Genomic DNA, 143,906 nt, shown 5'->3' with positions numbered 1-143,906 from the left:
AGGTATCACTTGTAGTTGCTCGCGTGTAAATCCGCGCTGAGGAGCAGTTGAATCCAGTCTGTAGATCGATGGTCTACCAGTTGATCGTGTTATCGTTGATATGTTATGTGTGGTAACACTCCAAATAGGATCAGTAGCTCTTTTTTTACCGCCTTCAAGCTCTCCTGGTTCATATAGATATCTCACGGTGACATTGCCGAGAATCGGCTTGGAAACGCTATTTATTTTTGATTTTCCGGGTATATACTCGTATTTAATCGCGTCGCTGGGCTTCATGTTGATTGCTCGGGTAATCTCGTTATTTAACGCTGCAATTACGCCTGGCAACCTTTTAACCCATTCACGAGATCGTTTTTCTTGGATGAATTCCTTCGCGTATTGATATCCAAATAACCGTTCAGCAAGAGTCCGATTGAATCGTTCAACAATTGCCTGATCACGATGTAGCGCAGTATGACCTCGTCGTATCGCGACGCTATGATGTTTCAGCGTTGATAAAACAGCGCCGCGAAATTCACTACCGGGATCAACTTGTAATAGATTTGGCCAGCGCAGAGGACCTCTTTGATAAATTCTTTCAAACGCAGCGGCTACTTCAGTTGCTGACTTTGTTTTTAACGGCTCCGCTTGTTTGTATCGACTCGCAACATCAACTACGGTTAGCGCGTATTTGTAACCATTGTCATGCGGCAAAAATAGTATATCAGCCTGATGAACTTCATTAGGTACACTGACATCAAAGCGCGAGAAGTTAATTTGTTTAGGCGGTGGTAGATAAATTTGCCATATAGCCTGTTTGGATAACCAATTAGCCGCAGTGGCCTTTGTTACCTTTGCAGCGCTTGCAAGCTTACCAATTGCGGCCTTCCCCTTCCAGTATCCTCTCGGAGAATAATAGATGGATTCCATGTTGTTATTAATTACCGGCGCCCATCATTAATTTACCTTTCATAGCCGATTTTACCAACCATGAAGCCAATTTTTCTTTGACGGATTTATCAGGAATAGCATTTAACGCGTGAATTAATTTTACGTCCGCGATATGACGCTGTTGCAGATCGCTACTTTTGTAAGCAACATCATGAGCATGACACGCCTTATCGATAGCGTTTATTGGATACTCACCGGGTTTGGGCTGATTTTGATCATCGAGTCTGATATCTAATCGTGTTCCAGGGCCACAGTAGCTATATCCTGGGAGGTGCTTTTCTCCTGGATACTTTGCCCACGGGGTTCCGGGGAGTTTTGATAACCTGGCTGCAATATCACCTCCTCGCTTTTTTTTAAAACATCCCCGGGTTTAATAGAAATAAATCTAAATTTCTTTGTACCGCATTGTGCACACTTACCAGTAAGGGCCGATCTGTTATTTCTTGTTGTAGCGGTTGTCATATCATTTGTGCCAGTACGTACTCTACACTTCACACAATATAGATCCATAATTTATGTATAGAGATATGAATATAATTGATTTTTCGGCGACTAAAACAAGAGAACCAGTTAAGCATGTTGCAGCGTTACCAAACTCGATCCGGATGATTATCATCGGACCATCTGGATCCGGCAAGACGCAATTGTTACTCAATTTAATAATGAGATGGATGAAGTGGGATAAGTTGTATTTGGTTGCTCCTAGCGTAGATGATCAACGATGCTACGAGGTGTTGAAAGATTTCAACGAGAATGCATCAGCGATCGCTAAAAAAAATGTTATTGAGTTTATTACAGATATCAATGATGCACCAGGTATTGATGATATTGATGGCGACGTTAACAATCTAGTCGTGTACGATGATGTTATGTTAGACAATCAAAAAAACCCAGCTAGGATATTTTCCAGAGGCAGGCATAAAAACACTGACGTGATATATGTCACTCAACGATACACTCAGATTCCAAAAGTAATCAGAGACAACTGTAATATTCTTGCTGTATTCAACGGCGTTGATACACACACGCTACGAAATATTTGGCAGACATGGTGCGGCGGTGACATGGACTTTAATGTTTTTCGAAACTTTTTTAGTCATGCTCAGTCGACCCCACATGGATTCGTAACGATAAATTTACATGACCCTCGGACACGATATCGTATCGGACTTGACCAAATATTCGGTTAGTTGTAAATAATTTTCATTGTAAGCAGCAGGGGGGGCGATGACATCGACGCGGTCGTCGATGTGTTTACCGGACGCTGACGACGCTGGGGATCGACGCGCAGAAGGTGTTAATTAAACCAAATGACGATTGGACGATCCCCCAACGACGTCGTCGTTTTTTTTTTACCAGGCGCTGACGACACTAGATCGTTGAGTGCAGAAAGTAATAATTAAGCAAAATAACGATTGGACAAAATGTCCGATTCGCCCCCTCTGCTGCTGTACCTGCGTTTGACTGATGTCTGCGCTTTTATTTATTTGATCTATAGCTTTATCCATTTTTCGTTTTCTCCTAATTTGTTTTGTTCTTTCCTGTCTTTTTTGGTCATCAAGTCTTATTTTATTTATTTTAGTGGCCATTTTATGTTGTTTTGTGTTTCCCCCTTTTTTCCGTTTATTTTTATTTTATGTGAGAATTTATTTTTATTTATTGCTTGTTTGTTGTTCTCTTGTTATTATATCATTCTGTTTATAATTATTTATTGTATTTTAATGTTTCTGGTTTTTAGTTATATATTTGTTTATTATTATTATTAATTTATTTATTTTATTTATTTATTTATTTATTTTTCTATGTGCGTGGGGTTATTTCTTCTTTTGTGGTTAATGTAGTGATTCCGATATATCTTACTGGCGGAATTAACTAATCACCCGAAGTGGGCGATGCTAGGTTGTGTTTGATTGGAGACTAGGTCGCGGATTTGTTTGAGCGGGGTAAGCTGCACTTGCTTTTGATTAATGTAGTGCTTGCGCTTTTTAATTTAGCGGAGAAGTGGTCTTCTATATCGGTTTGAGACGATGATTTCTATTGGTCGTCGAGTGTTTAGTTTAGTTAGATTCTGGCGGTCTGCGAGTGGAGTGGAATGCGTTGTTTCAGTAATTTGATACTCGCGTTGTACCGCCCGTGGTTGTTTATATGTGTAAAACCATGAAATTAATATTCAAACTTGAATTTGGTGTATGAATTAGATAGTTTAGTTTAATTAGGTAATTGCTGATTAGTTTGATGTATTATTAAATAGTAAATCAGTTGTAGTTTGGTTATTATTAAAGAGGAAACTGTCTAGTATTATTAAAAGGTATAAAGGAAACAAGAAAGAAAGAAGAAAGAAAAAAAAAGGGAATTACTTAGTCGTTTGCTGCCCTTGATGAGAAATCTTTTGACAACAAGTTGTCTCAAGGATCTCAACCAGGAATTGCTAGTGTGGTTCCTAGCTCCTGTTTTGGGCCTGCATTAGTCCGTTTGTGGTCGGGAGTTATTAAAATTAGTCAGGGAAAAAGTTGGGTTAGGTAAAATTAGGGGTGGGGGTTAGGATTATTTATTCGAGTATTAGTAGTTATTAGTTACTATGTTCAGAAAAATGTATTCAGAATTCGATTATTTAATGGTTTTATAAGGCACAATGTTACCCGTAGGTTTAGTTTGGCTTAAATAAACCCCCTACCTTATTGTTGGTGGTGTGGCAGTTTAGCGTGCTTACCGCGCACGCCGCTATGGAATCCCTTTGTTCCTATGCTGCTGCTCTGTTTTCCTGCTATGGTTTCTGTTTTATGGGTCAGCTTCGGTTCCGTTTGATGTTTTTGGTCTTCCAGTTGATGTAAATATTGTTTTTCTTTCTTTTCTTCTGTTTATTCTTGTTATAGATAGTCTTCTTTCCTCTTGATCTTGTATTTTTGTTGTTTCTTTTTTTCGCTAGTAAAGGAGCGTGCGCTGCAGCTCAATGATGAATCAATGATGGATGATGATCATCATCAATGAATGATGAATGAATGATGATGGTTAGACTGAAAACTGCCCCGGTTTTTAAAGTCAAAGCGCGGACGTGAAGGAAAACATCCCCACACGGTTTTCGAGTCGGACCGTTCAATGAGTGTCATGAGAGCGATAGTAAGAAGTCAAAGAGCACGAATCAACATTCTTATAGCCAAACAAAGGACAAAGGCATTTTTTCTTCAAAACACAACATTTTTTTTATTCAAAATCACTTAACACTAACAAACAACTCTAAGATTTTTTAACAATAATCCAACAATATAACATCAAACATTTTTTTCTAATGACAAACATTTTTTTCAACTAACTCATTATTTTGGACAAGGCTGACAACGTTGTGAATGAAATTGTGATTTCCACTGTTGGAAGTCATTAGGCCATTGATGGACACTACGTTTCCTAGCTTGAGACAAAAGATAAGCATAATGGTCACAAAACCATCGATCTATTTTCACATCGTTTCTAGAAGAAGAACGAGAATCAAAATGAGTCACTAAATGTTCTAAGGAATAGCCCAGGCTGCGATGATGCAGAAAATACACACAATATTGTCCACACACCAAGGAATCTGTGCCTTGTAATTTCACATTATTGAATCGGGTGGTCTGAGCATTTCTTCTCATAAAGTCAATGATATCGTCTTCCAAAGGGGGCAATCCATACGAATCGAAATATTCCACACATCCTTCTTGAGGAAAGTAGACGGCTACCCAGTGGGTTCCTGGGAGATGACTGTCGTCCGTGTTGATCACATAAGCTTGATGGTCTTGAGGTTTGCGATGAGGGAGTTCATCTTTAGCACAGACGACAGGATTCCAAGAAGCCGTGTACGAGCTGTGGTTCAAAAGATAATAAAGTTCCCAGGTATCCGTTGATTTGTGTGGTTTTTTTTTCATCACAGGTAATAATAAGTGATCAATTCGATCCTGACTTTTTGCTTGAAAATGTCTGACAAGTAAAAGGCGTTTAGCTTCGTCTCCCCACTCTGATTCAGGAGAGCTTCGATACGATGAATCTCTTGAGTGGTTAATGGTGGACAAGAATGTTCACGCAAGTCTTTATACCACTGATGCAACACGACTTCGTCCGAGATGAGACTCCAAGCTTCGTCCAGATACTGGTCCAATTTTTCTTCTTGACTCAGCATCAGGCATTTATCGTGTTGAATTTGACTGGGATGATCGTTTTGACATCCATAGCAATCTTTCTTGATCAATTCCGTCATTTTTTCGACCAAGTGTTTGGCAAAACAAGAGACTAAATGGGCTTCTTGTTCTGGCCATCTCGACTTCATCATGATAACTTCTTCGTCTTTGTCTTGGGATTCTTCTTCTTCTTCCACAGTCTCCTCACATTCCATCTCCAAAGTTTCTCCACTAGGTAAAGAGGGATACCAGTCTTCCATAGCTTCTAATAATCTAGAATGACTTCTCTTAAACTGTTGATTTCTATGGCATTGTCAAATTCTGCATACAGGATGACGTTCACCGTCTCAGTTAGAGCTTCTGCAAACTGAAGTTCCACACGAATCTGACCGGATTTTATAGGGTGGAAATGTCCCTCGTAGGGGCTTGGTCTGGAGTAAAATCAAAAGCCCACAAGGCATAGGCTCCTGCATAATCGTCGTATGTAATGCCGTGAGTGGTGTTGGTTCCTAACTGTCCCGTGGCTTCGTACAGGGACAAGTACGACCTCAAGTAATTCTTCTTCTCAAAGTCAGGTTCGAAAGGTCGGGTACACAAGGTCTTGCCATCGCGACTGACTTCAATCTTGGACACTTTGTAATGTTTAAACTCAAAGGGATTTTGATCGTGGTATCCGTTGAAGGTTCTATTCTCGACCATACCAAGGATTAAACGTTTCGGTAACTGCCCTTGGAACAGATGATCTTCGATCATGGATCGCTGTCCAGCAGGAATGGTGAAGGTTTTCACTTCCACGCGTCGTATGGGATACTTGGCGTTCGTTCTGCTCAACGTCTGACTAATGTCGTTTCCCACTTTAGGTAACACTTCCACACGACGTATGTAGAGTCTGGCTTCTTGGATGATGGTTTTGTAATTGTCACTATCAGCCACAAAATGGAAAGCGGCGCTCCTACGATTCAGTCTCAGGCGAACATTCACCCCGTTCAGCAAATACTTTTCTGGCAGCCACATGTCCAAATGCAAACGATCCATCAGTTCTAAACTCTGACCATTTTTGATTTTGTCTCTTCGTTCTACAAATCCCTGATTGTAGTCTTTTTTTGTATCAATTTCCAATTTGTCAAACTCGCCTGTATCATCAGCTTCCCATAACACGCAAGCATTGAGATGAGTGTTCTTGGCGTCTATTCCGTACGTCAAGAGATTTTCCAGGTACGCTCGATAAGGGTAAGTATCCATGCTGCTACTGACTAGTTTGTTAATCAAGTACAAGTCCACTCCGCTAAACAAGGAATGCATGAAATTGTTGACGGGAGCTACTGGCTCGTCATCTATAACACCTCCTGTTTTATCAAGAACTTTGACTTTCAGGTACAAGTAACTGATGTTCATATCGATGTAATCTTCGGGCTGTCCTTTGATTTCAAACTCGATGGGAGCGGAATACGTCAAAGAGGAGACAGGGTGAAATTCCACCCATTGGAATTCTTGCATGGTCATCATAGTGGGTGGCATGGCAAACAGATCCAGTTCCGACTTGGAACAGGCGCAAGACTCTCGGTGCATCATTTTTTCTGTTTCTCAATAATCGAAAACGTCTAAGTCTCGGACGGTTTTTCTTTTCTTTGTCTTTCTAGCTTTAGACGTGACAAGTCTGGTGAAAGGGTGTTTTCTTTATTGTCTCTTTCTACCTTGTCCTTGCTGTGGAATGCCTGACTCGGTAGCGTGCAGGGTATTTATAGGAGTTTCTCGTCGGCCTAAAAGGTATTTGCCCGTTTGCAATAAGACATTTTTGCTTGCCCTCAAGAAGGCTTCTTTGGCGTTTTGTTTGTCGATGATGACATTTTGGAGAAATTCTTTGCCGTGTGTCAATGCTGCATCTTTCAAGGCGTGCAATCCGCGTGTCACCATCGATTTCAAGACTGGGGCCACCGAACGAAAGGCTGATTTTAACATATCACCTAAACCGTGTCCTCGCTGTCGAGCAACCCCTCGGTACACTGGATACATGACTTACGAGTCGGGAGAGAACCGTTTTCGAAAATGGAGTTTCACCGTGACTTTTCCTTTGGTGAATGGAATATTTTGTCCCAGATCTCCTTTTATAACAATGTTGACCGTGTCCAAATAAGATTTGCTGACGGGTAAATAATGAGGATGTACAAATTCGTGGTGGACGTGATAAGTGTTTCCACCTTCCTCGTCAGCGAGCGTGGCAGAATCCACTTTGAAAGGAATGACACGCAGTAACGGTACGGAGGTGTGTCCCACCACGTTATACTCTACCATATCGGAGTATACAAAGATCAAATTCAGTCCTTGGTTCATTTCTACTGGGGCACGAAATAACTTGCTAAAAGAATCGTTGTCGGAAATGACTGGCAATTCGTTTTTCTTCTTCATGGCCATCCTCATGTCAATGTCCCCGCCCAACATGTCAAACAATTCACGACAAAATAAGAAAGACAACATTTTGTGCCCCTCAGGAAATTTCATCAGGAAGCGACGAGCTGCTTTGTGTACTCCAGGGTGACACTTTTTCTGACACTCTCCAAAGCTTCCAGAAACACAACATTAAACCTGGAGGTAATGGTGCTGACCAAATGTTGACCACTAAAATAATAGCCTGGGGGAATGATCAAGCGATAGGTCGTCTTTTAAGTTTCTGGGTTATATATTTTGTTATCATATTTGAGGTGGGTATTCAAGTACTGTTGCATTTGCTCGTCATGAACATCCACTGAAAAAAAATTTTGATTGGGAAGGACATTGAGGACTTTAGTCGGATGAATGATTTCTACCAAAGCCACTTCCCAATGGGCTTCGTGATCTAATGGGATGGCCTGAGGTAATTTGGTCGTGTAACAGCACAACGTGTTATTGGGAAACACCTCCATGGAACTTCATTGGGTAAGGTTAAGTAAAATTGGTTTTGGTGACTCATAATTCCAGAGTTCTGTGGCTGTCCGAGGGGTTACTGGACGTCAGAGGCGTGTCTCCGCCCAAAATGGGGTTATTGTTGTTGTTGTTGGAGTGGTGACTGGCACTGGCACTGGACACAAGGTTCCCACGGTTCCCGTTCGAGGAGAATTTCAGGGAGGGATTAGGAAGCAGGTAACCGATGCAGTTGCTCAATAAAATGGTCCACAATTGTTTGTCTCCTTGTTGCAAACTCAAATTGGCGATGGCTGCACCGATGACACAATACACCACGAAGATTTGGCAGAAAAAGACGATTTGCGTTTTAGGCACACGTTCTCCACACCACACGCACAAGTGTTGTTTCTGTAAATCTTGCAGAGAAGAACTGGGTGAAGGAGTGGTCGACGTAGCTGCGTCTGTGTGAAAGGGTATGATGGTCACTTCTTTTTATAGTCGATGACTTGCGAAGCGTCGATCCAAGAATCAAAACTGGGTGGATATCCTTTCCAACGTACTTTGACTTCTTTGACACGTCGTTGGCCCACTTTACGGCTTCTGCGTTCGAGAATGCTTTCGATGTCGTACACGTCGTCTTCTTTTTTGGTGACACGTTGTAACTCGGGTAAGAAAAACGTTCCTTTGAGCACTTATCCGTTCATGTCTTCCAATTTATAGACGGCAGGATCACGACCATGCACTCGTCCAGTGACACGAAACAATTCGGTCGTCCAGTTCGGTAAGTAACCTTTGTCGAAAGTGCGTTTGGTTTTGCCAATGCGCACCCAATCTCCTACGGCCAACACTCCACTTTTCTTGGGGACAGCCCTCGTCGGGGACGTACAAAACAGGCGCTCAAACACCATCACTTCGTTCTCGGGAGTCACTTCTTGCGGGGCACGTCCGATGCTTCGATGGTAAGATTGGTTGTACGCTTGCACCAGGTGCGGTAAGATGTCGATGTACTTCAGAGTGTGGTGATGCGTAAAATATTTCCACATGCGTTCTTTCAAAGTGCGTTGAAAACGTTCCACGATGCTGGCTTTAGTTTCGGGATTCTCGGTGGTAAAAAGATGAATGTCACGTTTCTTTAATTCTTTTTGGAACGCTTGGTTCAGAAATTCGGTGCCTTTGTCCGTTTGCCATCGAAGAGGGTGACGACCGCTTTGTTTCAACACTCGTTGCAGAGCTCGCACTAACTCGCTGCTCGATTTGGAAGTCAAGGGTACGACCCAGGCAAATTTGGAAAAGACGTCGATGACACAAAACAAATATTTGTAGCCACGATTGTAGCTGGCCAAATGAGAGACATCGGCTAAATCGGCTTGCCATTGATGATCGATGCCTTCCACTCGGGTGCGACTTCTGGAAAACTTGCGTCGAATGAGTTTGTGTAAAGTGTAAGTAGCTTGTTCTTGTAACCATCGTTGCACTTGAGGTAAACGGAGACTTTTCAGTCGAGTTTTGGCAGCACGATACAACTTTTGAACTCCTGTGTAACCTGCAGGATGCGAGGGATCGTAGTAAATGCTGGCTAACACTTTTTCCATTTTGTGTTTGTGTGTTAATATGGCACCCACTCTTGGAAGATGCTACTCTTTTTCTCTTGGGGTACTTTCTTGGATTTCAATGCTTTGCGTGTGCGACCGGCAATAGGTGTCGAAGAGGAGGATGTCGGAACAGGAGATATCGGTTCTTGTTTCACTTCTGTCTTCACTTCTGTCTTCACTTTCTTTTTCTCTTGTGATGAAGAAGGGGTGGTCATCATCTTTTTAATCCATCCAATTCTGGAGGTAGGTGGTGTTGTTAACTTGCGTACTTTTTCTGGTGGAGTTTGAAACCCTTCTTCTTCTTCTCCTTTTTCTGTCTTGGTCACTGGTAGTGGTGGTGGTACTGGTGATGGTGGTGGACTTTTCATCAAGGTCTTAAAATCTTTCAGAGTGGGTAGCGCTGTTTCGTCTAAAGCTTTCTGGTGAAAGAGTTGCAGTCGTTGCAAGAGTTGACTGTACTTTTGCGATTTTTCTGTTTCGGACAAATCTTCGCGATCCATTAAGGACTGCAATTCGTGTTGTAACTGGGACATTTCGCTCAAATGGGGATTGGGAGGTAAATGCGGGGTGCGTTTTTCTTGCCAACGATGGTATCCATCCATCGTTTGTAAGGCACTAAAGCTAGTTTTCGTCCTTCCATGGGATGTCAGGGGTCGATTCTGAGATCTTGGGACTCCAGAGGGCCTTTTTGTCTTGCTCCCATCAGTCCTCCCAACATGGTTCCCAAGACTCCTTTCAGTAAGGGGCCTAACAAGAGGGATAAAATTCCTCCACGTTGGAAAAACATCTTCTTTTTTTGGCGAAGGGGGATTTTCTTTTGAACCATTTGGCGAAGAACGTGACGATGTTTGCCTAATCATTGTTTCTGGTGTTTGGACAAAGGGATGGTGCCTTTCAAGACGTTCAAACAACATTCGCACACGGTATCGATGACCTCTTTGGAAGCCGTTTAAATGAGTTTTTTTCGTAGGGGTGGAGAAGCTTTGGACAGGACAGATAACATGTCCCCATGTTTGACTAAACGTGGTGGCAGTCCTTTCCTTTTCTTTCCTTGGGGTTGTTTAGAAGAGGGATGTTTTCTGGAGGGTGACATCTTTGAATCTTCAGGAGCACCAAAACACTGATACCCTACTTGGTCACAGACCTTTTTTTTACTGGTACGCGTTGCCATTGATTGTCTTTACGTCGTATTAACTTCAGGACAGGCATGACACGTCGTGCAGGGGTACGTAACGGGCTAAATTGAGTCAGTTCTTGCTTGGACAAATCCAGTAAACTTTGTAACATGCCCGATCTTTCTTGGACTTTGATTTTGGGAGCAGGTACTTTGTGAGCAGCAGCCACTGCCACTAAATTGGAGGGTCCAGCCGCTGGAGAAGATTTTGGGGTCATCAACGGAGAAGTTCTTGGTGTGATCAACGTCTCCAAGTACTCTTCAGTTCTTGGTGACATCAACGGGGAAGTGAATGAACCTGAGGCTACCGGAGACGCGGTTACCGCCGTTGCTGGTCGTGGTTTGCGACTGTAAGGTTGCGTCCTGGCCTAAGTGCCTCTCTTGCGACTAGTTTTTTGTGGACTTTTCTTTTTCTGGGGACTATTTCTCTGCTTCTTTTTCTGGGGGCTTTCCTTCTTTATCCGGGGTGGTGTCTGGTAAGAGGAGGGTCCCGCGACTGGAGAAGTTCTTGGAGACACGGGTCTCCTTGGGGACCTGGTCTTTTTCTTCTTCTTGGAGCTTCGTTTGACTTTTTTCTTGGGGAGAACTTTGGGGGCATTAGGATCCCATCTTAAGAGAGAGCGAATGATGACCCCTCCTAGAGTACCGCTCCCTCCAGGTTTCAAAATGATTTGTTTTTTGGTTTGAGTGTCGATGCGAGGATCGGCCAGTTGGGTCAAAGCGACTTTGTTTCGATCAAAAAAGCGTTTGGGTTTGATGAGGAATCTGAATGATCCCTTGTAGTAATTGACGTGCAGTCACCGTGAACCATCGTAAGACTTCTTTGAGACTAGCTTCTAAGACACGAGCTCGTGTTTGTGGATTTTTGTCTCGACTGATGCCATACAAAGCACGAATCAATTTGACGGGAAGATGCGACTGAAGGGACGTCATGTTGAGGTTGTGTGAGACAGACGAAAAGGGTCTGAGCTTTTTATAGATTTTTTTGTGGAATGAAGTTAAGTCGAGGACGGAGACGTGTACAGGACAGGCCCTCCGTCTTGGTCCCAGTGGTGAAACAAGTGGGTACGAAATCGCAAATCATCGGGGGTCGTAGGTTTCAAATCGACAAGTAAATAGGCGTGTGGAGTTTGAGTGCCATCGTCGTACGCCTGAGTCAGCCAAGGCGTCCCTAACTGTTTGGCTAAGACTTGCACTTGCGATTTATCTCGAGGGCTTTTAAACAAGACCACGTAATGTGCATTGAGACTGATGGTGCGATGGGCTTTACTTTGTTGAAACAAATTTTGGGTGATGTAAACAACACTGGCATTACGATGATGCCCTTTGCGCGTGAACCACAGTTTAATTTCTTCTTCGTCTTCTCCTAACATGTCGTCGAAAATGACCAAATGGGTTTGACGGGAGTCAGAGACGATGCCGTCGTCTTCTTTAGGAATGCCTTCCACAAACACGATGGAATTGCCTTGACTTTCTCGCAAGAGGCTGTACGCCGATTGCCACTCTTTGTAACACCACACGATCCGCTGAGGTGGTCGATCGATCAAATGATGTTTATGTTTGATCAAACGTTTGACGAATTCGGTTTTGCCTGATCCGCTAGGTCCAGCAATGAGCATGTTAAAGGGATGGCGAAGATACAAAAACTCCCAACTGACACGATCTAAATGTTCGTCGATGACTTTGACAGTGGAGGAAGAGGGAGCAGAGACAGCAGAGGTAGCCATAGTGTCAGGAATGTCACTTGTGACACGAAAACAGACCAGACAAGAGTTTATATACTTTTTTCAGAACACGTTTATTGAATGTTTTAAACATGAACACGAATGACAAAAATACATAAAAGCCAAATTGTTATGTACAGCAATAAAAAACACACCAAAACCATCAACGTGGAATACAAACAAGTGTCTGTACAACATGTTTTGGGTAATGTTCTGACCAGATCAACAGGGGGTAAGGTCACACAAGTTTCCTCCCGAAAGGGCCTTTCAGGCATGTCCACGACAGTCCTGTCCTGAATGGAGTGATTGTTCTCGGTGACGGGTTCTTCTGTCACTGTCACTAACACAGGTTGAAAAGTAACTTTTTTCTTTGGACGTTGAAAGGAAGGATCACAACTCTCGTGCATACTGGGCCACTTCTTGGGTCCAAGTCTCAAAACCCCCCTTTTTCCAGTCACGAACATATGTCCAATGGAGGTGTAAGTCACAAGCTACACACACATCGTCATACACGTCTTGGGTAGCTAAAAGTTGACGAATCTTTTTTTCCCGTAGAGGTCGAGAAGTATCCAGATGAAAACGCAAGGCTTTGAGCAAAAGGAGTCTTTCGTGAACATTTAAAGGCACCACTTTCATGTCAAATGGGGTGGTAAGTACTGTTCGTAAAGAGTCCACAAGGAATCGGCTGGTAAACGAAATCCCAGAAAACAAGTCACTAAGACACACACTATGCGTCGTCCCAAATTGATTGGATACAGTTCTTGTAATAATCGATGGTAATGATCCACGGTTTGAATATGGTCATTGAGTTCCTTCCACGGAATCTGTTCAATCACATGTGATAAAAGTCGTGGCATGGATTCCTGTTTTTTATAGTCTCTTTGTTTCGGAAGCAATGCACGTACTTTATGGCCAGAGATCTTCGTTCTCCAGTGGGGAATCTAAATCTTGCATACTGTAACCTAAACTTCAAAGTTTGTTTAGAAGTTTCCTCTTCCTCTAAGTAGATTGCACGTAAAATATGTTGGTAATCCTTTAACTTGTCTTCCTCAATGCGTTGCACTAGGTGAATTGAAGTAACTAAAATGATCAACACGTGGATCATCGGGGGCCTGGAAGTATTGAATAAGATCTGACCACTGAAACAATTTCTGACGAATCAGTTCTTTTATACCATTCAGGTACCAGTGGTTAAAGATCTTGTGACGTAACGGATGCAGCTGTTCTTTACGTTTGACTTGTATTTTGACCAGCTCTCGGTAAATGCGTTCTCTCAACTCCACAGGCAAAGCACCAATGTTCTCTTGTAAAGTATCCATGAATAGGTCATACTAAATCTTCTTTCTGACCCAAGAAATGTACCGTTTGCACAGACATGGTTTTACTTCAGTGCCGAATTTAAATCGTTTCATTACTAATTTACACATTACAATTCGTTCAGAAGTTTCCTGTTTCACTAAGTTGACATTGTGTAAAAGATGTTGGTAATTCGTTAACTCTTCCTCTGGAATTCGATGCAGTAAGTTTACAATGTAGTAGATAGAATCATCAATAGCAAACCAATCCTTTTTAAAACTAGGGGATCGTTGATCAATGTCTGTCCAATGGAACACTTTCAACTGAATCAGTCTTTGTATAGCATTCAGGTACCAGTGGTTGAAACGCCGGTGACGTAACGGATGTAATTGTTCTTTACGTTTGACTTGTATTTTGACCAGCTCTCGGTAAATGCGTTCTCTCAACTCCACAGGCAAAGCACGAATGTTCTCTTGTAAAGTATCCATTTAAATATATTGTCCTACTGAGGGTAAGTAATGACAACGCGGAGACCATCGAGCATGTTCCAGGTAGGCTGAATCTTGCGGTTCCCAGTGATGAAGTGACACACTGCAACTGAAGCACTTGACTTTATCCCCTTCGCCCAAGTAGAAAAATCCGGCTCTGGCTAATTCTTCGGGGGTCGGTCCTCCCAGATACTTAGGCCATCTTCCTTTGAACGATTGAAAACGATTTTCAAAGTTGCAGTATTCCGACAAACGTACAGGGAACGAATATTCGTCTTTCACAGGTTCGTTTCGATGAGGGTAGGGTGACATGGACAGGAGTTTGCTCAGGGCTGGATGACATCCGTAGAGGGGTAGACGTGAAGGTGAACATCCACATTGACCATGAAACCCAGTAAAGTGTCCAAGAGGACGAGCGGCATCACTTTCGCATCCATCAGGTTTGACACGCACAGCATTACTTTCCATGATTGGGGTAGTGACACTAAAGTTCCCATGATGCTTTACGGCATCGCTAAGGTCACTGCGTATAGCATCGTTCCCATCGCAAGGCTCACAATCGCATTCCACTTCAGAAGCCCCACACTTGAAGTGTGCCTTTCTGAACTTGTTTTGCGTTTCTCTGAAAGTATTCATCTTCTTCGCTTGGTCTTGGTAGTCACAATGAACTATCGATCTTGCCTAGGGTTCCTTTTTATATACAGACCAATACCAACGTGTCCATACGGTAAGGTGAAATGATTGGGAAGTCGCACTCGTTTCTGGTACACGATTTGATAGACTTTTTCTAAGGGCCGAGTGACGAGGTGGTGAGTGGGTAAATGTACAATCTTGTTGGGTTGATAGGTGGTCACTTTAAAGTGTTCATCTTCTCTAGACTGCAAGGCTTCTTTCAATACCCCAAAGTTCACCACTCGACTGGTACGATAATTCAGAGTCAATCCTTTCACTTTACACGTCGTGTGCACTTCTCCCTGTTTGTCCCGGTATTCGTAGCCGTAATTTTTAGGACCACCACTGGCGAAACTTAGAATCTTGTCGTCGGGATGCTCGTCTGTCCAGGCTCCTAAACGGTCTCCTTCGATGTCAGGGTGCTGTTGACTCGGGTGATGGATGTAAATGCAACTGTCCGTGTCAAAGTACAGGACACGTTCCCCTAACAGTTCTAAAGCTTCGTACAATTTTAAGCGAGCATGAGCTGTCACGTAAGCCGCAATGATGACATTTCCAAAGGGATCGTCTTGTACAAAGTCCAGATCTTCTTCGTAATTGACCAAGATCAAATTCTCGCGAACGACGTCCACGTGTTTCATGAATTTGGTTTTGTCGTGAATCATCTGGAAGTAGTGGGAAGGTTCTGTCAAATATTCCGTCTTGGGTAAACACGGTCGTTGTGCCATTTTACCCCACAAGCAATTTAACATCACTTTGGCAAACGATCGCCTACCATCGTTTTTCTCGATGTGATCTAAAGTGATGCCTTCTTGTGCCCAGTATTTCTCTTTGAATGTCTTTTCGTCTTCGGGAGTGTGACATCAGGAAGGATAACCACTGGCTTCTTGCTTCAGTTTCAAAAAGGCATCCACGTAGTCTGCGAAAATGCCTTTCTGCGTGGGGTCACCCTTGTGGTATTGTTGTGTCTTGGGAAAGTGGCAAATTTCGTACACTTCTAACAGTTGGTATCCCATGTCTAGAGGTTTGAACAATTCTACGCTGACCCATGTCCCCCTCACGGCCCGTTCTTCCTGGGTGTGCTGACAAGGTTGGTCTTGGTTGCACAAGTACGGCACAAAGGAAACATCAGTTTGCCTTGGCAACGGTGAGGTAACACGGGATGGTACAAGTCCGTGGGAGGCAAGACTTTGCACTTGATCAGACCTTCGTATTGTCGAATGTTTTTCAGGTCGATGTGTTCCGTCAACAATTGCGGGTGCCCTGCAGAAAAGCGACAATATTTTCACACGTAGAGATACAGCGAACACACGTCCAAGTATTTCATTTCTTCTCTTTTCTCTTCGTTGGCTTGGTACAGCAAACAGGTGGCATTGGTTCTTCCTCCGTACAAACTATCCCTCGGGTTCAGCGGGTCCATGAACTGGTAGCTTTCCACGAAGCGTTTAAACTCGGGATCGATTTTCAAACGGTGATCGTACTCGTGTTCCCACATTTCCATCATTTGGTATCCTTCCTGTTCTAACTTTAGGCGTCGCTGACAAGTGGTCTGGTACAAGTCTTCCATGGTTCGTTGTAAAAACTGATTTTTAGTGCCGCGATCAGGGTAACAGACGGGGCATCCGTGAAATAAGCAACCGTTAAATTCGTACACGATCTTGGGGTTTTCTAAGTCCCAGCCATCGACCGAATGCGTTCCGATGGTCTTTTCGCCCCCTCCGTTGCGGGCATGCTGAATCCATTTGTCTTCCTTGTCGCACAAGTAATGTAACCAGCGTAGAGCTTTGACCGAGTATTGACGTTTGACATAGTTGGTCGTTTGAGGACTGATGACAGCTACGGTGTTTTCAGGCATGAATCGTTGTCTGTACACTAAGGAACACGCTTTGGCAATGGTGCAAGCTTCTTTCAAAGGATCGACCCCTCCGTGTTCCATGAACAGTTCTCGAAATTTTCCACAGCAACGCCGTAATATGTCCACGTCGGAACGACAATACTTTAGCATTTCTTCCTGTAAGTCGAAAGGGTCTGAGGCGTGAGCCTGGTACCAAGCGTAGAATGCTTCTCGTTGTTCGGTACGCATCTTGTCGGGGTCGTAATAGTGAGCCTCAGGCAAATGGGGTAGAACGGCGTGTTGGTTGGCTTTCGTATTGAAAAGTGAGGAAAGTACCCTTTAGCCATTTCTGTCATTCCAAACGTTTTAGGCATTCGACTCAAAGGCATGGCCAAATAGCTTATCGAATCTTTAAACTGTACTTGTCCCACTTGCATGAAAATGATTTTGGCTTCGTTCAAAGTCACTTTAGGACGTTCGGTGCCATGCTCCGTATAGTATCTGAGAAGAAACTGTCCATCGTATCCGGAGAAATTGTGAGCCATCACCGTGGCATGACGATGACAATCTCCGTAACGTTCGATGTCCTCTTGGCTCCACGTCTCGGCTAGCGTGTTCGGTCCGCGAAAGATTTTTTCACGCCCTCCAGGAATCTTGCTGCAGTAAGGGCAATGACTCACGATAGGTTCTTGAATGCACTTTTCGCACGCTCGATGAGCCACGCAGAAATTAGGAATGTGAATGCCAGTCTCTTGCATGCATTCGAAATCGAAAAAGATGAAATTGCCTTTATTCTTGTGTCCATCCACTTTCTCTGGTTGGGGTTGGTATTTTTGCACGTAGCACTGGTGTTCCAAGTCCACGATGTGGTGACAAATGTGACATTTTTTCTTTCCTCGACATACGTGTGCCTTGGTATTATTGGTAAGTATGCCTTGTCCACACGCGCGGCACAATCTCAGCAGTTGACAAGCACATTTCTTCTGTGAACCTTGCGTCTTCAAATGTTGTTGGTAACAGGTAGTGCTGACAAACGTGCGCTGACAAGTTGAACAATGCACTGGTTCTTGTCCTTCGCTCAGACAGGGTTGAGAGGCCAAACATCCTGAGCACTTCGAGCCACAATGCTTGTGTTGCTCTCGATTGTTATAGCCATAGTCACATTTCTCACAGTAATAACCGTATCCTAGGAATCCGGTGATACTGGTAATGGTATCGAAATGGTCATCGTGATGATAGACGTGAATGTATTTTCCATCCTTAAAGTCTTTCCCTCGAAACAACAGAGGCCCACGCATTTCTTGAGGATGCACTTTCAAGGTGTAGCGTGGAGCTAAAATATCTTGCAATGTTTGCATCTCGGGAATGCCACAGGGTGTATCTGTGGACAGGCCGGCTTGTTGTAACAGGAGTTCTGCTTCACTTCGTTGTTTGGCTCAGTCGGATCGTTGAATAGTTTTCCAGGTTCTTTTCCATTCTACCGTGTCGTTCTTGTTGGCATAGGTTCGTCCCACCACGATGGCACGGGCTAAACACATCTGGTCTTGAGGGTTGTGAATTTGGACGAGACTTGTTTTGGTGCTGCGAAGCTCGTCCACCAATAACATCTTTTTGCGTCCAGTCCCTTGAGGAGGAGAGACGTGGGTCATGTCCAGTGTGGCTTTTCCATCGGTGATGTCAAACTGGTCATTGGATTGTTGTACGTGTTGAATCTTGTCCATGACTTTGGAAGCAGTCAATTCTGCAGGGGTGCTAAACTCGATCCAAACAGGGGATTTCAAACTGTCGTGTTGTATGGAAAGTCTCAAGCGATCGTCTTCTTTGGGTTGACATTGTCGCTTGAGTGTGGTGAGCAAAGAATTCCACAGCCCGGTGATGAACCCTTCTGCTTTCTCTAACGGTACTTCAGCCTTGAAATCTTTAAACTTCACCGTGTATTTGTAAGCCGTGGTTCTAAATTTTCTAGAGAAGCGCTTTTCCGTCCCTCGAATGGAATAGTACTTTTCAGGGTTGACTAAGGGTGGTGAACTTTGTTTAGAGGGTTTGGATTCTGGTTCACTCATGTCCTCTTCAAAATCACTGGCATGAATTTGTGCCAAGACTTCAGCCCTGGTACGAGGCGATAGATCACGTTTCTGCCTCTTACTTTCTTCTTCTTTCTTTTCAAATGAATTGGATCGTTTCATCTTGAGTGCAAAATGTCAAATGACTAAAGTTAAAACACCTTGGACTAATTTATAGTCATGGCAGACCAGCGTATATAAAAGGGTATGTGTCTTGTCCTTTCACTATTCATTTCACCCTCTAACCGAGCACAACGATGGAAGAGACTACACAAATCGAACATTTCATCAGAGCTTTGCGAGGGGTTATTAGAAAATTCTCTTCAGACCAGCCGACGGACTATTCTCCTTCCTTGCGAGATAAAAGTCAAGATGCTTGCTATATCTGTCAGAAGAAAGGGCATTGGTCTTCAGAGTGTCCAGACCGTCAAAAAAGAAACAAAGGGGCTAGAAAAGACAAAACTCAAGATACCTGTTATTATTGTAAAGAAAAAGGACATTGGTCTCCAGATTGCCCAAAAAAGAAACAAGAGGAGTCAGAAGAAAAGAGGGATTCTTCAGAAGAGAGGGATTCTTCAGAGGAAGAAAGCAGCCAGGTAAAGAAAAAGAAACAGGAGAAGAAAATAAGAAGGGAAAAAAGTGAGGAGGAAGAAGAGGAAAAGAATGTGACGGTGAAGAAATTCAAAAAACAGAGAGACTAAACAATGAGACAGAAGAAGTGTATGAACTTTTTAAAGTGCTCTGTTGTGAATTAGATTGTTAATATTTATAAAAGAATAAATTAAGTATTAAAAGGTAAGTGTCTGGGTTTTGATTTTAAAATAAGAACGTACACTCACGCACTCATACACAGACACGTACTATATGGGTAAAATGGTTTTTTTTTTTTTGAGTTATTGGCAATTGAAAGTCTATCTCTTTTCGAGAGAAGTGGGTGGCCCTGAAAAGGGCCTTTTTTGGTGCAGGGGTGAGTTTAAGCAATCAACTTTAACTGCCTTAAGCCTTTGCCACGGCCGAGGCCTACTTCTGGACTGCTTACTGTTGATGATGATGATGATTTGGTTGAAATCACTAAGGGTGGCACGGTAGGCTTAGTCACAGGGTTGGAGTGTTTAGCTCGGGAAGGTCGTATTCTCTTCGGTCGTAATAAAGAAGTCTGATACATTTGTCTCAGACTTCTTAACTCCGCTAAAATGTCTAACAATACCGTGACCGTTTGATTTTCACACCCTTGTTTCTTTGCTGCTGCTTCTTCTTCTTCTTCTTGTTTTTTTCTTACCTCTTCTTCTTGCTGTTGTTGCTGTAGGAGAAAAGCTTGTTCCGCTTCCTTTTGTCGTTGTATAAATTTCTCCAATTCTTCTTTCTGTCTCTGTCTAAAATTCTCCACGTGCGGTAATGAAGGAGACGAAGGTTCCGGAACAAATTCTTGCGAGGTAAGAAAATCCACAAAATCCCAATTTACCTCTTCTGAAAGTAAGTCCGGGTTCCCCTGGGCGGTCTCCACTGCTGGTGCACCCCAACTGATCGTTTTCTGAGTTTCCGTCATGCTGAATAACTGTCGCATAGATTGACTGCACACAGGCGCTAGCGAATCTATATAGACCACGTGACGTCACAGACTGCTCTCTTCCGATTGGACGATGGCTGACTGAATTTTGTAACGCGTGTTTGGATTGGTTAATGAACTCAATCCGTTTCAATCCTTCCTCTACCTATAAATAAGCGCAGTTCACTGCATTGATTCACCTGTTCTCGGCGCCTCAAGATGTGGACCGACGTACACTCTTCCACCCTTGTGTCAACGATGATGTTCCGGACGGACATACCCATGTATGTCCGATCCAACTGGACAGTTGTCCATAGGACAGACACCAGTCTGTGGATACGTAGGATCTACGTAGAAAGACAAGGATGCCTCAAAAGAGTCCTGATTTACGGTCCTACAGTGAGACGCAGCCTAAGGACAAGAAGAAGACCAGTGCGGTGCCCCTTATGTTAATGGATATATTAACATAAACCCAAAGGCCCTTTTCAGGGCCACCCACATTTCTCGAAAAGAGATAGACTTTCAATTGCCTATCCCATTTTTTTTCTTTTATATGTGTGTTTGTGTGTGTGTTCTATTCCTCTCCCCTGTTCCATTTCCATAGACCCATCAGGTAGGGACCCTATTAAAATAGGGTCCCGACCCTGCTCCATTTCCCTCTTGTCGCTCAACAGTCCCAAAATATATTCCCCATGTTAAATTCCCCTTGCCGCTCAACAGTCCCAAAATTTATTCCCCATGTTAAATTCCCATTGTCGCCAGGGTACAAACTTTTTTCGCTAATGTTAAATTTTCCATTGTCGCCAGGGTACAACCCCACTAGTTTAACATTAAAGTCCCCTTGTCGCTAGGGTATTCCACTTCACTACTCTCGACATATGATATTGAAATTTCAACCACCGCTGTGTAATTCAAAATATACACTGTAAAACGTTGACATAGGAAATAGAACTTCAAACCACCACTGTGTAATTCAACATATAAAATCTAATATCTCGATCTAGAAAATGGAACTTTAAAGGAGACCAGAAACCAATGGAAATATAGAATAATAATAAAAGTACTATAGCAGAAAACCTTATTATGAAGTATCATCTGCGACCGTAATGCCAATATTAAAATATTGGCCTATCTTCTAGGAGCTGAATTTCCGTGACCTCGTATGCAAAATTTCCGCGCCTATTCGGTTACTTTCGGGGTGTGACGTCATAGTAGCGACTCCAGCAGCCCAAGTGAGAGTTGCCAGAGTAAAAGACAATACCGTTTTGCGTTGCTTACGGGTGTAACAGAACATTAAGAAAAGCCTGTGGACAACATTTTTTTTTCTTTTCCGAAAGATAAAGGCATAATGAAAGAATGAATACTTTATTACAAACGAGTCGATTTCAAAGCAACACCATACAGCACTATGTGCTCGTTACATTTCTCAAAGGACTGTTACCAGAGGGGTTCTGAAAAAATGTGGCAGCTCAAAGATACGCAAATGCTAGGCCTAGACTAAAAGTTGGCGCAGTTCCAGACATAACGTTGAATATTTTAAATCCTGGGAAAAGTGTTAAACGTGCGAGTTACGAAAATAGGCAGAAGGCCGAGAAAGTGACCACAAAATGCAACAATCAATTCACAAATCTTTTATTTACACCAGCAGTGCTAAAAATAAATCTGATAGCCCGACACCCTGGGCCCCTCTGGTTTTAGTTCCGGCCCATCCTGTATTCAAAGTGAGGTGCCCGTCAGGCTTGTCGAAACAAAAATTGTTTGCCTGAGGAAACTTTGATCGCGCTGGTGAAATGAGTAAATGTATTTTCAAGATGTTGACATACATGCCTTAACACGGCACAATCTAAATCAAATCACTACTGTCCAAGGTGAAATTTAGATTTGATTTTCTAAACCTGTCGTGTTTCGAGAAAACACAATTTTCAGTAATCTTATAAAAATTACAAATTTTTAAAAAAAATCATTGGATACATGTATGTATAAACGGTAATCTGCAATGATTGGAACTGATATAAAACTATTCCTTGGGTAGTTTAAATAGCAGCGATTAAAAGAAAAGAGGTCAAAGTTTCACATTAAATGTCTGACAATAGAAACTGGGGGGGGGGGGAGACACTAGTGACCCAACCCCAACCCCTTGCCCCAATGTGCGAGCGCCCATGGGACGTACCTTTTCTCCATGTGATACGCCTTATTATTCCCCCAGGACAAGCCCATTTTGCCTATTCTGGTCAGCTCTGGCTAAATTGCAAAATAGCTAAAGTTTTAATTTAAGTACGCAAACAATAAAGGCGGTGTGGCTAATGAACAGACTCCTTATCCTTGCATTGATCTTGTGAAAAGGACTGCCCTTCGGACATACTTCTAAGAAACCATGTTCGACAGTGTGTGTGTGTGTAAGCACCAGCAATTGATTGCCAAAATAAACGATGCCTATTTTGTTGTTGCTTACGATGCCATGGACTTCAGGTTTAAGTCTTAATGCATGTAACACTGTTTGCTGAACAAAATATTTATTCAGAATTAGTTCTTTAGGGCCACATATACTGCATGGTATATTTTGTTTTATTCCTTGTAATTTAATCATGGTAATTAAACTTTACATATACGGTAGAGGAATGTCAGGTGTTAACTGGCCGAGTTTCTTCGGCGGAAATGGAGATGCGATTTTGTTTGCAGAGAAAATTTCACAGTGATCATTCATTTAAGCTAATTGGTGACAATTTTATTCTTTTATTTTTTTTATACTATAGTACTGTTGTAGTTGTTTAAAAACATCTGAAATTTACTTGAATAATGTTTAATTTTCACGTTCTATTTACTGAAGAAGAAAAAAAGAAAAAAATTGTTGTGTGATATTAATTATTTCGTCCATTGCCATATTTAGATGTGTGTGCGTGTGATTTGAATTTTTAACGTAGCTTTAACAATTTTTCAGTCATATCACTACGATGTCTGCAGTGTGGCAGCTTAGACTGTGGATTGCATACGTTATATCTATTTATAAATGGTTTGGGGTTGGGTTTTGAGATATTACGAGATCGGGCTGTAGATGAGGAAATACCCCCAAAATCGGGAGGTTTTTCTCCCGGCTTGAGAGTTGACAGGTATGAACTGTCCGGGCTTGTGGAATTTCAGTCAGGGCTTGAGTTTATTTAAGTCACCAGTCCGGGGCCTGTGCCTAATAAATTTCTTTAAGCACTGACCAGTACAGTACATAAACTATCATATCAGACAGCAGATTCAAGTTTTGAATGTGCAACCCAAGTATGGTCTCCTTCCGTCTGCCTCGCTCGCCAATGTTTATGTTTGTATTCGAGGACTGGCTAGTATTGCGTCACGGTACCACGTGATCTGTCGTCTCATCAAAACTCAGAAAAACTCGGCAATTTACGGAATCGTGGTATCTTCCATGCAATAAAATCACTACCCGCTTACGATATTTAATTTATAAACATGACAGTCGGATTAAAATCTGTAGAGAATTACATACGTAAAAGGAAAATTTTGATTTCTAGTCTCCTTTAAGGATATGTAATTTGATCCAAAACGTTATATTGGATTTCTCGAAATTTCAACTGCAACTTTCTCATTGGACCAGCTTTTTCCACTACGGCGCCTCATACATATCGGTGAAAAAAGGTGTCGTTCGTGTCCAATATTTGCAATATCTAGTTTTAATGCTTCTAACATAAACTGGAAGAATAAAAATAAAGCGTATTGTATGCATGTGTTCAAAGAGATGTAGCTCCAAACTTTACGGAATTAAAAAAAAATATTAAAGAGATCGGTGACATCTGTTATTTGAAAATTTAGACTTGACCTTGCCAATATGGTGACTGTGTTACGAAAGAAACTCCTGTTTGTTTCGAAAGGCCAATACCTTGAAGCGATTATAACCCTTCATCATAATCAGATTATAAATTATAAATTGATGGCTGAAATGGCTCAGTTATGTTTACTTTTTATCATCAATTTTGCTTTTAGTATTTTAAATTGAGAAGAAAATTATAGAGATCCTCAGTTTTCCTCTAATATTTCAATGCACTTTAACACCAATAATCACTCTCTACTCGATTTTTCTTTCATGCCAATATATATTATGCATGGTGACATGAATAGACTCATAAAAAGAAACTTATTGGATTCATAAGTTAGATACTTTGTATCCTAATGGCCTTAATGCCAGTACACTATATAAAATTGTTTATTTTTTTTTAAATTGATATATTGTATATCCTTTATAACATTATAATTATATGTATGACTGTTTGTCTCTATTTTATTCTATTAATACATTAATAAGAAGGTATAAACATAAGAGAGTGTATACGAATTCTATAGGCGCATTCTCTACAACCGGTTCAAAGCGTTTAGCTGACTTGATGTAGCAACGTACACGAAAATCACAATGCAGGTCCCTTTTCGGGTTTGCATTGGAAGGGAGACATATGGCAGCTCAAATTTAAAGAGAAATTATGTGCGATCATTAACAGACAAAGAAAGAATAATCGTGACAAATGAGCATTTAAGATCTACGTCTGTAGCTTCCTTTTTCCAGGTTCATATGGCTTGGTGTTTGTTCAGTTTCTTTCCCTTTAGTATAACATCCGAACAATATTGTGCATTTAATCCATTTTAAAAGTAACTTATCGAGCAAGAAAAATTTGTAGAATCGATGGCAGAGATGTATCAATTTATTATATTATTTGGACAATTCGAAAGTTGCTGTTTCATATTTTAAAGTTCTACAGATGTAACTGAATCTGCAGCCTGTTCTTGAATCTTGTGTACTGTAATTACCCCTTCATCATAAAATATTTTGTTAAAAATATATTTTTTTTAAAGATCATACTCATAAAATGTCCATGACCTCACTGTGAACACCATTATGAGATGTATCCCAGGGCTTCAAGGTTGTTTCCAATTAAGAGGTGTTAACTTTATTGCAACAGTTCTGCTGTATGGCGGGTGTTACAAAACACCAAAATCCACACCAAATCCATACCAGATCGCATTGTGTCTACCATCTCAGGTTCTGGGCTAATATGAAATATGTTAAATTACAAAAGCAATTAGAAATTTGTTGTACGAAACTTAACGAAAAGAGCATCTCCAATTACTATTTGTTCAGAAATTATAAACTGAGTCTCGGATGACACATATCCCTAACTTGCATAATTAATTGCTGATATCCATGTTGTAGAAGAATGATAAGGAAAAATTCAATCCAACACAATTGTTGATAACTAACAGATCTATAATATAACTTGGTGTCTGGTCTTTTCCGATTTTTGTAATGTACTCTCTTATTAATGTATCTTTTCCACATGTTCAACTAAATTATTATTCAGCCAAAATAACTTTTACGTGATCAGTTCAGACAGTTTTCTGATAGAAGACCAATAAAACACGTGATCTAATGAACAAAATGTAAAACAAAACAAAACTGCACTATTACATACATGCAAATTAGAACACATTGCGAACTAAGTTACATTCGTAATGTTTTCTTTTAACGGCAGTTATATGATAATGACCCCATGGTATGAGTTGAAAAGCAGAAAGATAACTCAGCCCTTGGGCAGTCAAGGCCAGGATTTAGTTATAAGTACATGTATTAGAAAATATCAGATACTAGTATATATCCATATATATATATAAAACTTACTCCATTCTGAGACAATGTAAACTTGGTAAAAAATTAAGTAAAACAGTATTGTACCACATCAAAAAATCATGTGATGCAACCGAATACTTTGGACCAGCTTATCTCTCTAAGCAGTCTGTATTATTCCCTACATTTGACTTTTGTATTTTCAACCATTAATTAAAAATACCAGTAATATTTTGGACCATAAGTTACCAACACTCATGAAAATTTGTACATGTATGTAGATGCTTCTCAGGAAGAGTAACAGCCATACAAAAATAGGTCAGTGTGACATATCTTTCATGCCTTAATGACATGTATTTCAGCTATTCATTCATGATACCTCAATATAATTTGCCCTATTTTACTTACACAAGAAAATTGGTACATGGATGCATCTTTGAGTAACTTGACCAAAGCATGACCAAAGCAAAATTAGGTCACCATAATCTAATTTTTATGCTTGATCGTATTTAGTATTATCATCAATACTATTATTATTATTTTTATTAATAATAATAATAATATTATTATTATTATTAATATTAATATTATTATTATTATTATTATTATTATTATTATTATTATTTTCAGTCAGTGTTCCTGCCTCAAGGCTATCCAGAAAGTGTCAGCAAGGATTACACACAATACCAGATCTGGGACACAATCCAGGTCAGTATCATAAAGGATAATCGAACCATAAAGAATGATAAAAGGTATACAGGGTGGCAACATAAGCAATTTCTTTTTAAAACTTTTGGAGTTTTCTTGTCGCCATAGATCTTTTGGCAGAAATGCTTAAATTTGTATTATTTTCTTTGGACACCAGTGTCATAAAATCGTGTTACTATTCTTCAAAGTTGACTGACATGGTTCTCTGTTGCTGTTGACACTTTTTGACACATTTGATGTCTTAAGGAATATTTTCATTTGCTACACATGTTAAATCCTTAAAAATCATACAAGATCGAAAAGAAGAATATTAATTATATACAACTGCAAAAATATTCAAGAATATACATTTTTTATGTGCTTTTATGCATATGTTGTCATCATTTTGTTTTTCTCAAGGTAAGATAGTAGGCACATTGTCAAGTACATTCTATCTATTCCACATCAACAATAACTGGTTTTTACTTCTGATTGTTTTTAAAAAAGTCATCTGGCTATATTTTCTTTTTGCAAAACTGAACCATCGTCAGCTTTTGACCTAACATTGCAAGGCATGACATATTTTAACATTTTGTGTACCATTTTCAATTGACTTCAGAAAAAATGAACAGGTCTGTATTAAGCAGTTACTTATCTTAAAAGACCACTTGTTCTGCTTATAGTTTGGTTAATTGAGGGGTAGCAGTTTTGAGGATGAGAATGTTGATGGTGGCTTTTACTGTCTTAAATTGAGTTTAACTAGCAGTGCATTAGGAGTTAGTAACATTGATATAATAGTAAAACCACCACTAAAGTCCTCAGTTCCTCAGATACAAATCCTCATTTCCTCAGACACAAGTCCTCAGTTCCTCAGATACAAATCCTCAGTTCCTCAAACACAAGTCCTATGCTCCTCAAACACAAGTCTGCTATCCCCATTCTAACTAGCACTTTTAAAATTTTGCTGAGAAATGGAAAATGTAGTTATCTTTAGCTCCACATAACATGGAGAGTCCTGACTTCCCAATGGCATCAAAATATTTGACAGTATTTCTTGGATTTAACTGCTGCAAATTTTGATGTTTTATCAGTCAAAAAGTTGTACATTAGTGGGTGCAGTGCTCAAAGAAATTATTTTTGACACAGGCACAGGGCTGGTGATTTAATAAAAAAATCATGAGACCTGGCTCAAATTCCACAAATCTTCACTTAAATTAACACATGCCCAAAACTGTCCTCTTTTTTCATTACTATTGTTTGTCTTACAACATTGCAGTTGCTGTTCTTCAAATATGGAAATACAAAAAACAGAATCATATCAAGTTAACTTGTGTGTTCATTCAGATATCAGACTATTTCATATAAAGCAAAGTTTCAATCCAGGTTATGATGTTGGCCATCTTGCAGTTGTTCTATTAATGGCCTCCTTACTCATTAGATAAGTAGTGTTGTTCATCAGCATCTGAAGCCTGATCTGAAATTAAAGGATGTCTGAACGTTGAGCAATCAGATTGTTTTTGCAATGAGATGTGTTAGATTATAGCAGCATAAAATTAGATTTCTAAAGGGACATAGACTGCCATAAATAATAAAATTGTCAAATGGCAGAATATCAAATGTGAGGGTATAAATTGAAAGTTTTAATTTTATTATTTTTAAAAAAAATCATTATTGATGTTGAACTAAATGACATTTACCTTCAGCTTCTTAATATTCCTATACATGAATTTGAACTTTATTTAGTGACTACCAATAATACTCCATCATATTTCCATAGACTCTTAGGCACTTAGTGAGTACCAATAATACTCCATCATATTTCCATAGACTCTTAGGCACTTAGTGAATACCAATAATACTTCATTGTATTTCCATAGACTCTTAGGCACTTTAGTGAGTACCATTAATACTCATCATATTTCCATAGACTCCTAGGCACTTAGTGAGTACCAATAATACTCATCATATTTCAGTAGACTCCTAGGCACTTAGTGAGTACCAATAATACATATTTCATAGACTCATAGGCACTTAGTGAGTACCAATAATACATATTTCCATAGACTCATAGGCACTTAGTGAGTACCAATATTACTCCATCATATTTCCATAGACTCTTAGGTACTTAGAGAGTACCAATAATACTCATCATATTTCCATAGACTCCTAGGCACTTAGTGAGTACCAATAATACTCCATTGTATTTCCATAGACTCCTAGGCACTTAGTGAGTACCAATAATACTCATCATATTTCCATAGACTCCTAGGCACTTAGTGAGTACCAATAATACTCCATCATATTTCCATAGACTCTTAGGCACTTAGTGAGTGCCAATAATACTCATCATATTTCCATAGACTCCTAGGCACTTAGTGAGTACCAATAATACATATTTCCATAGACTCATAGGTGCTTAGTGAGTACCAATAATACTCCATCATATTTCCATAGACTCATAGGCACTTAGTGAGTACCAATAATACTCATCATATTTCCATAGACTCTTATGCACTTAGTGAGTACCAATAACACTCCATTGTATTTCCATAGACTCTTAGGCACTTAGTGAGTATCAATAATACTCATCATATTTCCATAGACTCGTAGGCACTTAGTGAGTACCAATAATACTCATCATATTTCCATAGACTATTTGGCACTTAATGGGTGCCAATAATACTCCATCATATTTTATAGACTCTTAGGCACTTAGTGAGTACCAATAATACTCCATCATATTTCCATAGATGCTTCGGCACTTAAAACCCAGTTATAAATCTTATAAAGTACTGGCCAAAATTGAGCTCATATGGTTTAATTGATTATAAACTTGCCAATTCCAAACCAGTCCTGATCTATTGATGCATATTACAGCTGAGTTTATATATATATATATATATATATATATATATATATATATATATATATATATATATATATTTCAGGCATTTGCCAGCAGCATAACAGGTGCCCTTGCTGCCCAGGGTATATTAAAAGGGATTGGAGTAGGAAATGAGAATGCCACAGTCCTGGCTGCCACCATGACCTGGCTGGTAAAAGGTTGGTAGTCTAATTCCCAACATTTAATTTGTCTGCCACCATGGTTTGGCAAGGTTGGTAATCCCACAGAATTGTTACCATCTGATGTGTAAATGAAAGTGAGTGATTGGCTGTCACCATAACAAATGACAGATAAAGATCATAACTCATACCAAATATTTCTGCCTGATGTAAAATATAAAAGGGACTGGCTGCTACTGTGGTTGATAAAATTTGTAAATCAGCTCTCAGATTAAAAAAATTAAACAGCTGATATAAAATAGAAAGTGAATGTCATGAAGTGGTAAGGGACCTGTAATTCAATAATTAGTTGATGCACAACTTTGTCAGATGTACTCCTCTCAGGGTTGATGCTGGCTTTAAAAAAGTTATCACCAATCTTAATATATTGTCACAAATTTTCAAAAAATGTCACCAATTTCATGATACAGTACTATCTGTTTATCTCAACATCCTTGGGACACAGATAATATTGTCCACATAAGTATATGTTTAGATAAGTGGGGGTGGCTCAAAATTAATTGAAATTTTGCATAAAAGTGAATTTTTTGACCTGTTGACCTGTCTACAGTGACTTGGGCTTACACACAGGAAAAAAAAAAGAAAAAGAAAGCAATGGAAGTTTGATTAAAATAAAGACAACTGGTCTGAAATACACAGGTATATTGACAACTTACATTTGTATAGTGTACTCCACAATGTGTTAAATAATGTACATGTATGTGAAAAATCCAAGAATTCGATTAATATTAGATCATATGTTTGAAAATTGCTGTATCAATCAAATCCCTTTAGTAAAGACAACTAACATGCGTATATACAAAATTGGTAGTCCTCGTTTGATCGATATCCCATTGTCAACAAAAACATTTCACAAAACAATTCACTCTGATATTTATCATCCTAGTAGCACATAAATGTATAGTTGTTTATATCCTACATGTACATGTACTTAAATTGGTCTTGATTTTGGTCAGCCAGAGACAATTACCATCATGCCAAGGCTACCAAGGGGATAAGGCTATTCATAGGGAAATGAAAACATGGGAACAAATTTAAAAGTTTAGCAAATATTCTTGTGAGATGTCCCACCTTCAATTAACTCAATGGCCAGATATCTATTGCTTCAGAATATTGGAACCTTATTTGTTTTTTTTAGCTCTACTGGTTGTAGACCAGAAGAGCTTATGGGATGGTCTCTTGTTTATCTTCCATTGTCTATTGTCTGTCCATCTGTTAGCAGAAGTTTGTTATCGGTAGTCATCCCAAACATCTTGGCAGATTGCCATGAAACTCTGACACACATTCATCCCATGGTCTATTTTGGCCTAAATGAAAATTGTGCTGCTTAAGTATCCAGTATGGTTGCTAGAGAGGCTAGCTTGAAAATCTTGTTATGACTAATTATCCTGAACAGATGGTCATATCAACATGGAGTTTTACTGAAATACTTGTTATAATGCCTAGTTGATCTTAAATGAAAATGGTGCTGACCTGTAATCCAATATGGCCACAATGGCAACCATCTTGAAAATCTTGTTATTGCTACTTCTCCTGATTGGATGGACATATCAACATGGTGTTTTTCTAAAAGACTTCTTATGTTGTCTAGATGGTTCTCAATAAAAATGATGCTGATCTGAAATCCAATATAGCCACCATGATGGGCATCTTACAAATCTTGTTTCACAACTCTACTTAACAGAACATCATGTCAACATGGAGTTTTCATCAGAAGACTTCTTATGGTAACTAGTTGGTCTTAAATAAAAATGTTGCTGCTGCAAATTCATTTCCAATATTTCTATCACAGTATCCATCATGAAAATCTTGTTATTGCTGATTCTCTTGAGTGGTAAGTCATGTTTTAAAAATATTGCTTTCTCTATCCCTCTCCAAATGGATGGCTATATCAGCATGGGGTTTTCACAATTTCATTTCTTATGATACCTTGTTGATCCTGAATGTAAATAGTTCCATTGGTGTACCCAGTATGGATACCATGATGATTATCCTAAAAATCTTGTTGTTGCTTCTCTCTTGGATGACATGGGTTTTTCTCCAAAAGATATTTAATGATGTCTACATTGTCATGAATGAAATGGTGCCAAGCTGACATCCAGTATGTATACCACAGAAGTTAATTTGAAAATCTTGTTATTGTTGAAGACTGTCAGAAACTCTTTCAACACACAACAGTTAAATGGAAGAAATGGTCTTATCTTGAATTCCTAGAAATGCTTTTCATTCAGTAGAGCATCAGCTCCATCAACTGGCAAGTTATTAATTGGAGGAGGGAGTAATCTGATTGGACTGGGGACTAACATAAGGAAAAGATATTGCATCAGTCCCAGCAACCGGCATGTTATTAATTGGATGAGGGAGTAATCTGATTGGACTGGGGACTAGAATTAGGAAAAGATATTGCATCAGTCCCATCAACCAGCATGTTATTAATTGGAGGAGGGAGTAATCTGATTGGACTGGGGACTAACATTAGGAAAAGATATTGCATCAGTCCCATCAACTGGTAAGTTATTGATTGGAGGAGGGAGTAATCTGATTGGACTGGGGACTAGCATTAGGAAATGATATTGCATCAGTCCCATCAACCGGCATGTTATTAATTGGAGGAGGGAGTAATCTGATTGGACTGGGGACTAGAATTAGGAAAAGATATTGCATCAGTCCCATCAACTGGTAAGTTATTGATTGGAGGAGTGAGTAATCTGATTGGTCTGGGGACTAATATTTGGAAAAGATATTGCATCAGTCCCACCAACCGGCAAGTTATTAATAGGAGGAGGGAGTAATCTGATTGGACTGGGGACTAGCATTAGGAAAAGATATTGCATCAGTCCCATCAACTGGTAAGTTATTAATTGGAGGAGAGAGTAATCTGATTGGACTGGGGACTAGCATTAGGAAAAGATATTGCAAAGCAACAACAGCAGGTACGTAATAAACGATTAAAGTTAATTTTATCCACCAACCCCCAAAATATATATAACCACCTAATGTATAAAAGAAAGCAACTAGCCTCCACAAGACATAGTTACCAAAAGTCAGTTATCCACTCAAAAAAGCTACTAACTGACATATAGAAACTGACTGACACAAGACTAAGATTGTTGGTAATCTAATCTGAATACTTACTACTTGAATTAAAAGAGATAATGGCTGCCATCCTGCCATGGTTGGTAAAATGTTGGCAATCCTATTCCAAATATTTATCCTCAGATATGAAAGAAAATGACTGACCACCACCATAATATGGTAAGTAAAAGATTGGTAATTCAACTCTTTACATCTGCTTGATATGTAAACTTAAAAGGGAATTAAAGTCATTATAAGATAAATGGCCAATAAAATGTTGGCTCAGAAGTAAAAGTCAGTTTTTACAATTTTGCCAAGAAACTGTTTTCCAAGACAGAGAAGGGAGAATGCTTTTGATGGTGATCAAAAAAGAATGTTCTCTTTTAAGCTAAAAACGGAAAGAAATGTTGATTTTTAAAAAGTCAAAAATTAGTAATGTGATGAAAACAGAAAATCAAGTGATCACACAGATTTCAGACTTTTTAATCAAATGTATTTCTGATCAAAACAGTATCTTTAAAAGTATGCATGTGTCTGTATGTATATGTATGTTAGAGAGAGAGAAGAATCATTTTCAGGCTTCCAGCTGAATAAATAACCATGACTTGACTTTTTTCTTGAACCGCTTCGGTGGCCTAGTGGTTATACCATCTGCCTCGGATGCGGTAGGAAATGGGTTTGATCCCCAGTCGAGTCATACCAAAGACTTACAAAAATGGTACTAACAGCTGCCTCGCTTGGCGCTCAGCATTATGAGGTTAGTGTTAGAACTGATTGGCCTGGTGTCAGGATAATGTGACTGGGTGGGACATCATGCTATATGTCTGCGGCATGATGCCCCAGTGCTAGAAATCACTATAAACTGTCACACTGCAGACATTGTAGCAATATGACTGAAAAATTGTTAAAGCTACGTTAAAAAAATCCAAATCAAAACACACACACACACACACCACTTTTTACTTGAAAGAAACAACTGGGCTAGTCTTCCACATTTTGTTTTTCCCAGTTATGTTCTTACTTTTCTGTTTTATAGATGTTCATCAATCAGTACTTCCTTTGAAAAACATGCTAAACACCCCTCTTTGAAGCCACAACACAAGTTTCAGCTGATTGTTTTGGCCAACATATCACAGTCACAAGGGCAGCTTTCATTTTTAATAGGTGCTTGCACTTCAGCTACTGAAAAGTTTTTAAAATTGCAATAGCAATTAACAAGAATAAACACTTTTTTTAAAATATCTTTTATGCCACAATTTTATAAAACAAAACATGAATGCAATTTTTCTAAATGCATTGTGAAATTCACCGATTTGGTCTTTCATTAAGAAGCTATTTCTCCTGACCATGCTTGGTATTTTTGAAAGTTAAAATTTAGGTCAAAATGTTTAAAAACACAATGTCAGGACACCTGCCTCTCTCTTGCTCTCTGTCAGCAATTGACTTAAATTATTTGATTGTTGAACTTTTGGCTTTATATTTTTAAAGCTTTTGATGTTGAATTTATTACTGTCACTGACAGTATTTTTTTATAACACATCATATATCAGGGCACCAGGTGGCCAAGTGGTCTAAAGTGCTCACCTTTACAAATGACTGACATTTCAAATATGTCCTCTTGGGTTCGAGTTTTTTACTTGGCCAACTTTATTATATGAGAAAGGTTGCCAGTAGCTTCCCTTGGGTTAGTGGTTCTTCCCATGTATTTTCCCAGGTTCTTCCTACACCAGATATACATGTGTATATCCTATTATGTGCTGAAAGATGGTGTTAAACCCATGAAACCCAAACCAGAACCACAAACATATATCTTAGGTTCACATGAGCTCATTATCAATGTAAACAAACATAGCATCCTTTTTTTCCTTGCAATTTATTTTACCCATGATTCTCTGAGTTGTCCAAAAAGTAGTGCTGGTCAAGTGAATATGGTTGAATGATTCCTTTTGAATTCATACAGATTTCAACCAAAAGAAACTCATTAGGACCTTGCCAATCAGGTTCCTGGAAATCATAATAAAAAAAAAAAGATCTTTGTTACTTTGAAATAATATTAGTAATGAAGAAATTCTTTATGCTATATATGTCTTAGGGCTATTTTGCGCAGTTGAAATTCGTTATTATTACCATTTGTATTTATGCCAATTTTACCCAAAGATGGGTTCTATTTGAAACTGGTGCAGGGTACTGATTTTCAACAGAAAAAAGAAATCAAAGTAAAAAACCTAAATTGGTGTAGTGATTCCTTTGTATAAAATGGTTAATTAGACCTATACAAATAAAACCATTATGAATAAGGCTAACTTGTGCACAGAACTACACAAATAGATTTGATTTATCACTAAAACTTAACAGGCTTTGCATGATTTCTTTCTATGTGTGATTACACATTTTTATTTATCATAGACTAATTCAGTTTTTATAAAGTGTTCAAATCTTTTATTTCTGAGCAATACTTTTGTAGTTTTAGAGGGAAATGCATCAATCCCTCACAATAAAGCTTTTCATTATAACACATTTCCTGTTATAAGGTGGGAGTGGTAATGGATCCCATTTTTATTAAGTGTTAAATGATACCATCTATACTTGCTTATAAGTCAAGTCAAACTACAAACAACAAAGATACTGGTCAGCTGTAGCATGATGTGCTAGCAGATTAGGGTCCATGCTGTTTGCTCTACTGATTATTCCTAACAAACTGCACAGACTCAGATCTTCTGGCGCATTATGCGACAGCAGATCTGGCTCTTTACAGTTTGCAGTTGAATTTTCTTATCAGCAAGTATATATGGTATTATAATGTACTTCATTATAAGGTTGGTTAGCTATAATATGGTATATTCATTGGCCACCATTGACTGTCATAATGAGGGAGTTCTGCAGTAAACAATGATTTCTACCTTGTGGTAAACAAATTGAAGCTCTGTAGTCCATATGTACAATTTATTGTTTTTTTTCTTCTTTTTTCTTTTTCAGATGGAACAGGGATGCTTGGTAGTCCATATGTACAATTTATTCTTTTTTTTTTAATTTTTCTTTTTCAGATGGAACAGGGATGCTTGGTAGAATACTTTTTGCTTGGTTTCAGGGGTAAACACTTTTATTATAATAACATTAAAAGCATTTTATGTGTTAGTTCCTGGACATAGGTCATCATAAATCCATGTCAGTGTTTAACATATTATATTCTGAGATTTAACTTTAGCAATATAATGGGATATGTGACCAGTTTGCACCCTAGAATTCAGGAACCATACAAAACAGCATATTAACATAAATAATAACAATTTGGATGTTATAGGACTTGTGCAGGAACTAGCTCTTAAAGGAAACCAGTTACATTCAGTACTGTTTATACTAGCGAATAAGCCTGTTCACATATAAGCCAACCCAGCCCCCCCGCCACTGAATAGCTAAAACTTTAAAAAGTGCATGACCTACACATAAGCTGATTCATAAGACCCATCATATTGAAAAATCTTGTTATTGAAATGTCTTCTGAATGGATGGTCATCTTCACATGGTGTTTCAGTAGAGGTCTTGTGGGTTCAGATTAGTCCTTTGATAGCAGTATATACCAGTATTCAACAAGAAATCTTGAAAAAGTTTTAAGTTTAGAGCTTGTGCCATGGGTAAGTTGTCCTCTCTTCTTCCAAGCTTTTTCCTAAATTATTCAGTTTATACTCAAGTGTATATGGTATATTGTGAATGGAATTTCATACTTAAATAGGATGAATGCAAAAGTATTAAGTTTCAGAGTCACAGTGACAAACTGATGAAAATTCCACATTCACAATAGATCAATGCACCAAGGAAGCTAAGTTTTGAGTAGATAGAGACTAATTTATTAGATTCTCTGACTTAAATACTTGAAATATCTTCTTCAGGAACCTGATTTTTATTTCCAGGACAGCTAACTATTTCCTCACTCAAATGTTTAAATTTTAAAAGTCTACAATTTCCCAGTTTTGTGGAAACAAAATGGTGAGAATTTTCTACTAACAGTCCTATTACATTCTAACACACCTGTGGATGTAATACACTTTCAGATTGGCAGAATGTTATTTGCAGCAGTAAAACAACTATACTGGCAGAAATGTTTACAATATTGTAACACATGTCATGACCCTCCTCCATATGAAGGCAGTATTTTGATATGAAATGTGTCCAGTGATGATAATCATACTGAGAAATTTTGACACAAAATGTGTCCACTGATGATAATCACACTGAGAAATTTTGACATGAAACATGTCCAGTGATGATAATCACACTGAGAAATTTTGACATGAAATGTTTCCAGTGATGATAAACACCCTGAGAAATTTTGACATGAAATGTTTCCAGTGATGATAAACACCCTGAGAAATTTTGACATGAAATGTGTCCAATGATGATAATCACACTGAGAAATTTTGACATGAAATGTGTCCAATGATGATAATCACACTGAGAAATTTTGACATGAAATGATATTCACACTGTGATAGTACTAGACTTTTTATAAGAGTGAAGGAGATGTCCAGGAGGAGACATTATACCAGTAGAATTTCATGTGTTGGAGATGTCTAGAAAGACATTATCAATATAGAATTACCTTATGTTGGTAATGTCTGAAGGAGACATTATTAATGTAGAATTATTTTTTTTAGGATATGTATTGAAGGAGACATTAATAATGTTGAGCTACCTTTTTTGAAATGTTGTGAAGGAGACATTATTAATGTAGAATTACCTTTTTATTTATTTACTGCTTATCTGTGAATTAGTGCATTATTCAAAAGAAATATTTTTGATAATTCACTTTTGCAATAATTGTGTTTTCATCCAAGAACATTTTTCAATAGAGATAAATAACATTACGAGTAAAGAATTTCATCCACCATGTTGTCAGTCAACTCGGTACAGTGGTAGCATGCCAATATGTCACACAAGAATTTCATCCACCATGTTGTCAGTCAACTCGGTACAGTGGTAGCATGCCAATATGGCACACAAGAATTTCATCCACCATGCTGTCAGTCGCTTGGTATGGTGGTAGCATGCCAATATGTCACACAAGAATTTCATCCACCATGTTGTCAGTCGACTCAGTACAGTGGTAGCATGCCAATATGTCACACAAGAAGACCATGTTTGAATCCCACAATGAACTAAAAATAATTTTGGGAATTAATTTTCCAACTAAATGTTTTCATTTTCCTGAATTGTGAAAGTTGTTGTTGTCGTTGTTGTAGGGTTTAATGCCATTTTCAGCACAAGATAGACTATGCATGGCAGCCAGTATTAATAGTGGAGGAAAAACCTGGGAAAACCCTGGAAAGAACCACCGACCCACGAGAAGTTACTGGCAAGCTTTCTCACATAACCAAATTGGCCGAACCCGAGACTTGAACCCATGCAGACAGGTGAGATGGCAGTGATCCATAATGGTGAGTGCTTTAGACCATTCAGCCACCAATTTATAAATGAATTAGGAAAGAGAATTATATTACTATTTGTATTTTCTTTGTGAATGTCATGATTTACCACAGAACATGCACAATAAGCAGATGACATTATGGTAAGAAATCTGCTACATGAGTCTGTTATACACTTTAGCTAGCCAATATGCATAATCATTAAATAAAAATTAAATTTTGATGAGTGAATAAAATATATATATTTCATTAGAGCTTGACACCACCAAAAATTTTGAATGCAGTGCAGTATTTCTAAACATATCGCAGTTATATTAGGGACCAACAATTCAGTGTTTTGGCTCAGGAATCTGCCACTTTTTTGTTTAATTTTCATCAGTCAAAAGTTGGAGAAAATATTTTGCTTGATTTTTTGGAAAATAACACCATATTATATCCATGATATCGTTTGGAACAAATATTAATTACCTTGAGACAAAAAAAAAGAAAATGTTTCAGCTCAAAAGAAACTCGCAGCAATACCCTGCAGAAAATTAAATGGCAGACATCTTAATTTATAGTAGATGAATTTGCTATGCTTATGGTTATTGTTGTACAAGTTGCAGTCTAAAAGCTGTAATTAAAGTTGGATAGTTAAGCACACACCAAGCTGACATTTGAAAGTATATTGATAAAATTCAAAAGGGTTGACAATGAAGCCAACAATTTACAAGCTACAATATCAATATAATAGGCAAGACAGCACATGGGCAAGATCTTGATCAGAGAGGGCCAGGAAACATAAAAGACACTTAACAAATTAGAAAATATTTTGTAATGATAAAACAGAAAATGTTTGTTTCTGAAAATTGTTGGATGATTCACAGCCTACTAGGGAATACATATACTTAACACATTCACATATGCTAATATTGTAGTTACCATATATGTTGGGACACCATATTTGTTAGGACATCATAAATTAAATTTTAAAGTAATTTTTTATGCACTTTATGTTCTGGGACACATTGTTTTTTCTTTGAGTTGTAAGTTGTGGGACACCTTGTAAATCATTCAAAAATTACATATCGGAAAATGCATTCCAACTGAAATATAAAACTGTACATGAGATAAAATTCTTTAATCCACTGCAGCAGCATCTCATCAACACAACCCTTCTCATGCACATGTATGATTGGTTCTTTCAGTGCATTAATATATTGTTTTAGCTTTCTTGTGCTGTAAAAAGTTATCTCTGCAGGCAACACATCTCCTGAAGCAGAAACTACAAGGACTAAAGTCAGATTTTTAAAAAATCTGCACCAGTCATGCTAATTTTCACACTTTTAGTCCCCATCTTATTGACAGTCCATCCAGGAATGAGATCAAAGTACACTTGAATTTCATCCATATTAATGATCATATTGTCAGCAAAATAGTCTTCTTCTTTTCTGGCCTTCATGAATTCATCAAATGATTTTATATTCTCCAAATATTCTGGGCAATGCTGGGTCATTGATGTCCATGCAAGAAGTAGTATATTGCGTAAGTTTAAAAATTGTTCCATTGTTTCAATTTATTTTCAAAATTCCTGTGAATACCTGTGGAAAGGAACCATAGTTAGCTTCCATATGTTGGCCGACTTTATATATTTAAAAAAAATATCCAAAAATAAAAAAATCACAAGAAAATTAGGCACACTTGGCATCCAAGGTCAGCTTGCTTTGTAATAAAATAACCCTTGTATTGACATCCTTTGGCTTAAAAGTATCTAAAGTCGGCTTCCGAGGTCGGCTTGCTTTGTAATAAAAATAACCTTTGTCTTTCGATATCTTGTTGGTAAGTTCAAACACCAAGTTTACTGATTGCTTCCAGTTGTGTTTATTCACCACCTGGGCTTCTATTTGCTTGACCTGGATATAACTCAGTCTTGATTTTTTTTGCACCTGTCTCAGTGTCATATGTGAATGGCAGATGTCTTCATGCAATTGGTTGATTATTTCCCTCTCTTTTGTGATTTTGCTGAATCCAGTTTTCAGTCAGATAACATACTGAAACCTTTGAGTAAAAGCAAACACTATTTCTTTCTCAATGTTCACATCATTGAACACTGTTGTGTTATTGGACATAAGTGATACACGCTACAGTATTAATGCATACACTACATATACATAGGTCATGGATATATTTCATTCTTTAATGCTCATGATGAAAAAAAGAGGAATAAATGATAACAATAAAGAGTTACTTTTCTTTCATTTTATTGTCAAATAAGCATTTTGTTTTTTGCAATGTGCAGTTGGAGGGGGGCACAGATTCAACACAAATTTATTTTGTTTCTTAAGTCTTGGGACATATGACTGAGGTGGAAAAAAGTTTCACCTTAAGTTCTGAAACAGGTTTTTTTATTTTTATTTGATTGTGTCCAATATATATGGTAAATGCAGTAAATAAGCAAAAGATGACATGCATTTGGGTTTTTTTAATCCAAATTTTTTCTGGAATTTGGATTTGGCCCAAACATGTTTGACAACATTCCATTTGGCCTCCACATTGGCATGCATGAGATGTTTCAAACATGTGATTACAGGATCATAATATGTTAATATGCCATATGAAAGGAGTTCTTTTCTCTGACTCGGAACAAAGTACTTATCTGGCTTTGTGTTTATTAAATATCCCCTGTTTATTCAAATTTTATTCAAACATTCTTTTCAATTTTTCTTTGTATAGGTTAAAAAATATAAATGAGGTATTTTGTATTTTATGAAAGATATTTTACAAGAAGGACTGGCACAAGACAATATGGGGCCCTGTGTGAAAGAAACATTTGGTGCCCTTCACCCTCGATCATTAGAACATAAGACATCTTGTAGAAATTATTGTAGGTTATGGCCATATAGAAGGATTTTCATATGATATTTCTTTCATCTTAGCTCATTGTCTGATTTTTGTAACCTTTCTCTTCTCCTATTTGGTGCCCCATGCAAGCTCACTGCTTACACACAGTTTAGACCAGTAAGTTACCCATTTTCATACACCATGATTCCTCAGTAATATTAACAGACAAATTGAAAGTTTCTCCACTTAAACTTGCTCTTTATATATATATATATATATATATATATATATATATATATATATATATATATATATATATATATATAAAATCTACAAACCATATATTTGAAAATTTTAAGGTCATTGGTGTAGAAATCAGGACTTTGTGGAAATTAGAAAATTCTTTGGAAGATGAATGCTGAGGCCATATTTACTGTCCCTTAATTGTCCCTCAGTAGCTCTGATGTTAACTATTGGTTATCTGGTTCATGGTATGAAACATTAATTTTCATTAAAGTAACAAAGTAGGGCCAATTGAAGTGCCTATTTAAAGTGGGTTAATGTTTTCTCCAAACTTGGAGGTATTTCTAACCATGCCTTGAATCTTGACATGACTCGAGTAAATAATCTTTCTTTGTCTGGATTTGTTAAACTTTCAATAGAATGCTTCAGCATCAAATTACTTGGTCACTCTCTCTCTCATTCTGTTTTGGTGTCATTTGGAAACACCAGCTTCATCTGAGAACTCATTGTCAAACATTCTTTATAAAAATTTCTGTCAACTTCAACAAACTTATCGGTGGTAGATACCATCAAATACTCATAAACTCCTTGTCATTGCTTATGATACTGAGCACCATTTTCACTCAGTGTGACTGCATTTCTTAAAATTACAAATGTGTGTTGCCATTTTTTAATAGTTTAAAATGTATAGCAATAAATCATTCCCAAGAATTTACAAATGAAGTATTCTTGAATCTTTCAAGTGGTAAAAGTAATACCATACTTGTATGATACAGAAGTTTTAGTTGTATCATACAAAATTACAGACTTGAACATCTGTAGAACACCAGATCAGCCATGTTCAATTAAATGGGCATGTAATAAAATTATTCACAATTAATTTGTGAGAGATACAACCATTCGTTAAAACAAAAATTATTTGTTAAGCTGTTTTGCCTTAATTAATGAAAACACGATCTTAATATCATTTTAGTGATAACAAATTTCCACGGGAATTTCTGTACATTCCTTACTGATGGAAACCACCATGTACAGTCAAAAAGTAATATTGTATGTATCAATGGACAAATAACTGCAGTACTGGTCTACCAGTAATACAATGCATCTCTATGTCTAAGTGTCAGTTGAAAATTATAGTATTTTCACTTGGAACAAACATATATCCAGTATATACTAAACATGTTAAAATAAACACCAATTATTGCTATCTTCATATAATGTGCATTGTTATACTCTCCTTAAGAGGGCCTAAAGGGAGAATAGACCTTGACTAATGAGTCAGCCTCTATAAATAAAGCCTTATTATTATTATTATTATTATTATTGTTATATTCACAAATTTACTTTTACTGCAGATGTTTTGATCATCATATGCCTAATGCAATTTTCTGTTCTACAGTACTCAATTGTAGGTCGAATTTTTTTCCAGATCCAACTTGGACTGTGATGCTAAGAGGTGGAGGTAGGTAAATTTGTATTACAGGTCTTTGCTGGAAAAGTTCTATTTTCAGATGAAGATGTCAGTTTATCATGTAGTTCAAGAATAAAAGTGTCATACTATGGTTAATCCTGTATTGTTGTCCCAGTGTCCCAAGACCACTATAGCCCAGGACTTGAGTGCTGTACTTATGTTCCAAGACCATTATAGTCTGGACTTGAATATTGTCCTAATGTCGCAAGGCTACTATAGTCTGGGCTTGAGTTTTGTCCCAGTGTTCCAAGACCACTATAGTCTGGACTTGAGTGTTGTTCCAAGACAACTATAGTTGGAGTTGAATATTGTCCTAATGTCCGAAGACCACTATAGTCTAGATTTAGGTGTTGTGCCATTATCCCAGGACCACTATTGTCTGGGTTTCAGTATTATTCCAAGATCAACTTAGTCTGGGCTTGAATGTTGTCCCAATGTCCCAAGACCACTATATTCTGGACTTGAGTGTTGTCCCATTGTCCCAGGACCACATATATACTAAGAACATTTATGACAGGCATCCCCCAAAGAAGGATGGATACACCCCTGAGAAGCATGGTGCAAAACACTCCTGAAAAAGGCTGGATACAATAATCTACCATGTAACCCCCTTATGTTGCCAAATTTTGGCAGTTTTCTTACATTGTCTTATTAGTTTTGGATTAAGTTTGCTATTACCCTATATAATTGTCAATGTAGCCATGTAGGCTTGCTGTTAATATAATATTCATCTTGCTTAAGATTTTAGTTGTTTCCTTTTTCTGCCAGTTCCATATTGGTTCTTCTTAATTAGACCTCATTAGGTTATTATACTGTATATCTTGCCAGTATTCTATGCTTTTGGTGATCCATGCCTTGTGTGTATCACATCATTAAAGGGTAATTTTATTTACAAAGTGATACGTGCATTGGAGGTCCCGTTTCTTTGTTTTTCATCCCATGTATATGCAGTATTAATCATTACAATATCATGCCACATTACATTATCCAATGCAGTACATATTTTGAATTTATCTGAATATAAACCGATGCTTAAGTAATAGACTCACCCAAAATTTTCCAAAATGTTGGCAAATACCATCTATACTTGCTTATAAGTTGAGTCCGACTGCAAACTGCACAGACCCAGATAGGAGTAATCAGTAGAACAAATAACATATAACATGGTCTCCAAGTGCATTATGCCATGGCAGATCAGATCTTTGTTGTTTGCAATTTGACTTGACTTACAAACAAGTATATATGGTATCTTCTAAGGATATCTTTGATAATAAGCCCACTGTCCTGGTTTTGACAAATTTATTAGGCTGTCCTCCAGTCTTATCATGGGGAAATACTTAAAATTGGAACTAGTGCAGTGGCAGATAAGTCACAGTGACTGACAGTTCATGCATTGATCACATTATACTGTAAAATATTGAATGCTGCTTATCTCTTTCAGGTTATTTGCTGATGTTCTGAATGATTTAGCCATATTTATAGAGATACTAGCTCCCAACTTTCCACCATTTTTCACCTTCATGGTTTGCACAGCTGGCATCTTTAAGGTAAATTTTTTACAGTAAATTTCATTTTAATTATCATCAAGTTATCTTGCTTAGAAAAAAGGTAATGTGAGACAAGACATTGCACTCATTTTCTTCAATCCTACTTTTTTTTGCATGCTTCTTAGTATGGAAATCAAGAGAGGCATCGCTCTATGGAATTAATTGTACAATGTAATTTTATTATAATTTACAAATATGAGAGGGAGCATATCCATGATAGCAAATAGTTTGACATCAAGAAACCACTTCATTTAGAGGCCATCCATGAAAAATTAAGTTTATTAATCATTGATATAATATTTCAGAAACCCATTTCATATTTTCATTATTAAATGTTTGATATAATATTTTAAAAGCCTATTTCATATTATCTGTATTAAATGTTTGGAATTTCTTTGTATGATGTCACTCAAGGTTGAAAACTTTCAATCTTAGGGGGTCAGAATGTATGGATCAGAATTTCAGGGAGTCACAGTAGCTCATCTGGTAAAGTATTGGACTGGTAATCTAAGGCTAATGGGGATCTAAGGCTCATGGGTTTGATGTCCAGTGGTTCAGTTAGTACAGCATTGGACTGGTAATCTAAGGTTCATGGGTTTGATATCCAGTGGTTCAATTGGTACAGCATTGGACTGGTAATCTAAGGTTCATGGATTTTATGTCCAGTAGCTCATCAATTGGTACAGCATTGGACTTGTAATCAAAGGTTCATGGGTTTGATATCCAGTAGTTCAATTGGTACAGCATTGGACTGGTAATGTAAGGCTCATGGGTTTGATATCTAGTAGCTCAATTAGTAAAGCATTGGACTAGTAATCTAAGTTTCATGAGTTTTATGTCAAGTAGCTCATCAATTGGTACAGCATTGGACTGTTAATCAAGGGTTCATGGGTTTGATATCCAGTAGTTCAGTTAGTACAGCATTGGACTGGTAATGTAAGGCTCATGGGTTTGATATCCAGTAGTTCAGTTAGTACAGTATTGGACTGGTAATCTAAGGTTCATGGGTTTGATATCCAGTAGTTCAGTTGGTACATCATTGGACTGGTGATCTAAGGTTCATGGGTTTGATATCCAGTAGTGCAGTTGGTACAGCATTGGACTGGTAATGTAAGACTCATGGGTTTGATATCCAGTAGTTCAGTTAGTACAGCATTGGATTGGTAATCTAAGGCTCATGGGTTTGATATCCAGTAGTTCAGTTGGTACAGCATTGGACTAGTAATCCAAGGCTTATTGGTTTGATATCCAAACAGGCCAGCCTTTGATATTATGAACACTCATGGCTAGAGTCACAATGACTTAGATAATATTATGAATCTGTTGTGTTTGTCTATTATGTTTTGATATTAAATGAGCACAAATTATAATGTTTCACTCTCAAAAAATAACATTATTTTATTATTATTGTTATTTTCTCTAATTTCTAATGGTCGCAAGATATTAACCTACCACTACAACTGATCATTATATATGTAGATCCTATTTGTGATGTTAAAATTAATCTATTTCAATGTTTTCAAAATGTATGCAGTAAAGTTTTTAGTGTTAGTAAAACATATCTTGAAAGACTACCCTTATTACTGACAAAAAGCAGTTTTTCATTGAATATGTTCCCAGATCAAATTAACATTAACAATATAAGCCTTTTACCTCCTGAATGCAGCCATAGTAAAATACAAATATTTGTATTTACTGTCTATATATTATATAGACAAAGAGTATTAACTCTTTGCCATTACCTCCCCTTGCAACCACTAGCTGTTGCTAGTTTTTAAGCTTCATTTCTGAATAGCAATATTGTACATGTCACCTCCCTTCAATCAAACCTCAATTTTTAATGAATTCTAACCATCCACAGGATTAGGATTTATTTGGTGTTAATATTCATCCTTAAACAGGTGATATATCTATATTTTTATATTTTGCAAATTTTTGGGTTATTTTCTTGGACATTGTTTTTTTCTTAGGCAACCTGGTACAAACGCACTATTGAACATGCTATCTATTGTTTGCTCACTCTGTTAATAACAGGCTTTGTTTTGCAATTTATTAACACAAGGAGGTGTTAATTTATCAATTTTATGCTATTATTTATTGTTTCAGTTAAACATGTCTAATAAGTGCAGCAAATGCAGAAAGTTTAAAACCAGGCAAGAGACACATGGATCATGTCATGTGTGCGAAATGTACTTCTTCCCCTTGCAGTAGTGCATTATTGTCTGAGGACTTTGGTCTACACTGCTTCAAAAATCAACCAAAGGCAGAGAGAACAGGAGAAAATCCTGCATGGCCAGAGATGATGTTTGAAGTATATACGTGATTACAGAATCCCATTAGAGCTTTGTGGTGGACATTACTGGGGTATCCTCCCCCCAAAGTCAAACATATGCGGCCTAATACCATTGTCACCTTCTCAGATTTGGGGGAGTGAGATATATTTATTTTGCCATCACAATTAGACAAGCCAGCCCTCAAACAACGCCTGCATCAATTGCTATAGGAGATGGTGATGCATTTTCTTAATTCTGACCAAAATTTAACAGCTTTTTCCTTCACTTTTTTATACAAGTATAAATCTGATACATTGGGAGAGTGCCCTCCCTCCATTTTTAGGCAACCTAGTGGGCATAAACCACACCACCAACACCAGCATATCCAAGCATGGCCTTTGGATCTGTAAGTCTGGGTGCACAGGGTATTTCTGATCCAGTGAATCCAGCATACAGTGTGATATTATCCGCAGACATCACAGTCATCCAGTCATCCAAGCATGGCCTCAACTGCAGGGATCTTAGTGGCGGGTTCATCATTCTTAGCCATGTATTTGGCTTCCTCTATTTATAATTATAGGGATCTTAGTGAAGATCTGTTTGTATAGCCAGGCAGACAGTTCCAGATGCATATCATGATGGAGTCTTTAGCGAAAAGTCCAACCATCCTGCCATGCTGACAGCATGACCATAACCAAGCTGGCAAGACTGATTTCCACATGGCCCGCAACCAGTTTGACCATTCTCCAGGCTGACCATCCATCCATCTCAGTATGCCAAAATTGTCTAGCAGAGCTGGCTTTTTCTAAGTTCACTGCTTAACTGCATGGTATTGGCCATGAATTATATGGAGACAATGGCATCATGTGATCATTGCCACAGGGAATGGTTTATCCTGAAGGAGACAGTGAACAGGAGATTTCACAGTGAGTGTGAAGTTATCCTGAGAAACAGCCTTAATCTGATTTAGCCATGAATAGGACAGAGTTGAGGTTCAAGAGCTGTTGTCAAGGAGATATATTGGGTGTTGCCACACTTAGGAATGCCCACCACCCATTACCACCACACATAACTATAAGGTTAAAGCATCAGTTGATATCTGTGATGATGAAGAGTCTTCATCCTTCTGGCTGCTTCCTCAGTCAACCAATTTCAAAGAGTTTTATGATAGGCTGTTAGGACACATTTGTGACCCAGGTAATACTAAGGCTTTCTTTTCATTTGCATTGTACAGGTACAAAAGACATTCTAACACCTACCATACTGAACTCACAAAATTAACAGCAGTTCTGGATTTGGCTTTGTTGGTGATTTTCCTACTGGCAAAAATCTTGGCCAAAAAACACATGGGAGTCAACAACCCAAATTGTTCAGGTCATTAATAGGGCAGGTCACCGTTCAGTAGTGAGTGTGTTGAGTGCCTCTGCCATTCTTGACCTGATGTGATGTGTGTTTGTACTCCACATTAACTTTTTGGAGGCAAAACTGAAGAAGATCAGAGGCAGGCACCCACCACATCTGTGTTTCAAACCCCAACCATCCCTGCCTCAACATGATGATAGGTGAGCTAAGAAAACAGGATCTTTTATGTTCCAAGTGTTGTTCAGATCCCAAAATTATCAGTGCTCAAAGATTTCTTTTTCCCTTCACAGGCCCAGGACTGACAACTTTACAAAATTCACAAGCCCATACACAGACCCAGATGATTTGAAATATAAATCACAAGCCCTGACTCAAATTCAACAAGCCCTGGCACAGTCCCAGGGCTTGTGACTTTGAAAAAAATAACAAATCATGACTCAGATTCTACAAGCCTAATACAAGCCCTTCCAAATTTCAATCTGGCACAACTTGTACAAATCATGTTTCTGATAAGATTGATCAGAAATCCTTAGTTCTTCCTATGTGTACCTGTTGCAAGAAGAAAGGACACATTTTTGTCTGATTGTTACAAATTGAAAAATAAGCAACATAATCAAGACAGGCCTATTCCAAATGCTCTTATTTCTAAGGGTTGAAGATCATGGTCATGTATTGAAAGCAATACATTTGTAGGGTCTAATAAACCCCAATCTGATTTTATTATGGAGAAGTGTGAACCATTCATGTTGAAGGGTTCTAGATCACTCATGAGTGATTCGGCCAGTCCTATCCCTATTAAAATTTTAAAGGACACAGGATCTTCTCAGAGTCTTTATTATCAGGTAGTTTACCTTTTTCTAAGAAGTCTTCTTCTAATGAGAGTGTTCTTATTCAGGGAGTAGAGTGTGGCCTTGTTAATCTGAAGATTTGTGACAGTCAAAACAGTGTTTTCTTTACCCATTGAGGGTGTTCATTTATTACTAGGCAATGACCTAGCTGGAGATAAGGTGTGGTTAATCCAATTGTAAATGACAAGCCTTGTTTAGATCAGAAAATTGGTCCTATTGAAAAAGAATTCCCTGATTTATACCCAGCTTGTGCGGTCACTAGAGCTATGGCAAAGAAAGTTCTTGAGAATGATGTTGATCACAAAAGTATTCCTTTAGCTGACACATGTATTGTTCAGGCTTTTGTTGAGGTCACTTTCACTCCTTGTTTGGCTCAATCAAAAGGTATTGACCACAGTGATCATCTTTTAACTATTTATTCTCTTTATTCTAATCAGGGTGACAAATGACAATCACTTGTTGTCAAACAGGAAAAAGATCCTGAGATATTCTGTTTGTTTCAAAGGGCCATTAGTGAAAATGAAACCACAGAAGTACCTGTTGGTATTTTTATTAAAGATGGGATTCTAATGAGAAAATGGAGACCACCCGAGGTAATTGCTGGTGACAAGTGGTCAGTGAACTATCAGATTGTAGTTCCAAAATTGTACAGACAGGAAATTCTTATTCTGGCTAATGAAACTCCTTTGGCTGGTCATTTAGGGATTAATAAGACTTATCACAAGATCTTGAATCACTTCTATTGGCCAGAAACTAAAAGTGAAGTTGTAAATGCTGCAGATCTTGTCATGATGTCAAATGGTAGGGGAACCCAATCAGAAGATACCTAAAGCTCATCTGAAACTTGTTGCTGCATTTGAAGAACCATTTAGCAGAATAATGGTAGATTGTGTTGGTCCCTTACCTAAGAGCAAGTCAGGTAACCAATACTTGTTGACCATAATGTGTGTGTCAACAAGATTCCCAGAGGCAATTCCTTTGAGGAATATTAAAACTAATAGAGTAGTAAAAACTTTGATAAAGTTTTTTTAAAAACTCTATTTGGCCTTCCAAAATCTGTCTAATCTGATAAAGGGTCAAATTTTATGTCTGGAATTTTCCAGCCAATTATGCTTGAATCAGGCATTCAGCAATTCAAGTCAAAAGTGAAATTACGGTTTGACAGAACTACAGTGGAGAGAACTTTTGGGTCTGGTGAAAGAGTTCTGTCTCTCTTGCTCATTCTTCAAACTTTTCAGATTAGGTATTACAGCCCTTACAAGTTCAGAAGAAAATGAATGAGTGAAATTATAATAATAGTACTCCTGGGATGTAAATAAATTAAAGCAGTACCAGTATATTGAGAGAGATAGCCAGGTTAATTTAGTTGTACCTGTCCCACTTAGTGAGCATTTAAGTGAAGGAATGCGAGCAGTCTCTATTGATTTTGGAGTAACAAATCTGTGGAATTCAGAAATTATGAATAATTTGGACCAGAAACTTTAACATTTGAACAACAAGAAAGGAATGAACTTATACAGTTATTACTTGAATATGAGCACTTATTTCTAGATGTTCCTACAAGAACAAACAAAATCTACCATGAGTTTGAAATAGTAAATTCCACACCTGTGAAACAACACCCATACAGGATGAACCCTCTCAAACAGGAATGCTTGAAGAAAGGAATTAATTATTTGCTAGAGAATGATTTCATAGAGCCAAGTAAAAGTAACTGGAGTTCACCATGTATATTTGTTTCGAAACAAGATAATACTTTCCTATGTGCACTTATTATAGAAAGGTGAACAGTGTGACTAAAACAGAATCATTTCCATTGCCAAGAATTGATGACTGCATTGATAAAATTGAAAATGCAAGGTATGTCACCAAATTTGACCTTCTAAAAGGATTTTGGCAAATTCAGCTGACAAAGAGGGCAAAGAAAATTTCGGCATTCTTGACTCAGATGGACTTTATCAATATAAAGTGATGCCATTTGGGATAAAAGGTTTGCCAAATACTTTTCAATTTTTAATGAACATGATTACATCTGATCTAGATAATTGTGATGCTTGCATCGATGATGTCACCTACAATGACACCTGGAAAGATCATTTAGCGAAAATTCATAAATTCTTTGACAGACTCACAGATGCAATTATGACAATTTATCCAAAAGTGAGTTTTGCTGTCCTTGCATAACATTTCTAGGATATATCATGGGGCGTGGACAAGTTAAACCTATAGATGCTAAGGTCAAGGCGGATCTCAAAATCCCTGTGTCTATCAGTAAAATGCAGCTGATGTGATTTTGGGGTATGGCTGGATCCTGTCGGAATTTTTTCTCTCCAATTTTTCCATAATTGCTGAACCCTTGAAAACTGTATTAAGCATGAAAACCAAGTTTCATTGGTCTGAAAAATGTCAGGAGGCTTTTGATAAGTTAAAGGCCGTACTTAAGAGTGCACCAGTCCTTACAGCTCCAAAATTCAGCCAATCATTTAAACTGTCTGTTGATGCAAGTGATGTTGGGGTGGGAGCAGTATTGATTCAAGAAGATAAAATTGGTGTTGATCATCCAGTGTGCTGTTTTTCTAAGAAATTAAATAAGCACCAAAGACATTATTCCACAGTCATGAAGGAATGTTTGGCTTTGATATTGTCATTACAACACTTTGAATTTTACATTAGTTCAGCTCCTTCTTCGATTATGGTGTTTAGTGATCACAACCCCCTTACTTTCATCAGCAAGATGAAAAACAAAAATCAGAGATTATTAAGATAGAGTTTGTTATTGCATGAATATAATATTGACATCAGGCACATCAAGGGAAAAGACAGTTTAATAGCAGATGCACTTTCACATTTATGGAAATATATTGTTTCATGTATACTTTGTGTCATTCATAAGATTTCATCTTTTTTTTTACTACATGCATATTTGACTAATTGTAAAAAGAAAGATTTATTGTGTAAATCTTTCTTTTTCTTTATGAGGGAAGTGTTATGTATATTTAATTTAATTGCTTGTTTGTTAGTTTTAATTTTTTTTATTCCATTACATGTTATTGTAATGTAATATTGTATGCTAGGCTTGATCTTTTCCAAAATTGAGTTCATTTCTGCTTGACCTGATTGACTCTTTTAAAATTATTTCATATATTTAAACATATAATAATAGTTACATTATTCTCTATCTGTATGAGGTTATTATTCAGGTAAACAAGAAGGACTAAATATGTTGATCAGGGTTATGGTTTTGGAGATTCCCCCTTTCTTTAACATCTAGCATGTTAAGTTGTATTGTGTTATGACCAGTTTGGGCTGAATTACATTTTCTCCAAATTATTTAATTCAAGTGATTATTTTCTCTGGAAATACAAAAGTGTTCTGACAAAATTATTGGATAAAGACATTCATTGGAATTTATACTGAATTCTAACTTGGAATAATATTTCTTTGATTCAACAAGAGACTGTTGACACATCAGCACTTTGCAAGCCATAACAGACGTCATTGCCTTCAATTTTGGATCTCTTTGGGACTGAACTGAGTTTTATTCAGGACTTTTTATTACTAGGACTTGTGTCTTTAATTCTTGGATTATTTTTGGATTTTATTCACAGTACTGAAAGTTATTTTTTCTTATTTTTCACTTTGTATTCTAGGGAAATAAGTTAGTTGTTAAACTTTACAAAGCTTGTTGTCCTCACTCTTTTCTTTTATTTACTTTAAGAGCATAGACTCATAAGACTACACACTGTACCCTCCCCCTTCTTGGCAACAGTTGATATATCTGAATATGCATTTAATATTCTGATAAAGGTCACTATGTGATTTACAAAATATATTCATTTTGCTTGTTATCAACAAATAGAACCATATGATTGCATTTATAGTAAAGTTAATTGTACTTGCATATGTGGAGTCACTGTTTTGCTGTAGCTGTCTATATGACTCATGGTACTAATTTAGTTCCCATAGTAAACCTTTGCATACACCATATTAAAAATTCAATAGCTTTAAATTTCTGAGTGCTCATGATCAAACCTTTATTTATCAGTATAGATGAAACCTGGATGTCAGCTTCTTTGTAGAGAAAAGGATATGAACCATGGTATTTTCTGGGCCTACATGTGTTTGAAACGTGCTTTCGATTCCACATCAAAGAGTGAGGTGCTAATTTCAGTAATGATTGTTCCAATCTCAGGGGTGTTAAAGGACTGAAATTCTGTAAATAAAACAATGTCTCTATATTTTTTAAATTACAACTAGGATAGGCTCTCAAAAGATTCCTTTTCCTAAAAAATAACTTGTATGAACCAATCCTAGTCAGCCAAACCCATATATACCCTATCTTATGTTCACACATTTCCAGACTGGTTCCCATTTTTCAATACATTTAGATCTACGTATCCTTAACAGATCAGCAATGTTGATGTTCATTAGCATCTGAAGTTTGTCTTTTTGTGATTTCTCTTTACATTTTTGATGTTGCTCATAAGTGCCACTTAATATGTTTAACCAGTGTTGCATTACACTTGTGTAAGCATGAGCAATGGAAACATCTTAAGGAATAAAATAGCAATCAAACAAGACAATAAAATCAGAAGACTTGAGTGTTTCTTCCTAATCATATTTTGTCTGTCCTTAATTTGTATCTCGCCTTCACCAAATGGTGGCTGATTTTTAGGCAAAGACTCAAAGGCCATCATGGACTTCATGGACTTCATGGACTTCATGGACTACATCTGATCCTTTTAGTACTTATAATACTCAAACAAATCCAAAATTTGACCCACTGTAATAAGGTAATCTATTATCAGCTTATGTAGACATGTGAGTCTTAATCCCATTACTCAGCCACACATCATTGCACTGGTTGCAATGACTGCTGGAACATGTTCAGTTGTTAGTATTTTGGTTCTGGCTGGTTTCTGTAATGCATGGATAGAACACATAAAAATTACATTTTTTCTGTACTCTTTTTAAAAACATCTTGTAATTTTCAAAAGTGGTTGATTTGAACTTTAAAATGGTATGTGTATTCAATGGCTTTAAAAGTGGTATTTTTTCCTGCGGCTGGTAGAATTGCATATATGTTAAAGTCAGGTTAGCACCAATTATAGGTATCATGCTTCACTTTCTATACAAAGTTTACAGTTTTCAATAGAATTATGATAAGTAGACATAAGGGTAAGTTGCATACATAGGGATATATCTTAATAATTTATTAGTCTTTCAACAATTTGAATACAAATGTCCACATTTCATCAATGTGATCAAAGTTTTCTCAGGAATAATTGGATTTGTTTTGACAAGCTCAATGAGAACTTCACCTAAAATACAGGAGGGGTCTGATCTAAAAGGAGAGGGACCACAAACATCAGGCTTTAGGATATTTTAAGCACTGTTTATGACAGGAGACAACAACCAGAGAGCCTAGTATGCACATTTACATGGGAGGTAAGAAACCCAGTTTCTCCACTCCATACCTCCTGACTTACCATCCCCACTGCCTGCAGACAATCTAACAGTGGGCACAGTTTCAATCACATGACCACCTTTTGCTTTGATGCTGGTCATTGGGGAGTGGTGTTTCAGAAGAGGCTGAAACAAGAGTCAGCACCCATGAAGACCCTGAACACAGATTTTAGGGCATGCAAAAGTCCAGAACACTTCAGCCCATTGGTCTCAGTGCAGATACTTGCGTGGTAACAGTTGAAATTTTGTGTAATCTCCTTACCAGGATGCTGTGTGTCCCCCTCCAGAGGGGTAACACTAACTTTAATGATGCATGTGTGTAAATAAAAGAATCAGTTGTTAAGTTTGTGTGAATCCAAATTAACAAATTGCACTATGAAGCCCTATCTCTTCCTTATCACTACATGTACAAACATTTAAGATTTTGCAGCAATGTAACAATGGTAATAACACATTATCAAAATCTTATATTGAAAATTTATGTTTAAAAGTCTGCAGTTATTTGATTTTGGTTGACTAAATATTTCATTTTATTCCCAATCTTTTTTTTTAATATCATAACATGTTATACATCAATTTCTGAGCCTGTATTTAGCCAGACTCCTTACATCACAAGTATTAGACATGCAGAGAAATAGATCATATGAATTAAATGGAAGGATGACACTTTAAGAAAATATAATCCTTATTTTGGTTTCTGTTGCCCTAAGGTTGGTGATGTTTGATGTAAGTTGTATCTTACGCAGTACTATATCACTGTACTAAAAGTATATAACTGTGTCTGTGTTTTCAAGCTGTAGATACAGTCCTTATAAAAATCTTTTTTGTTAAGTTAGTTTTTGGACACTGTTGCTTGGATGATCTTGCAAATATATGGTATGTATGTATCCTGAGGAATCTAGCATGATAATATCTAAGAAAGACCACTGTGACCTACATCCAAGCTTGAAGAATTTTTATTCAGGTAGGCAGCTTCTTCACTGGCAAAGGGAATTTGGTAAAATAATTGGGGTCAGTTATCAATGTAAACATTTACATTGTTATGAAAAATTGGGGTCAGCCATGGCTACCATTCTCTCATTTCTTTGCCACCCATGTCTAGCACCTGGCTTGTCCTCAGCATCTGTCAGTACTGACCGTTACCAGTAGCAAACATAACCCTCATCTGTGTGTATAACTATATGCATGCAAACTTTGTTGTCTTCTTACATATTTATTATTGTTTAAGACTGCTGTGTTTTTTGTCTCCAGTCCATTGTAGGGGTTGCAGGTGGTGCCACCAGGGCAGCTCTGACACAGCATCAGGCTAGAAGAAACAACATGGCTGATGTCTCAGCTAAAGATGGTAGCCAGGTATAGTGATAATCATCTTCAGTCTACTAGTTCTTTTCTTACTTGAAGTTTTAGGTTTAAATGATCTTGACTCTGACATCTTTATTTGTAATATTATCTACTGTCTTGTTGCTTAATGATACAAGTACAGTTGCTGTATGATATAGTCACAGAAAATGTGAAAATGTGAAGCATGATGCACAACCAGCACAATGACCAAATGGTTTTACAGTTATCCTATCAGTATTTTTTTAATTACCTCTAATTTATGTAATTTTTTGTAAAACTAATGTCAAATATCGACAGGTATGTTCTTTTCCAACAGACATGCAATGGCAGCCAACCTGCTTTGGAAGGGGTGATGGTGGTGGACTAGATGTATGTGCAGACATTCTTAATTTGTGTATTGCTTAAGGTTTTGGAGAGATCCTGAACTATAACAGTGAAACACAATTTTGGAAAATCTTTTGGAATGATTTAATTAATTTATATAAAAATTTATTTTTCTGTAGGAGACAGTAGTAAACTTGGCTGCTCTCTTATGTAACCTGTTTTTGATACCACTGGTAACAGGAAAAGTATGGTAAGCAATGATGTTTCATTAATGGGATATTATACTGACTTTGTGACTCCTAACAAAGTAAATATGTGTATATTTACCTTGTGTACATTTTTCCCTTGGTAGCTCTGAGCTTCCTCATACCTGCCATGTGAGGATGTATGATGCTGAAAACAGTTTTTTTATTCCCAAACCCCTCAACATGGTTGTGCTTCAAAAAGCAAGATTTTCACTAATCCTCGAGAAAAAAAAATAAAACAACACCACCTCATTATGTGCCTGTAACATGTAGCATGTATAAACGGTGAACTGTCCAGCTTATAGCTCATGTAAAACTATCCTTGGGGCAGTTTATACTGCTAATTATCATTGTGGCAAATAAGAGAAACAGGTGGTCATATATTAACAATGATAATTTCACATGTTATATATTTCTGCATTTTGTATTTGACCCTAGTCCAAAATCAAGTCAATGGTCTACCTGACTAGTGACATTTATTTTTGTAGACAATGTAATACATAGCTCATATTTCTCAATGATTATTCAGATCATTATTGTTGGAAGTGAACATGTTAGTTTTGAGTGCAGGACTTTAGTCTTTCATTTAGAGATTACTGATCCTGTTAACAATGTTTTAGAAAGGAAACTGACCTACATTCTGGCTCTTTTGTTGTGTCTTGGCTTTTTATATTAATGTTGTTTACTTCAAAATTACTCATTCCTACCTTAAAATCTGAAGTGGAATCAGTCTTATTGTTGTGTTCAGTTTTTTAATTGGGTGAATTTATTTATTTAAATTATTCACTGGAAGTACAAAGTGCTTATTAACACATTTTTGACTAAATCATTTTGAAATCTTTGTGAATTCATTCAATGGCCTTTTTTATTGTGTTCTTGTGTTACATCAAGACTATTAACACTTTGCCACATTACAGGCATTGGTGCATTAGCACATTCAAGACTACAGGCACATCAGCACATTCAGTATTGGAATTTATTTGGAACACCACTTATATTCATTTGGAACTCTATACATTTGGACTTGTGATAGAACTTTTAGAACTATTTGGGTTTTAAATCACAATGCTGTTAGTCCTTTCTAAATTTTCACTTTGTGTTAATATGAAATACATTTTTTTTAAATTTTACAATACTTGTTGCTTTTTGCTCTTTTCTGTTACACAGTTAAAGACCACAGAGTCCTAACACACATATTATATTATTTAATTGGCTGACAATAACTACAGTGATGTGTTAAGTCCTTTAAAGACTGCTGTGGGGGAGCACATTATGATAATTTGCTATAGGGCCAAGTAAGTTTAAGCATAAAAAAGGCACAGAGGATGATCAAGTTCTTTTGTCATTTGCTGTAGGCATCAGCTGCTTTGCATAAGTTCTCCGCTTGTGGTTTGAAACCAATTCTCATTGTTAACTCAAAATAGTGACTCAAAACACATTGGTTGATGTTGTTGTCCATCCTTGCCTTTGCTGCTTTGTTTTTCATTTCTGTACAATAACTGCTAGACATTCTGAATGGCTTCTACTTTAGGCAAAGGGCTTCCACTCAGTAAAATTTTCTTCATCACAGACTTGGGCCAAACTATGTGGATGGCTTACACTTTGGATAGGGAGGAAGCCTATCATCTTGGAGTCAAAAGGTCAAAGGTCATGGTCACTGTGAGTGCAGAAATATTATTTTCACACAATAACTTTGGTTCTACACCACAGTCCTGGATGAAACTTTGTTGAGTATAAAGTACACTCTTTGATTTTCTTAAATCAAAAGGTCAAAGGGCAAGGTTGGTAACTAAAAAATGGAAACATGTTTACAGTACATAAACTTCATTTCTCAACCAGGTATCTTCACCAGAGGTCTTGCACTTTTGATATGAAGAGGCCTATTGATTTGGGGCTGTAAGGTGAAAGGTCATTGTGATTCTGAGGAAAATTAATTTTGCACAATAACTTTTGTGCTGGAGTAAGCATTTAGATTAAACTTTGTGGATAGGCTGCACTCAGAGAAAGAAAGAAGCCTGTAAGTTCTGGGTTCTGAACATAAATGTCATCACAAGTCTAATAATAATGTAATGGTTTTTACAGTAGGTTTATTTGAAGACTGCATGCCTCAACTAGTCTAGGTCATTGAGACCTGTTGGTAATTTTCCAGTCAACCATGCTCTTCCAGTTTTTACAAGACAATGACTGTATTCTATCACATATACTTATTTGTTTGTATGCATGAAATAACAATTTGCTTAGAAAAATGAGACATCAGAATTATAATGTTTTAATTTAATAAATAAAAATCAGTTTGAAAAAAGCTGTAGATATAAAACCAAAAACATTTGTTAATCATAAAAAATTTTAGTAATAGAGAAGATAAATAAGAATAAATTTGGGACAAAATGTGTCCTTGAAATTTTCACACTTTAATTTTCAGTAAAATTTAAACTCTTGATTTCGAATAAAAGCAAATGGTATTGGTGTATTCAGCAATTTAATGATATAATTAGCCATGACTTTTTGATTTTTTAGGTTAATATGGACTTTGTATATGGTATTTACCATTCTTCATCTTTTTGCCAATTATTCTGCTGTTACCTGTGTCGTCATGGAAACATTTAATAAAGCCAGATTTCATATCCTTCTGCAAGAGTACTTTGGGTCAAATAATGTCCTTCCTCCAGCACCTGTAAATTTCAGAGAACCAGTACTCTGGGGTAAGTGAAGCCATTTTCAAGTTAATGATTCATTTGACCTATCCACAACCGTTAGTCATCTATGACTTACCAGTTGCTATGCTGATCAGTGAGGTTGCCTGTCACCTGTACAGCCATGCATCATTGCCTGTTTCACTCTTGATTTTTAGAGTGGAGAACTACCTGACAGAGTGAAATCTAACACCTTGAGAGTTTTACTTTTAATGCATTCATATTTACATCCTTATAAGCTTGTTATTTTTCAACCAGTTGGTCAGATTTTCACCCCAAAGTCTTAGTTTTAAGTATTGATGTAAATTTTGAATACATTTTTTATTTGAAGTTGATATGCTAACTTATACTCGATAGGTCACATAGGCCATATAGAGCTTTCACTATATCAGTGTCTATGTCAGTGCTTGAATTTGACTCAGTAGGTCACATAGGCCATATAGAACTTTCACTATATCAATGTTTATGTTAGTGCTTGAATTTGACTCAGTAGGTCACATAGGTCATATAGAGCTTTCACTATATCAGTGTTTATGTTAGTGCTTTGAATTTGACTCAGTAGGTCACATAAGCCATATAGAACTTTCACTGTATAAGTGTTTATGTTAGTGTTTGAATTTGACTCAGTAGGTCACATAGGCCATATAGAGCTTTCACTATATCAATGTTTATGTTTGTGCTTGAATTTGACTCATTAGGTCACATAAGCCATATAGAACTTTCACTGTATAAGTGTTTATGTTAGTGTTTGAATTTGACTCAGTAGGCACATAGGCTATATAGAGCTTTCACTATATCAGTGCTTATGTTAGTGCTTGAATTTGACTCATTAGGTCACATAAGCCATATAGAACTTTCACTGTATAAGTGTTTATGTTAGTGTTTGAATTTGACTCAGTAGGCACATAGGCCATATAGAGCTTTCACTATGTCAGTGTTTATGTTAGTGCTTGAATTTGACTCATTAGGTCACATAAGCCATTTAGAACTTTCACTGTATAAGTGTTTATGTTAGTGTTTGAATTTGACTCGTAGGCACATAGGCCATATAGAGCTTTCACTATATCAGTGTTTATGTTAGTGCTTGAATTTGACTCATTAGGTAACATAAGCCATACAGAACTTTCACTGTATAAGTGTTTATGTTAGTGTTTGAATTTGACTCAGTGGGTGATATGATCCATACAGAGCTTTCGCTGTATAAGTGTTTATGTTAGTGTTTGAATTTGACTCAGTAGGTCACATAGGCCATATAGAGTTTTCACTGTATAAGTGTTTATGTTAGTGCATGAATTTGACTCATTAGGTCACATAAGCCATATAGAGCTTTCACTGTATAAGTGTTTATGTTAATGTTTGAATTTGACTCAGTGGGTGACATAAGCCGTATAGAGCTTTCACTATATAAGTGTTTATGTTAGTGCTTGAATTTGACTCAGTGGGTGACATAAGCCATATAGAGCTTTCACTGTATAAGTGTTTATGTTAGTGCTTGAATTTGACTCAGTGGGTGACATAAGCCATATAGAAGCTTTCACTGTATAAGTGTTTATGTTAGTGTTTGAATTTGACTCAGTAGGTCACATAGGCCATATAGAAGCTTTCACTGTATAAGTGTTTATGTTAGTGTTTGAATTTGACTCAATGGGTGACATAAGCCATATAGAGCTTTCACTGTATAAGTGTTTATGTTAGTGTTTGAATTTGACTCAGTGGGTGACATAAGCCATATAGAGCTTTCACTGTATAAGTTGTTTATGTTAGTGTTTGAATTTGACTCAGTAGGTCACATAGGCCATATAGAAGCTTTCACTGTATAAGTGTTTATATTAGTGTTTGAATTTGACTCAGTGGGTGACATAAGCCATATAGAGCTTTCACTGTATCAGTTGTTTATGTTAGTGTTTGAATTTGACTCAGTAGGTCACGTAGGCCATATAGAAGCTTTCACTGTTTAAGTGTTTATATTAGTGTTTGAATTTGACTCAGTGGGTGACATAAGCCATATAGAGCTTTCACTGTATAAGTGTTTATATTAGTGCTTGAATTTGACTCAGTGGGTGACATACGCCATATAGAAGCTTTCACTGTATAAGTGTTTATGTTAGTGCTTGAATTTGACTCAGTGGGTGACATAAACCACATAGAGCTTTCACTGTATAAGTGTTTATGTTAGTGCTTGAATTTGACTCAGTGGGTGACATAAGCCATATAGAGCTTTCACTGTATAAGTGTTTATGTTAGTGGTTGAATTTGACTCATTAGGTCACATAAGCCATATAGAGCTTTCACTGTATAAGTGTTTATGTTAGTGTTTGAATTTGACTCATTAGGTCACATTAGCCATATAGAGCTTTTTCTGTATAAGTGTTTATGTTAGTGTTTGAATTTGACTGGAAATGGCATCCTGATATAGTAAATTTTCTATATTACACATACAGGGAAAGAATTTGAAAATTAAACAAATTTTTATAAAATAAAATATATATATATATATATATATATATATATATATATATATATATATATATATATATATATATAGTTGTCAGGCAGGGAGTTCAAAAAGCAGAGGAAGAAAGGAAAAGTAAACAAGCTGAAAAGAGAGCTAGAAAGAAGGATAAACAAAAGCTTACTCTGGAGCTACACCATCGTCTCCCATAGAGGGACGGATGCCAAGATATATATATATATATATATATATATATATATATATATATATATATATATATAACCTTTTTGTCAGTTTTAATGAGATAATTATTCTATTCCATAAAATTATATTTTTATTTGAGTCAAACCTGTTCTTTCATGAACATTTCAAGGACTAAGTTAATTGGTTTATTATTATCGGGTGACAGTAATTCAAGATAAATATATCATTAGTATGAAATGATAAAAAAGATGTTATTAACATGCTAATGAGGTGTGTTTACATGCTAATGAGGTGTGTTTACTTACTCAACTGTCCTTGGCACAATATAGCCTTCAAAGTATTGCTGTGCCCCAAAACACTACACAAATCAAACCCAATCTTGCAACCTTGTCAATAGACTGATAGGGGAGGTAACTAATGATATCGTAATTGGAAACCTTGTATTTGCAAATCTGTGATAATGAGGTAGGTGGTCATGAATGTTTTTAACTGAAAAAAGGAATAATTTTCTGAATTTGAGAAAATTAAGGATTGTTTGAGGTCATGTGTATGCTAAATATTTTTATTTTTTGATATACACAGAATTGGATCTTTAAATTACCAATACAATATTTATTTCTTCATACATTAATCATTTTTTGCATGTTCTTTTTTCTCTTGAAACTTTAGCAACTAGAAGAAAGCTGCATATAAATCTAGGATCCTCCTTGCAAAGTAGTTGCAAGAGGTAAGTTATCAGTGTTATATACTTTTAATCTGTTCATTTGCTATTTTAAGCATCCTTGCTTGATAATATAAAGGTAAGTTATGCATTTTTTATGTTTATGATATGTTCATTAGCTCATCTCTGAAGAAGGCTGGGGGGGGGGCTGGTTAAGTTGTACTTACATACAAATTGTGTGTATGTGTGTGTGTGTGTGCGTGTGATTTGGATTTTAAATGTAGCTTTGACAATTTTTCAGTCACATAACTATGATTTCTGCAGTGTGGCAGTTTATAGCGATGTCTAGCACTGGGGCATCATGCTACAGACATATAGCATCATGTCCACCCAGTCACATTATCCTGACACCAGGCCATCCAGTCCCAGCACTAACCTCTTATGCTGAGCACCAAGTAAGGCAGCTGCTAGTACCATTTTGTAAGTCTTTGGTATGACTCTGTCAGTATTCGAACCTGCAACCTCCGACATCTGAGGCAAACACTTCAACCACTGATTTCACCGGAGTGTTGCAAATCGGTTGTATATACTTGATTAAGTTGTCACATCAGGTACAGTTTTTTGTATACTGTATAAATAAATACCTCTAATCATAAATCTTCGTGAGGGGATTCATCTAGGTGAGTACTACATCCTCATCACAGATGAGATCACTGTATCCAATATTTCATGCTTCATTGACTGGTTAAATTTTATGGTTTAAATTTATATCTCTAACACTGTTCATAAAAGAATCATTAAACTCTATGTCTGAATTCATTTCTATAAGTACCACACCATTACCACAAAGGATGGACACTGTGACCTACATTTAACATTTTGCTGGCTTTGGTTTTTGCATTTAGCTCATGACCAGGGTTAGTCTGGCCAAGATTTCATGTTTCACTAATTTTGGTTAAAATGTGTTTTGAGATTATTTCCCAAGCTCTGTTAAAAGGTAATTGTAATGTACATTTAACATTTTGCTGGCTTATGTTAAGTTGTTTTCATATGGCTAATGACCACATTGGTGTTTTATCTACCGTGTAATGCTTCTCAAATTGGAATCATGAAACATGGCAAGAAGATGCATCTTGATGAGAGCTACACCCTCAGATTGAAAGTATTTCACTGTGCCCCTAATTTCACATTTCACTGACTTTGGATCAGTTTGATTTTTTTACTATTCATGCTGTAATCATTAAATTAGGTGATTGTATAACATTTTTTACGTACCACATCATTACCAAAAAGATGACAGTGACCTATATTGCACATTATTTGTAGGCTTTGGTTAAGATGTTGCATTTTATTTTTGACGACATAGGTATTTAGCATGACTTTGTTCAGTGCCTATATAGAATTATGAAACTTGGGGATGCATCTATACAAGTACTATTCATTCACTGCATTAGTAGTTCAGTATTGACTCTAGTTTGTGCTTCAGTGACTTGGATTAAATTTTGAGGTTGGTGTTCATTTCACTGTTCATGCTTGAATTGTAAATTTGATGATGATGTGCATCTCTATTGTTTCCACATTCAACAATAAAAGGAGCCCACGATGACCTCTGTTTTATCCATTACTCGCTTTGCTTAACTTTTGGTATTTAGCTCATAACCAGGCAAGTTTTTGGCCTGTTACATGCATGCTATCCTACCTAGAATCATGAAACTTGAGTGGATGCATTCTAAGAAGTTTTACATCCTTTTTGCCAAAAGAGGTATCAGTTACCTATAATTTTCATGCTCATTTACTTTCATCAAAGTTTTGTGTTAAAATTTATTTCTTAGGTGTTGCTTATGTTCTGATAATGAAATGTGATGAGTGGATGTAGATATGCTGCTATTACACTCTTAAAACCAAGGATGTTCACAGTGACCTACACTTCACACTGATTTATCAATGCTAGACTTGTATACATCCTAGCCTAATCAGAAGTCCATTTCTGACCAATGCCATTGCATGTAGGAATAAATACACTTATTCAATAGTCAACTTTCTATTTTAATGACTACATATCATGATATACTACCATGAACAGCATAACTGTGTATTGCACATGTAAATGAATATTAGAATCATGTGAGCGGACAGCAAGCTTTTCATGTGATGCCTCACTTATATTGGTAAATATTTGATGCATGAACGGTATATTACTGATAGCAGTGTGAATTGTTGGTTGACCCTGACAATGGTACCATGGTATCAGTCTAACCATAACAGATTGATAAACATGTGCACAGTCTGTCATAATGTTTAATTTGGTTTATTAATTGATTGATTTGTGGAGTAAAATGATTGCCCAGAGACATACCATGACACCCCATCTGGTCTTGTTAAGGCAGGGCTCAAACTTGCACCAAGTTAGTTGGATTCCAGCATACCAGCCAGTGAGCCAACACAGCTTCTGTTTAATTTCATATCATGTTATATATTCACAATTGTATTTACAAGTTGAATATTCACTTGAATTGACAATATGTGGCAATTCTAAAAAATGTTTAAGAGTTTGTAGCTATTATTTTCTCTTAACAGAAGCTATACATCTGTATCAAACATAACTGAATTTAAGTGAAATTGTATTCACAGCAATGAAAGGCTATTGAATTTTCTTTTTTTAGCATAGAAGATGTAAAGATACTGCAAGATGTATTTGAAGGGAGCCAGTTTCTTTTAGGAGTAGATTTTAAGAAATGTAAGTATATTATCAGACTTTTAACAAAAATTACCTTTGTTTTTAGTGAGATAATGATTTTGAACCTTCTGATATGAATATATTCACATTCAGTTGCAATGGCTCCAACAACCAGTTACAGTGGTTGTATTGTTTGTAATTTTTGTCAAGCCAATGTTAATGATGAATGAGAAATAGCAGTTATGTTTCCACCAATGGCAGCACTAACAGCATCATCGTAGATTCGAATCTGGAACTGACATTGTGCAAAGTCAGTGTCTTACCATTCTCTGTGCAAGTTCATTGACTTTATTGGCACAATTTGTTCATATTATAATCTCATTTATCACTCCTGAGCATTAAAAAGTTCCATTCAAGGTGATTGAATCGTGTTTACATTATCTCCAGCAGAACATGCTCCATTAAAGTAGAATCCATGACAGTTTCCATTTACAAGTGCCTTGATGAGAGCAGAATAAAAATCTTCTAAAATTTCTTTGTTAAACACTTTGAAACTGGCATGAGTATATGTCACATTTTCAGCAATTTAAATTTCAAGATGGTTTTGAATTGTAATTTTTTTTTTCAGGTCAAATATATATTGTTCTTCATAAGAACTGCACCATTGAGGATCAACTCAGTGCCTGCTACCAAGCTGAGCTTGTTGAATATGCATGGTTACACAGAACCAATCTTTCACAGGTAACATTCATTTGTTAAAATTGTTACACCCCCCCATGCTGCTTAAGGGGGCATCTTTCTTTGCCCTCTCTGAATATCCTTCCTCTGTCCATGCATTCATCACAAAGTGATGTCTCTCTGTACCAGACAGGTACTTCATTCTCTGATAAATGATTATCCAATGTCGTTTTGCAGTATATCCCCCTCAGGACTCCACAGACATATCATATGGGTTGGTTATGGACATGTATGTCATTAAATCGGCAAAACTAAGTTTTATTATTGCTTCTTAATTAATTTTACTAGTCTTGTTTTTAGATTTTGTGATTTCTTTATTAAATGATGGGTTTCTGTGCAAAATACCCCAATCATAACTAAGTGTTGTTTGTTACATACAAGTACCTTAGTAATAGGAGGCTTCAGTGACAATGTGCTACTTTTGAATGGCTTCTTTAAACTACTTTATGACAGGGGACCACTTCACTAAGTATTATGTAAGCATAATGGGTTTTACAGCTGTGACCCATTTTTGGGAATTGGGCCTACAATTTTGATAGGAATGGATTGTGAATCACATTCTCCTTTGAATACATTCCCTGATCACATTACCATTGGGAAGAAACTCCACTATTTCTTGAATCGAGCTGTCATAGAAAGATGAAAATTTAATCTTTACATCCCTTCCCTTTATCTCCCTTCACCACCCCAAGATGGCTACATTTGTTTCCAATATTTAGCTTGGACTTGATACGATATTCATTTTATATCTTATGTGTCACCTAATCCAAGTTAATCTTGTGGATTATTGACCATCCATTGACAAAGCTGATATGGTACTGAGTGTAAAGGTATTTACTACATATTGCAATAATTATTTTGTGAAACTGATTTATTTTTATGTGAATCTCTCACAGATATTGACTATATCTTTTTCTGACCTTGTATTCCAGCATGTTTCCCAAGTGGAATTTATTGTTTGTGCTGAATTGGCTCTGTTTAAACCATTTGCCAGCATCTCTTTAAAGATGCTTTCATACAAAATGTGTTTTTCAAACGCTTTTGTTTCAGCAAGCTGATTGAGTGAGTCCCTTTAGTGGACCTGAGCTATCTACAATTTAGATGTCAGCATCTTTGGCCCTGATGATGCTACCAGGCTTCATAGCTGTCATTGGGCAATGAAAGAGTGGTCATCCCTCCCCCTCCTCCTTTGGTTAGTTTAGAGATCAGTCTGGAACGACAGTGATGCAGGACCTGGTCCACACACTCACACATGTAAAGCTCATGGAAATAAATTGTGGCAGGGTCTCTTACTTCCGGTCAAGCCAGGGAAAGAGGATATAAGCAACCAAAACTTGGCATTGTGTTAAAGTAGTTAATACGCTTGACAAATTCTGAAATATCAAAAATCGCCGCTCATCTATGCAACCCTTGCATACAAATGCCAAGTGGTGATCCGGACCATAATAAGTGCAGTTAGTTGGCATGCACATTAAACCTTCTCAAGCTTCTGTCTGTATGATATTGCTTCACAGAGAGAAGAACTGAATCTGGTATGTCCAGTGGCTGAATCCGAAATCATCACCATGCACAGTTTGAAGTCAGCAAATCCTTACCACAGGTGGGGAGCAGCATTTTTGCTGGATTCGCCTGATGATTGACATGGTAAGAAAAAGTCATTTGCTTCCTTTCCTATTAAATGGTACTGTTTTCACAGTTGTTGTGACCATCTGTTGTACTGTTCTGATATCAGGAGTGCAGTTCATCCTCATACAAGGAATAATCCTTATTCTCTCGAGGGTGACTTTGTGGAGGTAAGGTACTCAACATTGCCGCCTTTAATATATTCTCCTAACATTAATGAGAGAGGAATGTATTCAAAGGAGAATGCAGAATTTTTAGTCAACTATGCATCCTTGTTGAGGTATCACTCAAGCTAAAACTGGTAAACAACCATAGCCACCCATCAGTGGTGAGGGGAGGTAAGAGGAAGGATTAGAAAGAGTTGCTTCCTTCATCTATATGGAAAGTAGATGGAAAAGTTTTTCATCATGTTGCAATTGCTGAATAAGAGATGTATGAGAGCTTCTTCCTAGCAGTAATGTGATCAAGTATGTATTCTTGGAGAAACAATTTCCAGAAAAATATGTTTTCCATGAAATATTGAGAAATAGCAGACATGATTCTTGCTACAGAGCTTAAGTTTACCTTTGGTGCATTGATATCACTGTCACTTGTCATCCATCAGTTTTCATAAATTCCAATTTTGTTTCTTTTATTGCAGGTTCAAATCACAGAGCTGCATCTTCTTGTTAAAGCCCTGGCAGAAGGTACTTTACTATAAGACATTTATTAAAAAATGGATCAATTTTATTATAAAAGTAATATAGCATACCATAAAAAGCACATATTTAATGTGGCATTTTTTCCAATTTTGTAAAAATCAATCCTTTGCATTATATAATGGAACAAAAGTTTCTCTTTTCTTTTCCCTGCCCTGATTTTCAACATTTTTAAGATGTCCTTGGAATATTGATGTTTATGTGGACCTATTTGAAAATTGGGATTTGCTGGAAGTTTTATATTTTGAATAGCCCTAATAATAAGTAAATAAATTTTAAAAAATTAAATAAGTAATTACAATTTTATAAAACAATGATATAATTTAATATACCATGCCAATCATTGAGTCTAACAAGCAGAGCAGCATCCCAGCAAATATCCACAGCTATGCAAATAAATTTCAGTATAATTATTAATTGAACTACCATAGTTAACCCAATTAGTCAGACCTTTGAATTTTTTTATAGTCATATTTTCAAAAATGTTTAATAATCTTAAATAGTAAACAAACTTTCCAGACAAAAAGCAAGTTGTTTTAAAGCCAAGAAAAACCAAAACTTAATGTTGGAATTTAGAGCATGGATTGTTTTGCCTGTACTCAAAAACTGGTGATTAAGTAATCAGCTGGGCTTTTGATCACCCAAAGTATCATATGGAATAACCGAAATGTTGCAAATAGCAGTGATGATTACATAACAAATACACCCACTTTGAAGTCCTTATTTGAGACTGGATCAAACGTTCTGCTATGCCCCATTCCAGTGCAGATACAGGTATGACAGTCTCTAATTTTCAGAAAATACTAGTAATTCAAGGGGAATTCTGGACCAAAAACAATTGACAGCCAGTTAAATGGGAATCTTAATAATCACAATGTCAGCCAAGGTCACCAGTCAGTAAACTTGTAAACCAAAGCCCCCCTAAAAATGCTTGTAGATTTTATGAAAAATATCCTTGTAGTAAAATAGCTGATATACTGCTATTCCTTTTTTAATTAATTGACAATACCCTGACGAGTATTAATTATTATTTTAACATTTGTCATCAGAATCTGATTCATGTTCAGAACTTCCTGTCTGATTATAACATGAAGAGAATACAGCGAAAAATGCACTTGTTTTGTTTTCATGCTCCATAATAATGTGTAAAATTTATGTTGATAAAGTCCAGTTGATTTAAATGCCAATCTACTGATCAAAATTTTGAAATCTTATTAGATGTCTCGATTCTGTCACATTTATGTATTTACCACTGGAGAGTATAGAAAGGGAAACAAGGCAGTCAAGCACATCAGTTCCTGTTCACACTAAAGTGGATTAAATTGAGTGATATATAAATATTTACAAATGTATGCTTGTTGTTATCAATGTTTTCCCTTTTCCACTAAACTAAACTGCAATTACATTTATTTCTGTTAAAGTGGCTAACATCTGCAACGTGTGAGCTTCAGAAGTTCCTGTAGTCTTAGTTTTTTGTTCAGCGTCATATTTACTCTTGGTAACCTCATTTTGGATATAGTATAGTTTTCATACATATAACAGGTTTACAAGTATTGGTATTTGGCATTTAAATTCCTAAATCAGTGTTAGTTATTTGACTGCATTATTTACTTAAGGTAATGATCACCATATTTTGGAGTTATAGTATCTCCTGTTATAAGTGTCTGGATATTTGAGTTAATGACAGTAAGTCATATTTTAAATACAGAAAGAAAGTACATTTTTATATGCAAAAATACTTTGAAAGTATCGTGTATCAATGCATTGACCTGAAGATCAACCATCATGATGATTTAAAAGTGTTTGAAGGAATAAAGGATAAACATGACAGATGTTCCGTTTAATATATATATATATATATATATATATATATATATATATATATATATGGGGGGTGCATACATGCTTATTGATGATATAGAATGATGAAATTGAAAAGCATGATGAACTCATTATGCAGATCAGTATTTTCAATCATTGAATTAAATTCACTGCCAAAATTTTGAACACAGATCGATTATTTTTTTGAGACAAAAGCAAAAATTGTCATTGTTGCAGAAAATGTGCTTGAATGTTTTGGTTAAAATATTTTCATTTGCTTGTATTTCATAAACCCCCTGAGAATTTTCTGTATACTTTTGGATGAATCATTATGAAGTTAATTCAAGTCATTATATATACATTCTCACCCCAATAACCTTCAAGTCAAGGTCATAGTGCTATATAATTCATTTATGTGATGTGTGCTTACCCCTATGACCTTGGGGTCAGGGTCAAAATCTTAGAGAACTTGCATTCACATTTTGGTTTACATTGTGCTTTTTGCTTATATATCTTAAACTTCTTAATGAATTTTCCTAATACTTTGATGAATTATTATGAAGGCAAGACAATTCATTGCGCAACATGCTTGCTTACCCCATTGACCTTGGGGTCTAGGTTACAGTTTTAGAAACCGTTTGGTAAGGTTATAGATAAAGGGTTTTCGTTTGCTTATATTTTCTAATCCCTTCAATTTTCCTCTTAGTTGGAATGAACCATTATTGAAGCTAAAACAATTTATTTTGCAACAAGCTTTTTCAACCTTTTGACCTTGAGGTCAAGGTTACATGTAAGTGACCTGAGTAGATTTTTACATCACTAAAGCAATTTTCTCATTTTTTAAGTGTTTGGATGTTGACATTTTGTAAAAACCTTGTCAGCATGAATATGCAAAAGCGCTTGACATAGGCAATGTAATTTGATTAGTATGTATCTCTACATATTCAGATGACCAGAATAGAATCTCCTCCTTTTTTACTTTCACTTTTTTGGTGAAAATGTTTTGGTACAACTTAATACAACTGAACCCAGACTATTTGGCAAAGTTAAAATGTTTTGGATATGCATCTTTTTATGCAGATGTTGATTTGCTTAGATTTTCAGACCACTTAAACAAGTTTTCATTTATTTTAACATTGTAAAAGTTTTGTACTTTTTTGCTATGTAAACCTTTTAGGGCTGTTCCAGTAAAACGTACACGAGACCCAATGAAGGCATTTTTAGTGTAGGGTACTAACCCGTAGATGCAATTTAGAATTTTCTTATCATTTTAATATGAACTCTGTGGAATCAAAGTATCCTGGCATATATTTTTTAAAAACTGTCTTCCCTGGATAGGGTTTTCACCTAAAGACTTCTTATGATGTCTAGCTAGTCCTACATGAAGATTATGCCTCTTGGATATCTGAAGGACTTGTTATAATGTCTGGTCAGTCCTAAATGAAAATAGTGCCAATCAGACCTACAATCAATTTCAATGCCATGATGGCCATCTTTTAGATTTTGTTATCTCTGCTTCTTCCAACTTTGTACTCTTAGTGACATATTTTCACGTAAGAAAAAGACTTCTTGTGATAATGCAGTTGGTTCAAAATGAAAATAGTCCTGGTCAGACATTCAGCATTGTCACCTTGGTAGCTATCTTGAAAATTTTGTTGCAGCTACTTTTTCTGGCCCATTGGTCTTTTAGACATGGAGTTTTCAATGAAAACTTTAAAATCTGGTTGGTATTAAATAAATATGGTGCTAAACAATGGTGTCCATCTTGAAAAAATAGTTATTATTACTTCTCTTGAAGCAATTTCAAAAAATGCTTTGCTCTGTGTGTAGTTTACCCCAAATGAAAATGATGCCAATATGACCTAGAACCATGTGAAAAATTTATTAACAGCTATTTAAATGTGTGGCCATGCTGACATGTAAAAACAACAGAAAACCACCACTATTTTTCTTGCAGTATACTGTTATACTGTTTTAAAATGATGCTGATCAGACCTCCAAAGTGATGGCTGTCCTGAAAATCCAGATACGACTGCTTCATTTTGATAATTGTTATTGCAGTAGGTGGCTGCTTCAGAAAGAAAATGGCACTCATCTGACCATCAACACAGCCCCATTGGGGCCATCTCAGAAATCTTGTTATCTTTACTTCTCTCTTGCCTGAAGGTAGAATTAACAGGGGTATTCACTAAAATATTTATTGAAATATTTAATTGGTTCTGAATGATAATGGTTTGACCTCCACCATGTTCACACTTTCGTAAAAAAGTTTTAAAAATTAGACCTCGTTGATATTAGTGTAAACTCAAAGGTCATTGGTTGCATTTTGGTACTTCATTGAGTTTTTGACCTGTACATATATCAGTGAATTTTGATGAGCTGTTGTATTTATATGATTTCCAATGGACAAGATGGATGACAGCCAGCACTGACATTGACTAAGGTCAAAGAGCTTGACTCAGGTTTCAGTTGTACTGGCATGATAACACAAACAAGTGTGAATGGATATCAGTGGCGTCGCTAGGGGGGTGCGGGGGGTGCGGACCGCACTGGGTGACACCATCTCAGAGGGGTGACACCAAAATGAAAAATCGCAAATTTTACAGAGCACACAACGCTCGGTCTAGTCGGATTTCATAAGTGGATAACCGATCATAGTTAAATACATGACTAGCAGGCACAGCAGTGGCATCACTACGGGGATGCGGGGGGTGCAGACTGCACCGGGTGACACCATCAGAGGGGGTGACACCAAAATGAAAAATTGCAAATTTTACAGAGCACACAATGCTCGGTCTAGTCGGATTTCATAAGCGGATAACCGATCATAGTTAAATACATGACTAGCAGGCACAGCAGTGGCATCACTACGGGGATGCGGGGGGTGCAGACTGCACCGGGTGACACCATCAGAGGGGGTGACACCAAAATGACATTACTAAGGATTCTGTATGGTCTGTTACAGAAGGAGGACCATGGGGGTGACACCATCAGCTACTGCACTGGGTGACACCAACCCAAGTGACGCCACTGATGGATATTGTATTTATCCAAGACTGTCATAGCCTGCTGACCACATTGAGCAAAGGGGTGTAGGTAACGTGTTTGGTTCACTTAATGGAATGACATCATTATCCAACCTGAATTTTACCACTCCTAAGCTGCTGTGTGAAAAATGTGATGATCATTGGAGTGTACTGATGGTGCAACTTCATGGACAGAAGTTTAAGTACAAGAGTGTATGATACCAAAAACTTATAAAAATGGTACTAACAGCTGCCTCGCTAGGTACTCAGCATTAAGAGGTTAGTGTCAGGACTGGTCGGCTTGGTGTCAGGATAATGTGAATGGATGGGACATCATACTACATGATATCCCAGTGCTAGACATCACTATAAACTGCCACACTGCAGACATCGTAGTGATATGACTGAAAAATTGTTAAAGCTATGTTAGAAATCCATATCACACACACACACACACTTACACACACACAAGAGTGTATATTTTCATTAATCATTCTGTTTGGTTTTGGTGGCTGCATCTGCTCCATTTGACGTTAAATGCTCAGTGTAAGTGAATGATCATGGCAGGTGTTGAAGTTACACTCATTCTTGCAGTAGTATTGATGTGACCACCATTCAAGTAGCCACCCTTTGTTGCTACTATAGTTTTGTTCTTTTTATATTTTTATCTTTGATATTTGCCTAGGTGAAGCCAAGAAAGTGAAACACATATCAATATGCAAACTTTGACTGAAGGAAATCCATTATTTTGGATACCCACAAATAAGGAAACTATGAAAATTGTTTGTCACAAAAATTAACTAAACCAGAGTACATGTTTTACAACTTGAAGCTTTTTGTATATAAATAATACCTAAGAGCTATTCTTGTAAACCTGAAATTGCTAGCCAACCAGGTATGATAAAAAAAATGTTATTTGTAATTATTTGTAATTATGAAGTCAAAGGTCTAGTTTATCTGAGTATTTCTTTCCTCTGGATTCACTTTGTAATTTATTACCTAAGTGAAGGTAACCACTCATTTGGTACATATGTTGTATATCCAAGTTATATAGTAGGACCAAAGAAAAGGCTATGAATGTGATTTCAGTAACCATCGATTGATCTTTTTTTATTTGTTCTTGCAGAAAACATGAGAGATGTTTTAGCAATATCCTATCAGTATGCAAGGAAAACTTTCCCTGATGTGAAAAGTGCAGTGGAAAGCATGGGCTGGCGGACAGACATAGCTTTGCTTGGTGCAGATGAATGGAGGGCAGAGTGGGACTTTACTACAGGACTTAGTGACAAAAAGGACTTTTAATAAATGATAATGAATAAAGGGCAGAGTGAGACTTTTTAAAGACATGATGACAAGGAGATGTATATTATTTAATAGAAAATGAAAGGATATTGAGATAATGAGATATTATCTATCCAATGTTGATGGTGTTAAACCTTTACAAATTATCTTTTGAATGTTTGGAACCATTAAAATCTGGACCATTCTTCTATCTGTATATTTATATGTGCATTGAATACAGCAGAGGTCACAGTGGGACTTTACATCAAGACTTGGAGATAAAAAGGAGATACAGCTGACAAAGAAGAACCATAATAAACCACACTTGTGGCATTGTTTATCAATTTTCTGATCCAATCAAGTATGTACATGACAATTTTATTAAATGGCTCTATGCTTTATATAAAAATTATATGGAGAGTTATGATTTTTCTGAACCTTTCTATGACCATTCATCATGCATTCTTGAAGTGTCTCTTGGAGAAGGGAGACATTTCACTGTCCTGTTCTTTCTGTTCAGTTTCACAGAATAATAAACATTTTATGCAAAGATTTCTTCCCTGTTTTATTTGAATATTGATTTCATGCTTGTGACACAGACATTTCGGTCACACTGTACTTCACACTTAATGTGACACAAACATTTAGGACACCCTGTCCTTCACACTTAATGTGACACAAACATTTAGGACACCCTGTCCTTCACAATTAATGTGACACAAACATTTAGGACACCATGTCCTTCACACTTAATGTGACACAGACATTTAGGTTACCCTGTCCTTCACACTTAATGTAATAGTTCACCCAAAGGATAAAACTGATATGAAAGATATTTGTGGACTTTTCACATTAAATGTGAAGGACACAGTGAGAGTCTGTGCCATCACAACTATATTGGAGAAACAGAAAGGACATTGAAAGCAAGATTTAATGAACATGGAAGACCTAGTTCAAGCTCATCCGAAGTATCCACAATGATTGCCTTAGTGATACTGTTTCTTGGACTCAGTAAAAGTCTTTGATTGAGAACAAACCCTGGTTTGAGCATGGTGTTGGAGAATCTATCTACATCCATGTGCACAACCCAACACTGAACGGGGACATGGGCCATTTCAACCTGCTGAATATCAGGTACAATCTGATAACATTAGAGAATAGATCAATCTCTTGATAAAGTCCTTAGCATGATTACAAAAGCTTCAGGTTAGCATTTTATGTTTATTGTGTATGAGATTTAAAAGTGAAAAACATTATTAAATATGAATAATACTCATTAGTTATGTTTTCACAAACATATTCCTTATTTTTCTTCAAGGTATTTTCTTGTGTGTGACTTATGTATATATATAAACCATCCCAAAAAAATACCATCATGCAATAAACCAAGGTCAATTTATATGGGAAGAATTTATTGCATCGGGAAAAATGGAAAGCAAGTTATTAAACATTAATGATTGTTAAGTCCGATATTTCCTTTTAAACATCTAGATAAATCAACACAGTTTTTGATACTCACGTGGAACTTTTATTCTACATAATGTGAGACACATTAGTACTGAAACTAAAAGACCCCAATGACATAATTGTATGCGGTGTTACGAGTTGTGGAGAAAGTTTGAACCAGATTTGCCTGGAACAGAATGCAATTTTTTATTTTTAGTTGGAATTATTTCAATAGGTGGCTTTGGCCCAAATATGTTTCACAACATTCCATTTGGCCACCCCGTGTTGGCATTTGTGATACATGTCAAACATGAGATTACAGGATCATAAATATAATTATATTTGTAATATTCACCATTAATTTCCTTTTTTAACTATTTTGTCATGAATAATATAAAAAAACTGTTACTGTGATTGTGGTTGTAACAAGAGTCCTCAGGAATTTCCATACATTCCTTACAGAAACTACCAATGTACTGGTAGAGTGAAAAAGTTCTGTGGTAATACCATTGGAAAATGTACTGCTGTAAGCCGGAATGCAGTGCACATCTAACGGATATATATCTTTTCTCAAATATTTCAGTTCCATTCTTCCAAAACTGTCTGTTGTTTCAGAAAATTTAGTTATGTTTAGTCTTTAGAAAGTTGTTCTAGAGATTGGCTCATACGTCAATAACTGCCTATGAATGTATTCTTTTTAGGGAAACTTCTTTTCCTTCTTTTTGAAATCTATTCACTATAAATTCCTGTAATTCATTATTATTTGCATTCTTTGATAACTCTTGATCTGAATTGTTTTCTACTGAGGTTATGATAATTCAGTAAGAATCATGTCCAGATAAATTATGAATCATTAGTGGCATATGTTTAGAATATCTGCTAGTTCAAGAACACTTGATATGTGCTGGATGCCTGTATTAACATACCAGGTGATTCCTTAATCATTTTGCAAATATGGCATATTTTGGTGGAATTATAATGCTTATGTTTCTTATTAGTACTTTTCATTGTAGAAGTGTTTTTGGCTTCGGATATCATCACAGTATATGTTATTTTTTAATGCTGTCTGTAAACAATAAATTTATTGTTTTCTTTATTGATTTAATGTATAGGCAAATTGCTGATGCTTTGGGTTTTGCTGTTTTTATGGTCAGTGATGTTTTTGGTTTTGTTTACAGCTGATTATTGGCTTCTTGATACTTTCAAGGTCATAAAATGAAAGAACTTTTAATTGGTGTTTGTAGTTTTTTAAATTTTTAATGACAGAACCTTTTTGAGGTTTTTTTATATATTGTGTTATTTACTTTATTACATAATCTATTGTGTTCCTGTATTAATAATTTAGAATAAAATAATTTAGATGCTTTTTTCAAAAGTATTCTTTCTGTGCCTTTTGCTTACATTTTGGGATGATATTAAATTTGACAAATCCGTTTTTCACAGTAATAATGATTGCTCACATCAAGTGCAATATGCATATCTATTTGACAATCTTGTGCTCTCTTTACTATCCTACCTGGTTTTATACGTTTATCAGCTGTGTTATAGATATTAAAAGAGATATTTAATTTCTTTTTCAGTTTTATTTATGTTGTTGCTGTTGTTGTTGTTACAGGGTTTAACGCCATTTTCAGCACAAGATTGGTGTATATATGGCGGCCAGTATTAATGGTGGAGGAAGAACCCAGGAAAACCATGAGAAGCTACCGGCAAGCTTTCTCACATATTCACATTGGTCGAGCCCGAGACTCGAACACACGCAGACAGAGGTGAGATGGCAGTGATCCGTGACAGCGCTTTAGACCACTCGGCCACTCGGGCCCCACTTTATTTATGTCTGGAATACTTATTTGACATTTATTAAAGCAGTGCTTATATTTGTCAAGGCTAAATTATTGTGGTCTACTGGAATACTTATTTGACATTTTTTAAAGCAGTGCTTATATTTGTCAAGGCTAAATTATTGTGGTCTACTGGAATTCTTATTTGACATTTATTAAAGCAGTGCTTATATTTGTCAAGGCTAAATTATTGTGGTCTACTGGAATACTTATTTGACATTTACTAAAGCAGTGCTTATATTTGTCAAGGCTAAATTATTGTGGTCTACATGGGTGATCCTCATGAGGTTTTATAGTAGATTTTAGAGCATAAAAACAAAACATTTATTGTTTTAATCTTCAATAGTAAGACCAGCTTGTTTATTTTAAAATCTAATCTGGTAAACCTATGCATCAATCTGATCTTATATTCATATATATGTATATAAAATTAGTTAATTTATTTAGTGAAAACAAAGAATATGTAATAACTTATTCCCTGGCTGTTAAAAAAATAAACAAAAGATACGTAATTACTTATTCCCCAACTAAGTATTGAGTCTAGCAGATCAAGCATAGCTCAAACTTGACTCTCCGTTCAATTTATATTCATCATGTTCACAGGAAATATTATGTGATACCAGTCTACATAATAGTATGCACCATCTACTGTCACTGCTAATTAATTGATGAATCTTGCTGATATTTTACTGGACAAAAATCTTTAATTTTTCGATTTATTATTTTCTTTAAGTTTGGTCCAACTTCCAAAAATTGAAAAACATCCTAATTCGTTTGATGATCTTCTGCTTCCAATCTATACCCATCTACAAGCCCATTTTGTCATTTTACTTTTAGTTTCGATAACAATTTTCTTTATTTCTCATCTCGTAAAAAAACAAGGATTTAATCCTCATCTTTCACATTTAAGTATTTATGTATCAGTCAAATCTCTCACCATCTATCATGGTACTATTTGTTCCAATTGTAAGTGTGAAAAATACTTATTTATTTTTACTAAGTAAATTCTCATTTCATAATTATTCCACATTAGCAAGTAATTGAGTTCTAGTTGTTTTCTCTGTTTTTATCATTTCCTCCATTATAATACCAATTTGATTTAGCAATATTTACATATTTTATACCTTGCTCTGAGTATTTTGATGTTCCATTTCAGTCAATAGTCCTTTTCTCATCACCAGCTAACCTGTAAAATTTATTTTTTATTGATACTACTTGAACATTATTTTTCTCTACAACCATGGTCCCATACACATCATTTAAGGTTTTGAGATTTTCATTTAAAAAAAAAATAGTTTTGGCTCTTTTGAGTGTGTGTGATTTAGATTTTTAATGTAGCATTAACAATTTTTCAGTCATATCACTATGATGTCTGCAGTGTGACAGTTTATAGTGATGTCTAGCAATGGGGCATCATGCTGCAGACATGTAGCATGATGTCCCACCCAGTCACATTATCCTGACACCAGGCCGACCAGTCCTAACACTAATGTTCGTAATGCTGAGTGCCAAGCGAGTCAGCTGTTAACACCATTTTTATAAGTCTTTGGTATGACTCACCCGGGGTTCGAACCCGAGACCTCCCGCATCCGAGACAGACACTCTAACCACTTGGCCACTGGAGGGGTGGCTCTTTTGAACACGACACATAGATGGAACATGTTCCATATCATATGGGGTCAGGCCACAATTATTACTTCAGGGACATTACCCACGATTGTAGTCCCAGTCTGTTTTTAAAGCAACTTTTCGTCTCTCATTTTGGTGGCAGTGCGTGCGCTGGATTAAGGAATTCTTGGTATTTTATTTTAAGGAAATTGTTTATTCTTTAGAATATGAGCATTATGGTGTGGTTGTCTGTGTGTATTTTGGCAAAAGTGCACAGTGAGTAATGAGGCATTGTCCTTGGTTTGTAAGTGAAATCTATGACTCACCACACCTTGTTTTGTTTACATTCCAGCCTCTCAAACAGTGCTGGAATGTTATGTATTTAGGCTCTAATAAACAGTAACATAGAAAAAGTGAAAGCAACAAGCTTTGTAAAATTTAACAAATAATTTATTTCCCTGGAAAAACAATGGAGAAATGGGATAAAATAGAACATATGGTTTTAAGAATCAAATCCAAAAATAATCAGAGAATAATCCACAAATTAAATTTTAGAAGTCATAGTAATGAATAGTTCTAATGAATGAATTTGAGTTAAAGTCCCGAGAAAAAAAATCAAAAATGGAAGGCGATGACATATACTATAGCCAGTATAGTGCTGTTGTGTCTACAGTTCTTTGTTCTTCACAGACACTAATATTCTGGTGTTTGAATTCCAAATAAAATTTAAATAAATGTCTTTGTCCAAGAATTCTATATGAGCACTTAAATATTCCCAGAGAAACAAATTAATCTTTTAGAATCCAAATAGTTTGAAGAAAATTTAAAATATAACTCAACTGGTCACAACAGAAGAAAAAAAAACCACTTACGTCCCAGTGTTTAGAAGCCCGACTAATTTCTCTGTAGACAAAGATTATACAGTAACTTGAGACGCAAAACAGATTCCCGCATGAGGGTCAACCCTCCAGAATTTCGAGCACAGCGTAGAAGTATTTACGTCTAAAGTCATGTAGTCCCAATCAGCATCGATTTCACTACTATCATTCACACATTAAGAACGAATTAAAACAAGAAGTTGTTTACTTGATTCTCAATCAAGGTCAGGAACTTGGTCCGCTGTTAGATACAAAGTTCGGTGCTTACGACAAAACAGTCAGGTCAAACTAATTTCTGGGAAATATCAAATTCCAGTAAAACAAAATTACATTACTTTAACATGTTATAAAATAAAATTAAAAAATTTAAAACTTACAAACAGACAATTAAATTAAATTAAATCAAATATAAATTAAACCAAATATACATTACAGGATAACATATGACAAGAGCGTTTATCGTTAAAGATATTTTAGATTAAGATTTGATTTATTAGGATCTGGACACAATGGAAATTTCAGTGCTGACAATCCAATGTAGGGACTCCATAGAATAGACAACAGTGATCTGAAACCATATAGACACCGATGATTTGTAAGAGGAGACTAACTGTATGGTAACTTGCACTGTAATTTCGATAGTCCATTTATACAGCTATAGGATTATTTCTACCATCAGCCTGTTAAAGCTATGTCGTTGCTACATGTGCGTACTTGACATTAAAAACCACGTATATCCAGATGCCGCTTAAAACCCAGCAAGACAGATAGCGATGAATGTTTTTGTATTGCATATGCCTTCCAAAGAGATAGTTTCTAACCGTGTAAGACAGTGTACGATTATTGTTATATTTTTGATTTCATCAAAGAACTTTTCAGTTAGTTCACAGATGACGTTTATGTCTTTAATCAGCTTCAGTTAAAATCTACCACTGTAAATATGACTATCTTGTCATTGCATGCTTTTCTTACGACCCTATGGTCTCAAACTTACAAACAGAAAGAAAGCGAAATCAAACAAGTTCAATCACAAGTCTAAAAGTATAGTTTTTTATAATGAATTCCAGTCTTTGATATGCTTATGTAATAACAGTCTTGATATATCACAATGATATAATCCAAAATGTCTTAGAATGAATCCACAATAATCACAAAGTAGTGTTTGCGTCCAAAAGTCAATGAACACTTTGTAATTCTAATAGATAAGTTAAATTAAATAATCATCTCAAGTTGTTTCTGAATACAACTAAACGTAAAGAAAGGAATGAATAATTTATGTTTGCTTTATCCCTTTGTAAAAAAAAAACACAAAACTAAAACATAATAAGAGGACCAGGATGTTTGTCAGAAGTTCATTTCCGGAACCTTCTAAAATTGTCAACAAGGTCAAATCTTTTACTTAAATTTTAGTAAACAACATGACATAATTCAGGTAGGCAATAAAATTTGAAAGGGAAAAAGCAAGGTGCCGAACTCAAATCCAAGTAAATAGAATTCTAAAAAATTAATTAATAAGGAAGGCCCTAACTCCAACTCTCAGTTTCTGACAAATGTCAAGCACACAATACAAATTAAATATACATGACACTTTATAACTGTATTATATATTTATATTGTGTTATGTTAAGATCATCGTCCTTGCGAATCAATATTATATGGAATGTGTCCAAGCCTATTCGCATACGGCAGCCGTACGTATAATCTTTGCAGAAGTTAGTACACAGTGGTATTGTAGTGGGTCTCTTGAGAGACAAAAGGAGTAGAACAGGGTAAAACATGGGAATTAAAACATTAGGCCGCTATTTTGAAATGTATTGTTTACAAAATGGTTCAATAGTCCATTTTGTCGTGTTTGGCGTGAAAGTAATTGGTTGGAGTTGTCTACCCTCTAATTGTAATGAATTTTACCTAATAATGTTCACATGATGGGTCTGTCTTTTTTGTAACAGTGTAGTATACTGTTTGTATTTGGGGAAATATGCGAGTTTGTCTGTCCTCTAAATGAAATCAATACTGGTTTCTCATGTGTATGGGGTCTTTTGCATGTACTAATAAGGAACGTAATGATAAAACTCTAGTATTCAAAATATCTATTTGAATGACCAGCGTTCATTAATTTACTGACCACACAGTGTAGGATATAAAACAAGGTTTTTCTTTTAAAAAAATAATTTAAACCCCTTATCAAAAGCAATACTATACCTATCCCCTACTACACTATATTAAAATTTAAGTAAAATTTCTATTCTCCAATAACTTCCCTACCTAAGTTTGGAGGGACCAGCTCCCATCTACTGATTACTCTGTAAAGGATGTAAAAGGGGTATACAACATACGATTCAGGTCCCTTATAAACAAACGAGACTTCACTATTACCCCTACAACACTATGGTAACGAAATCATTGGGAGAAGAGAGAGAGAGAGAGAGAGAGAGAGAGAGAGAGAGAGAGAGAGAGATTAAATTGAAATTGGTTTTATCTGAGAGAGGGACACTACAAGGTGTGTGTGTGTGTGTGTGTGTGTGTGTGTGTGTTATTCATAATATTACAACCATTAAATGAAGACTAAGTTAAACTTTCGTTTCTGTATATTTTCTAGTTAATAAGAATTACATGTACAATGAAATTTCAACATCACACGTGCGCATTTTTAAATCAAACATTGACATAAACAAATAAATGCAATTAACTCGCCAATAAAATAGAGAGAAAGTTAAACCAAGTTTACACCGAAATTAAAATGATTTTTGTTTTCAGTACAAGAAGCATTTTAAACCATGTAGAGATACACCGAACACTGGTTCGCCCTATCTAGAGCGGTCGTCGCATAATGAGCCGGTAGATCTTAGTCACGGTAATGTCTGTCTTATACAGGGACTGGTGCTACGGTAGAAAAAAAGCACACACACGTAAGAAAGTAATTGAAAGTTAATGCTGGATCCAAAGGAACCTAGAGTCATTTAGAAGTCTGGCAAGTTCAACATTATAAGGAGCATAAAATCTGCGCAATAGCTCTCTGGTCTTTGGATACATGTCACCTATCAGCCGCAGTTTGGATGGTCTCTGGTTTTTGATCGACCCATTGACTATAAGATTTTCATCTGCAATCGGTAACTGCCCTGTGAATAAAAACACGAAATAAAACGATGCAAGAGAATGATACCCAATTACGTTTTGGTTACGACCAAAAACTAATAGACAATTTAGAGGTAAATTTATTTGCATACGTATGTAAATATCGTCATGTCAACGGATTTGCACACGTATGTAAATCTGTGCGGTATGTTAAATCTGAAGCATTTCCCGAAGCAGTGCAAAGGGTAAAAAGTTTTTGTAGTTTTTTGCACGTTTAAAAATCTGTCAGCGAGGGTGCTGGTGTGGCGATCGAAATTATAACAATATACCATCTGCGATAAATTCTCTTCCATCTTCTCATCACACTCAACACCACCAGCATTATCACCAACAACAGTGTTGTCGGTGGTATTTATTATATCACATCCAATCTCTTCATACTATTATTTGTTACTTACGAAAAACAACCGTTGTATCTAGAAAATAGATACTTTGTACACATGTCTCAAAGTCCATGCCAACGATGAGGCGCGATTTTGAGAATGGCCAAAACTGTGTAGGCTTGTATTCTTTCCCTCACCATTTTGGCAACCATAATAATATATAATTTTGACCAAAATTTCAATGAACAAATGCTTTGAATTTTACAAATGTGTGATTGACAGGTAAGCGTTTCTGAAGAAAACAATTACAAAAGCTATCACAAAATTTAAAATTATTATAAAGATTTCTTAAACTGGTCCCATTTCGTTCCTTTGGCTAAGGTAGCAACAGATGCGCCAGAGACCAGTGTAACGATTTCTTAAACTGGTCCTCTGTCTTTTTTTTAAAAAAATTATTTATCAAGATAGGTACCCAATGGCCGGGGGACAGGCAAACGAGTTTTCTAATTACCCTTTTGAGCCTTTACAACACGTACTCAGCTGAGAGCGGGATAAACATCGACCAGGCAGCGCCTTGTACACACATACTATTATGCTATAAATTTTGTACTGCTTTCTCCCATCACAAGTAACCAGTCACTGTTTTGCTAAACATTACAATTTTCTTATTAAATTTTCTTCCTCGAGCTAAGACTGTTCAATCTCCTTATTACTGCTGAGTTTGGAACAATGACTAGTCCACTGAACACTTGGCAGACATCAAAATTAAAATAGTCATAACATCCTGCATTCCCCAGAAATTATTTTTGCAGTTTCGCTGAAAATAATTTGAGGATTTCCTTATATATATATATATATATATATATATATATATATATATATATATTCTTTTTATATGTTAATACCGGATATATTTCATCGTCTGGTACTAAAAACATGATATTTTAGCGAGTGGCGAAGAGTCAAACACCTGGAAATTAGAGGGCCTGTTCCCGGATGCCTGATGTAATATTAAAAGATAATGGCAGCCTAACGCTATTTTATTCTTAAGTCAAATGAAATGTTTAACAGGAACCGAAAAAGCTAATAATCAAAATTATTTCAACGAAATATTTAGATATATTCAATTAGTGTCTTAGATTTGATCAATAATACAGTTAACAAGTAAATGGGAAAGTGAAGATTGTGTAGAATTAGGTCGATGCTTATACTTGTGAACCATGGCATCATTTAGGAGACAGATTCTCTCACGTTCCTGACATTTTCAAAACAGCTTGGCTAATTTTAATCTCATGATATCGTGACTTCGTCTCTTGAACGTTTATTGATTACAGTGAACCCTCACGCGCTAATATTTGAAAGTGAATGAAGCCAGTTTCTGCTTTTGTTGAGCAGTTGCATATGATTCGGTCGGCTTCAGATGCTTCTCTCAGCCACCATTTAACAATATGGGTCTTTCCTGTGGCATTAACCCCTTCTCAGAAAGAGACTAATTCGGGATGGCAACATGGATAGATCAAGCAAGTAAAGCTTATCAAGAGTTAGTTTGGGTTTCAAGTTCGTGGAGCATGATTAACGTTGGATATCCTGTTCATCTGGGTATTGATTGACAAGCTATATTATGAATGGAGATACGGAAGATTCGTTTAAAAATTGAAAAGGATATGAAAGAGTGCAATCGATTTCATGGAAATCGTAGCTATATTGTGGGTATTTTTTAACGCCAGTTTCGGATAGGGATACAAGCCACAGATGGTCGTGGAGAAAACGGAAGGAGTTGTTCTCTCCATCCTATTAAACAAAATATGTAGACTCTGCATCAAACACAAGCAAGAGCCCAAACTACGGTAAATATAATCTGAATTACAGTTAAGAAAGTGTACGGTTTTCTGCACGTGGAATCTTATCTCTAAATGTGCAGCAATATAGTGGAGATGCTATCCTACAAAAGTGGCCTAAATGGTAAGTGTACGCCTCGGATGCAGGAGGTCGCGGGTTCGAACTCCGTCCGAGTCATACCAATGACTTATTAAAAAATGGTAATCAAGGCTTCCTCGCTTGGCTCTAAGCACTAAGAGGTAAAGCTAGGACTGACTGGCCTGGTGTCAGGATAATGTGACTGAGTGAAACATCATGCTACACGTCTGCGGCATGATACCCTAGTGCTTAACATCACTTTAAAGTGTCAGACTGCAGACATCATAGTGATATGACTAAAAATATTAAAGCTGCATTAAAAATGTAAAAACACAAACCTTGAGGTGTATGAAATAAGCCAGTTTCACAATATTTTAAAATAATTATTTCGCGTTATCTAGCTGAATCTCCAAATTACAGAACGAGTTGCTCACTGCTGGCACATTAAAAAATATATTATGTCCTTTTTGGCACATGTAAAAAGTAAAAATATACTACATGTATGCATAAAACACACTGATTTTTATTTAAAAACCCAGAGTGTTGTGAAAAATATAAAGAAAGTACTAACCGTTAAACAGTTCTCATTAACGTAAAGGAATTTCGACATAAGAAATTAAATTATGCATGTAAGTAGTTTTATCTTTCTGCTCACAGAAATAAATTTATTAGTAAAATAATACACTTAGTTTAAAACAATAATTAAAAGCATTATTTTTTTCTGATTTCATTTCGCAAACTGATCTCACTTTTACAGACACGATTCCATTTCATTGTCGAAATTCCACTTCGCATTAAGAATTTACATTTTAACAATTAGGAAAATCATGAGATAAAATATTTAATAACCTAAACTTAAGAATCAGCAGCTCTTAACTGTCATTCCTTCAGTTAGCACTAAAATTTTCAAATTAATATGCAACGGCATTGAAAGTTATGGCCGCTTTTAATATTTGCAGGAATCTTTAAGCAAAGCAGCACCAAATAGTTGAAAATATTAAGAACAAAAGGTATAGTCTACGACGATTGTTTTCGTACAATAAATGCCAATTTCGCCAAAAATCAGACCTATTCACACAGGAGAAAACACTATCAAAACATGTAAATTATTACAATATCTCGACTGTAATTATAGCATACATAATATTCATATTTATGCTGGTAATTTCAAAGGTGTATAATAAAATAATATTTTGTATTATCCTGTTTCGTATGTTGATATTCTATTTCGTAAAACTACACGCATATTGTGAAATGGGTCTATTCACTGTCAGAAATTTCCTAAGGACTGCGTCACACTTCCGGTGGTTGTGAGTGTGGCGTTTGGTTAGGCGTTTTACGGGACAGCAGCACAAATAGGGTTTTCGGGACCGAGTAACGGCAGATAATTACTAACCGCCATCTATAAACAATAAACGGAAATTCCATACCTTTATCCATGTGCGCCGCGCCGATTGTGAGGTTAAGAAATAATTTACAACGTTTAAGAAGAGGAATTTCGAGACTTAATTTAAATAAGCTGTTGTGATCATGAGGTCTAATGGCAAATTGGTGTCACTATCTAGTCGGGAAATTTTAAGTTACCGGCTTATTACACAGGTTTGTCAATTTTGGTCGCGCACCTGCAAATGTCAGAAGTTCGCTTGTACCCTGCCTAAATTGTCAAGCCAAAATAAATGGTCCATCATTAGTGCTAATATTAGTACCCTTACTCGTACCTCGTGGACAGGGTTCTAACATGAGCATATACATGTTAATGGAGCAAGCCGGGTATGATTCACACCCGGCGCTCTTTTAGCCTAATAATAACACTTTAAAAATATTCCTTGCATATAATCCAATAAATTGAGTAGTCCTCTTATTTAATACCGGAAGTATCGAAAATCATTGTAGAAATAGTTGTAAAATCTCGTTTACCTTTTTTAGCGGATGTTTTCGTTTAGATCGTCCGCCATATTATTTCAAATAATGATTACTTCCGTTCTCAGCCTCGTTTGTTTGTGTGCCATATAAGGACATTGACGCCTTATTTGGAAATGTAAACAAATCGTAGTAAAAATCTGGCACCGTTTGTTCTGCGCATTAAAAGTAAATACGGTTTATCGGCAACTTTGAAATTACACCAAGAAGCGATTATTCTCACTTGATTGATAATAATATAGCGTAGAATATCCAAAATATGGTCTGGCAAGACTTACGTAGAAAAGGGGTCACAGCGAGAATCTCGCGTTATCTGTCATGGCGGACAGGATACGGTTAGAGTAACCATGCCAATTTATTTTATCGTGTAAGGGCTTAATAAATTCAAAATAAGCCAAACTTCTTTCACAACATGATTATACTTATGTAGTTAATTTCTACACTGTTTGTTTTTCTCACTTTAGTTAAGATTTTTTTGCTCCATTACATGATATGGGATCAGTTCGTAGCCTCAACCACAACAAATCAAGTTGAGGCTACGACATCATAGCTAGCCCATCATGTGACCAGCTGTTCACGCGAGAGTCTGGTTGAACGAAAATAATAATAATAATAATAATAATAAGGTAGACTTAGCATGATATTTAGAAGTTCTAAGTGTTTTACAACATTAGAAAACACATCAAGCATGTATAATGATAAGATTACAAAAAATGCCATTAAAGTACAAAACAAAAACATGCTGATAACAATTAAGGAAGTTAACATTATTAAGTGTTTAAGTCTGTTCTTTAAAATCGAAATAGGTGCGTTTTAATTTGGAAAGATTAAATTAACGATTAACGATTAAATCTCACAACATCATCACATGCTAGAAAAAGACCTCAGAAAAATTGTAACCATTACTAGTGACGTTTAACCCGTGTTTATAACAAATACAACAAATTCAAATATTTTGTTCCCAGGAAATTCCTCTGCGAAGAAAATGAATCCCAATATATTCGGACTAACTTAACTGTTTTTACGATTGGATTAACTGTAGGATGCACCGAGAGGTTACGAATGAAACAAATCTTTAATCATTCATAACGAATGATTGAAGTTTGAATCATTCATAACGAATGATTGAATTTTTTTTTTCATTCGTGACCTCTCGGTGCATCATACGGTCAATCCAATCGTAAAAACAGTCCAGTTAGTCGAATATATTGGGAATCTTTTTTTTTTTCGCAGTAAATTTTCTGGGAACAAAATGTTTGATTTTTTCTGTAAATTACTGCGCCGAAATAACATTCGATAAATATTTTTGACTCACAGAAATAGCCGAGGTAGTTCCGGATGCTTCAAGGTTGGTTAAACAATATATGTCAAAATTTTTTCCTGAAACAATACGTCGGGTCGACGATACGAGCCAACTAAAATAAACAGTTGTTGAGGGTTTTGCATGGAATCAAGAAAATAGTATCTTAAACACTGTACATGACATTTTTATTGTTCGTGAAAGCCATTATTAAGCAAACCACATAATTATATACAAGTTAAAAAGTCAATAAAAAAGAACAAATCACGAGTGCTGCAGGCAAAGTACGTTCGAGGATAGACCCGTGAATTGTTTGCATCAAAGTAATCCGCTTTTGTAAAACGAACGCATACTGCGCAGCTCGAAATACAGTCATCAGTATATTATGCTATAATCGTTACGTCACATTATATCTCTGTGTATGGTAACGCTATGGGAGGTACCGGATGTAAAAAGACCTGGTTGCTTGTTTTGTCTTTACTAAATGGTTTACGACGATGGTTTACGAGAGCATAACCATGTTTATTTTTAATTCATATCAGGAAATATTCTTTTTATCTGATATTTTTAAGGCCAAAACCGTCGATTTGCATGTATCTTTTCTCCATTTTGTGCAAATGCGGTTAACGGCTGCAATACTACATCGATAAATAGAAGTTTTGACATTTTTACAAATATATTAGGAAAGCTACCTTTTACAAACTTAGCTCGTAAAATGATACTTTAGATTCTGTATTTTGTCGAATATGTTGACTGTTTTTTTAAGAAAATGAAGATATATTTTGTTATTTTAGTTAACATATTTATTGTGCGAATTGATACAGTAACATTATTGTGGCAGGCGTAGTTGAGAAACCTCACATAGCAGTTGTATCCGACAAATTTTATTGCAGAATATTTTTGAAGAATAGATTTTGATGAGCGTGAGCTTACTTGTAAGAACTAATTTTATTTTGTTTACTTCTGCATTGGAAAGGGAAGTGTGTGTCTTTGAAACGCTTGCGATATAGTTCGGTTATGGATGTAGTATCCAAATTTGTATTATCTATAATTTCGGTTTGCAATGAACACTCCTCTATCTCCAATTTCTCCATAGTTTCATACATCATTAATGTTTTGGTGAGAGTTAAAATCGCTACTTAAACAAATGATAATGCTATATTTAATCTTTTGTTTTACTTAACAACACGTAGCGCTTGTGATTGTGTGTAATAAGTATTCATTACTGTATGGGTATGACAAACTATTGAATAGCAGCAGGTCGTGTAAGTTCAGTCACTGACAATTTGCATGATGTGTGTGGAGAATTAATTGCAACTAATTATAAAAATGTTAATACTTACATTGAGGCTACTCAGCCTGAGAGAGAGAGAGAGAGAGAGAGAGAGAGAGAGAGAGAGAGAGAGAGAGAGAATGACATATGCCTAAATATGTCATGTTTGATTAACACGCATAAAGGCTGGCATATTTCCTAAATGTTAAAAGAAAGTAGTTCCAAAAGTGGCATCAGCAATGAAACGATAAAAGTGCACAAGCTCAATTCCATTTTTCTCCTACTGATACATTTCAATATGCCGCTATCAAATATATAATAAAGTTGTTTTTATTTTATATATCTGTTTCTAGTAATCGCAATAAAAAATAACAACGTGAAAGAATGGTGTACGCAATTTCTGGAACCCTTAGGAATTTAAAACTTGTATATTGTTATGTAGGCCTATATGTAATTTTTGTAACTCCTGGTATTTGATTTTATCTATAATTTTTATCCATGGTTGTAAATTGTAGTGATTATCTATAACTAAATTGCATATGTACATAGGTCCTGTTTTAAGACATTAAAGAATGCAAAATTAAAAAGAATCTATTATTAAATGCTTACGTATGTGTCGACAGTTACTAATAATAAAGGTATTAGTAAATATGTTTACCAGATTCGGCCCTTTTCTCATTGGACAGATCGGTTAGGTGGTATCCAAGAAGAATTTAGTTAAACGCCCATTGGTTGGTTTGAATCATGTGAGTTCTTCTACGATGTTGGAAATTTGCGATTAGTCACCGAGGTAGTAGTAACATTGTAAGCGTATTTTGGCTTCTTGCATGTAGCTTATAATTAGAGCTCGGACTGGGCAGTTATCTTTTATGTATTGCGTTCCTGTTATAATATCAAGTCTGCAGACGTATTTTATGTTGTACTTAGATATTATTTGAGAACAAAAACATGTGTTAGGATTATTTAGTGGAAAGACAAAGTGCTCATTGACTATTATATTGTTCTGGAACTATTGTGAATTATTAAAAGAAGTTCTGGTCATCGGCATTTTGACAACGTCACGATTCTTGGCGTACCAGTGCAGTTCCCGTACTGAAATTTATATGGAACTTTGCATTCTAATAGACTTCAGTAAGACGCTTTCATGATTATTTTGGATTCACTTGATAATACTGTAAGTTCCTCTCACATTTTCATTTATAACTTAAATTAGTTGCTATTTTCTATACACACACACACACACACAAATATATATATATATATATATATATATATATATATATATATATATATATATATATATATATATATATATATATATGTGAGTAGTTCAAGATTTTGCATTGTTTTAAACTTTAGCCATGTAAAATATATCAGGTAATAAAATGTTTAAACACTCCAACTTTACACAAACGACAACATCGTCAAGCGGATACATTTTGATTTCATCCTTTATGAGTGTTAATATCATAATATCATGCAGATTATGACGTCATAATATGCATTTAAAAGTGATGGTAGACAAATAGATAACTAATTTAATTTTACCACATTTTTTTCTAAAATAAATTTAGATTAGTTAATGATCATCCAGATCCGCGGTGCCTAGATTTTGTTTCACTTCGTTATTTCTACAGAGAATGGCTTGTTTTGTTTTTCATTTTCATAGCGAATAGGGCTGAAACTAGCTGTGTGAACTAGGCTAGGAAGAGGCTTGTTTATTGTCAACTCAAGATTCCATCCGACATGTGCAGTGCGAAGATGTAAACTAGTGTATTACCGCGAATGTTCTCCTTTTCTGTAGAGGTACACAAAATTATACTCACTTATGCCAAGAAATTTCAGGACTCCTCGATACATTTGTCGTTTGTTGTTGACCATGTCTTCAAATCGAAGAATCAAAATCTGATGTCTGGGGAAAACACGTAGCCAGTCTTTGATGAATATGTAGTAAATTCCATGTCTGAGAAGTCGTTCCTGTTGACAGATAACCTTGATTAGTCAGAGTGAACTTATTGTAAAACCACACACTGCTGAGCGATACTGTCAAGATAACACCTGTAATTAACTAAATGTTTGCGCCGTTCTGAATTTGCCGGATAAAAAGCCATGGTGAAACGCGCTTTTAAAAAAGAATTACTGAAAAAAAAGTAACATTACGTGATCATTACTATTGATTTATCTGATAAAGCTGCATTGTGCAAGTTGATATAAATCTTCCTTTGTAATAGATATGTTGGAATTTTAAAACTAGCAACAATCACACCTAGAGGATATATTGACTCATCTACAGTTTTGTCCCTAGAACAATGGATATGGCATGGTGTTATGACCTACTATATGTGTATTCCCAGTATGGTGGAATGACCGTAATAATAATAATAATAATAAGAAGAAGAAGAAGAAGAAGAAGAAGAAAAAGAAAAAGAAGAAGAAGAAGAAGAAGAAAAAGAAGAAGCAATAGTGCATTTTTATTTGTCATTCATCTAAGTTGTGTCTTAAAAACGTCAAATTAATTTCTTTTCCTTGTAAAGAGTTAAATATCTTTCTTGTTCTCTTTCTACAAGGAATTTTCATGTTACGTTCTGAACGCAATTACAGAAAATGTATTAACTGTGTGATATGACGCAATTCTGCACAGAAGTAAAATGAAAGGGAAAAATAGTTGCCGTGCATGAATGATTTTGAAGAAATTACCCTCTTCACACGCAAATTTTCATAACAACATTGTAAGCATATTAATATTTTGACAAGTAGATATATTAACAGTCTCACTGACAGATAAAAATATGCACTGTAAACAAAATTTAAAATAAATATAAAAAACAAATCTCTTGTGATTAAAGACACATAAAAGTTTTTAAATGATAAACTTTTTAATCGAGATAATTTTGCCGCTGCATTTACTATTATTGTTATTTTTTTGTTTCATTTTTTTATTGCCAAAAATTTAAAAGGAAAGAAAGGAAATTAGTGTCCGAGTCATGCGTTAACGATTAATATATTGATTAATCGGCCCCCATCCTAGTGCGCCCTATTTTCAAGCTTTTCTCAGTCTTAACTGTAAATTAACAAATTTCTTACATGTTAGTCAAGGTCGTCAAAAACATTTAAAACGTCCATATGCGGCAACTACCGCATTTTTGTCTTAGTATGCCAATGTCATATGGGGATTTACGTTAATATAAGATATAGGACACTAAATTTCAACTCAATCCATATTTTAACTGATTAATAGCACTATGAGCATTTAACATGAAGGTGATTTAAAGCGTCAGTCTACTCAGACTTATTTTTCGCCTCCATGTTCGCGCATTGAGTTTTCTTTCTGCATTCGGTTTTTCAGGTTCACATTAAATGGCGGAATACTTCTTTGGGCCTCTTAGTGTTAAGTCTCGATCATATCTCGATAACAAACGAGATTGTACTAACTATCGTATAGCACGATCTAGCATTTGAAACAAGTACATAAAAAACACAACAAAAACAATAATTTAAAAATATAGCCAAATTAAAAAAAAATGATTCAATAAAAATTAAAGGTACTATCGGCCATAGTGGCAAACTTTCGCCTGTTATCAGGAATGGGTACTATTACAGGGTTGTGTTGTAGTAACGACCATCATTCGGAGCCGTGCTATTTTGTGTGGAGTGAGAGTCAGTGCTTTTGTCTCTCTTAAAAGCCGTACGGCATTCAGTTTATGAAAGAAGATTATCCAGGAATAAAAAGGTATCTTCTAATCATTGGGGTTGGTTTATATTGTACCCTTGGTGGGTAACTGCGCGTACAAGTTAGAGTACCACATAGTGAAAGCATGTCGCTGCGTTACGCTAAAAGTCGCTTAGAGACAACACTGTTATACAAAAGTGCGATGCCTTATTTCACTGCGATACACGTGCTGTCCAAGATTATGATCGTGTTGCATCAGTGTAATATTCAAGCGATGCTCTTGACAAGGTTTCCAAATACATCTACATTCAGCACGCAAATTAAGGCAAAACTAAAATAATTTCGACAAGCAGACAAAAAAGAAATGTATGAATGTTTTGATACTTTTCTTTTTCAGTTGAATATACATAGATTTTTTTTAGACATCTATTATGTTCAATTATTGTTGCTTCTGGCTACCATTGTAAAGTTTGGGTATTTTACCTTAAATGGAACTTCCCCGTGTTGATACGCACAACTTCTTATTGATGCTGTTTGGCAACACTTAGTAAAAGTGGAAATTTGTTCCACCATAGTGGTATGGAAATGTTCCAGGGACACATTAAATAATCTTCTTACCCAGCTATTAAAATGATAATCCGAATATGCCCTGGAAGTACAAAAGAAACATGCAGGTGAATATCTTCACAGTGCAACAAGTACGTTTGCATAAAGATTGAACTGACATACTTGCAGTGTGATTACATTGTTGATAATGAATACAAGATATTGATGGTTAGATATTAAGACAACTAAAATAATGGCACGAGTTAGCATAAAACCCCTCAAAACTGAAAACTCCTGGGATCAAAAATTAATTTGGATTTTTAGAGGTTTTCGGTTACTTGTACCAGTAGATGTACAAACAGATCATCTCGAGAGATATCCCATAATTTTACAACCTAGGTTTTGGCATCGGTTGATACTCCTTTATCAGACTAATTTTACCATGTCAATTTCGTTGAGTCTTACGACGGTTAGGTAATCATTCTGACATTTTGAAATACGCATGAAGGTAAATAACAGTCATGGTTACTTAGATACATGTGTATGATGGTTTGATTCATTGAAAATCAATGGATGAATTCCGACTTTTAGAATACTGTTTTGTCGGTCTCTATCGGCAAAGTATAAACAACGAAACTTCAGGGCTGTTTATTAATGTGTGTGTGTGTGTGTGTGTGTGTGTGTGTGTCAGTTTTTTTCTCGTGATGTCTAGCACTGGGGTATCATGCCGCAGACATGTAACATTATGTCAAAACCCAGTCACATTATCCTGAAACCAGGCCGACCAGTCCTAACACTAACATCTTAATGCTGAGTGCCAAGCGAAGCAGCTGCTGGTACCATTTTTATAATTCTTTGATATGATTCGACCGAGGTTCGAACCCGCGACCTCTCGCATCAGAGGCGGACGCTCTAACTACTAGGCCACCGGAGCGGTACCTGCCTGTGTATTAAGTTTTAGAAAACAAATTAAATAAAATTCAATACCTGCCCTGGTATTTAATTTTCGAAAACAATTGTATAGCTCATTCATACAAACGAAAAGCATCAATCACTATGAGATCCATCTTCGCTAGCCAAGGTTCCGATAACCACATCTACACATTGGCAGATCGAACAGCAATATCAGTGCTTTGTCCTAGCGACATCTACATGATTTCATGTGTTGCCTCACTTAGTATGTAATGTCAACTAACCAATAGCGTGGTACATTGTACATTGGCCAAAAACGGTGGTGGCAATTGACCTAAAATGGATACTTTGTAAGTTTAACATCATAAGTATAACTATGTACCAGGAAAAAGCCATTTCAGGTCTATTTGAATGAGAGGTATTTGTGCAAACACGGACCGGCACTGGAAAAGTGCTTATTTATCAGTCCATTCAAGTCGTTTGCTCCCCTTGTCTCGATCATTTTGGAACAGTGTTTGAATTTGATCACTTAATTTTGATTGGATGCGGTAGCTAGCCGCCGCTTGCAATGAAATTCACAGAAATATCTTTTCGATCTGCTTGTGTAAATAGGGTTACTGGAACCTTGGCTAGCGAAGATGAAAGAGTTCAAAGGTATATAAATACTATCTTTTTAAATTGGCTTATATTCACATGTGTTTATTTATTAATAATTTACATTAAAAACTGGCCTTTCTGCAAGATGCAAGGACTTCGGATGAGGCTATTGTTGCTCCAAATCTGTGTCAGCGCTGCGCCCTGTTTTATACTAACAGGGTGGGGGACTGGACGGTTGCCCCCGACCGCCAAAAAGCTTAGGACCCCAAAACAGCGATAAAAATTAAAATGCAGGAAAATCATCGTCGTACCGTGTGCCATTTACCCTTAGAACGCCACCGGCCGCGCGTGTCAAATATTGTTTCTATCTCGCGTGCCTTTGGTAGATTTTGACTCGCGTGTAAACCTACAACAGTATTTACTTACAATATACAGTTATCTTCACTTACCTCTCTATAGGGTCTCTCAATAAAATGATGACTTTCGTATTGGGGTTCAGATGGAACAGTATATCAGCATTGGTAAGACTAGGTTCCATCTGCGTCATGGTGTCACTAAAGAGCTGGTACTGTTTGTCACCCAACATTCGAGCTGACCCATCACCTGTATTAAAGTTAACATTAATGTGGATTATTACCCCCCTCCCATTTTTAGAAAACACCTTTAACATTAAGTTTGATGCGTTCCAAGTTAACTGCAAAACAACTTATACAACGTGCTCTCTACGGTACAGATGGTGTTTAATGTCAAGTTTCAATCCATGTAAAACTGCTGAGCTAGTTAATGGACACTAAACAAGATAATAAGAAACAAATGTGAGAAACCTCTGAGGAAAATGTAACCCTCCGTGGCTGCTGGATATTTGAAAGAATTTACTTTTAAAACACAGCAGTCTGTGTTGAATTAGTACTGAATGATGTATGGATATTCCGAGTCTGAACCATATTCTAAAACGAATTTTTATAACCCAGTCTATACCTCCGGTCATACTTCCAGGCTGATTCAACACTCAAATTATGCTGAAAATGATACAAATCTCCTTCTGACAAGACTTTTAGCAACTTATCTCTAAATAACAGTGATAATTGGGGTGGGGGGCAGACTGTTCTGGTAAATCACATTTTAGTTCATTATATATATATATATATATATATATATATATATATATATATATATATATATATATATATATATATATATATATATATTTGTAGTCAGTGTTAAAATACGCTGCACATTCATAATGGCAGATAATTTAGTCTTGCATGAGGTGGATGAAATCGGAGAACCTGAAAGATACCTGGGACCTTAGAAGAGCTACCATGTACCCGTGCACATTTAGGAACTGAGGGTCATATAGTACCATTGTCAAGCTGCTAAGATGTTCGTTCACGAATTAGGAAATTACACCCTTTTTCACTGATGAAATGAAATTCATTGAAAATTATAGTAATATTTGTCCAGGAGAAGTATTATGTTAAGTTCCCTCACATATAATCTCGGACCAAATGTCAAAAGGTAAAATGATATAAATGTTGAAACATACAGACATTTTTTAATAGAATTGAAAAATTTATATGTGAAAAGTTATAGCAGACCTTGTTTGGTGAGGTGGGCGGGTGATCAGGTTAGTAAAAGGTAAAGACAATCGTACTTCTTCAATGTATGCAACATGAAAATTAACAAAAGCAAGAAAACTTTGAGATTCTCGACGGTGAGTCATTGAAGTTGATCTAGCTTTTGTTGTCATTAGAGCATGGTTCTAATAAGTGGATAAACGTCCTGATATCCTAGAAGCCGATGTGTTGTATGGTGTTGTTTTCTTAACGAAAATCTGTCATCAAAAGATTTGGTTTCTTTTTGCATGTGGATGCCGTACACCAGATCTGTCTAATCTTCCACGATGAATAAAAAACATTTATGTTTGTGAACAAAATAGTCTCAAGGAATATCACATTCGATATTTCAAAAATTGTTACGATGAAATTTTTCAGTCAAGACATAGGTTAGGTTAAGTTAAATGTTTGAACTGTGTAAATAATAATAATAATAATAATAATAATAATAATAATAAGCTCATTCTTTACACGGTAGACAAACATTCCGTGAATGCTTTAAAATAATAAAATAAAAATGCTATAAAATTGTGAATCGTCACGCTATTGAATAAACGTAGAATAAACTTTATGATCTGTTAAACTGTTAACTTTTTTAAAAATTTCAATCAAGAAAACCGCAGGCAAAATCTATAGCCAATAATTCATCGTTTTGATAACACACACGTTTTGTATGTATGTATGTGTGTATGTGTGTGTCTGTCGGTTATAATACTCTAATATTTACCCGTGATAATGTGGTGGTAATTGCAATCATTCCAACTTTCCGTGCAGGGTTTCATGGAATAGGTTGTGCTGATAACTCCTGTTGATTTTGAAAACTCGTCCAAATACCTCTCAAATGTCCAGTGATCCGCTCCTGCTGCTGACCAAAAATTTAATACTGTATCCAATTTAGCAGATAAAAAAAGTAAATCTGCATCGTATTTCAATTTACCTCTTTAAGTTTGACATCAGATAACTTTTTTGGAGAGAAATAATTGAACAAATACTCATGAAAGAGTAAATTTGCGAACTACATATAATATTGAGCTTAAATGTGTGTCAATTGAATCAAAGTAGTTTTGAAAATGAACTTGTGATTTTGAATCCTTTATAGGAGGTGAGCAATTTATTCACGTGGAAATTAATCGGTATCTCCTGTTACAAAGTCAGATCACTCTAGAACAAAAAAATGGCACTCGCTAAAACAATACTGAATAAACTCGTTTCAAATGTAACTTTTAAATTAGCTTTTACACAGTATTTTCTATAACATAAGGGATTTATTGTCATTTTCAAAATCTAGTGACTTTCATTCTTAAAGTTAAGAAGTCCATGCAAGCGCATAACAGTCAGTTCAGTTTGGTAGTATAAAGACATTTTCCAGTATGATGCATTTTCCTTGTGTCTGTATGGTTATATACAAGACTTTGTACCTAACATTAGAGCTGGGTACCAGGACACGGTTTGTACCGCGGTATACCGCGGTATTTCTGAACGTACTGCGATACGTACCACGGTATAACGCAAGTATATTAAGGCCAGGGATTTTACACTTTTTCGTTTAATTTCCATTTGTCAATAGCTTGAAAATTATCTTGCTCTGATTTTATTGTTACAAGCCATTGGTCTTTACTTGACCGAGCGGTTTTCAAACCCTGGCGCGATTCCCGTTAGAAGTCACAAATTTACCCAAATTTCCAAAGACTTCCATACAACTTCAGTTGTAAATTAGAAAGCCCGACGTGTCCGTTGTACACATAAATTTTACTCTAATTAATGCAAGACCAAAGATCTCACAACCTGCTAAATATCTATCATCCACACATCTGCATGGTTTCTCTTCGTTAGGTTTCTGTGTCGCCAGCAGTTCACGCCGTAGAAACTATACAACTATCCCTTAACACAGGGAATTATTTTAACTACGCAACCTTTGGCCTTCAATGCATGGTTTCCAGGCACATTTTACCAGTGCAACTGCATCTCATTTGCCACCATGACGACATAAACGGTATCTGCCGAGTCCCTTCTTATTTATTCCTTTGTGTAATTCACCGGTTTCCTACCGTAAATACTGCCACTGCAGTCACACCACCAATGTACACCACTATATTTTAATAGTGACTAAGGGAGGGCAGGGGCACGCATTCGGTTTTGACCTGAATGTAATACTAGTGAACCATGGCGTCATGGAAACTCATTAACACTTCACTCCGTGACGTTTGTACCTAGGAATTGGCTAATTATCTCAGGTTAGCGAATATTTCCATTACACCAAATTCATACAATCAGACAAGTAGTCACAAAAATTGACTAAGAATTCCTTAAAACGGGGTGCTATAACCAAATGCGCATACTCCAAATTTATTACAGTAGCAAAATAACACCATCTTATATTCATTATCTTATCTGGGAAAAAAAGAATTATCTTTACATAAAAGGAAAGAAAATAATTCAACTCAAAAGAAAATCACCCCACCCAAAAAATTAAATGACCAGTACCTTATAGCAAATGAATTGCTGTGTGTATGTTAGCTGTAATTTTAAAAACTGTAACTAAAGTAGGATGGATAAACTTACACTATAGTTTATACTGCGAAATGCATCGTGCTGACGTTTGAAAGCCTGTTGATAACAAGAGGCAGTACTGATTCTGAAGCCAACACTTTTCTAGCGACATTATGGATGTAATAGGCAAGGGAACTTTGAGTGGGATGCCAACACACGGGAGTAGTATATGGGGCTACTTTAGCGTCCATTGGACCTAAACATTACAAATGGGTATATCAAAATTGGCGTCAGTTGGAATTTAACATGGGAATATCACCTGAAGGTCAATGAGAATTGAACATTAGGTGGCACTGGTTGAACATAATGTTCCATGGCGTTAGTAAATAAACAACTAAGATGTGGTACTGCATTGATGATGTGATCGTGAGGCGCAGCATCACACTCGAGTTTCTCATTGGACTTGAGTCTCTCACTCGATTCTTGCTGTGTCGAAGTCATCCTTCTTGTTGATACTATCGTCTTGGAACCAATTTTTTTATACCATTGTGTCCGTACAGTAAAGTGAAGTGGTTTGGCAGACGCACTCGCTTCTGGTACACGATTTGATACACTTTTTCCAAAGGTCGACTGACGATATGGTATGTAGATAAACGTACAATCTTGTTCTGTTCACAGGTTGTCACTTCAAAGTTTTCTTCCTCTCCAGACTGCAAGGCTTCTTTCATTACGCCAATGTTCACCAGTCGACTGTTGAGATAGTTGAGAGTCAATCCTTATATTTCACACTCCGTGTGCACTTTTCCTTGTGGGTCCCATTATTCGTAGCCGAAATGTTTAAGACCACCACTAGCCACTCGTCACCTTTGTGGTACTGTTCTGTCTTGGGATAGTAGTACACTTTGTACACTTCTAACAGTTGGTATCCCAGGTCCAGAGTTTTAAACAATTCCATGCTGAACCACGTTCCCGTCAAGGCGCGTTCTTCTTGTGTGTGCTGATAAGGTCGGTCTTTGGTTGCACATTTCGGGACAAATACGGCACAAAGGAAACATGCTGTTTTCGGGCATGAATCGTTGGCGGTACACTAAGGAGCACGCTTTAAAAATGGTGCAGGCTTCTTTCAAAGGATCGATCCCTCTGTGTTCCATGAAAAGTTATCGAAATTTTCCTGAAAGTCGAAGGGGTCCGAGGCATGAGTCTGGTACCAAGCATAGAAAGCTTCTCGTTGTTCGGTACACATGTTGTTGGGATCTTAGTAGTGAGCCCCCGGGCAAATGGGGTAGAACGGCATGTAGATTTTGCTTCGATATTGAAAAAGTGAGGAAAATAGCCTTTGGCAATTTCGGTCATTCAAAACGTTTTAGGCATTCGGCTCAATGGCATGGCCAAGTACCTTATCGAATCTTTAAACTGCACTTGTCCCACTTGCATGGAAATTATTTTGGCTCCGTTAAAAGTGACTTTAGAACGTTCGGTTCTTTGCTTCGTATAGAATGTAAGAAGAAACTGTCCATGGTATCCCGAGAAATTGTGAGCCATCACTATGTCATTGCAATGACAATTTCCGTAACGTTCGATGTCCTCTTAGCTCTACGTTTCGTCGATGGGGTCTAAGATCCATCGGGCGAAATCGGCCAGCCTGTTAGGTTCCCGAAAGATTTTTTCACGTTCTCCAGGAATCTTTCTGCAGTGAGGGCAATGACTAAAGATAGGCTATAGGATGTACTTCTCGCACGCTCGTTTAGGAATTAGGAATGTGAATACCGGTCACTTGCGTGCATTCGAAATCGAGAAAAGATGAAATGGTCTTTCTTCTGGCCATCTTCGTCTTGATGTTTGGAATGGTATTTTTGAATGAAGCATTCGTGCTCCAAGTCCAGGATTTGGCGACAAGTGTGACATCGTTTCTTTCCACGACATACGTGTTCCTTGTCGCTATTGGTACGTATGCCTTGTCCACAGTAGCGCTACAATTTCATGAGTTGACGAGCACTTTTCCGCTGTAAACCTTGCGTCTTCAAATGTTGTTGGTAACATATTCGGTTGACAAACGTGCGCTGAGAAGCCGGAAAATGCACTCGTGGTTTTCCTTCGTCCAGATAGTAATTAGAGGCCAAATATCCTAAGCATTTCGATCCATAATGCTTGTGTTGCTCTCGATTTTTATAGTCATAAAAGCATTTCACACAATAATATATACGTCCCAGGAATCCAGTGATACTGGTAATGCTATCGAAATGTTCATCGTGATGATAGACGTGATTATATTTTCCGTCTTTGAAATTTTTGCCTCGAAGCAACATAGGTCCACGCACTTCTTGAGGGTGCACTTTCAAGGTGTAGCGTGGAGCTAATATGTCTTGCAATGTTTGCATTTCAGGAATGCCACAGGGTGTGACTTTGAACAGGCCAGCTTGTTGTAACAGTAGTTCTGCTACTCTTTATTGTTTGGCTCGGTCCGATCGTTGAATAGTTTTCCAGGCCCTTTTCCATTCTACCGTATCGTTCTTGTCGGCATACGTTCGTCCTACGACGATGGCACGGGCTAAACACATCTTGTCTTGCTGGTTGTTAATTTGAACGAGGCTCTTTTTGGTGCTGCAAAGGACGTCCACTAATAACACCGCTTTGCGTCCGGTTCCTTGGTGAAGAGACACACGGGTCATGAACAGTGTCGCTTTTCCATCGGTGATGTGAAACTTGTCATTGGTTTGTTGCACGTGTTGAATCTTGTGGAAGACTTTGGAAGGTGTCAGTTCTGCCCGGCTGCTAAACTTGATCAAATGGGTGACTTCAAACTGTCGTGATGAACGGAAAGTCTCAAGCGATCGTTTTCTTTGGCTTCACATTGCCGTTTCAGCGTGGTTAACAATGAATCCCACACATCGGTGATGAATTCTTCTGCATTCTCCAACGGTACGTCGGACTTGAAATCTTTAAACTTCACCGTGTACGTGTAGGCCGTGGTTCTAAATTTTCTAGAGTTGCGTTTTTCCGTCTCTCGAATGTGATAGTAGCTTTGAGGGGTTAATGGTGGTGGACTTTGATTTGGAGTAGGCTCTCTCTGTCTGGTCGCAGACATGGAAGGTGTTGGTTCAGGCTCGCTCATGTCTTCGATTTGAGCGAACACTTCGTCGGTGAGGCGATACGTCACGTCGCTGTTTCTTACGTTCTTCTACTCTCTCATTCAAATAGTGCAATCGTTTCATCGCGATTGCTGATTTAGAAATGATTTAACCAACTTCGTTCTCTCCACATATACCTTCTCTAGCTCTTGTTGTCACAATGACTTAATATATTTCACAAGGGCAAGTGAGAGCCAAACATATAGGAACCCAACGACAGCGATGCGTCTTAAACACCTCATGCATCTTGACGATCCTTCAATTCAAACCCTACCACTAAGAAAAAATACCAGACATTTGTTGTCCGCAAGAGAGCTAGGAACGGTACTATGCCGTTAGGATATGTACGTACTCCAGAAAACCACGCTACTCGACAACGATGTCTCCTTCTCTCAGTCACGTCTACTTTATCGTTGACCACGATGTCGACCAACCCTGTTTTAAAACCCGTCCTTCTTCATCTGATATTTAAAAAAGTACTAAACCGATTTTTAAAAGAACTACCCTTTTTCGACAGCAGCGACGCGGTCTCCTCCTGCTGTTACCATTGATGCTGCACCTACAAAGGTGATCTTTCCTAAGACCAAAGTATGAGACAGAACAAGTAAGATGTGAAGTGTAGTGGATGCATCTAAGCAACAACTATCCAGCCCCTATGTTCCACTTCTGTTTGTGATAATAACGTATGATACTTCAGATTTCCTAAAGTGGAAATTTTACAAGCCGTATATAATTTATTGAACTTAGGCTTTTGACACTTGCACAGACTCTTTACTTTATAAGTGTCACGAGAAAAATGTATGTCCAATTTTTGCCATTTTCCAAAACATGCACACACTTGGAACGTGACTAGAAATCTGTACTTCCCACATATCCCACAGCAAATATAGCTTGGGTTATCATGCTTGAGGTTCGCTGTACTTTAGTTTATTTACTTCTTACAAACCACAAATTCACTGTTGTGAAGAAGAAAAAGACCACTCTCTCTCTCTCTCTCTCTCTCTCTCTCTCTCTCTCTCTCTCTCTCTCTCTACCTATGCGAATGTGTGTACGTCAAAATGTCCAAGTGAGAAAATATTTTGTTTTGGTCAGTTTTGAAACGCGTACAGTAATGGCACAGTTAAGTATTTTATGTGGCAAGAAGAAATGCTATGGTGCACAACACAGAATTGTAAGTTCACACTGCAGTCAGTCTGCACTGCAGTGGTAAAAACGCAAGAGCCTTGGCAAAACAACGCGCCAGTTGTTTGTCCTTACAAATACATTTCACCTTATAAAAGGTTTTGACCCTTTAAACCCCATGACGCCACCCAATGTTCACTTCTCATTGACTCCCAGGTGACATTCCCATGTTAAATTCCCACTGAAGCCAATTTTTTATATCCCCTTTTTAACGCTAAAGTGGCCCCATATGCTACTCACGGGCGAGATATTTTTCAGAAAGGACCAGCAAAAATAAAACACACTTACTCAGTAAACGGGAAAACATTTATTGAACTTGATAAATTAAATAAAGGTCAGACAGAAAACAAGTGCGCTCCTGAAAATCGTAGAGTGATTCGCAATCTGACAAATAAATGTACATACTTTACACATTCCTATATACTGATAAATAACTAAAGGATGATATGTGTTTGGGATTTTATTTATTTTAATTTTATTTTAACCCGAAATATTTCCGAAAGTTGAATTTGGTCTGAATGTTTCACAACATTCCATTTGGCCACCCCACGTTGACATAAGTGATAAGTGTCAAACATGTGTTTAAGGGATCATAAATATGATATATTTGCCATATTCACCATTGATGTTTGACATATACAACCGTTTTGTTAAATAGAAACTATTTGTTAAAAACTATTTTGTCATGAATAATGATAACACGTTGTCTTTAAAAGTCGTGACAAGATTCCTCGGAAATGTCCATACGTTTCTTACTGATCGAAACTACTGATGTACCGATACAGTGAAAATGTTCAGTGGTTTGTACCACCGGAAAAAATGCCGCGGTTAACTGGTATAACGGTAATGCTACGCACCTTTAACCTACGGAGTGTTTTAAGGTTTTCATTTTCAAAACACAACTCCGTCTTCAGATGCCATATCGTGTGCCATTTTTTTTATTGCATGGCGATGAAAGCCGAAGTAAGGCGGATGAGCCCGTTTAATGATCTTGTAGTAAAGTAATACCAGTAATACTCAGTACAGCAACACTTTGCTGACGATTAGTTGACGAAAAAGCACAAAAATGTAACCATTGGTTTGTTCTGTCTCTCTTTTTTACCCTCAGGAATCTTATTAATCTGTTTTAAATCTCTGTCAATGATCTGCGTCTATATTTACAAAACAACGCTAGAACTACAGATCTCGATGCTGTTGAGAGTTCCCTTTAGCTGTACAACAAACGAATTGCAAACTGCTCCAGATTCCCTTTAGCTGTACAACAAACTAATTGCAAACTGCTCCAGATTCCATTTAGCTGTACAACAAACTAATTGCAAACTGCTCCAGATGATTTACATAACGTAATGGAATGACTATATATATATATATATATATATATATATATATATATATATATATATATATATATATATATATATATATATATATATATATGTATGTATGTATATATATATATATATATATATATATATATATATATATATATATATATATATATATATATATATATATATATATATGTATGTATGTATGTATGTATGTATGTATGTATGTATGTATATATATATATATATATATATATATATATATATATATATATATATATATATATATATATATATATATATATATATATATATATGCCCAGAGAAGATCAAGATTATCTTAAACATTTTATTTTCCTTACAAGAATACCTCGCTGCAAGTTGTCATACACGATAAGGTTATTGGTGTACATGTTGATAACAACATGATAAGGAATGAACAAGGTCTTCTGTACACACTCGTCCCAATCCTGCGTGAAAATCTTCCTGCTTGTTTACTGTAAAGTGACGGGGAAACTATTGCCCAGTGATACTTCTATCCTTCCATTGAAGACACTGGTGTTTTTTGGCTATTCACTTGCGCAGATTACAAACAAAAAACAAAAAACATAAGACATTGCATATTCGTGAGTACTTACAAAAACGTCTATTGACGAAATAGTTAATTTCTTTCTCATGTTCCCATGATATTTCTGGGTGCTGTTTCAGGCTGTAATACAAGTCTGTAGTACCGCATTTAACTCCGCCAATTATGAAGAAATATGGCAGACAACGGATTCCGCCATCATCAGAGAAGAAGCAAGGATTCGTATAATTCATCAGAAACTGGAATGGTCCCTTAAATATACAAAATGTATAGAAAATCATCATTATATTTTGCTTATAACCAGAATCTGAATGATACAAATTTACACACTTACAAAAGACATCACGAGTCCGGGGCTGGGTATAACTTATTTTCCTTTTTTTCAGACCATTCAAAACGTTAGATTTTAAGCAGAGGTTACTCGAGAACGGAACAATTTCTTTCTCGTGTATTGGTCCATCTATTCTTGTCCGATTGTTGATTTGACTCGGTCCAAGCGTTAGCGTTTAGTTTCCGCGCAACAGCTCGAAATGCACTTAAGTATCTTCACCGAAGTTTTTATCTTAAAAATTAATGTTTAACAACCAGCTGATCTGAGGCATTAAGGTCAAAGGTCAATATCATTATAACCCAATCCGAGTATTAGAAAGAAGCAGAAGAAATTAAACGGGTTTGGCGTGAAGCCTAGAATTTTATTTACCATACCCACGTCAGGTCTTACAGATATGGCATCTATTATAGTAAAAAGAGGTTTTCAAGATCTTAAGAGAAAAGATGAAGGTCATTATCAATTACAATAGTAGAAACGGGTATCCACCCCAACTCCTATAGCCTACCTTTGCTAAAATTTATGAGTGGGTTGCATATGAGGATAAAAAGGCCTTTCATTTATGAATCGAAAAATGTGATATGATAAGGTCGCTTCGATTAGCAGATGTCAAATGGGTTTCCTACAGTGCTTCGCGCCTGTACTTCATACTTTCATTCACTGGAAGCTGCAGCAGACCCGTTACATTTCAATTTGGGATATGAAAGTGGGGATGTGAAAGATCATCGCCACTACAGTCTGGAGAAATTCCCAATTCCAAGTTAATGTTTTCCCAATACCAATTTAAATGTTTTCTAAGGTATATTTTACTTAAGCTTCAATTCATTGGACGGAAACTTATTAGTACCAGCATCGATTTAGTAGGTGCTGGTAAACTACTAGCTGGTAAACGACTAAACTAAACATATATGAACTGTAATACCGAGTAAGTATTACTGCTGGACGTAACCTTTCATTTATGGTATCACAGTGCTCTCACTATAAGTGCCCCTCAAGCAAACTACAAGAATGACCTGCGTTATAACAAAGGTGTGATTGTGAGATGTGTGATTTGGATTTTTAACGTAGTTTTAACAATTGTTTAGTCATATCGCTACGACGTCTCCAGTGTGGCAGTTTATAGTGATGTCATTAAGATGTGATGTTCAATCTACTCATTATCAATTCAGCACTCAAGGACTTCTTTTTCATTAATAATCTTCGAACATTTTTAAGCTGTTGGTTTGTTTTTTCCGTCGGGGTATATAATTTGAATACAGTCGTCTTATGGGATTTCATAAAAAAAAAAAACTTATTACCTTTAACGTATTGCACTTGTTTGCTAAAGCCAAAATATTAACCGTGACCTTTGCTCACCATTCCCATACAGTAATAAGCCCTTCAGTCCTTTTGCAGCCATAAGACGACATTTATGTGGAATAACATGTATGCTGATGTTCATGCACATTCTTTATATAGTAAGATATATATATTGAACTTAAACTCTTACTTTTGACTAAAATGTAGCCTTGACCTTGAGAAAAATGACAATGCTGATCCTTTCTTTAGATTTCTTAGGCTATAACCTCAACCTTTCAGATTACAAGGTTAAAAGGTGTATTATAGTGTGTATGAGAGAGAGAGAGAGAGAGAGAGAGAGAGAGAGAGAGAACCTTTGTCATCAAATACTGGTCAGACCAATGTATAATATCTTCAAGCTTTCCACTTTTCTCAAACTGTACAAATAGCTCAGCAGGAGACATTTCTAATGGCTTCCTTAATTCTACGTGTTTGTCCGGAATACGTAGATGGCGTAGTCTGTAGTCTTCCGGTTCACTCCGTCCGAAATAGGTTACCACCAACCAGAACGTGAGTATGCTTACTAAATACACAACATTCTTTCTTCGTCTTTTTATTATCATATCCGAAACCGTTTTACACTGTAAAATTAGAGGAACAAATATTATTGCAGATTAGTTTGTAAACTGAACGTCTGTTGATTTAACGAAGTGAATGGGTCATTTTGAATTATACGTAAAGCGTTTGTTGTCACATAAAATGTAAAAGTTAATATTCGCGTTTTTTTCGTACGCTTCCTCGACGGTAACATTTTGCATTCTATTTTCTTCCACCAAATTCATTTGTAAAGACCAAAATTTGTTGGGAAAGAAGTTTCATTTAAGTACGCAATCAACATTCTTCACTTTCTATCACTGAACATTGTAAATATATTTCATTACTGTATGTTTCAGACCGCTTCATATTTAACTTTGAAATTATATTTTATATCATAATGGGGCGGATTCGATTCCCACCATCCGATCATTCGGTACCATCTACCTTTCTGTGTCCTTGGAAAAGACACTTTACATACCTCGGCTTGGCACGATATAACCTTTCTGTGCGGCGCTGCCATAAAACAGTAAATGGAAATGTAAAACACCAAAAACCAAAACAAAAACCGGGTCATTGACTTTTTAAAATCCAAACTGAAGATACCCTTGCAGCATGATTCCTTATGATATAGGAAATACAAAACAAAACAATGACAGTGTAGTAGACTAGAATTGTATACTAAGATAACAAAGAAACATATTCTTCTAAAATCTAATTTCTATACTTTTCAAAGGGAAGTAGGTAAGATTTTATTGTTGTTTGCCAGTCTTACTGGATTCTAATTGTAAAAATTTTCAATGCATTAAGCTTCCCGTTGAAATGCTAGTCGGTTATGATAAATCAACAAGCTTCCCTTTTTATTACTTTAAGAGAGCGACTGCCATTTTATTTTGGAAAAAAAGAAACTAGGGGATGAAACCATCATACTACTTTTGTATGTGTGCACAATCAAATATAATAGTATGTAAATAACAGATAGTTTCAATTTTTTTGGATAAATGAACACTTAGATAATGTTTATGAAAGTGCCTATTCTAGAAAAGTTGTTAATAGTGTTGCAAGATATATAGATACAATTCTCTTAGATCATTCTGAAATGTCATTTAGAAACAACAAAGCGTACAAAAATAAAAATGCAGACCTATAAAAGCGAGGAAACATTTAATTTGGATAAAACCCTCAATCGCTATGAAAGAATGTAAAAGCAGACAAGATATGTTCAAATCTAGCAGACATGATATGTTCCAATCTAGCAGGCAAGATATGTCCAATCTAGCAGACACTGTCTCAAGCTAGTAGACAAGGTATGTCCCAAGCTAGTAGACACATGTTCCAATCTAGCAGACACTGTCCCAAGCTAGTAGACAAGATATATTCCAAGCCATCCGACAAGATATGTTCCAATCTAGTAGACAAGATATGTCCCATGCTAGCAAACAAGATACGTCCCAAGCTAGTAGACAACATATGTTCCAAGCTAACATACAATATATGTTCCAATCTAGAAGACACTGTCCCAAGCTAGTAGACAAGATATGTCCCATACTAGTAGACACGATATGTTCCAATGTAGCAGACACTGTCCCAAGCTAGTAGACAAGATATGTCCCAAGCTAGTAGACAATATACATTCTAAGCCATCAGACAAGATATGTTCAATTCTAGCAGACAAGATATGTTCCAGTCTAGTAGACAAGATATGTCCCAAGCTAGTAGACAAGATATGTTCCAAGCTAGTAGACAAGATATGTTCAAAGCTAACAGACAAGATATGTTCCAATATAGCAGACACTGTCCCAAGCCAGTAGACAAGATATGTCCCAAGCTAGCAGACACGATATGTTCCAATATAGCAGAAGACAAGATGTCCCAAGCTAGTAGACAAGATATATGCCGAGCCATCAGACAAGATATGTTCCAAGCTAACAGACAAGATATGTTCCAAGTCAGCGGACAGGATATATTCCAAGCTAATATCAAGAAATGATACAAGCCTGCAGACAAGATATGTTCCAAGCTAGCAGGGAAGACATGTATCAATCTAGCAGATAAGATATGTTCCAGGCAAACAGATTCTTTGTGTATGTTCTAAAATGATTATTCACGCAAAACAAGCTTAATCCGAGACAAATTGCAAATTTATAAAATGAAATTAGTACCAAAAGTAATGAAATTCCTGTATCTTTATAATCTATGTATAATCAATCATTTCAAAATTTTAAATGGAATGATTTTAGGTGGTTTGTGAAAAAAAGTGGTTGTAACAGTAGCGAAATAGATAGTTTCAGTTTTGTAATGCAATGTTGTTGTTTTATACGAGGTGTTACAAAACGTAGCAAGAAAAAAGTGAAGACAACAAGCTTTATAAAATTTAATAAATAATGTATTTCTCTAGACGAACAAGTTACAAATGAGAAAAAGAACTTACGGTTTTACGAATTAAATCCAAAAATAATCCAAGAATTAAGATGTAGAAATCCTTGAAGTAAAAAGTTCTAATGAAATCGAGTTCGAATCCGGATGAAATCCAAAATGGAAGGTGATGACGTATGTTGTGGTCAGCGTCGTACTGATGTGTCAACAGTTCTTTGTTGAATCGCACAAAATAACATTCCAATTTGAATTCTGTATAAATTTCGATAACTGTCCTTGTCCAAGAATTGATTTAGAGCACTATTATTTCCAAATAAAACTATCTTGTAACCCAAATAAATTAAATGAAACAAAATAATTAGCCAAAAAGTGGTCACAACATAAAACACTTTATCTTCTTGAGTGTTAAGGCACTAATGAATATTCTATCTCAAAACATCATTAATTTATCTAGCTACAACTCAAAACAGATGCCCGGATGTGGGTCAATCCTCTGGAAAAGCCAGAGTTTGAAACAATTGCTAAATGTTATTTGTCACGTACTCCAAGTATGGCCTCGATTCCACTTTATGAATCCTACTCTGAGAAAGAATAAAGAAAATAAAAGAGTTGTTTACTACAAACTATCACTGTTTCTGAATCAAGGTCAGGAACTAGGTTAGCATTATATACAATGTTTCTGTTATTAGTTGTTTATAACTTAAGTAAACATGGAACGGACTAAAATTAAAATAATTAAAACTAACAAACAAACAATAATTTAAATCAATTATAGATTAAATCAAATATACATAACAGGGTGATATTATATTCATTGCTAAAGAATGACAAGGATATAGTGTATTTGATTATTTATTTTCTAATTATTGTAAACCCCGGAAGTTAGGTTAAGTTTGAGAAGACAATGAGTACAGATTTTTGAAAGGGTATTTTAAACATATTTTTTTATGTATTCGATGGGAAAAAGTCAAGAAAGTCCAAGATTGTACTTATATGGATTGTGATTTGTTGAAATAATGAACATTTTATATCTGTGAAAAAGAATCTAGTTATAGAAGCAAACAAAAAAATTCTTCCTGCATTATCGTTTCCATAATTTAAAGTTACTAGTTGACTGTTCCTTTAAATTATTCAAACTATTATACCTATAACTTACGGTTTTGAAATTTGGATGTTTAAAAATTTGGATTAAATTCAAAAGGTACATCTACTCTGTAAGGTCTGTCTTAGGTGTTAAGAAGTATTCCGAATGATGTGATTTAATATAATTCATATTCTACTAATTTCGTTGTTGTTCATTAAAAACCTGTAGAATGTGCTTACTATAATATATATATATATGGAAAGCTACACAAAGGTATGATATATTTTGAACCTATCTTCGACTTGAAAGTAAATACACTCTTGTCTTGTTTTAATTCTAGTTTATAACAGAGTGCTTATCACCTACCGCGAGTAGCTGATTCTACCTAGCATGCATATATTATATTATATTTCCTTCTTTTACAATTATATGCTGTGTTGCAAAGGCTGTACATAATTTTATGTTGGGATGATACATTGTTTATTACAGTAATACGTGAGTCTATTAAGACTTTTGATTTGTACAGGCCGACAAGAGAATCGAGAGTCATTTCGCGATTAGGCATTTTTGTACTCATAAAAATGCCTTCGGGTAGAAACACAAACATACGTACACGGAAGTAGTTACTAATTGGTAGTAGAACTCTGCTTGGTAAACATTTCAAAGCTCACCTCTGCATTAGTAAATAATCATAGATTTGCACGAATTCTAAAAATACCCATGGAGAGTACAATATCAGTTTCAGATGATATGGAAAGAATTAATAAGATCACGAAATAGGGAATGTGATTAATTATTCATATATCATAGTTTCCATTTTGGAGTTAAGTACATTATGTCGCTAGATCGCTTACTCAGGTTTGGAGAGCGAGATACGGATTAACTGTTTTCTAACAATGATGAACAGTCTGAGTAGCTCCAAACGTTGGGAAACTGCTTTGAAAATGCGTCATTAACTCAACTTAAATAATCGCAGAAAGAATGGTTATATTATTAAAGTGCTATGCAACAGGATTATGTTCTTTTCTAGTCCGAATTTTCAAAGGCCTTAGCTGTGTTCGTTAAGTACATAGCCTCCAGTTTCGACTTCATTTATTGTTTTTCTATACTTCTTACAGAAAACGCCTTTGATAAGTTCCACTTATGAAAACCTATAATGGCCCTGGATTTAGTATTTTTCCCGTTTGTCCCATAGACATTTTTGGATTACATCATATATGTACATGTTGCGCACTCTTTTTGTGATTATTTAGTGGTAGGTATTGAAAATGTATATGGTAACAAATCATATAGACTGTTAAAAGATGCATACTGGATTAATGAGCTAGATATAAACTATGTCTCCAAAAGTGTGACTTACATTGCAATTTCCAGCAAACGTGACGTGGAGCAAATATGTTAATATGTTAAATTGTATTCGTGACGTCACCTTCCACTAATTTACGTTCAGAATCCACTACTGAAGACACAGTAGCCGAAATGTATGGAATTTCAGAGACTTTCTTAACTGGAAATCTCTCTCTCTCTCTTACTCGCCATATATATATATATATATATATATATATATATATATATATATATATATATATATATATAATACGTTACGACAGTTAGAATTCAGACAGATGCCAAAAAATTAGTGTAAATTAGTGTTTGGGGTAACGTTCATACTCAGTCGAATTGCATTTCTCACACACTAATATTGACATAAGGAAAAATGGATGTAACACAATAATTTTGGAGTCTCTAGAGCCATGTGTAAAATTGTACAAATATCTTAATGAATGTTTAAAATAAAACTTTGTTGTTGTAGGGTTTAACGGCATTTTTCAGCACAAGATAGGTTATACATGGTGGCCAGAATAAATGGTGGAGGAAGAACCCGGGAAAACCCCAGAAAGAACCGCCTACCCACTAGACGCTACTGGTAAGCTTTCTCACATACCCAGTTTGAAAATAAAACTTTCGTTGTTTTTTTTTTTTTAAATGGAAAATACTAGTGATGTAGTCGACGAAGGGATTTACAGGCTGACCACATGCATGATTTATCCCCCTTTATACGGATTTGTCGTCATTGATACAGATCTGCTGTCGGAATTTGCTAATGTGATGATTTTTCCAATTTTCAAACTTGTACAAACAACTTTATCATTTTATTTTCGAAGTCGTGTACCGACTGTTTTATTTTCTTTACAAAATACCTCTCGTATTTGAAAACATGCATGGAGGGTATTTGAACTATAGGGTAATACCATATAAAATTTACATACCTGGGTTTCTTATCCTGTTTCTTCGGAATTTCTAGGTGGTTTCCTTTAATTGCAGATTTTGTTCCTGAACTGTAGATACTTTTATGGATTTGGGAAAAATAACCCCTTTCGCCTTCGTTTTGTCTTGTGGTTCTTAGAACTAGTTTTATTTATTTACCCTTATCACAATATTGCATCGTACACCTATCCTGTGGTGCTAAATGAAAGAGGAAGTTCTCTTGAAATAATCTACAGTGTACATAACTGTTGAAACCTTATTCATCACTTCGACGTCGTGTCTGCTAATTGTACATTTGACCCTTCGGCAAGCTATGATTGACAAGGTCATCGACCAGTCAGCGTGAGGCATGTTACTGGAAACGTGGTCTATAACATAACTTAAGCAGAACCCTTATTTGACAATGTTTTTAACCTTTCAACTACATGCACTAACAATAGAGTAAGCCAACCTCATGCTTTCATCCTCAAGAGAAGGACTTCATAAGGAGCCTGATTTAATCTCTACTGACTGTCAACATCGTTCGATGGAATGGTGAACCATGTTAACAGATTGTCCTAGATATGTGGCAGGTTGTAACGGCCCCCGTCCCTGTTCAGCGTCGTTTTGTGCGCACGGATATAGATCGTTTCCTTAACTCCCTTGTGAAGGACAGGGTGAAAGCCAATGCCATCATGACTATATTGGGGAAACGGATTTAATGAACATAGGGGACAAAGCTCAGTTCATTTGAAGTATCACGGCACATCAACATTGTTTGCCCTGGCTATACTATAACGTCGAACTCAGTAAAAATCATAGATCGGGAACGATCCTGGTTCAAGCGAGGGTTTAAGGAATCGATCTACACTTGTTGTTTGTGTATGTAGTTGAAAAGTTAAAAACATTTTTAAATATGAATATTACTGAACAGTTAAGCTTTCACCAAAGTATAAGCCAAACCAGTTGACTCTGGTACTGCTTGCTACCAAGGATCAGAGTTATGACCGGAAAACTCAGAACGTTGGTCTCAGGATTAATTGAGAACCCCTAACTCAGATGTTGCATCTCCATATATACTCCATAATTGTATCTACTTTAAAGGTACATATCCATATATAAAAGGAACTACATTGTACCTTTTCTTCAGCTTGAAGTTAGATCTGATAAAAAAAAACCCACCTCCCTGTAGTGATATAATTGGTTGTTAGGCATTGAAACTGTAATAGTAATGCCTCATGTGAAGTTTATAACACGTGACTTACAAGCTACTGGCTACAGGGGAAGTCTAAGCAGCCTACTATTCGGTACACCTCGAGATTCACCCATATATGTTTGTTTTTAAACATTATTTGATAAGTAATTGTCCCCTGCTGCAGTAATCTCATTTCAACTGAAACTAAATGGCTACATAAACATTTATTTTATGATAGATATAGATATAATGACCAAAGATAAAGCGTTTGCTCGAAAGCAGATTGTGTTATCATGTTAAAGTCAAGCCTTCTAAATTTATATTTCAAAAAATATTCTGGGCAGATCCATACTCTCAGAGAATTTGATCTGACACATTTAATTATATGCCAATTTAGCTGTACAAATTTATCACAGTGTAAAAGTGGAAGAAAAATAACGTCGAAATATATACGGTATCGTACATAATTTCAAGTGAAATACGCCACGCAGCAACCCCATGGTCCTCAAAATTAAGACGAAGAAAAATTTGCGCCATCAAACCCTTAGATTTTAAATTTCAGTATCTAAAATAATAATAATAATAATAATAATAATAATAATATACAATCAACATGACAATCACGTCACTCGTTTATATATTAAATCGAAGTTAAATCACGAAAAGATTAAAAAGAAAGCAAAGGAAAACAAAACAAACCCGCCCACATGCACAGATGCACATAAATGAGTAAGAAAATGATACTTTAGTGAATATGAGTGTTACCTCAGTGCATTTTCATGTTTCATGAACGCTGTTTGCAGAAATCAACTTTTTTTTAAATTCAGAAATTCCGCTGTGACTAGTTTCTAAAATTAAGATACATTATAATATGTTTCAGTAGAGATTCGTTGAAAGGATTATAAATCTTTGCTATCAGAAACAGATAAACAGATGCTATTTCGATATCGTGTAACACACGTCTTTAAATTTATTTACTTAACTTGGTTTTTCTCAGAATACGTTTTAGCATTCAAACCTATGGAAGCCTGAGTAAATTGCCTAACATTCTAAATGTAGATTACATGCAGTATAAAGTGTACAATAGTCCACGCACACGAAGATGGTGTTTTTAATAGGAACTTTTAAAACAAATTAACTGCCACTTAAGTAAATACCTTTCTCATATATATATATATATATATATATATATATATATATATATATATATATATATATATATATATATATATTTACAGCTATGCATTGCAACCGTTTTTGTCATCTGGCGGAGAACCCTTTTCTTAGAGCGATTCATGGCCGACCAATAACGCTCGACAAGGGTGCACTGAGTTGACAAGACTCAGCGCTGAACCGATTAGCTTTTTTATTGCTTTTCTCTCTTTCTCCGAATCCCATGTGAGGCTTCCTTGGCCTATTTACCAACATTGGTGACTAACTTAATGCGGTTAGGTCCTGTAATCCACATGACTCACGAGGCACGACGTAAGGTCTGTGCTGCAAAGGCAGGGCATCCTATTTCCACCGTTAGATTCCAGGCTGTCCATCCGTTGCGCTGGCACTCATGGATGAGCTGCTGATACTTGACTAAGTACCTGCCATGGGCCTCCTCCATTCTAGCTTCCTACGGCACTGTCAGTATCAAGAAAATCATCTGTTTGGTACCTACTGAGCACAATACAATATCAGTTATCAAGTTGGTGTTACAGACGTCTCTATGATGTTCAGGGCCTTTTAGGTCTGCTTGCATTTCCCAGTCCTACGCTGTTGTCAAGGTGCCTCCTGTTTAAGTCTTTGGCCTTTGTGTCTCTCCGCTTCTTACAAAGCTAATGAAGTTAGGACCACTATTTACCTGTTGTTTATTTCTCCTGGCTCTAAACATAGCCCCCCCCCCCTTTTACTGGCAGTAATCTCAGCAAGAAGTTGGTCATGGCGCCAACGATAACGTCCATCTGTCCGATTTTGGATCTTTATCTTAAAGCCTTTATTTACATTTTCTTAGAAAAATCTTCGAAAAGTAAAAGTTAAATTCTGTTGTCGTAGGTTCTCTTTTAACTGCCATGTTTTTGTCCTTATATTTGCCTATGCTTCTTTTTAATCGTTTCATCTATTTTCAGCAAAATGGAAAAAATAATGCCTTTTGGATCAAATGTTAAAAAAAGGAAAATTATAAATACTTAGAAATACACACTAACGTCTCTGAACGACATTCAATAATCTCTTCTTGGATTCTATTATTATTCAATACATGACAAAAATGTTTGAAGAAAATGTCCCTGGATTTATCTAATAGTTGTCCTCGAACAATATTGCTTTAATTATTTGTAAGTGACATTTCTTTTTTTTAATACAATTTTGAATCCCTTTTGATGACCACTGTTTCTTAACAATTCTTTAGTTTTGGTACATATGCATGTATTAATATAATATCCAGAAGTCTTAAGCTGGTTTCATTTAATTCTGAAACAAATGTTTGCTGTTGTTGATGCTGTTTAGTATTGTCACCATTGTGAGGCGTTATATGAGACTTGTTTGTCTGAAAGTTACCTAAAACTTGATGATATTATAATCATCTGCATGATGTCCAAGCAGATACGAAATTCAGCGCAACCCCATTTATAACATCATATATCAGATTATTTTAAATTTCATAATTTCCCTCATAATTTTTTCTCCGTCCATCAAAAACAGGCCCTTCATTGTAACTGTTTATACAACAATTTATTTTAAATTAACCCCATTATTTTCAGTGGAATTTAATCTTTGCCTTTTATTTTAGTAATATCTAAATTATATCACTGAATACGTTTTTAATAGAAACAAACGTGGGTTAGAAAAACTGAAATATGTGGCGATTAGCTGAAGGCTTCACTCCATATGTTCGTCCACTAATTTCTCTGACGTGGATCAGCAGTAGTGAATGGGGCCACTTTAGCGACAATGGGAATTAGCATTAAAAACACCTCTGGGCCACTTTGGCGACAATGGCAAATTTAACATTACGAAAACCCCTGGGTCACTCTGGCGACAATGGGAAATTAACATGGGGAATAGAGTTTGGGCCTGTTGAGCGACAATGGGAAATAAACATGGGAGGAATAGATTGTGGGCCTGTTGAGCGACAAGGGAAATTTAACATGGGAGAAAAAAAGCAATTCTAGGGACAATGGGAATTTAACATGGGAATAGAGTTTGGGCCTGTCTAGGGACTAGGGAAAATGGAACAGGGTCGGGACCCTATTTTAATACGGTCCCGACCTGATGGGTCTCTATATTTTTTTTTTTTTTTAAAATAAAAAAATAAAAAAATGGGGTAGGCAATTGAAAGTAGATCTCTTTTCGAGAAATGTGGGTGGCCCTGAAAAGGGCCTTTGGTTTTCTTCTTCTTCTAACTCCTTAACTTCTTTATCCATCCCCTTATCTTTGCCAAAATTCCCTTCTTCTTTCTCTTTTCATTTTTCGGTATCCAGTCCGGGTGACCCATGGCTCGGAACTTGTTTTGGATTTTCATCCAATTGTTGTTAACCCGCTCAAACTCTTCCTTTTTTCTTTTTCTTTTCTTTTTCTTTTCTTTCTACAGTCCAAATATCTTTTATTATCTTGACTTGTTCTCTCATCACTTTCCTCATCATCTCCTCTGCTTTCATCATTTGGTTTAAACCCCATTTCACATAGGACCACTCAGTCCACTCCAAAATATCTGTTAAAAAACACCTCACTTCAATAGCATAATCAAGGGCCTCTTTCAGTTTACCTACTTTCACATAGTCAAGTTGTATGAAGCCTCTTAACTTTTTAACCTCCTCTTCAATCATGTCCCCAATCAGATCCCTGGCAAGTTTTAGACTCGTCACTTGACTTTTGACAAAGTCCTTAGTAACTTCATGCATCCACTCCTTCTTTAGCCTTTCCACCACATAGGCTGCATCTGTCATCCAGTACCAACTATCCTTTAGCTCATTAAATAGTTCAATACTCATTTTCTTGGGTTCTTCCGTAGAATGGTGCGAACGACGAACCTTGTGGGTTCTTATAGTTAAAGTACGGACGTGAAGGAAAACATTCCCCCAAAGACACAAAAATTTATATTACCTAGATCATTACTTAAAACGCGCGGACGTGAAGGAAAACATTCCCTACTTTTCTCATTTCATATGATCTACTATCCACATACGTGAAGCAGCAATAAACAAACCCCAAATCTACTATCCACACACGCAAAGCATTAAAATGAAACCCTAATCTACTATCCACACAAACCAACTTTAGCTCTTACATAACCCAATAATCTACTATCCACACAAACGTACGTGAGCGCTTACAAACACACACACACACACACAATTTAAAAAAAAGAGTCAGTGTTTATATTCACACTACTCTACATGCGCACATTGGCAAATCGATTACTATTTCTTTTCTAAAGGTTTGGGTAGCCCTGAAAAGGGCTGTTTGTTTTTGAACTCCAGTGACACCTGGTTAATGATGGCACCTTCCAGGCCTGGCACCACACACACATCTTCTTCCCCAGTCTCTTTTCACTCTTTTTTGGGGGAGAGCAGAGGCGGGATAAGTGGCTTCAAAACCCCAATCTTCTGTCTCTGGGATTCTGAAATTTCCTCTCTCCTTTTCTTCCACTTCTTTGTTTCTTCTCTCCTCCTCTTCTTTGTTTCTTCTCTCCTCCTCTTCTTTGTTTCTTCTCTCCTCCTCTTTCACCCTTCCCTCTTCTACGATGGCCTCTGCAGCCAGCTCATTCACTATACGCCTGGCATATTCCAGGTGTACATGAAGTTCAAGCAGTTTAGCTAGTCTGGTGTTCATTCTGGTGGTGTTGATCAATCAACAAGGGTAGCTAGACTGCCTGACGATTTTTAATTTATACTGAAAGCGCGGACGTGATGAAAAACATCCCCCTAAAACAAAATTGATCTTACCTAGATCATAACCAAACAAACGCGCGGACCTAAAAGAAACACTCACTCACTTTTTATACTACCCATCACTATTCTAAAAAATTTTATTAAACAAATAATATACTATCCACATACGCAAAGCAATCCAATCAAACCCCAAATCTACTCTCCCCACACGTCAAACAGCAAAAAAAACATCATCATAATCTACTATCCACACAAACGTACGTGAGCACTTACAAACACACAATCATATACACAAACACATACACTCACACCACAAAAGAGTCAGTGTTTATATTCACACTACTCTACCTACACACATTGGCACATGGATTACTATTTCTTTTCTAGAGTATGGGGTAGCCCTGAAAAGGGCTGTTTTTTTTTGTTTGCTATGGCAATCTTTTAGTTTCTAAGAATGCGATGTCCTCTGACGATAGAGTTTCTGACAATAGGTCTGTTTCTTCGGAAAGAGAAGAAGAACTCTTTGGTGTCGATACGACAATCGACAAAGCCTCTGTCAGGTTCAGGTTGCTGCTGCTGTTGCTGCTGTTGCTGCTCTCTCTACTGTTTCTGAAGTCTGTACTTCTCTGTCCATTCTTCTTTCTCCCTGTTCACTTCTCTGAAGAGCTCTTCTATCAGGTCTTCAGTGACTTTTAGCATTCTCACATTCTCTGTCTCTTCTGGCTTCGGTATCAGACTGTGTCTGACCCTATGCAAATTCCTGTAGGCTTCGTTTAGCTTAGCTAGTTTGGAGCACATCTTCGTAGGAGGATGAGTCGACAATGGATGGTTAGACTGGAGGCTACCCCGGCTTTAAAGTCAAAGCGCGGACGTGAAGGAAAACATCCCTCCACGGTTTTCGAGCCGGAACGTTCAATGAGTGCCATGAGAGGGATAGTAAGAAGTCAAAGAGCATGAATCAACATTTCTATAGTCAAACAAACCACAAAGGCATTTTTTTCAAAACACAACATTTTTTTATTCAAAATAACTTAATACTAACAAACAACTCTAACATTTTTAACAATAATCCAACAATATAACATCAAATATTTTGTTTCAAATGACAAACATTTTTTTCCAACTCACACATTATTTTGGACAAGGCTGACAACGTTGTGAATGAAATTGTGATTTCCACTGTTGGAAGTCATTAGGCCATTGATGGACACTACGTTTCCTAGCTTGAGACAAAAGATAAGCATAATGGTCACAAAACCACTGATCTACTTTCACATCGTTTCTAGAAGAAGAACGAGGATCAAAATGAGTCACTAAATGTTCTAAGGAATAACCCAGGCTGCGATGATGCAGAAAATACACACAATATTGTCCACACACCAAGGAATCTGTGCCTTGTAATTTCACATTATTGAATCGGGTGGTCTGAGCATTTTTTCTCATAAAGTCAATGATATCGTCTTCCAAAGGAGGCAATCCATACAAATCGAAATATTCCACACATCCTTCTTGAGGAAAGTAGACGGCTACCCAGTGGGTTCCTGGGAGATGACTGTCGTCCGTGTTGATCACATAAGCTAGATGGTCTTGAGGTGTGCGATGAGGGAGTTCATCTTTAGCACAGACGACAGGATTCCAAGAAGCCGTGTACGAACTGTGGTTCAAAAGGTAATAAAGTTCCCAGGTATCCATTGATTTGTGTGGTTTTATTCTTCACAGGTAAAGATAAGTGATCAATTCGATCCTGACTTTTTGCTTGAAAATGTCTGACAAGTAAAAGGCCTTTAGATCCGACTTCTTACTCTGGTCAAAGAGAGATTCGATGCGACGGCACTCCAGAGACGTTAATGGAGGAGAAGAATGTTTATCCAAACCTTTATACCACTCGTTCAACACGAATTCTATTTCGATGTGATCCCAAGCTTTGTCCAGATATTCGTCCAATTTTTCTTCTAGACTTAACATCAGACATTTGTCGAGTTGAATTTGACTGGGATGATCGTTGTGACATCCATAGCACTCTTTCATGATCAATTCTTTCATTATATCTGCCAGGACTGTAGCAAAACAGGAGACTAAATGGACTTCTTGTTCTGGCCATCTTGACCTCATCATGATAACTTCTTCGTCTTGGGATTCTTCTTCTTCTTCCACGGTCTCCTTACATTCCATCTTCAAAGTTTCTCCATTAGGTAAAGAGGGATAACAGTCTTCCATAGCTTCTAATAGTCTAGAATGACTTCTCTCAAACTGTTGATTTCTATGGTAATGTCAAATTCTGCATACAGGACGACGTTCACTGTGTGATCTGGAGGTGGATTTGCAAACTGAAGTTCCACACGAATCTGACCCGATTTTATAGGGTGGAAATGTCCCTCGTCGCTGCCTTGGTCTGGAGTGAAATCAAAACCCCACAAAGCATAGCCTCCTGCATAATCGTCGTACGAAATACCGTGACTGGTGTTGGTTCCTAACTGTCCCGTGGCTTCGTACAGGGACAAGTACGATCTCAAATAATTCTTCGCGACACCAAAGCTGGGCTCAAAGGGTCGGGTACACAAGGTCTTGCCGTCGCGACTGACTTCGATCTTGGACACATTGTAATGTTGAAACTCAAAAGGATTTTGATCGTGGGTTCCGTTGAAGGCTGAATTCCTGACGATACCAACAATCAAACGCTTGGGTAACTGTCCTTGGAACAGATGATCTTCGATCATAGATCGCTGTCTAGCGGGAATTGTGAACGTTTTCACTTCTACGCGTCGTATCGGATACTTGGCGATCGTTCTGCTCAACGTCTGACTGATGTCGTTTCCCACTTTAGGTAACACTTCCACACGACGCACGTAAAGTCGGGCTTCTTGAATGATAGTTTTGTATTCATTGGCATGGGCCATCAAATGGAAAGCGGCACTGCTACGATTCAATCTCAGACGGATATCCACCCCGTTCAGCAAATACTTTTCTTGTAACCACATGTCCAAATGCAAACGATCCATCAGTTCTAAACTTCGCCCTTGCAGAATTTTCTTACGACGGTCGTTAAACCCCACATTGTGAGGATTGTCATCTTCTGTCAGGACTGTGTCGCTAAACGTGCCTACACCTGCCGCGTCAGGTTTCCATACCACGCAAGCATCCAGATGAGTATTCTTGGCTTCTTTTCCGTACGTCAAGAGATTTTCCAGGTAGGCACGATATGGGTAAGTATCCATGCTGCTGCTGACCAGTTTGTTATTCAAGTACAAGTCCACTTCGCTGAACAAGGAATGCATGAAATTATTGACGGGAGCTACTGCTTCATCAGCGGCTATGTTATCGTTGGGTTCGATCACTTTCACTTTCAAGTATAGGTAACTGCTATTCAGATCGATGTAATCTTCGGGCTGTCCTTTGATTTCAAACTCGATGGGAGCGGAATCGGTCAACGAGGAGACGGGATGAAATTCCACCCACTGGGATTCTTGCATCGTCATCATGGTGGGGGGGGGCATGGCAAACAGATCCAGTTCCGACTTGGAACAGGCGCAAGACTCTCGGTGTATCATTTTTTTCTCTTTCTCAATAATCGAAAAGGTCTAAGTCTCGAACGGTTCTTCTTTTCTTTGCCTTTCTAGCTTTAGACGTGTGAAGTCTGGTGAAAGGGTGTTTTCTTCGTCGTCTCTTTCTGCCTTGTCCTTGCTGAGTGCTTGACTCGGTAGCGTGCAGGGCATTTATAGGTGTGTCTCGTCGGCCCAAAAGGTCTTTGCCCGTTTGCAGCAAAACATTTTTGCCTGCCCTCATGAAGGCTTCTTTAGGATTTTGTTTGTCGATGATGACATTTTGGAGAAATTCTTTGCCTTGCGTCAGTGCCGCATCTTTCAAGGCGTGCAATCCGCGTGTCACAATCGGTTTCAACACCGGGGCCACCGAACGAAAGGCCGATTTCAGCATATCTCCTAAACCGTGTCCTCGCTGTCGAGCAACCCCTCGGTACACTGGATACATGACTTACAAGTCGTGAGAGAACCGTTTTCGAAAATGGAGTTTCACCGTGACTTTTCGTTTGGTGAATGCAATATTTTGTCCCAGATCTCCTTTTATAGCAATGTTGACCGTGTCCAAATAAGACTTACTGACAGGCAAATAGTGAGGATGTACAAATTCGAGGTGAACGTGGTAAGTGTTTCCACCTTCCTCGTCAGCGGTCGTGGCAGAATCCACTTTGAAAGGAATGACACGCAGTAACGGTACAGAGGTGTGTCCCACCACGTTATACTCCACCACATCGGAGTACACAAACATCAAATTCAGTCCTTGGTTCAGTTCTACCGGGGCACGAAATAACTTGCTAAAAGACTCGTTGTCGTAAATGACTGGCAATTCGTTTTTCTTCATCATGGCCATTCTCATGTCCATGTCTCCGCCCAACATGTCAAACAATTCACGACAAAATAAAATGGACACGGTTTTACTTCCGTCAAATTTCATTAAGAAGCGACGAGCTGCTTTGTGGTATTCCATGGTGACACTTTTTTTGACACTTTCCAAAGCTTTCAGAAACACGACATTAAACCTGGAGACTATGGTGCTCACCAAATGTTGACCACTAAAATAATAGCCTGGGGGAACGAACAAGTGATAGGTGGTGTACTTTTGATTTTTTGTGTTAGGGGTTTTCTTGTCATATTTGCCATAGGTATAAAAGTACTGTTGCAATTGTTCGTCATGAACTTCCACATCAAAAACGTTTTGATTGGGAAGGACATTGAGGACTTGGGTCAGGTGAATGATTTCTACTAAAGCCACTTCCCAATGGGCTTCGTGATCTAAAGGGATGGTCTGAGGTAATTTGGCCGTGTAACAGCACAACGTGTTGTTGGGAAACACCTCCATGGAACTGTCACTGGGTAAGGTTAAGTAAAATTGGTTTTGGTGACTCATAAATCCAGAGTTCTGTGGCTGTCCGAGGGGTTACTGGACGTCAGAGGAGTGTCTCCGCTCAAAATGGGGTTATTGTTGTTGTTGGAGTGGTGACTGGCACTGGCACTGGACACAAGGTTCCCGTGGTTCCCGTTCGAGGAGAATTTCAGGGAGGGATTGGGAAGTAGGTAACCGATGCAACTGCTCAATAAAATGGTCCACAATTGTTTGTCTCCTTGTTGCAAACTCAAATTGGCAATGGCTGCCCGGATGACACAATACACCACGAATATTTGGCAGAAAAAGACGATTTGCGTTTTAGGCACACGTTCTCCACACCACACCCACAAGGGTTGTTTTTGTGAATCTTGCACAGAAGAACTAGGTGAAGGAGTGGTCGACGTAGCTGCGTTTGTGTGAAAGGGCATAATGGTCACTTCTTTTTATAGTCGATGACTTGCGAAGCGTCGATCCAAGAATCAAAACTGGGTGGATATCCTTTCCAACGTACTTTGACTTCTTTGACACGTCGTTTGGCCACCTTACGGGTTCTGCGTTCGAGAATGCTTTCGATGTCGTACACGTCGTCTTCGTTTTTGGTGACACGTTGTAACTCGGGTAAGTAAAACATTCCTTTGAGCACTTCTCCGTTCACGTCTTCCAATTTATAGACGGCAGGATGACGGCCATGCACTCGTCCAGTGACACGAAACAATTCGGTCGTCCAGTTAGGTAAGTAACCTTTGTCGAAAGTGCGTTTGGTTTTGCCAATGCGTACCCAATCTCCTACGGTCAACACTCCACTTTTCTTCGGGGCAACCCTCGTCGGGGACGTACCAAACAGGCGCTCAAACACCAGCACTTCGTTTTCGGGAGTCACTTCTTGCGGGGCACGTCCGATGTTTCGATGGTAAGATTGGTTGTACGCTTACACCAGGTGCGGTAAGATGTCGGTGTACTTCAGAGTGTGGTGATGCGTAAAATATTTCCACATACGTTCTTTCAAAGTGCGTTGAAAACGTTCCACGATGCTGGCTTTGGTTTTGGGATTCTCGGTGGTAAAAAAAATGAATGTCACGTTTCTTTAATTCTTTTTGGAAAGCTTGGTTCAGAAATTCGGTGCCTTTGTCCGTTTGCCATCGAAGAGTGTGACGACCACTTTGTTTCAACACTCGTTGCAGGGCTCGCACTAACTCGCTGCTCGCTTTGGAAGTCAAGGGTACGACCCAGGCAAATTTGGAAACGACGTCGATGACACAAAACAAATATTTGTAGCCGCGATTGTAGCTGGCCAAATGAGAGACATCGGCTAAATCGGCTTGCCATTGATGATCGATGCCTTCCACTCGGGTGCGACTTCTGGAAAACTTGCGTCGAATGGGTTTGTGTAAAGTGTAAGTAGCTTGTTCTTGTAACCATCGTTGCACTTGAGGTAAACGGAGACTTTTCAGTCGAGTTTCGGCAGCACGATACAATTTGTGAACTCCTGCGTAACCTGCAGGATGGGAGGGATCGTAGTAAATGCTCGCTAACACTTCTTCCATTTTGTGTTTGTGTGTTAATAAGGCACCCACTCTTGGAAGATGCTACTCTTTTTCTCTTGGGATCCTTTCTTGGATTGCAATTCTTTGCGTGTGCGACCAGCAATAGGTGTCGCAGAGGAGGATGTCGGAACAGGGGATATCGGTTCTTGTTTCACTTCTGTCTTCACTTCTGTCTTCACTTTCTTTTTCTCTTGTGATGAAGAAGGGGTGGTCATCATCTTTTTAATCCATCCAATTCTGGAGGTAGGTGGTGTTGTTAACTTGCGTACGTTTTCTGGTGGAGTTTGAAACCCTTCTTCTTCTTCTCCTTTTTCTGTCTTGGTCACTGGTAGTGGTGGTGGTACTGGTGATGGTGCTGGACTTTTCATTTAGGTCTTAAAATCTTTCAGAGCGGGTAGAACTGTTTCGTCTAAAGCTTTCTGGTGAAAGAGATGTAGTCGTTGCAAGAGTTGACCGTACTTTTGCGATTTTTCTGTTTCGGACAAATCTTGGCGATCCATCAAGGACTGCAATTCGTGTTGTAACTGGGACATTTCGCTCAAATGGGGATTAGGAGGTAAATGCGGGGTGCGTTGTTCTTGCCAACGATGGTATTCCATCCATCGTTTGTAAGGCACTAAAGCTAGTTTTCGTCCTTCCATGGGGTTGTCAAGGGTAGATTCTGAGATCTTGGGACTTAGAGAGCCTTTTTATCTTGCTCCCATCAGTCCTCCCAACATGGTTCCCAAGACTCCTTTCAGCAATGAGCCTAACAAGAGGGGTAAAATGCCTCCACGTTGGACCAACATCTTCTTCTTTTGACGAAGGGGGATTTTCTTTGGAACCATTTGGCGAAGAACGTGACGATGTTTGTCTAAGGATTGTTTCTGGTGTTTGGACAAAGGGATCGTACCTTTCAAGACGTTCAAACAACATTCGCACACGGTAGCGATGACCTCTTTGGAAGCTGATTGAGTGAGTTTTTTTCGTAGGGGTGGAGAAGCTTTGGACAGGACAGATAACATGTCCCCGTATTTGACTAAACGTGGAGGCAGTCCTTTCCTTTTCTTTCCTTGGGGTTGTTTAGAAGAGGGATGTTTTCTGGAAGGGTGACATCTTCAGGAGCACCAAAACACTGATACCCTACTTGGTCACACACCTTTTTTATACTGGAACGCGTCGCCACTGATTATCTTTACGTGGTATCAGTTTGAGGACAGGCATGACACGTCGTGCAGGGGTACGCAACGGACTAAATGGAGCCAGTTCTTGCTTGGACAAATCCAGTGAACTTTGTAACATGCCCGATCTTTCTTGGACTTTGATTTTGGGAGAAGGTACTTTGTGAGCAGCAGCCACTGCCACTAAATTGGAGGGTCCTGACACTGGGGAAGTTCTTGGAGTCATCAACGGAGAAGTTCTTGGTGTGATCAACGTCTCCAAGTACTATTCAGTTCTTGCGTCATCAACGGAGAAGTGGATGAACTTGAGGCTGCCGGAGACGCAGTCACCGCCGTGGCAGGTCGTGGTTTGTGAGTGTAAGGTTGCGTCCTGGCCGAAGTGCCTCTCTTCCGACTAGTTTTCTTCTGTGGAGTTTTCTTTTTCTGTGGGGCTTTTTCTCTGTTTCTTTTTCAGGGGGCTTCTTTTCTTTTTCCGGGGTGGTGTCTGGTAAGAGGAGGGTCCCGCCACTGGAGAAGTTCTTGCAGACACGGCTCTCCTTGGGGACCTGGTCTTTTTCTTCTTCTTGGAACTTCGTTTGACTTTTTTCTTGGGGAGAACTTTGGGGGTATTAGGATCCCATCTTAAGAAAGAGCGAATGATGACCCGTCCTAGAGTACCGCTCCCTCCAAGTTTCAAAATGATTTGTTTTTTGGTTTGAGTGTCGATGCGAGGATCGGGCAGTTGGGTCAAAGCGACTTTGTTTCGATCAAAAAAGCGTTTGGTTTGATGAGGAATCTGAATGATCCCTTGTAGTAATTGACGTGCCGTCACCGTGAACCATCGTAAGACTTCTTTGAGACTAGCTTCTAAGACACGAGCTCGTGTTTGTGGATTTTTTTCTCGACTGATGCCATACAAGGCACGAACCAATTTGACGGGAAGATGCGACTGAAGGGACGTAATGTTCAAAATGTGTGTGAGACAGACGAAAAGGGTCTGAGGTTTTTATAGATTTTTTTTTTGAGGAATGAAGATAATTCGAGGACGGAGACGTGTACAGGACAGGCCCTCCGTCTTGGCACCAGTGGTGAAACAAGTGGGTACGAAATCGCAAATCATCGGGGGTCGTAGGTTTCAAATCGACAAGTAAATAGGCGTGTGGAGTTTGATTGTCATCGTCGTACGGCTGAGTCAGCCAAGGTGTCCCTAACTGTTTGGCTAAGACTTGCACTTGCGATTTATCTCGAGGGCTTTTAAACAAGACCACGTAATGCGCATTGAGACTGATGGTGCGATGGGCTTTACTTTGTTGAAACAAATTTTGAGTGATGTAAACGACACTGGCATTACGATGATGCCCTTTGCGCGTGAACCACAGTTTAATTTCTTCTTCGTCTTCTCCTAACATGTCGTCAAAAATGACCAAATGGGTTTGACGGGAGTCAGAGACGATGCCGTCGTCTTCTTTAGGAATGCCTTCCACAAACACGATGGAATCGCCTTGACTTTCTCGCAAGAGGCTGTACACCGATTGCCAGTTCTTGTAACACCACAGGATGCGTTGAGGTGGCCGATCGATCAAATGATGTTTATGTTCGATCAAGCGTTTGACGAATTCGGTTTTGCCTGAACCGCTAGGTCCAGCAATGAGCATGTTAAAGGGATGGCGAAGATACAAAGCCTCCCAACTGGCACGATCTAAGTGTTCGTCGATGACTTTGACAGTGGAGGAAGAGGGAGCAGAGACAGCAGAGGTAGCCATAGTGTCAGGAATGTCACTTGTGACAGGAAAACAAACAAGACGAGAGTTTATATACTTTTTTCAGGACACGTTTATTGAATGTTTTAAACATGAATACGAAAGACAAAAATACATAAAAGCCAAAGGCTTAAGTACAACGATAAAAGGCACATGATAACCATCAACGTGGAATAAAAACAAGTGTCTGTACAGCATGTTTTGGGTAATGTTCTCACCAGTTCTATAGGGGGTAAGGTCACACAAGTGTCCTCCCGAAAGGGTCTTCCAGGGATGTCCACGACAGTCCTGTCCTGGGTGACGGGTTCTTCTGGTACTGTCACTAACACAGGTTGAAAAGTCGCAAGGCTCACAATCGCATTCCACTTCAGAAGCCCCAAACTTGAATTGTGCCTTTCTAAACTTGTTTTGTGTTTCTCTGAAAGTATTCATCTTGTTCACTTGGTCTTGGTAGTCACAATGAACTATCGATCTTGCCTAGGGTTCCTTTTTATATGGAGACCAATACCGGCGTGTCCATACGGCAAGGTGAAATGATTGGGAAGTCTCACTCGCTTCTGGTACACGATTTGATAGACTTTTTCCAAGGGTCGACTGACGATGTGGTGAGTGGGTAAACGTACAATCTTGTTGGGTTGATAGGTGGTCACTTTAAAGTGTTCATCCTCTCCAGATTGCAAGGCTTCTTTCAATACCCCAAAGTTGACCACACGACTGGTACGATAATTCAGAGTCAATCCTTTCACTTTACACTTCGTGTGCACTTCTCCTTGTGGGTCCTGGAATTCGTAGCCGTAATTTTTAGGACCACCACTGACGAAACTTAGAATCTTGTCGTCGGGATGCTCGTCTGTCCAGGCTCCTAAACGGTCTCCTTCGATGTCAGGGTGCTGTTGACTCGGGTGATGGATGTCAATGCAACTGTCCGTGTCAAAGTACAGGACACGTTCCCCTAATAGTTCTAAAGCTTCGTACAATTTTAAGCGAGCATGAGCTGTCACGTAAGCCGCAATGATGACATTTCCAAAGGGGTCGTCTTGTACAAAGTCCAGATCTTCTTCGTAATTGACCAAGATCAAATCCTCGCGAACGACGTCCACGTGTTTCATGAATTTGGTTTTGTCGTGAATCATCTGAAAGTAGCGGGAAGGTTCTGTCAAATACTCCGTCTTGGGTAAACACGGACGTTGTGCCATTTTACCCCACAAGCAATTTAACATCACTTTGGCAAACGATCGCCTGCCTTCGTTTTTCTCGATGTGATCTAAAGTAATGCCTTCTTGTGCCCAGTATTTCTCTTTGAATGTCTTTTGGTCTTCGGGAGTGTGACACCAGGAAGGATAGCCACTGGCTTCTTGTTTCAGTTTCAAAAAGGCATCCACGTAGTCGGCGAAAATGCCTTTCTGCGTGGGGTCACCCTTGTGGTATGGTTGTGTCTTGGGAAAGTGGCAAATTTCGTACACTTGTAACAGTTGATATCCCATGTCCAGAGCTTTGAACAATTCTACGCTGACCCAGGTTCCCGTCAAAGCCCGTTCGTCCTGGGTGTGCTGACAAGGCTGATCTTGGTTGCACGTTTCGGCACAAGTACGGCACAAAGGAAACATCAGTTTGCCTTGGCAATGGTGAGGTAAGACGGGATGGTACAAGTCCTTGGGAGGCAAAACTTTGCACTTGACCAAGCCTTCGTATTGTCGAATGTTTTTCAGGTCGATGTGTTCCGTGAACAATTGTGGGTGCCCTGCAGGAAAGCGACAATATTTGCATACGTAGGGATACAGCGAACACACGTCCAAGTATTTGATTTCTTCTCCTTTCTCTTCGTCGGCTTGGTACAGCAAACAGGTAGCATTGGTCCTTCCTCCGTACAAACTATCCCTTGGGTTCAGCGGGTCCATGAACTGGTAACTTTCCACGAGGCGTTTAAATTAGGGATCGGTTTTCAAACGGTGATCGTATACGTGTTCCCACATTTCCACCACTTGGTATCCTTCCTGTTCTAACTATAGGCGTCGCTGACAAGTGGCCTGGTACAAGTCCTCCATGGTTCGTTGTAAAAACTGATTTTTAGTGCCACGGTCAGGGTAGCAGACGGGACATCCGTGAAATAAGCAACCGTTAAACTCGTACACGATCTTGGGGTTTTCTAAGTCCCAGCCATCGACCGAATGCGTTCCGATGGTCTTTTCGCCCCCTCCGTTGCGAGCATGCTGAATCCATTTGTGTTCCTTGTCGCACAAGTAATGTAACCAGCGTAGGGCTTTGACCGAGTATTGACGTGTGACATAGTGGGTCGTTTGAGGACTGATGACAGGCACAGTGTTTTCAGGCATGAATCGTTGCCGGTACACTAAGGAACACGCTTTGGCAATGGTGCAAGCTTCTTTCAAAGGATCAACCCCTCCGTGTTCCATGAACAGTTCTCGAAATTTTCCACAGCAACGTCGTAAAATGTCCACGTCGGAACGACAATACTTTAACATTTCTTCCTGAAAGTCGAAAGGGTCCGAGGCGTGAGCCTGGTACCAATCGTAGAAAGCTTCACGTTGTTCGGTACGCATGTTGTCAGGGTCGTAATAGTGAGCCTCAGGTAAATGGGGTAGAACGTCGTGTTGATTGGCTTCCGTATTGAAAAAGTGTGGAAATTACCCTTTAGCCATTTCTGTCATTCCAAATGTTTTAGGCATTCGGCTCAATGGCATGGCCAAGTAACTCATCGAATCTTTAAACTGTCTTGTCCCACTTGCATGAAAATGATTTTGGCTCCGTTCAAAGTGACTTTAGGACGCTCGGTGCCTTGTTCCGTATAGTATCTCAAAAGAAACTGTCCATCGTATCTGGAGAAATTGTGAGCCATCACCGTGGCATGACGATGACAATCTCCGTAACGTTCGATGTCCTCTTGGCTCCACGTCTTGTCGATGGGGTCTAAGACCCATTGGGCAAAATCGGCTAGCGTGTTCGGTCCCCGAAAGATTTTTTCACTTCCTCCAGGAATCTTGCTGCAGTGAGGGCAATGACTGAAGATAGGTTCTTGAATGCACTTCTCGCACGCTCGATGAGCCACGCAGAAATTAGGAATGTGAATGTCAGTCTCCAGCATGCATTCGAAATCGAAAAAGATGAAATTGCCTTTCTTCTTGTGACCATCCTCTTTCTCTGGTTGGGGTTGGTATTTTTGCACGTAGCATTGGTGTTCCAAGTCCACGATGTGGTGACCAATGTGACATTTTTTCTTTACTCGACATACGTGTGCCTTGGCACTGTTGGTACGTATGCCTTGTCCACACGTAGGGCACAATCTCAGGAGCTGGCAAGCACATTTCTGCTGTGAACCTTGCGTCTTGAGATGTTGTTGGTAACAGGTAGGGCTGACAAACGTGCGCAGACAAGCTGGACAATGCACTCGTCCTTCGTTCAGACAGGGTGGAGAGGCCAAACATCCTGAGCATTTCGATTCGCAATGCTTGTGTTGCTCTCGATTGTTATAGCCATAGTCACATTTCTCACAGTAATATCTGTATCCCAGGAATCCGGTGATACTGGTAATGGTATCGAAATGGTCATCGTGATAATAGACATGAATGTATTTTCCATCCTTAAAGTCTTTCCCTCGAAACACATCTGGTCTTGAGGGTTGTGAATTCGGACGAGACTCTTTTTGGTGCTGCGAAGGTCGTTCACCAATAAGACTTTTTTGCGGCCAGTCCCTTGAGGAGGAGAGACGTGGGTCATGTCCAGTGTGGCTTTTCCATCGGTGATGTCAAACTGGTCATTGGATTGTTGTACGTGTTGAATCTTGTCCATGACTTTGGAAGCAGTCAATTCTGCAGGGGTGCTAAACTCGATCCAAACAGGGGATTTCAAACCGTCGTGTTGTATGGAAAGTCTCAAGCGATCGTCTTCTTTGGGTTGACATTGTCGCTTGAGTGTGGTGAGCAAAGAATCCCACACCCCGGTGATGAACCCTTCTGCTTTCTCTAACGGTACTTCAGCCTTGAAATCTTTAAACTTCACCGTGTATTTGTAAGCCTTGGTTCTAAATTTTCTAAAGGAGGGCTTTTCCGTCTCTCGAATGGAATAGTACTTTTCAGGGTTGACTGAGGGTGGTGAACTTTGTTTAGAGGGTTCGGATTCTGGTTCACTCATGTCCTCTTCAAAATCACTGGCATGAATTTGTGCCAAGACTTCAGCCCTGGTACGAGGCGATAGATCACGTTTCTGCCTCTTACTTTCTTCTTCTTTCTTCTCAAATGAATTGGATCATTTCATCTTGAGTGCAAAACGTCAAATGACTAAAGTTTAAACAGCATGGACTAATTTATAGTCATGGCAAACCAGCGTATATAAAAGGGTGTGTGTCTTGTCCTTTCACTATTCATTTCACTCTCAAACCGAGCACAACGATGGAAGAGACTAGCCAAATCGAACGTTTCATCAGAGCTTTGCGAGGGGTCATTAGAACATTTTCTTCAGACCAGCCTTCGGACTACTCTCCTTCTTTTCGAGATAAAAGTGAAGATACTTGCTATATCTGTCAGAAGAAAGGGCATTGGTCTTCAGAGTGTCCAGACCGTCAAAAAAGAAACAAAGGGGTTAAAAGAGACAAAAGTCAAGATACCTGTTATTATTGTCAAGAAAAAGGACATTGGTCTCCAGATTGCCCAAAAAAGAAACAAGAGGAGTCAGAAGAAGAGAGGGATTCTTCAGAGGAAGAAGAGGAGGAAGATAGCAGACAGGTGAAGAAAAAGAAACAGGAGAAGAAAAGAAGAAGGGAAGAAAGTGATGAGGAAGAGGAGGAAAAGACTGTGACAGTGAAGAAATTTAAAAAACAGAGAGACTAAACAGTGAGACAGAAGAAGTGAATGTACTTTTTAAAGTGCTCTGTTGTGAATTGTGAATTGGATTGTAACTATTGATAAAAGAATAAATTAGGTATAAAAAGGTAAGTGTCTTTGAGTTTTGATTTTAAATAAGAAGCTACACTCACGCACTCATATACACGTATTATAGGGGTAAAATGGGTTTTTTTGTTGGCTTTTTTTTGAGTTATTGGCAATTGAAAGTCTATCTCTTTTCGAGAGAAGTGGGTGGCCCTGAAAAGGGCCTTTGGTTTTTGGTGTAGGGGTGAGTGTAAGCAATCAACTTTAACTGCCTTAAGCCTTTGCCACGGCCGAGGCCTACTTCTGATGATGTTGGTTTGGTTGAAATCACTAAGGGTGGTACGGTAGGCTTAGTCACAGGGTTGGCGTGTTTAGCTCGGGAAGGTCGTATTCTCTTCGGTCATGATAAAGAAGTCTGATACATTTGTTTCAGACTTCTTAACTCCGCTAAAATGTCTAACAGTACCGTGACCGTTTGATTTTCACCCTCTTGTTTCTTTGCTGCTGCTTCTTGTTGTTGTTGTTTTTTTTTTTCTTACCTCTTCTTGCTGTTGTTGCTGTAAAAGAAAAGCTTGTTCCGCTTCCTTTTGTCGTTGTATAAATTTCTCCAATTCTTCTTTCTGTCTCTGTCTAAAATTCTCCACGTGTGGTAATGAAGGTGACGAAGGTTCCGGAACAAATTCTTGCGAGGTAAGAAAATCCACAAAATCCCAATTTACCTCTTCTGAAAGTAAGTCCGGGTTCCCTTGTGTAGTCTCCACTGCTGGTGCACCCCGATGGATCGTTTTCTGAGTTTCCGTCATGTTGAATCACTGTCTCGCATCGATTGACTGCACACAGGCGGTAGCGAATCTATATAGACCACGTGACGTCACAGACTGTTCTCTTCGGATTGGATGCGAGCTGACTGAATTTTGTAACGCGTGTTTGGATTGGTCAATGAACTCAATCCGTTTCAATGCTTCCTCTACCTATAAATAAGCGCAGTCCACTGCATTGATTTACCTGTTCTCGTCGCCTCAGCATGTGGACTGACGTTGAATCTTCCACCCTTGTGTCAACAATAATGTTCAGGACGGACATACCGATGTATGTCCTATCCGAATGGACAGTTGTCCATAGGACCGCCAGCAACCTATGGATACGTAGGATTTACGTGGAGAGGCAAGGATGCCTCAAAAGAATCCTGAGTTACGGTCCTACAGTGAGACGAAGCCTAAGGACAAGAAGAAGTCGCAGATGCCCTTCATGTTAAGGGCATATATAAACCCAAAGGCCCTTTTCAGGGCCACCCACATTTCTCGAAAAGAGATCGACTTTCATTTGCCTACCCCATTTTTTTATTTTTTTTATTTTTTTTTATTTTTAAAAAAAAAAAAAAAAAAATAGAGACCCATCTTCCCTGTTTCATTTCCCCTAGTCCCTAGACAGGCCCAAACTCTATTCCCATGTTAAATTCCCCTTGTCCCTAGAATTGCTTTTTTTCTCCCATGTTAAATTTCCCTTGTCACTCAACAGGCCCACAATCTATTTCCCCCATGTTAATTTCCCATTGTCGCTCAACAGGCCCAAACTCTATTCCCCATGTTAATTTCCCATTGTCGCTAGAGTGACCCAGGGGTTTTCGTAATGTTAAATTTGCCATTGTCGCCAAAGTGGCCCAGAGGTGTTTTTAATGCTAATTCCCATTGTCGCTAAAGTGGCCCCATTCACTACTATCAGCAACCCACAATCAACCCCAATCGACTATGTCAAATGCTTAATCAGGTGTAAAAACCGGAGAAATAAATTACAAAACAATACCGTGGTCTTACATTCTTCGCGGAGAAAAGAGAAGAAGTACTCTCTGCCTTACTCATATATATATATATATATATATATATATATATATATATATATATATATATATATATATATATATATATATATATATATATATATATATATATATATATATGAATGTTTGGGCCAAAAAATACTTATATCACAGGAAGTTTAAAACAATTGATTGGGTGATGTTTATTTTATGTCTTGATTTGCTTAGAGACAAATTTTGGATGATTGAAATTATCCATTTCAGTACAATATTTCAGTGTCACAACAGGAAAGATGGAGTATATAAAGGTCTTAGCCATGCCATTCCTTCCAGAAGAACAGATGATCTATATGATTTACACAAGGAAAGAAAAGACCATTGGCACTTGTACTTAAATCCTTCTTGTGCTAAAAATAGACCATGGCATCACTGTGCCCGGCTGCCACCGTATTGTTTTCGGATAAAGCACCAAGAAACGCTTAGTAACACGTAGTAAATATCGACATATAGAGAAAAATAAGGTTGTTTAAATTTGCACTTTCCTAACTATGCAATGTTTTGATATATTCAACCATAATATATGAGCAAGTGTTTTGATATATTCAACCATAATATATGAGTTTGTACAGTAATAATTGTGTACATTTTATTTCTATTGTCATCCTTTTTTTTTTGTTTTCAAATCTACACTGAGTAAAACTCTTGTATGTACATATTATATATATATATATATATATATATATATATATATATATATATATATATATATATATATATATATATATATATATATATATATATATATATATATATATATATGTGTGTGTGTGTGTGTGTGTGTGTGTGTGTGTGTGTGTGTGTGTGTGTGTGTTTATGTATGTTAGTGTGTGTGTGTGTGTGTCCCAAATGAATGTGTTGAAACCAACAGCATTCATTTATATCTACTTTGTTTTGTTTTCAGTTAGCTTTGTGTGTCAAAAATGTTCTGTCATTTTAACGGTGACTGTCATCGTTAGGAACAACAGTTTTTGTATTGCTGTTTCCATCAATACATGCAAAAAATTATATACTTCCCGACAAAATGTAATTGTATATATCTTTTAAATTAAGGAAATGTATTATCCACATAGTACGAATATAGTCAACTAGTGCTGCTCTTTGCAACACCATAACTCTAATGAACATAATGAATTCTAATGTTCGCAACTGTCATTCAAAATTACGATTCGTTAGTAAAGCAGACATTGAAATAAACATAAATTTTCTCTCCTCTTTTCTTAACTTTGTTGCCGATAAACACATCAGAATCAGAAAATGTTAATAAAATGACTCATGTATAACACTAAAAAGCAAAGCAAAAACAAACCCACCCACCAAAACATTGATGCATTGTTTTTAAATATATGGAAAATATATGCAACATTTCTAGATTAAACATGCATAATATCACATCAACTAAACAGAGAAACTGATATCACCTCGTGTGACATTTCACATAGGTAAAAAGTACAAGAGCCAGTTAATACAGCTGATGGATTACCTGGTAAACACATGGCTAACAAATCCAAGTGCCAGCCACATGGTCAGTTTTCCAGAGGGCAAATAGAACAAAGAACGATATTGAAGGTTTGCATAACCGCTTTTAAATCGCCGTGCGAGAAAGTCCAAGCGGGCATTGTGTCTAGTATTGACTCCCTTGTACAAGGAGACAAACGCCACACCGTACAAGTCAAGATGGTTTTGGACGGGAGATTATATGCTGCACCTGTATCTTAATTCTGTCTCACATAAAAAAAAAAAAAACACATGTACCAATTCAAACTTTCGTTTCTTTTTTTCTTTAAAGTTATTCGTTTTAACGTCACACAACTGTGGAACAGCCCCTGTAACGAAAACAAAAATGCCAGATGTATGATTTATTTAATATATCAGAAGTAAGTATATAAGCATTTAATTAAAGCTGGCATGCAAAGTTATACATATATCACACACACACGCGCACACACACACACACACACACACACACACACACACACACACACGCACTGCTGTGTAGCGGGGCCTGATGGTTTTGGGATTCTGACAATCTTGTACACTTAACTCATTTTGGGGTCAGTTTGTCGAATAACATATTCTTTAGCCTCTGAGTTCTTGGTTGTATTGTGCCGTTTTGTTTTTAAAGAGATGAAAGGAGGTTATGTAATATGTTAGTATCGATTAAAGATGTTTGATTAGTGGGGTTTAAATCAACGACCAAAGCTGGAATTAGCCACATTCGCAGCACCTGGCCCCCTCACGGGCCAGTCTTCCAATCGTCCAATCCTCCTTCCGGTCGCTGAGCCCCCACCCACCCGGAATAGACGTGCGGGATTAGCCCATATTTATTATTTGTTCTGTTCTTTGCATATGTTTATGATTAGTGATGTTATATATATATATATATATATATATATATATATATATATATATATATATATATATATATATATATATATATATATATATATATATATATATATATATATATAAGTAGTGAATAGGGATAGTATAGCGTCAATGGGACTTAGCATTAAAAACACCCCTGGGAACATATAGCGTCAAGGGAAATTTAACATGGAGAAAAATCGTGGGAACATATAGCGTCAAGGGAAATTAACATGGAGAAAAATCGTGGGACTGTTGAGCGTCAAGGGGAATTTAAACAGGGTGGGACTGTATAGCGTCAAAGGAATTTAAACAGGGTGGGACTGTATAGCGTCAAAGGAATTTAAACAGGGTGGGACTGTATAGCGTCAAGGGAAATTGAACATGGGATTTTTTTTTTTTTTTAAAAATTTAAATTTTAAAAAAAAGGGGTAGGCAATGGAAAGGCTATCTCTTTTCGAGAAATATGGCTGGCCCTGAAAAGGGCCTTTGGGTTTATGTTAATGTATTCATTAACATAAATGGCACCGCATTGGTCTTCTTCTTGTCCTTAGGCTACGTCTCACTGTTGGTCCGTAAATCAGCACTCTTTTCAGGCATCCTTGTCTTTCAACGTAGATCCTACGTATCCACAGGATGGTGTTTGTCCTGTGGACAACGGTCCACTTGGATCGGACATACATGAGCATGTCCGTCCTGAACATCATGGAAGACACAAGGGTGGATGACTCAACTGTGGTCCACATCTTGAAGCGACGAGAACAGGTGAATCAATGCAGTGAACTGCGCTTATTTATAGGTACAGGTAGGATTGAAACGGATTGAGTTCATTCACCAATCCAAACACGCGTTACAAAATTCAGTCAGCCCGCATCCAATCCGAAGAGAACAGTCTGTGACGTCACGTGGTCTATATAGATTCGTTAGCGCTTGTGTGCAGTCAATCTATGCGACAGTGATTCAACATGACGGAAACTCAGAAAACGATCCATTGGGGTGCACCAACAGGGGAGACTGTCCAAGGGAACCCGGACTTACTTTCAGAAGAGGTGAATTGGGATTTTGTGGATTTTCTCTCCTCGCAAGAATTTGTTCCGGAACCTGCGTTACCTTCTTCATTACCGCAGGTGGAGAATTTTAGACAGAGAAAGAAAGAAGAATTGGAGAAATTTATACAACGACAAAAGGAAGCGGAACAAGCTTTTCTCCTACAGCAACAGCAGCAAGAAGAAGAGGTAAGAAAAAGACAACAGCAACAACAGCAAGAAGAAGTAGCAGCAAATAAACAAGAGGGTGAAAATCAAACGGTCACGGTACTGTTGGACATTTTAGCGGAGTTAAGAAGTCTGAAACAAATGTATCAGACTTCTTTATTACGACCGAAGAGAATACGACCTTCCCGAGCTAAACACGTTAACCCTGTGACTAAGCCTACCGTACCACCTTTAGTGATTTCAACCCAATCATCATCATCAACATTACGCAGTTCAGAAGTAGGCCTTGGCCGTGGCAAAGGCTTAAGGCAGTTAAAGTTGATTGGTTAAACTCACCCCTACACTGAAATAAAAAAGGCCCTTTTCAGGGCCAGCCACATTTCTCGAAAAGAGATATCCTTTCAATTTGCCAATAACTCAAAGAAAATATTAAACAGCCCATTTTACCCTTATAGTACGTGTCTATGTATGAGTGCGTGAGTGTACGTTCTTATTTTTAAAATCAAAACTCAAAGACACTTACCTTATATCATTAATTTATTCTTTTATCATTGTTACAATCCAATTCACAATTCACCACATAAGACTTTAATTAAAAGTTCATTGATTTCTTCTTTTTTCCTTGTTTAGTCTCTTTTTTTTTTGAATTTCTTCACCGTCACACTCTTTTCCTCTTCTTCTTCTTCCTCCTCGCTTTCTTCCCTTCTTCTTTTTTTCTCCTGTTTCTTTTTCTTCACCTGTCTTCTTTCTTCCTCAGAAGAATCCCTCTCTTCCTCTGAAGAATCCCTCTCTTCTTCTGAAGAATTCCTCTTTTCTTCTGATTCCTCTTGTTTCTTTTTTGGGCAATCTGGAGACCAATGTCCTTTTTCTTTACAATAATAACAGGTATCTTGACTTTTGTCTTTTTTAGCCCCTGTTTTCTTTCTTTTTTGACGGTCTGGACACTCTGAAGACCAATGCCCTTTCTTCTGACAGATATAGCAAGTATCTTGACTTTTATCCGTGGGCTGGTCTGAAGAGAATTTTCTAATGACCACTCGCAAAGCTCTGACGAAACGTTCGATTTGGTTAGTCTCTTCCATCGTTGTGCTCGGCTTGAGAGTGAAATGAATAGTGAAAGGACAAGACACACACCCTTTTATATACGCTGACCTGCCATGACTATAAATTAGTCTATGGTGTTTAAACTTGAGTCATTTGACGTTTTGCACTCAAGATGAAACGATCCTATTCATTCGAGAAGAAAGAAGAAGAAAGTAAGAGGCAGAAACGTGATCTATCGCCTCGAACCAGGGCTGAAATCTTGACACAAATTCATGCCAGTGATTTTGAAGAGGACATGAGTGAACCAGAATTTGAAACCTCTAAACCAAGTTCACCACCCTTAGTCAACCCTGAAAAATACTATTCCATTCGAGAGACGGAAAAGCGCTCCTCTAGAAAATTTAGAACCACGGCTTACAAATACACGGTGAAGTTTAAAGATTTCAAGTCCGAAGTACCGTTAGAGAAAGCAGAAGGGTTCATCACTGGAGTGTGGGATTCTCTGCTCACTGCACTCAAGCGACAATGTCAACCCAAAGAAGACGATCGCTTGAGACTTTCCATACAACACGACGGTTTGAAATCCCCTGTTTGGATCGAGTTTAGCACCCCTTTGAATTGACCGCTTCCAAAGTCATGGACAAGATTCAACACGTGCAACAATCTAATGACCAGTTTGACATCACCGATGGAAAAGCCACATTGGACATGACCCATGTCTCTCCTCCTCAAGGGACCGGACGCAAAAAGATGTTATTGGTGAACGACCTTCGCAGCATTAAGCGTAGCCTTGTCCAAATTCACAATCCTCATGACCAGATGTGTTTAGCCCGTGCCATCGTGGTGGGACGAACCTATGCCAACAAGAACGACACGGTAGAATGGAAAAGAACCTGGAGAACTATTCAACAATCGGACAGAGCCAAACAACGAAACGAAGCAGAACTCCTGTTGCAACAAGCTGGCCTGTCCAAAGACACACCCTGTGGCATTCCTGAGATGCAAAAATTGCAAGATGCCCTAGCTCCACGATACACCTTGAAAGTGCACCCTCAAGAAGTGCGCGGGTCTCTGTTGTTTCGAGGGCAAGATTTTAAGGACGGAAAATACATTCATGTTTATCATCACGATGACCATTTCGATACCATTACCAGTATCACCGGATTCCTGGGATACGGTTATTACTGTGAGAAATGTGACCATGGTTATAACAATCGAGAGCAACACAAGCATTGTGGATTGAAATGCTCAGGATGTTTGGCCTCTTAACCCTGTCTGAGCGAAGAACCAGTGCCATGTTCAACTTGTCTGCGCACGTTTGTCAGCCCTACCTGTTACCAACAACATCTGAAAACTCAAGGTTCACAGAAGAAATGTGCTTGTCAACTCCTGAGATTGTGCCCTACGTGTGAACAAGTCATATGTACCAATGCTGCCAAGGCACACGTATGTCGAGGAAAGAAAAAATGTCACATTTGTCACCACATCGTGGACTTGGAACACCAATGTTACGTGCAAAAATACCAACCCCCACCAGAGAAAGAGGACGGTCACAAGAAGAAAGGCAATTTCATCTTTTTCGATTTCGAATGCATGCAAGAAACCGGCATTCACATTCCTAATTTCTGCGTGGCTCATCGAGCGTGCGAGAAGTGCATTCAAGAACCTATCTTCAGTCATTGCCCTCACTGCAGCAAGATTCCTGGAGGAAGTGAAAAAATCTTTCGGGGACCGAACACGCTAGCCGATTTTGCCCAATGGGTCTTAGACCCCATCGACAAGACGTGGAGCCAAGAGGACATCGAACGTTACGGAGATTGTCATCGTCATGCCACGGTGATGGCTCACAATTTCTCCGGATACGATGGACAGTTTATTTTGAGGTACTATACGGAACAAGGCACCGAGCGTCCTAAAGTCACTTTGAACGGAGCCAAAATCATTTTCATGCAAGTGGGACAAGTGCAGTTTAAAGATTCGATGAGTTACTTGGCCATGCCTTTGAGTCAAATGCCTAAAACGTTTGGAATGACAGAAATGGCTAAAGGGTACTTTCCACACTTTTTCAATACGGAAGCCAATCAACATGCCGTTCTACCCCATTTACCTGAGGCTCACTATTACGACCCCGACAACATGCGTACCGAACAACGAGAAACTTTCTACGCTTGGTACCAGGCTCACGCCTCGGACCCTTTCGACTTTCAGGAAGAAATGCTAAAGTATTGTCGTTCCGACGTGGACATTTTACGACGTTGCTGTGGAAAATTTCGAGAACTGTTCATGGAACACGGAGGGGTTGATCCTTTGAAAGAAGCTTGCACCATTGCCAAAGCGTGTTCCTTAGTGTATCTACAACGATTCATGCCTGAAAACACCGTGGCTGTCATCAGCCCTCAAACGACCCACTTTGTCAAGCGTCAATACTCGGTCAAAGCCCTACGCTGGTTACATTACTTGTGCGACAAGGAAGACAAGTGGATTCAGCATGCCCGCAACGGAGGAGGCGAAAAGACCATCGGAACGTATTCGGTCGATGGCTGGGACTTAGAAAACCCCAAGATCGTGTACGAGTTTAACGGTTGCTTATTTCACGGATGTCCCGTCTGTTACCCTGACCGTGGCACTAAAAATCAGTTTTTGCAACGGACCATGGAAGACCTGTACCAGGCCACTTGTCAGCGACGCCTAAAGTTGGAACAGGAAGGATACCAAGTGGTGGAAATGTGGGAACACGAGTACGATCACCGTTTGAAAACCGATCCCGAGTTTAAACGCCTTGTGGAAAGTTACCAGTTCATGGACCCGCTGAACCCGAGGGATAGTTTGTACGGAGGAAGGACCAATGCCACCTGTTTGCTGTACCAAGCCGACGAAGAGAAAGGAGAAGAAATCAAATACTTGGACGTGTGTTCGCTGTATCCCTACGTGTGCAAATATTGTCGCTTTCCTGTAGGGCACCCACAATTGCTGACGGAACACATCGACCTGAAAAACATTCGACAATACGAAGGCTTGATCAAGTGCAAAGTTTTGCCTCCCACGAACCTATACCATCCCGTCTTATCTCACCATTGTCAAGGCAAACTGATGTTTCCCTTGTGCCGTACTTGTGCCGAGACGTGCAACCAAGATCAGCCTTGTCAGCACAGCCAGGAAGAACGGGCCTTGACGGGAACCTGGGTCAGCGTAGAATTGTTCAAAGCTATGGACATGGGATACCAACTGTTAGAAGTGTACGAAATTTGCCACTTTCCCAAGACACAACAATACCACAAGGGTGACCCCAGTCAGAAAGGCATTTTCGCTGACTACGTGGATGCCTTTTTGAAACTGAAACAAGAAGCTAGCGGCTATCCTTCCTGGTGTCACACTCCCGAAGACCAAATACAATTCAAAGAGAAATACTACGAACAAGAAGGCATCACTTTAGACCACATCGAGAAAAACGAAGGCAG

The 143,906-nt window shown here is 37.5% G+C and overlaps 2 protein-coding genes across 3 annotated transcripts; one reads left to right on the top strand and one right to left on the bottom strand.

Annotated features, from left to right (window-relative positions):
* The first annotated feature begins 24,719 nt into the window (after positions 1-24,719).
* LOC149775340 (RUS family member 1-like) lies at positions 24,720-74,594 on the top strand. 2 transcript variants are annotated; one of them, XM_089942963.1, is made up of 14 exons: positions 24,720-24,908; positions 26,595-26,672; positions 29,600-29,714; positions 35,855-35,900; positions 42,723-42,755; positions 44,206-44,311; positions 55,512-55,613; positions 56,105-56,175; positions 58,688-58,872; positions 62,189-62,246; positions 64,844-64,917; positions 65,486-65,598; positions 67,859-67,904; positions 73,890-74,594. In XM_089942963.1, exons 1-14 carry the CDS (start codon positions 24,759-24,761, stop codon positions 74,063-74,065), a joined length of 1,353 nt encoding a protein of 450 aa, XP_089799089.1. In that variant the 5' UTR covers positions 24,720-24,758; the 3' UTR covers positions 74,066-74,594. The 2 variants fall into 2 exon arrangements, with proteins under 2 accessions (XP_089799089.1, XP_089799090.1); XM_089942964.1 differs by lacking the exons at positions 24,720-24,908; positions 26,595-26,672 and having other exon boundaries at positions 29,619-29,714; positions 35,787-35,900.
* Positions 74,595-82,642: 8,048 nt separating this feature from the next.
* On the bottom strand, positions 82,643-107,810 carry LOC149775339 (carbohydrate sulfotransferase 15-like). Its single transcript, XM_089943466.1, has 6 exons — positions 107,721-107,810; positions 105,793-105,991; positions 95,860-96,013; positions 93,974-94,004; positions 91,512-91,662; positions 82,643-82,936 (listed from the first exon to the last, which is right to left on the bottom strand). Exons 1-6 carry the CDS (start codon positions 107,808-107,810, stop codon positions 82,746-82,748), a joined length of 816 nt encoding a protein of 271 aa, XP_089799592.1. The 3' UTR covers positions 82,643-82,745.
* Between the last annotated feature and the right edge of the window lie 36,096 nt (positions 107,811-143,906).

Source organism: Sinohyriopsis cumingii, chromosome 19 (assembly GCF_028554795.1).
Source record: "Sinohyriopsis cumingii isolate HCF-2022 chromosome 19, ASM2855479v2, whole genome shotgun sequence".
NCBI lineage: Eukaryota > Metazoa > Mollusca > Bivalvia > Unionida > Unionidae > Sinohyriopsis > Sinohyriopsis cumingii.
This window is presented reverse-complemented; position numbering and strand designations above follow the sequence as displayed.

Bases quoted from the DNA above. Each gene is read 5' to 3' on its own strand.
- LOC149775340 (XM_089942963.1), top strand. From the start codon at position 24,759: ATGCAGGTCCCTTTTCGGGTTTGCATTGGAAGGGAGACATATGGCAGC. The intron at 29,715-35,854 runs GTTGGTAGTCTA...TTTCTTTTTCAG, and splicing joins CATGACCTGGCTGGTAAAAG to ATGGAACAGGGATGCTTGGT. The intron at 67,905-73,889 runs GTACTTTACTAT...TTGTTCTTGCAG, and splicing joins TGTTAAAGCCCTGGCAGAAG to AAAACATGAGAGATGTTTTA.
- LOC149775339 (XM_089943466.1), bottom strand. From the start codon at position 107,810: ATGTCTCCTGCTGAGCTATTTGTACAGTTTGAGAAAAGTGGAAAGCTT. The intron at 96,014-105,792 runs GTAAGTACTCAC...ACTTTAATACAG, and splicing joins TTTCGTCAATAGACGTTTTT to GTGATGGGTCAGCTCGAATG. The intron at 91,663-93,973 runs GTAAGAAGATTA...ATCTGTCAACAG, and splicing joins ATTATCATTTTAATAGCTGG to GAACGACTTCTCAGACATGG.